The sequence below is a fragment of the Lissotriton vulgaris genome, chromosome 2_1 (genome assembly GCF_964263255.1).
Source record: "Lissotriton vulgaris chromosome 2_1, aLisVul1.2, whole genome shotgun sequence".
Lineage (NCBI taxonomy): Eukaryota > Metazoa > Chordata > Amphibia > Caudata > Salamandridae > Lissotriton > Lissotriton vulgaris.
The window spans coordinates 732,447,086-732,591,264 of record NC_141687.1 but is presented as its reverse complement, the minus strand read 5'-3'; positions in this window follow the sequence as shown (position 1 = coordinate 732,591,264).

Sequence of the window (144,179 nt, the reverse complement as noted above, 5' to 3'; positions counted from 1 at the left end):
CTTTTGAGTGGGATTAGGATGAAGAGAACACACTTATGACTGAGTTTTATGCACATGTAAAGAATCAATTTGTAAATACTTGGAATGGGCAAAACATTATACATTTGGTCATAAACCTTCGTTTTTGGACAAATGTACATTTGTGAATATGACCCATATTTTTTGTGGTTGAAGGCAGATCACAAAATGAATGGCAGCTCAACTAATAGAAGTACATATACAAAAGCCACAAATGTGACAAATTCAAAAAATTGTATCTAGGACATCCAGCAGAAATTCAAATATTAGTAAATGTCTTCTTAAAGATAATAGGTAGAGGAGATTGGGAGCATCCAATCTCAAAAGCATCACTGGGCAAAAGCAACACTGGACCAAGTTGTGGAGAATATATACATGGCATCTCTCCTCTTATAAAGAGGTCTCAGACCTGGAAACAGCCTATATTCATATTATAATGTTCGAAGTTAAATGCAACATAATGTTTAGAATCCTGTACTATAGAGGTCCAAGTGGGCGGGGTCTGTGGGGGACGATATGACCATATTTTTTTTTTAACGGTTCCTCTACTTTTTGTTAAAAGACAATCTTCTCAGAATGGTTAATTCTGACAGTTGAAATGCTCTACCTGAAAGAAATGCAAATGTGTGCAATAGGTAATCTACAATCTCAAAGACTGCTTGCAAGCCAGTATTTGATTTAATTAATGGAGCCACTTGCTACTTCATGATAAAAAATGTTATTATTTTTGAAAGATTTTGTTAGAAGGTTAGCATCTGAGTTGTGGAATGCGTTCGTTCAATGAACACATAAAAAATGCTTGCCCTTAGTATAATCTAATTGCGCATTACTAACATCTATATTTCGAAAATACTTTTATATTTCAAACCTAAATCTTCTTGTGCATTTTGAGGGAGCCTATCTTATACTGTGTGTAGTGTAAAAAATAATGACTAACATATTCACAGGCTGGTTCCTTGAAGCACTAAAAATACACAAGTCACTTTTCCACACTGCATTAACCAGGATTCAGTTAATGTGGCTCGCTGGGTACACACACTCAAACAGCTGTAGTGATTGCATAAACCCCTAGAGGTTTCATAACATTAAATAGTGCATTTGCCACTGATTATTTCCACTTTAATGTATCTGTAAGTTAAGATATGTGTGTTATTTAATATGTAATTACCGGAAAACCAACAAAATAGTTGCAGATTATTTTGTTTTTTTTAGCTGCGTCTTTAACCCTACCCACATTGACCCCACCCCACTGGACTTAGGATCACAGTTACTATAGTTTTTATGGTCTGACTGGACAGTGTAGCTGTCACCAGACAGTTTTGTGAGAATCACCGAGAGGGGGCCGTTGGCTCTGCCCACATATTGGAAGTCAGAAGAACAGGATTTGACTGGCAGAAGTTATGTTTTGCTCCAGAAAAAAAGTGTATTGCCTACAGAATGCCAGATAGGCATACCCGGCTGCTTCTAGACTGCACAACTATTGAGACAATCTACCAGCGGCGGCTGGCACAGGTAAACACAGTGGGGAGGTGAGGCGAAGCGGGTGGGGTGGAAGTGAGGGGAAGTCAACAGACGACGGAATAGGTATAAATAAATAAATAACTAATACCTATTCTGTCGTCTGTAAGCTTCTCCCACTGCCACGCCCTGCCACGCCCCACCACACACCACTCTTACCTGTGCCGGCTGCCGCTGCAATTGACAGACTTTAGGATGTCCTAAATCAAATTGCACATGACTGGTCCTGAAGATAAAGGGGCTAATTACGAATATGGTGGTATAGGGCCTGCCGTATTCCCGGTATCGGGCGGTCTAACCAACTCCACCACTGCCGGCCCCCCAGCCATCATATGATGGTGGCAGTCGGATCGCCACAGGTCCACCAACTCCGCTGGGACTCTGGATGCCACAGTGGTGGCAAAGCAGAAAGAGGTCTGAATATACTGGTGGTGCTGATGAAGCACCTCAGAGCAAACTATGACTTGCATATCCACCACCCATTTCATGGCGGGGAGCCCGCAATGAAAAGGGTGGGCGAGATGTAGGTAAGGGGATCCTAACAGACAGGGATCCTTTCCGAATTTGGGCCTCGGAGTGCATTCGGGAGGGCACATGTTGTGCCCCTCTGGAATTGTCCCCTCGATCCTGCACGGTGTGTCATGCACAACATGGTGCAGGAACGTGCTGCAGGCACTCTCACGGAGGCGGTCTGCTGGTAAGGCTTTCCTATGAGCCTAACAGACTGCTGCTGTGAGACCGCCGCAGCACTGCCCACCCATCTTGGATTCAACTTGGAATCCGGCGTGAGGGTGCACCATGGGCTTGGTGGTCCTCCTATGGGCGCAGAGGTGGCTGTCCTACAAGAGGACTGCCAAACTCGAAATGAGCCCAAAATTCTCCCAGCCTGATGTGCCTTTATGTAACTAGTAGATGAGTAACAAAAGCCCCTGCTGTGCAGGGGACCCCCAAGCTCCAGGGGGCCACAGGTGGTGGGCCCTTAGCCTGAGAGCTCTGGACTCAGTCCGGAGCATGCGGGCCCCCTCAATGTACTTAGCAAGGGGTCCCCTCAAGTTTTGTTACGCCACTGATGACTAGGGAACAGAGAAGCTTCCTATTGCGTGTGCAAAGCACACTAGTGTCACATGACTGGTATCAGCCTAATGTTGATATAATCCTGAGGCTGGATTTCTGGCACTCTTAAGTAGGCTGCACGTGTATGACAGTGAAGCTCAGGTTCGCCAACGTGTTATGGGCACTTTAAAGCTTTTTGTGCATTAAGCAACCGGTACTGTGTCGAAGACCCTGGGGGACAGATACTGCAGCTCGGTTAGAGCGGTAGGTGTTCTACTTGGAGCCAATCTGGTAATCTTGATGCTGTTAATTATAATAATAATAATAATAATAATAATCTTTATTTGGATATAAAATATCCTTAAAAGAACACCACAATGATTCTAACAACAGTACACATTATTAGGTAAAAAACGAACCAGTAAACAACAATAGTTAAATGAAAATCTTCCAAATAGCGTTATGCCGGTTCTTATTACATATGGATAATTAAAAGGCACGATCAGCGTAGCTTTAAACAAAACATTAAAACAGGAAAGGTTTGTAATACCGACAGTTGCCAATGTTAGGCTTGTAAAAGCAATCTAATGTTCATCAAATAGCTGCAGGTTATAAAAAAATATAAAATCAGATAAAACTCTGCAGCAACACATCTATAGCAGCGGGTTGTAGAAAAATGCTGTCAAATAAAAACAGTCTTAGCAGCTTAGAAATAAAGTGTAATTTGATTTAAACTATTGATTAAGAGAAGAGGCATGCATAAAGGAACAATATGCAGAGCGTATGTAGGTTGTGAGGCCTATATTTAAGGCTATGTTTTCAGGGTTTAGTGCTGCAATATTTGCCTGTCTACAGGTCCGAATACCCAACCTGTTCCACTCCGTTTTCAATTTGCGTCTGCGCTGAGACATAATGGCGGGGCAAAGGCAGACCACGTGCTTCAAGGTTTCAGCCATCTTGCTGCACCCTCTGCACAATAAAACGTCTGACATGCGACGCCAAGAGGGCAAATCTTTTAGAAATTGCCAGTCGCCCAATCTAATAGCCATGAAAATAACTTTTAAATAGAGGGAGTAAGTGCAGGACAGATAGATAGCGGGAGATAGCCTACCATAAGACTTCATAACTGCCCATGCATGTCTGCGTTTGGCAAAATGGGCTTTGTCAATAATAAGGGTGCTCAATCTGACACATTTCTTAATGCAGGATTTAAATGCAGTAGTGCTGGGTTGAGGGCCCATAGGTCGCCCGCAGACATTTCGCAGATGTAGTCCTTAAAAAGGCGTCCATAAGAGCCCCCTGGATTTTTCTCGGAGATGTCTAGCCAGACTAGTGACTCTAGTGAGCCTGTGTCTGCTCGTCTAAGTTTATGGCAGAGGTTTAAATACGAGCCGATGTTAGAGACTTCATAGTTTAATAAGCCCAGTTCTAATCTGATCTGGGCGGCAGATGCATTTTTTGGCAAATGGAGAACTTTTTTTATAAATTTTAGTCCCGTGTTGGTTTAGGTGGTGTTTAAATTACCCCTGTTAATCTCAATGCCACATGTCAAAGACGGCCCAATTTTTGCTCTCATGACATCTAATAAAGGTGATAGACTTGGGCCGGACACATTTTTTGAGAGCTTAAAGAGGGTCACCTGTAGGATCATGGCTTTTACTGATAACTCACTACGCTGTTTGACAAAGTTGCCCCTAGAGTCAAAATTAACTCCTAAGTATTTGTAGGTGCCTCCTTTCGCGAGGCTCATATTGTTATACGACCAGCCAGTGCCGACGTTTCGTTTTCTACCAAAGGTTACCACTTTGGTTTTCTTTAGGTTAACCTCTAATTGATTCGCGGTGGTGTAATTGTATAATTTGTCCAAGAGCCTTTGCAACCCCACCCGTGTAAACCTAAAGAGAACCAAGTCGTCGGCGTACAGAAGATTGCTTATTGGCAAAGCACCCAACTTGATTTAGAGCAGCCGACAAGTCTGCTATGAACAGATTACAAAGAAGAGGGGCCAGCACACATCCCTGTTTGACACCTCTAGTTGTCATGATTTTCCGGGAGAGATGTGTGCCGGTCCTGATGCTGTTCTTTATTGTAAAAAGGGCCACCAGGATTGGCAGGGTGGCACTGGGATGTCATAGCAGGAAGCAAGACTCGCAGTCACTGGCTTTATTAAGCAAGGTAAATAACTGGAAAAATGGAAAGCATGCACCCTTACTCTTTCTCTATTCTAAAGTGTGGATTGCCATCAGTGCCTGCAAAGCTCCATGAAGTACATCTCCATCAAACCATAAAATATATAAAAGTGCAACCCATATTGTGAAATTCTTAATAACTAGAAATCCTGGCTGTTATTGGTGGAGTCTGAGATCTCCAAGGGCACCAGAAATCATGATGTTCGCTTAGGTTTCATTTTGTATTCGTCTTAGTCTGTGGTTTTTTTTTAAATATAACCTGCTAAGTGTGCTTCCATATATGCATCAATAGTAACAAGTATTGCAATGCAATAGGTCTAACATTCATGAGAGTTTGAGCTATTGCCATTGTAAATGATAATGCCTTTTATTAATGTATCAACATGTTGGAGTGGTGAACTACTTCAATGAGTCTTATAAGTCTTGCATGTTATCCCTATAGATCCTTTATTTTGCATGAATTTCCAACTATAAACATACCAGCCAGCACGTTTTGTTCATATTCAATGAACTTCTTCAGGGCAATGGATGCAATTCGTGGGTAGGGGTGTAGGTACCCCGTGGGGTTCTGTAAGAGCTAAATGTGTACTCTGTCCATGGCGTAGAGTCGAGGTCAATCTGGTGGCGGATTAACTCCTCCGATCGAAGCCGATGGCAGCTTCTAGCCTATCAGAACCGCCGAATGCAGGCCCTTATCAAGGAGGCCCAAGCAGTAACATTATTCTTTTGTGTACATCCGCCACCAGATTGGCCTCGACACATTTAGCTCTTACGGAACCCCAGGGGGTACCTACCCCCACTGCCCACGAATTGAATCCATTGCCCTGAAGAAGTTCATTATATATGAATGAAACGCATTGGCTGGTATGTTTATAGTGGAAATTCATGCAAAATAAAGGATCTATTGTGATAACATACAAGACTTGTAAGACTCATTGGAGTAGTGCACCACTCCAACCTTTTGGTTCATTCATTCTCTGCTCAGCAGCTGGTACCCAACGAGTGCCGGAGTTGCTGGTGCACACACATCTGGACATAAGTATTTCAGTAATTACGAAGGGAACACAGCAGGAAGTGAGGTCACAGTGTCCGCCGTTGTCCACATTTGTTTCTCGCCTTTTATTAATGTGTTTTGAAAACCTGCAAGTGTTGCGTGAACATGCTCTTTGTACTTGTAGTCCTTGCTTACAGGAAGCAAGGCTGGGAGTAAAAGAAGCGCAGTTACTGCCAGCCTTGCTTCGCCAGAATGGTGTGAGTGCTGTCTGTGCAGGGTGAGTGGTGCATGAATGCAGGTTGGGACGAGCCTGAGTGCAGGGTCAAAGTGACTCACTGCAGAGTGATTGATGTGTGTTCAGTGCAGAATAAGAAGTGTATGGGTGTGCAGGGTGAGATTTGTTACCCTAAAGGAGATAAGACTTGTGTGAGTGTAGGGTGAGCAGTATGTGAATAGAATAAATGCAGGGTGAGTGGTTTGAGTTAAGGGTGGGAGGCGTGTGAGTGCTGGGAAGAGGTATGACAATGGTGTGTTAGTGCAGGTCAGCAGTGTGTGAGTGGTGGATGAGCAGTATCTGAGTGCTGGTAGAGTGGTGTAGTAAGTGTGTGCATGGGTGGTGAGGGAGAGGTGTCAGAATCGTATGTGACAGCAGGGTGAGTGGTTTGTGAGTGCAGGGTGAGAGCTTCATGAATTCAGTGTAAATTGGAGGAGAATTCAGTGTGAGTGGTGGGTGAGGGGTGTTGTGATCACAGGGGAGCAGCCTGAGTTTAGGGTGAATGGTGTGTGAGTGCAAGGTGAGGGGTGTTGTCGCATGGTGAGCAATCTCTGAGTGCAGGGTGGGTGTCTGAGGTCAAGTTGAGAGGTGTCATGTCCCAGTGAAAGTGAGTGGTATTTGAGTGATGGGTGAGTGGTGTCACTGTTCACTCCTACAAACAATTTCTATCACAGGGTGCGTGTTGAGATTGAGGGCAATGTGAGCTGTGTCTGAGTGAGAGAGTACATTTTTGATTGCAGAGTGAGTGGTGCATGAGTGAAGGGCATGTTGTGTCAGGGTGCAGGGTAAGCTATGCTGAGTGCAGGGTAGGAGATGTGTGAATGGGCATGGTGAAGTGGTGCATGAGTAAAGGGCGAGTAATGTGAGTTTGACAGGAGAACAGCATCTGGGTGTGAGGTGAGTGGTGCATGTGTAACGGGTGAGCAGTTTGTCAGTGCTGGGTGGGAGGTGGTGAGTGTGCAAGTGAGATGTGGCAGAGTCAAGGTTGAGAATTCAGCGTTAGTAGTGATTTGTGAGTGCATAATAAGAAGAATGTGAGTAGTGTCTGGGTTAAAGCTAAGCAGTGTTTGGTGCAGTGTCAGTGGTAGATAAGTGCAGACGGAGCATTGTGTGAAGACAATGTGCAGTGTAAGAGTGCAAGGGACGCAAGGGTGAGGAGTTTGTGAGTGGTGTGCTGGAGTGAATGCAGGATAAATGAGTGTAAGAGTGAGAGGTGTTCCCATGTTAATACAGAGTGAGTGGCACGTTTTAGTGAGTGTTGGGTGTAGCACATAACATTTCGACCTATTGGCATTGCCAGTGCTTGTTTTCAATGCAAATCGGCCACTACCGTATTCCTAGTTATAAACCAATCACTGTGAAACAAACAGGATTTCTATGTGTTACCAGATTTTAAACCATCACACGGAGAGACTTTACTGCGCTTGCAGAGTCGTAATGCAGTTGTTGCTAAGCAACAAGCAACATAGTGAAATTCCCATCGTCCCCCTGAGATGGAGCCTTTTAAAATGCTGTTTTTAACATTTATCTGCGTTAAAATGTGAAAAGGTTGAGAATGGCAACCATAGAATATGTTTAAAATAATTGTGCTGCATAAAGAAACTTTAAGACTGGGTACCAATAGAATTGTTTTTCAGTGATGCTGCCCAGCTCATTTACAGTACAGCACCTATGAGCAATACATCACCTATGAGCAATACATCACCTTAGAACAATTGTTCACTCCTACAAACAATTTCTATCACAAAAAGCATTGTAATTTCAAATTATTCAGTGCACCATCTCTTCCGTTTTCTTTGTCAGCCATCCAAGAGTGGCGTCAGTCTTCTCTGCTTTTACAGCAAATAGAGATTTCACTAAAACGTGCCTTTTGCATCTGACAGATATCGATCCTAATATTTTGCAAATTCTCTGAGTGCATGCAGTAGATTTCAAACTTTGCCAGGATATCGCCACACAACCCTACAGAGAAACTATTGAGAGCACGACATGCAAATAGCCGTGTGTGCGCCGCAATTTACATCTCAACATGTTAATGGCTGTCCCCTGGGCGCTCTGAAGCACCAGTCTGGCTGTACTAGCACTACACTAAAACAATATGATTGAAGGGGAACACAATACTTAAAATGATAAGCCTGGTGGAACTGCAAGCTCCGGTAAGACCCACATATGAGTCCCCTTGGCTGTCTGACGTTACACAGCCCTCACCAGACCCAGTGGTTCGCCATGTTACAAAGGGCAGCGATTACCGGTTCTTCGATCAATCGGCAGCTCATGTCAGCCCGTGGCTCCTCGGTGTGAATGCAGATGAGGCCAGGGACCGAGATGAGGTGAGACTGCGCTGCGCGTCGCTGGCTGCGCCTTACTCTGGCTGGAAAGATACCTCGCACTCGCAGCGATAAATGCTGAGTCGTTCCATGGGGGTCCCTTGTGTGCCGTGCACCAAGGACTTAATGCTCATCCCTGTAGTCTTAAGGGAAGCAATTTGAAAGACCCAGAGATTAGTTTATTGGATGGGGAGAATGATGTCAAAAAGATGGGAGCTGTATCTGTGGAAACAGAAATAAATAAAGAAAAACGAACGCTCCTTGCCAGGAGGTGCTTCCCTCGTTTCCATTGATTGAACATTGAAGGAAAGCCTTCTGGCCGCTAGATTATTGCCGTGTTGTGCTTTTCACGTCAGTGTTCTTCGTGACACGATTTGCTGTCATAGAACAGCCCGTGTAGCGGGAGCCGACAAACAATAGCCCGGGGCCATCCCCTCCTCTTCAAAGGAAATGGTACATTCCTGAGACTGTGAGCACCAAGTGCATCAGGTTCCGTGCTTTTGATTCTGGGTGCACTGTCGGAGGCGGTCGGCTCGCTCCAGCCTCGGCGCGGGGTCCGCACAGAGTTGTTTGTTCCGCTCCCTCCACCCTTCAAGACTCCCGGCGGGAACTCGGCTGAGGAGAGGCCGGTCACCTGTAACCCGAGCCCCGGCGCCCAATCACGGAGGATGGACGGAGTCAGCGGCGGCCGGACCATGTCCTACAGCAGATGGAGTTATGACAGGTAGAGCCAGTTGTCACTGCTCCCTCATTTTAGCAGCGCGAACATGCGATGAAGTGGGCTTTCACGGCGCTCTTGACATGTTTTTAAAACACTCGCAAAGGTTGTTTTGGCAACGGCTGGTGCAGCCTGCAGCAACATACTGTTGCATGCGGGAGTCACCAGTTTATTCAAGGGGGGAGTAAGCGCTATATACATGCATTTTACACACAGTGGTATGTTCATTTGCTTTTCTTTATATATTCCTCTGGCAAGACAAGGTTCACATTGTAGAAGTGCGCTAATGCCAACACTTCCAAAGCCCAGCTCTTTTACAGATATGATCAAATATTAATACGACTTGCTGTATTCGCAGCTTTGCAGTGTGGGGGCCCAGTGAGCGACCTGATTGGTCGAAAAGAGTCTAATGGTAATGGATGACAGGTGTTCGAAAGTCAAATTAAGGGAGGACGACTAGCAAGGCTAACTCTCTGTGTCCAAAACTTGCTGACTAATGCTGAGGCACCGGTTTCACAGGTGTCTCAGTGGACGCCAGGAAATGACAGTCTCAGGCTGCAGAGGGAGTGTGCCAAGCCCAATGCATAGCAATAATGTATGGCATCAGCTCGTGTAGAGACAGTTGTTGCGTTTATTTTAATTTTTTTTAATTAAGTGTTTTCTTTTATACTTTCTCTTGTCGTTTATCCTTCACCAAAAGACACACTGTAGACATTATTTTGGAAGTTCTTGATTTGTTTCACCTGCTGTAAAAAAACAAAGTAAAACTTGTGTGCACATTAATTGCTGATTATACGTCTTGGTGTGGGAAAAATCCACATATGTATTTGGTTGCTTATAATTATGTCAGTAAACTTACCTTCACCTCACCCAGAACCACCTAGCATTCAGAAAGCAACTTAAAACGTGGATATTTGACAAGTAATCCCCCTCCCCTTCCTAAGCGCCTTGAGACCCTCTGGGTATGTAGTGCGCTATATAAATTCTCTGACTTGACTTGACTTGACTCAGTACAAGTAGCGTTGTTTCTAATAACACAAGACTTGAACTTTTTTTTAACAACTAGGCCATTCATTGCACATCTGTGTCAAGTAAAATAGATGTGCTCTCAGAAATACATAGATGCCGTCTAATTCATATCCGGGCTGAATTCCCCTTTTGTAGCCCATAAACCAGCATTGTGAAATGTCCGGCTATTACCACAGAATCGATATTTTATTGCCAGATACTTATATGCAAATTTGACACAGAACATAAGTGTATCGTGCTGTCGTTCAGATCTGATTTATTGTGCTACCTATCGGAAAATAATCTCATTTACTACATGATATCATAAAAGCGCCGAAGGCATCAAATCAAAATAGATTGAAAAGACTGGGCACTGCATAGCGAAGCCAACTCTTTTTTTACTTGTCACTAGCTTTATTGCATTATTCTAACCTTGCTGGCAAATTAGAATACAATACATGAAGGAAAATGATTTCCATGGTCCCTGTATGGACAGGGCAGTGGACAGAATACTTTAGCAAGTAAAGACTCTTTGTGCATTTGTGATTGGCAGGTCAGCAACAGGTTTTCAGTATGGTTTCACTCTGCGAGGAGAGTGTATATTGGATACACAAACGGAGCAGCATTTCAACCATTTTTAACATACTGAAACAGGTAAATGTTACATGGTGAGTGACACTGGACCAAGAAAATCTTAAGTGGGCAAACCAGACCAGGGGTGTTTTCATTGTCGATTATTGCACTATGAAAAGAGCTCGAGTTCTCATCATAGTGTGACACTATAACACGAAAACCACAACCTACCCACAATCAGCTATTCTTCTTAAAGTAGAATAACGCATGCACAGACAACATAACACATCGAGCGCTTAGACACACTGAAAACTATCACCAGCACCTAAACCATGAAGTAAGAAACTTAAAGAAATATTAAAGGGAAAGAGGGAATAACAGGGATGTTTTTCACCGACGGGTTCTTGATAGTGTCAAAGAGAGAACGAGAGCAAAGTTCTCGGTGTCTATGATGTCACTGCGAAGCTCGTGGTGATTAATAGGCTTGTTATTCACGTTTTACCCATTTATAGTTTTATGTTACATATGGCTCCGTAGGTAATCTGCCCATGCTTTCAACTGCTACGGACGGGCAGAAGAGTAATGGGTGGTCCATCCTTAGCACGGCCCATCCTCTCTGTCCCAAATAATAATACCCGGGTCCCTGCCAGCCACCGTCACCACCCTCTGTGCCTTCCCCCCATTCCCAAAGCTGCGCTCTCTGCTCTTTACTGGAGCAGAGAGCCAGCTTTGTGCTGACAGGGCCTCAAAGAGCGCTGGGCAGCCTGGAAAGACGTAGCAACAGTAGGAGCACAACTGTGGCTGCATCATTTCAGTGGTTTCATGCTAGAGACTTTTAATGGAAGCCATACATAAACAATACAATGATGCTTGATAAACTCTCGTTGCCCAAGTCCTAGAGCATTCTGGAGAGTGCTGTCGTTGGGCCCATGCTTAGTACTATTCACCATGCTCTGATGTACAATAAGCTGTATGCTAGGATGTTGAAATTATTATAAGTTAGCCAAATAATGTGTTCTCTAACAAATCTTTGGAAACATATTTTTGAACACATTTGTGTTTTTCAATTCGTTTTTCTACCAGAAGGGGTCTATCCTAACACCTGTTACTCTATTGGACGCATAGGGATGAATAACAACATTTTCTGAAATTGAAAACTAGCTCTTCACATCAGGCGATTCTGACTCCGGAAGTTCAGCAATCCCTGCTTGGAATGGGACGGTATTGTCAGATGCTGAATACATGCACCTCTTTCATTTGTTCTGGAGAGTATCGTCACTTCTCTGGTGCAGTACCTTCAATGGGAGAGTATTGGCACTTATCAGTGTAAACTGGTACTCTTGTACAGTGAACACATGCACTTTTACATTTCAACTCAAAGGGCTAGATGTAGGTAATTTGGATTTACTGATTCATAAATACCGAATTTTACCGATGCGGTATTTATGAATCGGTAAATCCAATGTAGGTAATAATTCGATAAAAAATACTGAATCGGTAGGATTTGGTATTTACCGATTCGGTATTTGCCATTGATTCCTATGGGCCTGTAGGCCCAAAGGAATGAATGTCAATTACCGAATCGGTAATTACCGATTCGGTAAATACCGAAAAATTCAAGGGTGGCAGGGTGTCACTTTGACACCCTGTTGCACCCCTGATTAGTGCTTGTGTGCCATGTGGCATGTATGTGTGCCACATGGCACAGGTGTAAATGCACATATTGGCATTTACATAGGAATTCGTTATTTACCACCAACTAATAGTTGGTGGTAAATAACGAATCCTTAAAGCCCTGTAGCACTGTTTACAGTGCTACCTACATTACAAAATACAGATTCGATAATTTTACAGATTCGGTTATTTTACCGATTCAGTAATTTTACTGATTCAGTAAAATTACCGATTCGGTAAAATTACTGAATCTGTATTTTGAGATGCCCTACATTTCAGTATCCAAATACCGGTCGGCCACAGTCTTCTAGCAACAACAAGAGAAACTCGTGCTCTTGGCTGATCTTCATTCTGCCAGACACTATACAACTCTGCACAGCTTCACAGCGCTGTAGTGTGACTATACCAAAGAAAGGTTGCGCTCACTGTCTGCGCTCTCTTCACCTGCGCCCGTCTTTGCAAGGGCTGTAGCCTCCCAGCAGCATTACCTGAATTACCGTCACAAGGCACTTGTTACTTCCAAGATCCCCACCAGCACATTTCTAAAATTAAGACTCAGAAGGCAGCACAGGAGTGCCCCACGTGCAAACTCCACCACCCCTGAGTCTATGTGTTCTGGAAATCTACATTTGTCGTCAAAATAAACTGAAATAGTGCTTTCCTGGGACTTAACATTGTCATACACCCCTCTCACATTGTCATTTAAGCTGTGATTAGAAGAAAAGAAAATGGCTAAAACCTGTAAAACAAGTTATGCCACGCAGATGAAGTTAGAGCATTGACTAAAACACTGCATGATCCCACTTAAAAAGTTCAGCACACACGTCTTTCACGAAAGGTAATCTCGCAGAAAAGGTGCCCTCTTTTAAAATACTTTATGCACAATGTCGTTCATATACATCTTGGCAGGATTTATGGGTGTGTAAAGGTTTTGTTGAGCAAGCAGAGTTCTCCTAGTTCCTGCTTGATGTCCCAGCTAGAGTTCACTGCGTTTGTACCCAAGAAGGTTTTCCTCAAAAGCTGGAGATATTTCTATGTCAATGCCAAGATTCCTCGCTTGAGCGAGTTGGTGCTCAGAATGACTGCGCCGTTTCTCACAAGTTAATTTCGATACGATTTTCATTCTTGTCATCCTTAAGATAGTGTTATTTAGAAAGTCAATGAACCTGCCAAACAACCATTGAGTTCTGAAAAGAAGATGGAATAGCGCCGTGCTTGTGTTTAATAAAAACAACAACAAAGACATTTACGCTTTGCTCACTAGAACTATGCATTATTGTTGGATTTAAACCTTTTTTTCACTTAAAATGAATACAAAATCCGCCTAGAGCATAGTTGTGTTTCCACAGGTAGGAGAAATAAGCAACGTGTCTGTGTAGGGGGGAGAGGTGCGGGGGGCGGGGGGGGCAGGATGGAGGACCACCAAGACACAGCATATGAAAAGCAGGCAGAGCACACAGCAGCACTTACCATGCACAGTCAGACTAAAGGCATGCCACAGACTACATGCAGGAAGCCTTTTTTCATGCTACAAGTACATGAGATGGAGGTAATACTGGAAGAAGGATGTTTCACCTGTCCCCTGTGTGTCCCTGTCACGAACAGTCAGCCCAACATTCCAAAACACAGATAAAACACCTCCGACATCAACGACTAGAGGTGAGAGCTGCATAGCCACATAAAAGGGGAAACGCAATGCACAAAATGTTACATGGGCTCGTTATAAAACAGTGGACCGACCGAAAAGAATTTCAATGTATTGACAGTTGAACACAACAATAACACATTAAAACTGGAGCGTCAAAGTTAAATCTAAGACTGATGCCAAACAGCAAGATAAACAAAACTATCCCTCCTTACTATTAACACTGCATACCCAACACCAGCACACAGGCACACCTTCAAGTACATATGAGGAGCCCTCATCCACACAGCATGGAATTCTATTCGTTCACAAGTCCAACGAGAAATTATACAACCTCCAGGAGGTCAGATGTGCCTAGTATTGTATACGCTGCCATTGCCCTTTTCTAAGACATTTCCGTTAAACATGTAATGCCGCTTTTCACAATTTAATAAAAACAATCTTCATACCCAGTCAAATAAGCTACCTTCAAAATGCACATTTTGGAATCAAACATCTTCTTGGTGATGAAAAGTAGACACTTGGCACTCAGATCTTCACTGCATAATTGAAAGTGATGAAACAACAAACCAGCGGATTGATGTCCTTATCTTGGAAAAAATATGGCGAGTAAGAGAAATCTGCCTATAAACACCATCTTATGGGTTACTGTACGGCCATGACAAAGGTAATACAAATCATATTGATATTAAAAGGTATTGCTACTAAAAGCACTACTCAGTGGATCCTTCAGACTCCCACCTCACTCTTAGAAGAACATTGAGCTGCGCATAAGACTCCCACCTCACTCTTAGAAGAACATTGAGCGGCCCATCAGACTCCCACCTCACTCTTAGAAGAACATTGAGCGGCCCATCAGACTCCCACCTCACTCTTAGAAGAACATTGAGCGGCCCATCAGACTCCCAACTCACTCTTAGAAGAACATTGAGCGGCCCAGCACATTCGCTTTGTGATATAGGTACTGAAACGTTCTGCAAATCATAAAGTCTCCCTTTCCCTCTGTGATCCGCGCCCTTACACCTTCAGGAACATGGATACGAATGGGGTACACTTGGTTATTAGCTCTTCTCCCCCTTTAAAGTTTACTGGACCTCTGCTATCATTAGAAACGTTATATCACAAAAAGAAGGGGAAACAATTATAAAACTGAATGAAAAAAGTGGCTAAGAGTGAGTCAAGGAAAAAACACCTTGCTTTTAAAACTGCCCTCACACACAGCAAGCTGTGTCATGCTTCATCATAGGGCTGCTAACACACCTCCGTGTTTACCCAACACTGGAGGTGGAGCAATAGGGAGGGGAAGACAATACAACATACAGTGCAGAGTTAGTGAGAACTCAGAGGTGAGATAATAGTGCAGGATCAGTGAAATTAAAAGCTGGTCCCAGGAGATCCTTATTACAGTTTTAATATCAGGTCCCCTGTCCAGGGTTTAAAAGGAAAAGACGTGTTTGCTGGGTGGAAGAACTTATTATGAGATTCCACCTGCTCCACCCTGCTTAAGTGTCGACATGTTTCAGCCAGCAAATGACAGTGCCCCGGCTTTCTTCAGGACTCTCACCTTTGTGAACCTGGGTGACACCCCTTACCCTTCTACCAAATTAGAAGTGAAAAAGGGGAAAATCACCCTTCAGAAGAACCTTTCTCTATGTGAAGGGGAACCGAGTTTACATTAGTAAAAAACTCGAAATGGCAGGGGAGGGGAACAACTTCCTATTAGCACTCTTGCTTGCGAGGTAATCTGTTGGCCGACTTAATAGTCACTCCACTCCGCCGTGGAGCTTGATCATCATTAGAAACTTGCCCATTTCCTCTTTTTCCTGTTTCACATGAGGATGCATTCCCACTTTAGTAGAAAGTTGAATCAAATAATTACTTCATTCGTGCCACCCCAGGGTGGATTCTCTGTTGTTAAAAGAAGCTGTTTGATTCAGTCATTCCCCAGATTATTAATATTTCACTAACTTCAGGAGGGACCTCACCTCCTGGAAACAAACCATGCTCAAGCCCCCCTTCATATACTTGCATTTACTTCCTTATTGTCATTTGATGTAGGGTCATATTAGTTTTACCCGGCTCATGGGAGCCAGACTTCCTTTGTAGGCATAATGGACACTTGTGATAATTAGAGGCAGATCAACCCTTGCCCCACTGGTTCTTTTAGATCGCTGATCAACTCAAGGCAGTTGTTGGAGTATCTTAGAAGGCTAGTTCCTGGTTTAAATAAATGCTCCGGCAGCAGCGATCTCTTGTCCTTTTGGGTGCCTCCGTGACTCCACCTCTGGAAGTATCAATATGTTTTTTAAGTGATTAACAAGCTCAGAAGGTTCCATATTGTATGTGTGAGGGAGGGGAAACAACCTTTACAATGCACCTTTTACAAAGCACTACCATTACAACAAAACTTTTACAACGCAACATCCATTACAGCGCATGCATTTACAATGCAACCATTACAACGCATGACACTACAACGCACACCACTACAACGCATGCCATTACAACGCAGTCATTACAACGCATACCATTACAACGCATAGCATTACAACACATAGTACCCTTACACTATCCAAGACTTACCCCACTGTTGCACCCTCCAGAGTTAGAATAGTAATTTTTACCCCTACACTATCCAATACTTACCTTACATGCAATGTAATGTTATGCGTTGTAATAGTATGCGTTGTAAATGTAGTATGCGTTGTAGTGGAATGCGTTGTAAAGGTAGTTTCAAAGAATTCGTTGTAATGGTATGCGTTGTAATGGTATGCGTTGTAATGGATGTTGCGGTGTAAAAAATGCGCTGTAATGGTAGGCGTTGTAAAAGTATGCGTTGTAACATCATACATCCGTGAGGGAGTGTTCATAAAGAATATTTGGTTGTTATAGAAGCATGCATATTAAAGAATTATGTAATGCAGAAAGACATAAGGCATCCTGTGGCAAAAACCTATGGCATTCGGCTGGATTTCTTTTTTGTTTTTTATCAATCAATAACTTTATTTTGGCCACCAGGGCCATACAAGTACAAATGTAAACACAGATAGATAATCAATGAATATAAAAAGTTGAAGCATTCCAGCAGAGAACAAATAGTCATGATCCTTCACCAATAAATAATATAATGAAAACATTTAAAATAGATGTTAAAATGTATAATAGAGAGGATTACTTTAGAGAAGAGATTTCCAAGTTTCTTTATCCGTTTTGAATTTAATCTATATCTCTCCCTCATGAAGTTGGAGGAAGAAGAGTTGTCTTATGCTTTTAAGGTGTGAGACATTGGGTTGTTTGTTGTTGGAGTGTGAGCCCTGGTCAAGCAACAGACACAGTCCCTTGTATGGTGAATCACAAAAAGTCACTAAATTAATCTCTGCCCGACCCTGGGTAGCGTGGCACACAAAGCAATCGGGTTTAACTTAAAGGCTATATGTAAAGCATTTATGCAGCATGCAAACAGCAATAAAGTGAAAACACAACACAAAAAAATGCTATACTAATTTAGAAAAATAGAGTACACTTGACTAAATTATTTGACACTAAAACAACAAAAATCAAATCAGTAGAAAGCAGAGTTATGAATTTTTGAAGTTTTTAGTAAAAACAAGTGCCTAAAAGACCAAAGCACCAACCACGGACATCTGGTCAAGCAAGACCTGGTCAAAGTCTAAAAATATGGCCGACCACGATGGTGCGTGGTTCAGGTACAAGAAGTGGATTGGGCCTGGTCGTCATTTCCATTTGAACTTAGAAGAATTATCAAGAAAAATGTTCTGAGAAGGTACAGTTCAGCAGGGCAAGGCTGCAGGTGGTGTCCGAAGTGGAAGCATCCTCATCAGGGAGCCTCTGGTTGAAGCCGCAATGAAGATTTCTACATTTAGACTTAGTATCTTAATTGGTAGTGGGACATCTCCAGAAGAATGAAGAAGGAGGCGGTAGTCGAAGACAGTGTCAGAGGCTAAGATACCCCTTTGGTGAAAGACCCCTTAACAGGATTTGCTGCTGTAGAAAAGAACATATCAGGAGCACCCTCGAAGTCAGGCCAACCAGTGATGCACCTTGGGCGGATCAATGAGCAGGTTGACCCCAGTCTTCTCTCAGTTCTCAGAGTAGTTTTTAGACATACATTTTCTAAGTCCCCCATTTTGGATTTGGTCTATCTGTATGCTTTCAGCACCAAAACCACTTGTTCAGGACTGGTAGGACAGCACTTGGAGGTTCAATATTCACTCAGGGTGGGTCCAGGTGGGTGCTGGTTCAAGATGGTAGGATCCTTTTGTGTCCCAGTGGCACTGAAAAGGAGGTCAGCGAACTAGCTCTTGGAGTCACTCTGGTAGTCCTGGGCTCAGGTGAAAATTTAGGATTCAAACAGCATGGCTGTCCTTTGAGGGTTCAAAGCAGGTGCCAGGCAGCAAAGCAGTCCTTCCAGGTACAGCAAATCTGTTTTGCAGGGTCACAGAAGGCCACAGCAGCAGGAAGTCGTCTGAGAATCCTTCCAGAGGTCCAGAAAGTGACCTGAAGAGTGGCCTGCAGTTCTAGTCTGATACCTAGTTCCTCCTTTGAAGTTGGGGGAAGTTTCTAGAGGTTTCTCTTTGAAGTACGAGGAATTTCCTGACTCTCCTGCTCTGGCTACAAGCTGGCTGCAGTAAAATATGGAGGTGATAAGCTCTTTCTTCGAATGCACAGCAGAGCCTATTGATTTGCAATCTGGGCTGTGCCCAGCTCCATCCCCCAATCCTACCAGCAAATAGCCCATTCAGGCACACCTATTCCCTATTTGTGTGACTGTCTGGGAGGAATTCACAAAGTCTAACTGTCAGTTACACCCAGTCATGAGACCTAATACAGGCTGCAGGCACCAAAAGGCTAAAGGCATGAAAATGCCCACTTTCCTAAAGTGATACCAAAGTGGATGATGGACGGAGCGTTTGAGCAAATAAAACTCTCACCCCCAGTCAACTAATCTGGGTTTAACCCATCATCATTCTTTAGCTCACTCCGCCACCCCAGTTCAGACATGGCCATATGCAAATCGGTCTGACCCTGTGCCTCATGGGAACAGTCCAGCCCGAACTACCAAGCCATGTCTTCCCTGGACACAAGCATCCTGGGACCGGTTTTGGGTTCATAACCTTCATCAGCCAGGCTATCTTGAAACCAGTGGCAAAGTGAGCAAGGGACCCACGTCTGGGCATACCCTGCCAACTCAGGGTGAACAAAGCGAGACCAAAGGGGATGATGGACGGAGCGTTTGAGCAAATCAAACACTCACCCCCAGTCAACTGATCTGGGCTTAATCCATCATAATTCTTTAGCTCACTCCACCACCCCAGTTGAGACATGGCAATATGCAAATCAGTCTAACCCTGTGCCTCATGGGAACAATCCAGCCCAAACTGCCAAGCCATGTCTTCCCTGGACCGGAAACAAGCAGACTGATTTGCATATGGCCAGGTCTAAACTGGGGTCACATGGTGAGCAAAAGAATGATACATTTAGCCCAGATCTCTTGACTAGGGGTGAATATTTTGATTTGTTCTGCATTCTGTCCATCAATTGTGTGTCTTTTGCACTTTCTTAAAGTGGCATTTTCAAAATTGTAATGCAAAATCCAACTTGACCTTTAAAGAAGATTTTTCATTACAGTTAGCACTTATTAAATCTAGTAAGGCAACCCAATGTTATCCTATCCAACAGGTAGGCCTCACAGTAGTGAACATCATATTTTGGTGTTTTTCACAACCAGGACATGTAAAACTTAAAAATAAATATTTAACCTTTTAATTACAATGCAACCTGCCCTATGGGCTACCTAGGGTGTATCTTAGGGGTGACGTATATGCAATAAAAGAGGAGTTTAAGGTTTGGCAAGGGGACTATATTCTCTAGATCAATTAGCAGGCTAGAACTGCATTCAGGCTGCAATGGCAGGTCTGGGATATGTTTTAAGAGGGCTACATAGGTGGGTGGCAGAATATGTGCTGCAGGCCCACTGATAGCATTTCATTTATGGGGCTTAGGTACATGGTGTGTAGTGGGGTGCAGACACTCTGGTAGGCACGACAGGCTACGAGCGCATTTTCTTACCCATGGCATTGTTGTTTTAATGGGGCTCTCGGGGGGAAATTTTTTGACTTCTTTTACATTTGGCAACTCTCCAGTCCACCGCGGCTTCTTTAGAAGGGCCATTTGATGTGGAGAGAGGCTGCCTTCTAGCCCATCTACACGCCAGTAGCAGCGGCCATTTTTGGTCGGTTGGCGTTCTAGTCTTTTTTAGGAGGGTTCTATAAAGCTCACACAGCGTGCGGGAGTGCTGCAGCGGGGGGCAGACACTCCGGTAAGAACAACAGGCTACCAGCGCATTTTCTTACCTGTGGCATTGTTGTTTTAACCGGGCTCTCGGGCGGAATTTTTCTTACTTCTTTTAAATTTGGCAATTCTCCGGTCCACCGCAGGGTCTTTGGAAGGGTCGTTTTATGTGGAGAGAGGCTGCCTTCTAGCCCGTCTACACGCCAATAGCAGCTGTCATTTTTGGTCGGTTGGTGTTCTAGTCTTTTTTAGGAGGGGGCTATAAAGCTCACTAAAGGGCGCTGGAGTGCAGCGGACGTGCCGCTGGCGTGCCGAAGGCAAGCTTGTCTGCGCCCGTCCGTGCCTGGACGCTGCCAGCTGCCAGGAAGTGCTGCCCTTGTCTCCCTGCCTTAGGACACAATCACTTTTATCAGCTACACGAGAGAGCAACTCCGGGGAATGAGGCAGGGATTCAGGGGAGATATGTCAGCCAGTGGGGAGGCATTGGATGGCTATTGTAAGAATTGTGGGTGGTCAAGGAAGCACGTAAGGCCCTTAACCCCAACCTTTCAACGCCTCAGCCACCTAGTGAACAGGGGGGAATCAGCGAAGTGGGGGACTCCCCCAGTCAGGTAACCGAACATAAAGAGGACTGTTCCAGGGGCTGTATGTGAATGCCAGCTCAATTTTTAAACACTCGGGGGGACTATGGGACCTTCTGGAAGAGGGAAAGCCATATCTATGCCTTCTGACTGAGACCTGGCTTCAAAGCCATTCAACCCCAGCGCTAGTGTCGCATTTCCTGAAGATTACAAGGTGACTAGACTAGGCAGGGAGGGTAAACGGGGAGGAGGGGTGGCAGTAGCAACGAGGGCTCCCAACCATATCAAGGTTGTAGACTCAGTGCTCACAGAAAAAATAGAGCTACTGGTGTTTCATATAGAGTCCTTGAAGGACATTAGACGGATGGGTGCGGTAGTGTACCATCCTCCGGGGGAAGGTAAGCAATTGTTCTGCTCCTCCCTCCTGGAAACCCTTGCCCCTTATATCCTACAATCTGATTGCTTTTTGCTAGCGGGGGATTTCAACCACCATCTGGAAGAGTCCTCGAATAAAGAATCTAGGGCCCTTTTATCAGCAATGGAATCATTGGGGCTTCTTTCCAGAGTGTGTGAGCCTACGCATTGCGCAGGCCACACCCTGGACTCTATCTTCACCAACGTCTCCTTCCTTTCCGTAGAAACACCTCAGGAGTTAACATGGACTTAAGATTCTCCTTTAGCCAGCCAGAAGGCGAAAAAAGCCCCTTGGAAGGAAGGTTTTGCGTAGGTCTTGGAGAAAATTCACGCCTGAAGCATTCGGCGGAGCCTTTTTAGCCCCTTCCTCGGAGGGGTGCTAAATAGTAACAAGGCATTGGAAAGATGGGAGGTTGCGGTCGGGACTGCCCTGGACCGCATTGCCCCTCTGAATGCAGTGAAAGTAATCGAGAAAAGAGCGTCTGCACCGTGGTATTTGGAAGAACTTAAAGAGGACAGGGGCCGATGCAGGGGTCGTGAAAGAAAATGGAGAACTAAATGTCCCAATGACAAGTTGGCTTATAATGTGACACATACAGCCTACCTAGGCCACTGTAAAACTGCCAGAGGAGAATATTTGAGCGTGTGGATAAGAGAGGCAAATAATTCCTCTCAAGAACTGTTTAAGATTTTAAAAGAATTCACCCATCCCACCGTGAGCAGCGCATCGGTCCCCCATACGCTGGATCTATCTGATAATTTGGCCACCTATTTCAGAGAAAAGATAGATAACATTTATAACTCACTGGGGGGAGGAGAGGCTTCAAGGGTACCAAACCTAAAGATTAGGAACCCCTCCTTACCCAAGCTCAACTCTTTCTGCACCATTACCACAGAGAAAGTAAAGGCGTCACTTGCAGCAACTAAGTCAGGTTCAGAGTCAGACTGTGCTCCTCCTTTCATCATGGCAGAATTGACCACCATCTTAGCTCCCTTGCTCACTGAAGTCTGTAACAACTCCCTGGACACAGCTATCTTTCCCGATAAGTGGAAGAATGCACTGATTAAACCTCTCCTGAAGAAAACGTCAGTTGATCCAGCAGAGATAAAAAATTACAGGCCTATCTATTTTCTGCCCTGCTGTGTGAAAGTCATGGAGAAGAGGATTAACCAGCAACTGACAATATATCTGGAGCAGAACCAACTGCTAGACCCATTTAAATCGGGTTTCCATTCAGGACACAGTACGGATCCTCCCTGATGGAAGTTACTGACAGTATCAGGATGTGCCTAGACAGAGGGACTCCCACTATGCTGGTGCTTCTTGACTTGTCAGCAGCCTTCGACACCATCTCGCATACCATCCTGCTTCGCAGATTGCTGGAGATTGGTGTCGAAGGCCAAGCACTGGCATGGCTGCAAGGCTTTCTGTCAAATAGATCTCAATGGGTCAAATTAGACTCATTTATGTCAGTAACCACCCCACTTGACAAGGGGGTACCCCAGGGCTCCATCCTAAGCCTTACTCTGTTCAACATATATGTGGCCCTTTGTCTCCTATTATAAGATCCTGCGGCTTCGAGACGATTTCGTATGCGGATGGCACGCAAGTGATAATCCCATTCGAATCAGATCCATCTGTCACGAGAGCCAAGTTTAACACCTGCACTTTGAACATAGCGGCCTGTATGGGGGACAATTGCCTCCAGCTTAACTCCAATAAAACGGAGAACCTCCTGTTTCAGAAGGCGGAGGAATTATGGACACCAGATTGCTGGCCCTCAGCACTGGGGGCGTCTCCTTCCCCCACAAAACAGGTTAGGGATTTGCGAGTCCTATTGGACAGTAAATTATCTTCTGAAGATCATGTAAAGACACTGTCAAGCTCCTGTTTTGGGATCTTGAAAATGCTAAGGAAACTATTTCCTTGTATCCCTTTGGATGCAAGAAAGACTCTCATCCAGGCACTGATTGTGAGTAGGTTGGATTATGGTAACACACTCTTGGTAGGAGCCAGGGAAGAGCTTTTCTCTAGACTCCAGGTATTGCAAAATACTGGTGCAAGAATGGCTTTGAACAAGAGCAGACGTTCCCCATCTCGACCCTTGCTGCAAGCCCTACATTGGCTGCCCGTCAGGAAGAGAGCAGTCTTTAAACGTCTTATACTGGTATTTAAGGCAAGGCAAGGCAAGGCCTAGGACCAGTATACCTAAGGAAGAAGGTAAGGGCGTATGTCCCGGGTCGCCAGCTGAGATCTAACAATCAAAATCTTTTAGTCCCTTGCAAGATCAATAAATCTAGAATGGGAGGGCGTGATTATTCTTATCTTGCCCCCTTCCATTGGAATAGGCTACTGGAAGTGATGCGTTGCTGTTCCTCTTTAGGACACTTTAAGAAAAGTCTAAAAACCTGGTTGTTCTAGGGGGCCAGGCTGGGCGTGGGTTCTGCTAATGTGCTGCCTTGCGCCGAGAGATCCCCCTAGGGATGATTCGCTGCGCCATATAAAAGTCAATTAAATAAATAAATAAATTGTGTACTATTCTACAAGGGACTAATAAGTAAATTAAATATGCCAATCAGGTGTAAAACAATTTTAGCATGTTTAGGGGAGAGAGCACAAACACTTGTTAGCAGTGGTAAAGTGCGCAGTATCCTAAAGCCAACAATAACGAATTCAGCAACAAAATGGAGGGAGAAAGGCAAACAGTTTGGGGGGCTTCCTGCAGAGAAGGCCAGGCCCAACTTAAGGCATCCCAGAATGTTGCATGGTGAACAAATTCTTTGGTATCAGTGCATCCTAGAAGGGCCAACACTACCCGCTCGCTGGGTATTTTTCTATCTGCAAAGACAAACAAGTGTTGACAAAGTCAGAACTGGCCATCCACATACCTGCTGCCCCTCGTTCAGAAGAAAAAAACTTAGAGTCTTCAGCAAGGGTGCTGTCCTTGAAATCTTTGGTAGATGCCCCTTTAGAGCTGAAGCAAATGCTTAAGAAGTCTTTCAAAAAGATGTAGTACAGAATTCCATGATATTTAAAACCCTGCAGTATCAAATTTCTTTACTAGACGTCCCTCTTAAGTCAGATGTAAGGCTGAAAAGTCTTTCAGAAAGCTGCAGTATTTCAGGTGGTTACTAGGTGTCTCTCTTCAGTCAGAGCCAACTTAAATCTTCACAAAACTGCAGTACCCCAAGTCATTACTATATGTTTCTTTCGAGTGAGATGCAAATGCTATAAATGTTCTTCAAAAAGTTGAAGGGGTGTGGTTTCAACATACAAATTTACATTTATACTTTTGCAACATTATAAATAATACTTGTTGTGATAAATAAATATACCAAAGGTGGTTTCTGATGATTGCTATGGAAGACTTGTGATAACCTGCTAGTATGTATAGGTACTAACAGTCATTGGTAAATTCAAGTGCCTCGATATTTGTTCTTAGCAAGCTAGTTTTGGACTGGCATTTTTGTGTGCTAGTAAATTGCATTTGCATGAATAAAAGGAAACCTATGGGTGTACCATCTTGATTCACGGCCTATGCTGTGTGTGGTCGAAGGAAGACGTAAGGTAATTTTATTCATGTGCATTTTTTTTTACTATGTTTTTTTTTTTGAAATCTTGAGGCTGGCAAGACATTCATAAACCTGTGGCACCTCAACTTCTTATTAGAGTCAGATGCAAAAGCCTTAAAATTATTTCACACATCAAATGATTGCTGGGTGCCCCTCTTCTTGAGTTAGATCCAGTTGTTTGAAGCCTTCACGAAGCTGTAGTACCTCAATTTATTACTTGATGTCCCTCTTGAGTCAGATGCAACGGCTTCAAATGTTCTGCCCAAAGTTGACGGGCTATGACTTCAGCATATACATTTACATGTACACTTTTTCTACAGTGATTGTATAGAAGAGGAGAATAGATTTTTGGCTTGGGGATGTTGCCATGATAACACAGTAAATCTAGAAGTCTGCACATGGAGAAAGGAGCAATCAATGAACATGCTAAATGTTTTCTTTTTCCCCAGGGAAATCACTTTTCCCCCTGGAGGGAGCCCTTCCTCATCCCCAGAATGGAAAGGGAGTTACTCCAGTCCTTTGTAAATCATTGGCTCTTTCTGTGGTAGACAGGGGATGAAGAGGAGTTTGGGTATAACCACAAATGTACATAATTGTGGAGGCTCTCAAACATCCAGGGTAAACAATGTCTTTAAATGCCCACTTTCATTAGCTTGAATAGGATTTACTGCAGCAGATTTCTGCAATAAGTAATGCTTTACCCTAACCAGGAATCCCTCTGTGTATTCCGATAGGTGTAAGAAAGGTAATTTCAGTCATAAATCTGTTTTTGAACATATTTACCTTTTTGAATGGGGCTTAGGTTATAGAGGAAGTGTTCATTAGAGAAGTAACTATTTCTAGCATTATCAGCAATTAGTATATTTTTTGGAGGGAAGGCATACATACATGTTTGGTGATTTATAATGGTACACAATTAAGATTACATGAAATAAAGACATTTTTGGATGATTGTGGTATGAAGCATTGTAGATAGCATTATACAATCCTCAAGTCAAAGGAAAGAAATAGCTGAGAGAGCCACTAGGTCAAAGAAGTGGGAAATACAGTTTGCATTGCGTTGTAGATTCAATGTACAAAGAGCTATTTCAGATGCTTTTATGGGCATTTTTTCGAAAAGTTAATCTTGCCAAGGGAAAAACCTAATGTGTACTGATAGGGGGTAGAGTCTGGGACCAGGGGCATAGCTTCAGGGAGGGTTGTTTAGAGTGTGACCCCATGTACCCCCCCAAAATAAATACATTCTTGCCTTGTGAGTAAGGTCTGGGGGCCCTCAGTTGGGTCTGCTCCCCCTCCACACCCTCCAAATATATACATTCTTGTCTTGTTAGTTAGGTCTGGGGGCCCTCGGTTGGGCCTGCTGTGTCTGTGTTGGTTATTATAGTCATCCCCATTTCACTAGGAGGTTTTAACTTGTTCATTCTTTGGATAAGGAATTCAAATACAGTTAGGCACAGGTGAACAAAGATATTGCAACTGTGTTACGGTACTTTTTTGACGTATCCCCAACACAACATCTTTTTTGATTTTTACAATGCCTGGCAATATACTTTTGTGTCATTTTGTAAGAAAAAGTAATTTAATGCAGAGCATTGCATTGCTTTGCATTGATTTATCAGGTCCGTGCTTCATGGATGGTGCATGGACCTACCCATACATCCACTCATGGATTTTGATGCAAACTCATATTTAAAAAGAGATGTAGACATGGATTTGTGCCGAAATGGGGTGCCTGCGGAAAACTGGCGTAACAAGGAGACAAGCAGAAATATCTTTAATTCTCCTTTTTTTCCCCTTTGATTGTGTGCAGCATTATGTGGGCTACAGGTGCCCATCTATGGGTGCAGATCTGCTACTCTTTTGGTAAACCAGTCACTTAGAGCATATTTACAAGATTTGGTGCAACACAGCGCAGCAAGCATTGTTTTCGCCCACTGTGCAACTTTAGACAGAGTCCCTGGCTTAAATTTTAACAGACAGAGTAAAGGCAGACAGGGTGGCAGGTGACTTTACTGTCTTTACTCTGCATGCCACATTTAAAGACTATCATGGTGGTTCCTATCAATGTAGGAAAAGTTTAATGGATGGCTCTGTCAAACATGATGGCTGGCTGTCAAACTTTTGCAAGGTTTTTTTTATTTTCCGTAACAAAACTCCCAAAGCAGGAGTTTGTTTTTGAAAAATAAAAAATACTACTGATCCCACACCAGTTTTCTCCCCTGGTGTGGGGGTAGTTTTTTTCTTTTTTTACTGGCCCTGACCACAAGGATATACCTGGCAGCGACGGACAGTAAAAAACAAAAAAAGTCATCTGACCATCCATTTTAAATAGCGCAGAAAATTGGATGGCCTACTCCCAATGGCACTTTCTCCGTTGGGATATTGAAGGAAGTTTACACTGACAGAGTACATTTTACTCTGTCTGTTAAAGACGCGTGGTTCACCTAGTTCCAAAATGGGTGGTCATACCATGAGTTTGGCAGACAGGGTAATCTGTCGTCATTAACAGGGTAGATGTCTGCCAAACTCTAAATCAACCCCATAGGCCCATCAAATACAAACCAGTCCTGACCTAGGACAGTCCATCCTGAACCTTAGTCACCTCACAAATTCATCCTGTGGCCCATTGCTTTTTTCATGTGGGAATTTGAGATTCACACCCCTTGAGGATCCCTGACTAAGCTGGTTGGAACAAAGCTGGCTTCTGCCTGACTGAGGTGTTTGGTGGAAAGATCGAAAGCAAGTGGTGGCTTCCTATATAAGAGGAGGGGTATGGACAATGGTAGTAGTGGGTGGATTCAACAAGATTAATGCGTGAAGTTGAAGTGGGGACCTTCAGCCCTTTCTCTCTCCAAGTCTCAACGTTCTAACTAAGTGAAGGCGATGTGATAAAATGATATAATGTAGATGATGGTCAGAGCTTGAATAGGCGGGTAACAAATTATCAGAGAGATGGTGTTTGAAGGAATGTGTGTTGTAACCAGGATGGTTGTAGTAGTGTAACGTTGATTAGTGATTAAGAGGTAAGAAGGGACCATAAGGGGGTTGTGACAGAGTTTGCGGATTTGAGTGGTGGTGGTGAGAGTACAGAGAGTAAGTGAGCGGTGAGGCCCCTCTAACGAGAAGAGAAGAGTTTGGAATATTAAGGGGAGCACCAAACTGGTTGGAAGATTATTTTTGGGTTTATAAATAATATTTTGGACTTTAATATTGTCAACATGTAATGCAAACTTCCATCCTTTTGTTCTGTATTTTGGTGTTGTGACTTGCCCAGTAGCATTCTTGAGCCATGGGTGATTCTGCATCCTTTGTTCTGTCCTCAATACCATCACACCCTAATTTCCCTACTATTTAGAATATTATTGTTTTATTATGTCTGTGCAATAATTGCTTTTTTTATTTAAGAAAGGAAGTGAGCTCTACCGTTGATGCACCACAGAACCTTGCATTGCTTTGTATTCTAAGAGCCTTCTTTGTGGGTATCTCAGGGAGGCTCTAGAACTGGTAGTTGTAAGAGCTTATTGTAGCTCCCAATGAAGTGCTTCCCTCTGTTACAGGTATCTAGAACACCCTATCTAGAGTGAAGAAAATAATCAATTTAATCCCTGCCCAGATAAGACATCTCTTGGAAGGAGTCGCCTAGAATTTCAAGGCTGAAGTATTTCAATATATCCTTCTGGGCCATGTCTGACATGTAGGGTCTGATTATGAGGTTGGCCGTCCATTGACTGCAGAGTTTCGGCCTCCGCCACACCAGCAGTCTGACCACCCTATTACGACAAGGGCAGTCGGACTGCCACTGCATCCCCGCAACCACCAGGTATCAGGGATCCCTGGCGGTGATGCAGCGGTCTGAGTGCCGCAATATACCTGGTGGTGCCCTGACACACCGCTAAGCATATTACAACTTTCCTCACCACCAGCGGTCTCTTGAAGGTTCTTCCTCCGTGAAACTGTTGGCAGAGAAGAAAGAAAGGGGGCCCTACAGAGCCTCCTCTTGCCCCTGTGCATGGGGGTGCATGCAGGGGCACATGTTTTGCCCCCCCTTTATTTTTACACCTCGAGGTCTGGCATGGGTAGGAATGTAGTACATGGTGCATTCCTTTCCATGCAGGAACGTGCACAGGCAGTCCAGCGGCAGTGCAGTTTGCGGCTCACTCTGAGCTTTTAAACTGTACTGCTGTGGGACCGTAATGCCGCCTGCTCACCAGACCACTAAAATACTTGTAATCTGGTGGGCGGCAGTGAGTTTTGGCAGTGCAGGAGTGCGCTCCTGCACCTCCAAAACTCATAATCCGGCAAATAAGGTCCTGTTGTGCAGATCACTGGGTAATGCTTATCAAGGGACTCTGAAAATATAGTAATTTGTCAGAGACACTCAAGTGTCCTGACTGGCTATGGATAGAATGCCATATTATTTACAAATAACAAACAAAGATTGCCAGTACTGATGTCAATGAGTAGTATACATAAGTTATAACACAGCACTTGAAACAACACTCAAGACCGGGAGCTAGTCAATAGCTTTTATTGTTATTTGTAATTTTTTTCAAGGAAAGAACATATTTTATAAAAAACTTCATACAAAATACATCTTCAAAAATGGACACATAATACATACTAGGCAGGAGCGCAAATCAAAAATCATTCATCATATCAGACATATCACAGGCATCCAACAACATGCAACCAATCTCTGGGGGAGGGGGTACTATAACTACAAAAACTACAAAGAAGTGCAATATTTACAATGCAATGACAAGCACAAGACAAGGGGAAAATACAGAAAAAAGCAGGAAAAGAAGCCAAAGTCTGCGAAACAATTTTTGGGTGGTGTTGCAAAAGAATATTCTAAAAGATGTGCATTCCTATATCAAATCTAAATATACAAGAAACTTTGTTTAATCATTAAATAAAGGTAATGTACACAAATCAGTGATAAGCAAAAGAATCCTTTTGAAGAGCTTATCACTCTTGCAGACAGCAAAATGGCTGGGGCCTACGCGTTTCGAATCCCACTGGGTTTCTGGGGATTCTCTTCAGGGCCTTTAATCGTATCTAAACACAATACAGAAAAAGATAAAAGAGAAAAGAAATATTAGAATCTCAAAACATAAGGGTTTTTAAAAAAAACCCAAAATCAACGGATCAACATCAGGTTCCTGTCTCAGGTCCCACCCTCTCCTCCAACAGCTTACCAAAAAGCAGGAATGTGAGGGGCATGGGAGGCCTCAACGTTCTAACGAGGTGGACTGGGTCCAAGTCTGGAAGAATTGATACATCGGAGTCAGATGGAATTGAAATTTATTAAGGAGTAGCGAGTGGTAAAAAAATGGAGGGGAGGCTAGGTTTTACTTACCTTATATATCAAAAGAGGATTTTCTTAAATGCGAGCCGGGGGGGGGGGGCGGAATTTGGCAGACGTTTACCTGTTGAAGGGAAAACATTGGAGATATCAGAAAAGAGATTCTGATAGTGCTGGGAAGTTGGCGCTCTATAAATTCGTAATAACTCTCACCTAGTTAATGGAGACCGAAGATTTCGGTATACGAAGCCGCGGGGTGGTGAACACTGGCACAAAGGACTGGAGGAATGGAAGGGGAAAAAGGGAAAAAATGAATATACAGAAAACCGCAGAATGCGTGTAAAGCCGAGTGAGACTAACAGGAAGAGTTTTACCAGAAAGCCGGGAGGGGGTGGGTGGGGTATTAATTGCAAAGGTTGACGATATCTATCAGTGGGTGCCTTGTTAATCTGAAAGAAAGCCAGCGATAAACATAGTTTGTGGCGGCTAAACACCTGTTTGTTACAAGTTTGGCAACATTCGTTAAAACGGCTTACCACAATGGCTGGTAAAACGCGTTGGTACCGCATAAAGCGGGTCACGAGTACAGTGGAATTCAGGGAACCTAGAACGACATTAAAAAGCCTTTTAGCGGTTGTTATTCTCTCGGTTGTGGCAAGAAGTGTATCCAGGAGTTTCAAGGGCTTACCGTCATGTCTGCAACGTACGGTCAACAAAAGTTTGTTTGTAAAGGAATTGACTGTAACGAAAAAGAAAGTACGGGCATTTATCTAACATTAAAGAAAAAGCGGCTAGCGGCGAAGGAAGGGAAATCTAGATTACAATACTTACATCTGATTAATCTGACGGGACCTTTGGCTCGGCGGCGTTTCGGATAGCACTATACCCTGGCTCAGGCGCAGAAGCTGGCCGGGGCTAGGCTAATCTAACTATATAGGCTGACCAGGTGGACTGTCTCGCCCTCACTAGGACGAAAAGAGCGACGGAAAACATGGATCGGAGTATGAGTTTTCATGCATACGATCCATGTGACAGGAGAAACGGGTACTCAAGTTAAATGGTCTAGTGTTCTTACAGGCGACACTGAATTAAAGTTTAAAGATTTCGCTCAATTCATTGAGCCCAGATACAGCTGTGTCGAACTTGACTATGAGAAATGCTTCTCGTTTTGATAATGCCAAATTCTGATCACCTCCTCGAGGATTTTTTTTATTCTTGAAATCACTGTCCATTTTAGATCACTGACTTGGTGTTGCATCCGCATCCAATGTTGCACCAAAGGAGCATTTTCAACTTTCCTTTTTAGTCTGGATTTGTGTTGCGAGATCTGGAAATCCAGACTAAAAAGGAAAGTTGAAAATGCTCCTTTGGTGCAACATTGGATGCGGATGCAACACCAAGTCAGTGATCTAAAATGGACAGTGATTTCAAGAATAGAAAAAAATCCTCGAGGAGGTGATCAGAATTTGGCATTATCAAAACGAGAAGCATTTCTCATAGTCAAGTTCGACACAGCTGTATCTGGGCTCAATGAATTGAGCGAAATCTTTAAACTTTAATTCAGTGTCGCCTGTAAGAACACTAGACCATTTAACTTGAGTACCCATTTCTCCTGTCACATGGATCGTATGCATGAAAACTCATACTCCGGTCCATGTTTTCCGTCGCTCTTTTCGTCCTGGTGAGGGCGTGACAGTCCACCTGGTCAGCCTATATAGTTAGATTAGCCTAGCCCCGGCCAGCTTCTGCGCATGAGCCAGGGTATAGTGCTATCCGAAACGCCGCCAAGCCAAAGGTCCCGTCAGATTAATCCGATGTAAGTATTGTAATCTAGATTTCCCTTCCATCGCCGCTAGCCGCTTTTTCTTTAATGTTAGATAAATGCCCGTACTTTCTTTTTCGTTACAGTCAATTCCTTTACAAACAAACTTTTGTTGACCGTACGTTGCAGACATGGCGGTAAGCCCTTGAAACTCCTGGTTACACTTCTTGCCACAACCGAGAGAATAACAACCGCTAAAAGGCTTTTTAATGTCGTTCTAGGTTCCCTGAATTCCACTGTACTCGTGACCCGCTTTATGCGGTACCAACGCGTTTTACCAGCCATTGTGGTAAGCCGTTTTAACGAATGTTGCCAAACTTGTAACAAACAGGTGTTTAGCCACCACAAACTATGTTTATCGCTGGCTTTCTTTCAGAATAACAAGGCACCCACTGATAGATATCGTCAACCTTTGCAATTAATACCCCACCCGCCCCCTCCCGGCTTTCTGGTAAGACTCTTCCTGTTAGTCTCACTCGGCTTTACACGCATTCTGCGGTTTTTTGTATATTCATTTTTTCCCTTTTTCCCCTTCCATTCCTCCAGACCTTTGTGCCAGTGTTCACCACCCCTCGGCTTCGTATACCGAAATCTTCGGTCTCCATTAACTAGGTGAGAGTTATTACGAATTTATAGAGCGCCAACTTCCCAGCACTATCAGAATCTCTTTTCTGATATCTCCAATGTTTTCCCTTCAACAGGTAAACGTCTGCCAAATTCCGCCCCCCCCCCCCCCGGCTCGCATTTAAGAAAATCCTCTTTTGATATATAAGGTAAGTAAAACCTAGCCTCCCCTCCATTTTTTTACCACTCGCTACTCCTTAATAAATTTCAATTCCATCTGACTCCGATGTATCAATTCTTCCAGACTTGGACCCAGTCCACCTCGTTAGAACGTTGAGGCCTCCCATGCCCCTCACATTCCCGCTTTTTGGTAAGCTGTTGGAGGAGAGGGTGGGACCTGAGACAGGAACCTGATGTTGATCCGTTGATTTTGGTTTTTTTAAAAAAACCCTTATGTTTTGAGATTCTAATATTTCTTTTCTCTTTTATCTTTTTCTGTATTGTGTTTAGATACGATTAAAGGCCCTGAAGAGAATCCCCAGAAACCCAGTGGGATTCGAAACGCGTAGGCCCCAGCCATTTTGCTGTCTGCAAGAGTGATAAGCTCTTCAAAAGGATTCTTTTGCTTATCACTGATTTGTGTACATTACCTTTATTTAATGATTAAACAAAGTTTCTTGGATATTTAGATTTGATATAGGAATGTACATCTTTTAGAATATTCTTTTGCAACACCACCCAAAAATTGTTTCGCAGATTTTGGCTTCTTTTCCTGCTTTTTTCTGTATTTTCCCCTTGTCTTGTGCTTGTCATTGCATTGTAAATATTGCACTTCCTTGTAGTTTTTGTAGTTATAGTACCCCCTCCCCCAGAGATTGGTTGCATGTTGTTGGATGCCTGTGATATGTCTGATATGATGAATGATTTTTGATTTGCGCTCCTGCCTAGTATGTATTATGAGTCCATTTTTGAAGATGTATTTTGTATGAAGTTTTTTATAAAATATGTTCTGTCCTTGAAAAAAATTACAAATAACAATAAAAGCTATTGACTAGCTCCCGGTCTTGAATGTTGTTTCAAGTGCTGTGTTATAACTTATTTATACTACTCATTGACATCAGTACTGGCAATCTTTGTTTGTTATTTGCTATTACGGCTCAGCCATACTGATTAGAGCCAACCCTTAGTTGTTCTTTGGATATTATTTACAAAAGCCCTTGTCTAGTGCCCATATGTTTCCTGATATGGCCTCTTGGTATCTACAGAATTTGCTGCAACCTACCATTTCCGTTCTCCCCTCTTTAAGTAACACTGGTGTTCTCCTGTTCAATAAAATCTCTAGATTGTGATGGGCAGAGGTTGCAATATCTTTCACGCAAATTCTAGAATGAACTACCCATCAGATATACATAGACAATCAACATTACACATTTTATGGTCTTATTTAAGGTTTTATGTGATCTTGACTATACCCTGACGAAAATCTTTCTACTAAAACCTTTATAAACCCATTCCTGCAAATAACATTGACTATAATTGTCTGTTGGATAGCAACTGTGTTTCTGTGTCCCTCAGATAGATTCTTTCTTACTCTGTGGTTTGTTTTTCCAGAGGGAAATCCCAGAACAATCCACTTTATTATTGCCAACCCTCCCCCTCAATGCTTATTAGTCATCCTCCATTGGGTTGATTCTCCTTCAACTCAGCTTCTTTTCCCTTTTCTGCTCTCCTCCACCACACCCTTTGGGTCTTCGCCCCTCATCCATCTGCCTTCTCCTATGGCCCTTCTTATCTTATATTATACTATAAGACTTTCAGAGATTTCTATCCCGTTTCCCTAAAAATCATTCCACTCACTTTCCTAACCTATACCCCACTACTACACCTTTTCCCCTTCTTCTCCGTACTATTGCGTTACCCCCAATTCATTTGGGGTCACACCCAGTAGATCCTCTTAGTCCCCAAAGGAGATAAAAGCCTTTTCAGAGAAATGGGAAGCCGGCAGGCACTGAGTTAAGCTCAAGTGAAAGGGCATGCTTAGAGTCAGGCAAACCTGTCACAGAATCTCTCATTAACAGGTGGTTTATATGGAGCACATCCATACCCCTGAAATCAGTACGCAAACACAATAGTTGGAATTTTGCGCTATGAGTATTTATTGTACACTACATGTCGTCTGCAAAGCATATATATTAGGATGCTTGTAAATATCATAAACAGCTAAGCAAAAACAATGCATATTAGGGCAAAGGTCAAATACTCCACAGTCATATTTCAACATACGTATCTAGTCTATTAGCTTCACCTGAATTCGCTGTTACCAGCCCCCTAAGGGCACGATTAAGGTCTTTCAGTTACACATGGGTTTGCTAAAACGCCAAGATATGCCAGGTCTTCCCGCATCAAGTGGATGACTTTTAGCTTGCAGTAGGAACTCCAAGGTTCTGCACCCCTCCAGCAATAGGCCTGTCTCTAACCACGCCCTTTATTCCACAACCTTATATACCTTTACCATGGAGCGAGTAGTGGCCAACACATTTTGTTCAGGAGTGTACCTTTCTTCCTTCCTTTTCCTGCAGGGTGTAACACACAAGGTCATCCTTTCCCTACCAATCTGTTCAGCTGCCACGCTCATACCATGCCATAAGCTTTCCTTCTGGTTCCTGTTTGTATGAGCAAGGAAAAAACATGGAGATCCAAGAACATGTTTGCGAACTACAAAAATAAAACGACAAGCTGGCCTTCTCTCTGTTCCTGTGGATTGCACTTGCAACTACACGCACAGCAATCCAAGATTAAGGCACCACACAATACAGGCCTGCATTGCATGCAGCACTAAAACACGTACAAATCCTGACATGCTTATCAGTACCCTTCATTCTTGCTTTTCCTCAATCAGCCTGAAGGGAGCCTTCCGATGCTGGAATTGAAGGAAGACTACTGCAGCTCACTGTGTGTTATTTTTAACAAATTACCAATGACGTTCTTCCCTTTCTTATTTTATCAATACTAAAAAAAAATATTTTTTTGTTTCATAATAGTTATGGAATTTAATAGTAGATCCACAGCATTTTGTATTGATCCAACAAAATATAATCAAACATCCAGTATCTTACAGTAAAATATGGTCTTTTTGAGAGCAATTTTGTCGCAATTATAGCAGAAAAATGATATTGATTTCTTTGAAGTGGTTGAAGATGCCATTCTTTCCAGATGATCAATCTTCATGGACAGTCCTTCTCACTGCTCTCCCCATCTTCAGAAGTGGGTGGTGGTAGAGACTCACACGACATAGGGAATACACAAGCTTTAAGGAACTCATCCCTCGTATGTGTTTGTGTGCAGAACCACTTGTTAAGCATGTAATTATAGGGAGATCTGAGTCGTGATTAATACCTGTTATCTTCATGCGTATAAAGAGGAGGTTTATGACATGCTCTTTAACTATTCTATTTTTGTCTTATTTGTGACAGATACCTGGCCCAAACAGGCATCTGCTTCCGATTTGCTTTTGGTTATAACTGATTTGACTCTGAATTGTTGTAGGGTGGCCACGTTTAATAAATTAGAGCGCAAAATGCGTCACATGGCACTTTGAAAAATGCAAAAATTTGCATTTTTCAAGGAATTCGCAAATTACCACCAAATTGAAGTTGGTGGTAATTTGCATTTCCTTAAGGACAATTTGCAATTTTTTTTTTGCTTCATACATTGCATTTAAGAAATCGCAAAATTTGTGATTCCTTAAACGCAATTGCAAAATAAGGAATCGCAAATTTTGCGATTCCTTATTTTGCACCAGATTTTCCTTTATACATACCATTTTGCAAATTTGCATTCGCAAATGCCGAAATTCTGCGAATTTTGGTGTTTGCGAATGCGACTTTGCTTCATACATATGGCCCTTAGAGCCTTAATAAATCCCAACCTCCATTCTCAGAGGGGCTAAAATCAATGGAATTCAAAGTTAGAAGGCGTATGTGTGCTTGGAATGCAAACCCTAGTGAGGGCTTCAATGTTGAGTTGAGACGAGCTAGGAACCTATAGAAATATCATCTTAAGTGCTAAAAAAGTTTCTTAGAAAAATAGGGAGATGCCTACTTATAACAAGCTCACTTTAATATTATCAAGGACAAGTCCTAGATCCCTGGAGATTATTGGAATAAAAAGGATGAAGATTATATTTTTAATCGAATTGAGCATTTCGATTCTGCTATTCTCAATGAAAACAATACATGGGTCAACTATACGAAAGTTCTAAATGGAAATCAGTCCATCCCTTCCTTCCTTTGGAGAGAAATTTAATTTGACAAATAACTAGTAGCTTAATGAGGTCCATGAATTCTGCCTTCTGCCTTTGAGATCCTTATTTGGACAAGCAGTTACGGAGGCTCACCTGCTACTAGCCCTTCCTTATGCATTTTAAGAATTATTCCTTCTGAGAGGGCTCTGGCTCAGTGACACCTGGGTTCGCCCTTTCTGAAAAACGCAGGATTTGATGCACAGTACACTAAGAACTACAGGGCTATTTTTCATTATTCCATCAATTAGAGAAAATTGGGTAGTTTCCAGTCTGTAGGTGGACAGTGCTCCTATGCTTAAAATGATTGCTAGTAAACATACATTGCAAGTGAGCAGAGGTCAGCAGTGTTGTAGTTGTGCTCTAGATGGGATACCTCTCCTCCTAAAGACACATATAGAGCATAAGTATATATAAATCAACATGTATATATGATGCAAAGACAGGATGGGCTGCCACAAATCATCAATGTGTGTCAGGGTCGGATTGGGACAAAAAAAGGTCCCAGGCACCAAAATAAAAGTGGCCACAATTAGTAAAGCAAATAAATTCAAAAGGGATCATATCAGGGAAATCAACAGGACAAACTGACCCATCTGGCCATAAAACTGGCCCACAACTGCAATAGCCAGCCCACACACTGATCTGTCAGACCGGCCCATCGGGCTCTGCCTGATTGTCTTATTGGCCAGTCCGACACTGGTGTGTGTGTTAAACCGATTTAGAGTGATCTTTGTAACACATGGGTTTCAGGATATGCACCAGAGAAAAACAATCCTTGTCTAAAGTCGAGATTAGGTGACCAAAGACTGCCATTTGAAAGATTAATTAATCCCGTTTCTAATAGTTTGTACCCGAAAGATCCAATATGAACCCTAACCAGCAAGAGAATTTTTATGTGGCTCACTCTCCCTGGCATCCTGACCTCTTCAATGACTTGCCATTTTATACTATGCGGTCTGCTCCGTTTTACCTTGATGGCTCTGCAAAGGACATATATTCTGCCTGGCACCTTGTCCACATTTTTGTGTTGGCATATGCATTTTTTGACCTTTTGTTTTGTTAGACCTACATGTAAAAGTCTTCATATATATTGTATTCGTATACTTGGTATTACAAAAATTACATTTATTAAATATAGGTATTGATCCGCACACTGTGTCATGCTGGAACATTTTTGTGTTTTTTACATCTCTAGAAACCCATGAGGTGCTTTCAAAGCCAATTTCAGAAAGTAACTTATCCAAAGGTTTATCAATAATCCGGACCATTCGATTCTGTTTGCTCTTCAATCCCTCAGTTAGATTGTTGTAAACCTTTTGTGGATTAGATACATCCACATATTCAGTTCACGAGTACAGTCACACGGCTGAAGCCTGCAAAGTTATAGCGAAGCTGGCAAATATGTTAACCTTGGGATTAGAACAAAGCAACCAACCTTGTTTTTAATATGCCTGGGAGAAATGTCTGTAACGCGGGTTTTATCTCTTGCAATTTTACATTTACCAAAATGCGAGCAGCTGCTGCTTGTGGCAATACTGTTTTTCTTGTGCTATATTTTTAAGCAAATTAAGAGATTTTAGCACACCCCTATGTATATATTTTTTAAACACTAGCATGCACAGTCTTCCCCACATTCTCTGGTAGTTCATTTCCCAATCTTGCTCCCTCCACCTGTACCATCTGAGCACTTATTGTGTTACTCTTCTCGCACGGAATCATGAGAAGACTTCCTGTACTCCTGGCTATTTTCCTGAACTGCCTTAAAGATGGAACCCAATATTTAATACTTTGTCCTGTCATCTTTGCAAGGCCAGAGTATTCTAACTTGTATAGGGAAGGAATGTTGTTAGCGTGTATTACTAGTCTCCATTCTTGCTGCATGCATCTGGATGTGCTATATCTTACCTATAATGCTTTGGAGTATGTCCAAACACTTGACAACACAACAGAATAGATAAAGTCTGTCACTTTCTTGCCATGTCCTTTTCCTGTATATATAGCCAAGGGGCAATGTCCTATGTCATTCACTCATTTAGCCAAATTATTTATCTGTCTGAAGAAGTTCAACCTAGTCATCTGTGCTATGGGTTTCCGTTTTCAGTGTTTATTTTTTGTGAATTTCAGTGGGTATTTTCTAGCCTTTTCACAAGTTCTGAAAACAGTATTTATCGGTCCTTGTACATTCCACGGATATAAATATTTGTTGACCGAGTTTATTCAGTGTCTATGAAATACATTCATAGATAACGTTGTATTGAAGCAGTTTTCAGTGGGCTGGGAATGCTCTCTCTCAAAATCGTTGTGCACCAGGAGTTCAATTCGTACATAGAAAGCAGCAATTCACTTTGATAGGCAAGTGCCTAGAGGCCAGAGAGTGAAGGCATGTTTCTGTATAATAATATATTAATAAATAAATAATTATGTGGGAAAGAATTGGTGATGCCAAAGCCACTGTTTAGAGACACTTGGTTGCAATTTGTCTGTGGTACGCAAAGTGTCTGACATAATTTACGGGCCTGGCAATGACTGGCTTTTCTGTCACATATTCTTGTTACGGGAGCTTTATTTGGAGATATTGCTCAAAATATTTTATGAGCACGGATAAAAGAAATGGTCAGACATGGAGATCAAGGAGATTCTGATGCATTACATCCAGCTTGGATCTATGCAGATTATACTCTGATAGAATGAAGGGCAACCAAGAGCCCTTCTAGCGGTCGTACCCTCTTGGTGTAAGTTGTGGTACGTCACACTACTGCACCAAAGCAATGTGCATGGGAAGTGCCCGTTACTCAACGGGGATGGAGCTGTCATCCCACTCATGGTCTTTCCACTCATGCTAGTGGAAGGCAGAAGACAGCAGCAGCTCTTCACCAGGAAGGCTCTCAGCATGGCTAGGTTACCCAGACACTGGCAGTGGCATTGGGACAGTACCCACCTGCTTCCCATATGCACATCCTTAAATTAACCAGTGCTCACTCTCTGGTACCTTGGCACAGACCAAGCAAGCTTAACTTAAGAGGTAATGTGTAATGTATTTGTTCAACACTTAAAATACAGTAAGTCAATGAAACACCACGGAAAGACTCCATACAGATTCAGAAAAAAATAGAATATTTATCTGAGTAAAATAAGACAAAAGCAACAGAAATCTATAAGTAGAAGTCGAGATATGAATTTTTAAAGATTAAATGTGAAAGTAGTGTGCAGAAGTCACTCGCAGTCAAAAGGTTGCTTGAGGTCGCTAGGGACTGGTGCAAATTCAGAGTTTAGGCTAACCACAATGTAGGGTAGGCTAGCTACAGGACCTGGACAGGTCCAGCTGAACAAATACCTTATATGGAGTGTTTGTCTACGTCTAGAGCTTACGGCAGCTTCGCTGCACCAAGGGGGTCCTGCGCTGTCATCGAGCTCCGTTGAAGTGAATGCAATGCGTTGTCGTCAATCTGCACAGAGCGTCGTCATCAAGCTGCTCAGGCTGTGATATGCCGTCTTCGAGCAGCCTCTGCATCGACGTTGAAGGGCGATGCAGCCAAATTCCTTTTGCAGTCAAAGCAATGCATCAATTTTTTCACAAATCAGCTGCAGAATGCACTACTGAGGCTCAGTCCTTGAGGGGGCACCTCAGGCAAGGTGAGGACTCACAATCAATCAATCAAGAAATTTATATAGCGCGCTACTCACGCGGAGGGTCTCAAGGCGCTTGGGGGAGGGGGGTCTGCTACTGCTCGAACAGCCAGGTCTTGAGTTTCTTCCTGAAGGAGAGGTGGTCTTGGGTCTGACGGAGGTGGATGGGGAGGGAGTTCCATGTCTTGGCTGCCAGGTAGGAGAAGGATCTTCCTCCCATGGTGGCTCTTCGGATGCGTGGAACGGCAGCGAGGGTGTGGCTGGTCGAACGAAGTTGGCGGGTGGGAGTGTAGAAGGTCAGGTGGTTGTTGAGGTACCTGGGGCCCAGGTCGTGGAGGGCCTTGTGTGCGTGGGTGAGGAGTCAGAACGTGATTCTCTTGTTGACGGGGAGCCAGTGCAGGTCTCTCAGGTGTCCGGAGATGTGGCTGTGATGGGGGATGTCCAGGATGATTCGTGCGGAGGCGTTCTGAATGCGTTGGAGTCTCTTCTGTAGTTTGGCTGTGGTTCCGGTGTAGAGGGTGTTTCCGTAGTCCAGTCGGCTGGTGACGAGTGCCTGTGTGACCGTCTTCCTGGTTTCGATGGGGATCCATCAGAAGATCTTCCGGAGCATGCGTAGGATGTTGAAGCATGAGGATGAGACGGCGTTGACTTGTCTGGTCATTGAGAGGGAGGAGTCCAGCATGAAGCCCAGGTTGCGTGCGTGGTCTGTTGGTTTGGGTGCGCTGCCCAGGGCAGGGGGCCACCAGGAGTCGTCCCAGGCAGAGGAAGATGGTCCCAGGATGATGACTTCCGTCTTGTCTGAGTTGAGTTTCAAAAGGCTGTTCTTCATCCACTCGGCTACTTCTTTCATCCCTTCGTGAAGGTTGGTTCTGGCGGTGGCTGGGTCGTTGGTGAGGGAGAGGATCAGCTGAGTGTCGTCGGCGTAGGAGATGCTGTTGAGGTTGTGTTGGCGTGCGATGGCCGCGAGGGGGCTCATGTAGATGTTGAAGACGGTGGGGCTGAGTGATGATTCTTGTGGTACGCCGCAGATGACTTCGGTGGCCTCGGATCTGAACGGGGGCACGCGGACTCTCTGGATTCTTCCAGCGAGGAACGAGATGATCCACTCCAGTGCCTTCTCTTGGATTCCGATGTTGCTGAGGCGTTGTACTAGGGTGCGGTGGCAGACAGTGCCGAACGCTGCGGAGAGGTCCAGGAGGATGAGGGCCGCTGTTTCCCCATTGTCGAGCAGGGCTCGGATGTCGTCAGTGGCTGCGATGAGGGCGGTCTCGGTGCTGTGGTTGGCTCGGAAGCCGGAATGCGAGGGGTCGAGGGATCCGTTCGTCTCGAGGAAGGCGGCAAGCTGTCGGTTGACGGTCTTCTCGATGACTTTAGCAGGAAACGGGAGGAGCGAGATGGGGCGGTAGTTCTTGAGGTCGGTGGGGTCTGCTGATGGTTTCTTCAGGAGGGCGCTGAGTTCGGCATGCTTCCAGCTCTCCGGGAAGGTGGCAGTGTTGAAGGAGCAGTTGATGACGTCTCGGAGTTGGGGAGCGATGACGGAGGCAGCCTTGTTGAAGACGTGGTGGGGGCATCGGTCTGTTGGTGATCTGGCGTGGATGGTGCTCATTGTGTGGATGGTGTCTTCGGTGCTGACCGGGGTCCAGGCGCGGACGGTGGTGGTGGGGAGCGTTGGTTCGGTGGTTGGGTGCACGGTCTGTGTGCCGAAGCTGTTGTGTATGTCGGCGATCTTGCTGTGGAAGAACGAGGCGAGTGAGTCGCAGAGTTCTTGCGAGGGGGTGATGTCGTTGGTTCCGGCGCTGGGGTTCGAGAGCTCTTTGATGATGCTGAAGAGTTCTTTGCTGTTGTGTGCGTTGTAGTCTAGTCGTTCCGTGAATGCTGTCTTCTTGGTGGCGTGGATCAGCTGGTGGTGTTTGCGGGTGGCGTGCTTGAGGGCAGTCATGTTGTCTGTAGTCGGGTCTTTGCGCCAGGCTTTCTCGAGGGTGCAGCAGTTCTTCTTGGAGTTCATGAGATCGTCGTTGAACCAAGAGGCCTTCTTGCTGCCGGGTCTGCTGGGATGGTTTTCAGGGGTGCGAGGTCACCAGCGCAGTTGGTGATCCACTGTGTGAGGTTGTTGGCTGCCTGGTTGGGGTCCGTTGAGCTGGCGGGTGGATTCAGGTTCAGGGATGTGGAGAGCTGGTCGGAGGTGATCTTGTTCCAGCTCCTGCGGGGATCCTGTTGCGGGTGGTGGTGGGTCGTGGTCCTTCTGAAGCTGAAGTGGACGCAGCTGTGGTCTGTCACAGATGGCAGTGTCCAGCTGCCCCAGCTTTTTTGTCCCTAAGGGTTCAGAATATAGGAGGCAAGCCAGCAAGCCATTGGACCCACTCTGGATTTAAGTGAGATGGGTCCTTACCTTGTCATCAGCAGGGCAGAAATCAGCAGGCAGCAGGGCAGCTCAGCAAAGCAGAGAAGCAGTTCCTCAAAGCAGTCAGTCAGAGCAAAGTGGCAATCCATACAGCACAGCAGTATTTACTCCAGCAGAGTTCTTCCTGGGTCCAGTAGTGTACTGATTTTGTAGGGTCAGAGCCCTGGTACATATACCCAAAAGTGCCTTTGATGCAGGGGGTGACTTCAAAGGAACTCTCTGAAGTGCACAAGGATCCCTTCAAACTCAGCCCTGTCTGCCAGGCTATCTGTGGGTAGTAATCAGCCCTTTGTGAAAGGACAGGACACAACCTATTCAAATGTAGGAGTGAGACATCTCTTCTCCTTCCTTCCCTGGAAGACTATCAGAATGGCAATGAGTATTCTGTCACACCCAGCCATTTCTGTGTATGTTGCTGTCTAGAGGGAATGCACAAAGTGTAGCTGTAACCCAGCCCAGACGTGTATTAGAGGCAGGCTGCAGGCACACAGAGCCAAGTTAAGAGCAGAGAAATGTCCACTTTCTAAAAGTAACAAAATAAAGCAAGTGTACCCAATCGTTTGACCCTACCCGTACTGCTAAGTGCAAAACTCAGTTTGCTCAATTAATTTTCGCAAAATAATATAATTTTACCTCATTGCATTATTTTAATTCAAAACCCATTTCAATTGATTATACAATACAAATAATTTTTTCTGCATTCTTTCCATTATAATCTTTGTAAGTATGCTGGACAATTTTAAACACTGCATACAAAAGAGCAACATAGATAAACTCATTCAATAAACTAAGTATATGACGTTGACCTTCTTGTTATCTGTCCCAAGGCATTTCGGGATGCAAGATCCTTTTGTCAGGGGAACTGTGAAAATAAAGAGTTGAATACAAAATGTTAAAGTACAACAATGGAGGAGCAAATCACAGTGAAACTACAGTTGAATGTAACAAATAATCCTGATATTGTGTTAGTACCTTGGAAGATCTCCTCACCTTCACCAGTGACAATACGCGCAGTGTTTGTGTTAAATACCTCGCATTTTTCAAAGAGAAACAAATGACAACTTAGCAAAATCAAAAAAAGTCAAAATCAATACGAAGCCAATTTGAATGTAATCCTAAAAACCACTGAAACAAAACAGTGACACAATTAAAACTCAGCATTGCCTACCTATTTATGATCCCTGATACATGAACTCGTAATGCGCATATTACCTGGCTAAAAAATAATTGCCAGAATCTACATCAATGTATGAAATTACTGACACCACAGGTCCGGACTATGAGGAATGTCTAAAGAAATTGGTACACAAGTGGAAGTTACGAAACCCTCTGTATATAAAGTTGTTGGAGTTCTGAAAAAATGTATCACATCTTTGCACAATACCTTATTACTTATAACACTATCCCATCCACTTTTCAATCCAGTGAAAACAACTTTCTCTATGGAAACAATATGCACTAATGGCAACAAACGCCTCAACGCTTGAGAAACACAGTATCTATAATGAAACAGACATGAGACACAATACTGTAAAAGCTGATTTATACCCACGCATGACAATCACCCATGTCTGTCTAAGAACTGAATGGTTAAATACCTTGGCACACAACAGTATCTCTGTGATGCAGCCCAATTACAATGACTTTCCTACTCGAAATAGGAACACTCGTTCTCACTTCTACACCGCTGACAACCGTCGGTGCTGTTAACGCCTGTACAGGGAAAGTACACAAAGTGGTTGTCAAACATCTGAAAAAATAGCTTCTCTGTTGACAAAACAAGTTGCCTATGCCACATTTACCTTAAGTCACCAACACCTCCGTCCATAACTTTCCATTTATCCCACCATGACGCCGAGTGTCAACAAGATCTATCTAGAGCGCAGATTTGAAGCTAACATCCTGATCGTAAAGCTAAATGGCAGACTCTCACAACCAACAACAATATCTAAAAGACGGCCACCATCTAATAACGTCATTCACAAACTCAAAAAATTATGTCGATTGCTCATCTGGAAGATAAAATAAACCCCAAGTGCACTGTTTTTCGCTGAGATTAATACAATAAAATGAAATTAATAATGAACAATACAAAGTGAACACAAAACATGCTCCTGTGAAAAAGACAATAGTGTTACACGTAGTGAAGTCATAAACATGTGCAGACAATCAATGTTAATAATCTAGTACTTATACACATGTCTCAATGAGGATGTTAAAAACAAACCAATATTAAATTAAACCTCACAATAATATTGCATAGGTCAACCTTAATAGATCAAAGACCCCATGCATCTCTTGCGGTCATATGTGTTCTGCAACTGCACAATGCGTCAAAAATAAAGAAACCTATACACTTTACTGAAAAAGTTCAATTGGGGAGACTAAAGTAGGCATACCATTTCTAATTTATCATTCAACCCATTTGGTCTCATTGTATCAATTAATTTTATCCACCATATTTCACGGCGGGACAGCCATTTAGCATAATCTCGATCTGGCAGAATTTTAATTTTTTCTAATATCTGAAATCTGAGTTGAGGAATGGTATGGTTGTGTTCAGCCCAATGTGTGGCAAGGCTTGAGTTAAAAACCTTGTTTTTTTCTTATGCAAATGTTATGTTCAGTGATGCGTACCTTAACCTTTCTTTCCGTTTTGCCTATATATAACTTGCCACACCGGCATTTGATACTGTAAATTACATATGAAGAATTACAATCAGCCTGGTCCCTCAACTTGATGCATTTTCTAGTCTGAGGATGTAGTATTGTCGATCCCACAATCACATTATTGCAATGAGTGCAGTTCAAACATTTCTTAGTGCCTGTTTTAGGTGCTTGCACAACATTTAACTGTGGTGGTTTGGTTAGCAACTCCTTAAAATTTTTACTCCTAGTGTAAGTAAACAAGAGTTTGCTCCTAAACAAACCTGTGAAATCATCTTCATTCTGGAGAAGTTCCCAGCGATATCTCACAATTATTTTAATCTGATCTGATTCTGTAGAAAACTTGGAGACAAAGACCATTCTTTCTTTTTTGTCTGTAGTAATTCATCTCTGGAAATACTCGCAATCCTTTACTCAGATGTTTGAACAATTGTGGGTGGGTACCCAGGTGCCAACATTTTTTTCTTTTTGGGCTTTAACTTCCTCTGACAATGCATGTTCAGTAGACAAAATCCGCTTTATTCTTAACATTTGTGAATATGGCAAATTGCGTAGAAGAGCTTTGGGATGAAAACTGGTGAACAATGAAGAATTGTTCTGGTCAGTGGGTTTGTAGTACACCGATGTTTCCAACGTTTCTCCTCTTTTAGTCATTAACACATCCAAAAATGTGATTTGTCTGTGGTAAAGGAATGTGTGAATTGAATCCGCGCATTTCTCATGTTAAGTTCTTCAATCTTCTGTAACAATTCTTGCTCTGAAAAGGACCAAATTAAGAAGATGTCATCAAGAAACGGTTTATAAAAAACAACATTCTCCTTCCAACCTGCATCTGTCAGAATATGCGGCCACATGCATCAAAGTCCGATTTTGTGATTCCTAATTTGCGATTTTTACCGAATCGCAAAAAAGGAATCGCAAAACGGGATGCATGATTGAAAGTGCATAAAATTTGCGATTCAGTAAAAATCGCAATTTTTACCGAATCGCAAATATTATGCGAATTCCAATTTGCGATTTCACAATTCCCATTAATTCCTATGGGCCAAAAGGCCCATAGGAATCAATGGGAATTGCGAATTTGCAAATTAGAATTCAAAAAATGTTGATGCATTCCATGGGTGCAGGGGGCGGTCCAAAGAACCCCCCCTGCACCCCTGAAATGTATTTTGATGTGCATGTTTCAAACACACATGTCCTAAGTACATGTGTGTCTGTAACATGACAGTGTTTTGAAATGCAAATTAGAGCATTTTAACACATTTTCGCAAATTACCACGAGGTTCAACCTCGCGGTAATTTGCACCCCCTAATTGCGAATTCACAATTTTAAAATTAATCATGCATTGCTTTTAAGGAATTGCAAATTTGCGATTCCTTAAAAGCAATCGCATTTTTGGAATTTGCTAAAAATAGCGATTTCAACAAAAATGCTTGATGCATTCCAGAAACCTATTTAGGAATCGCAAACGGCCGAATTTTGCGATTCGCACCGTTTGCACTACCTAAATAGGTTGATGCATGTGGGCAATAATCATTCTCAAATTGGGCCATTAAGATATTAGCAAATGCGGGGCTCCAGAAAGCCCCATTGAAGTTCTGCTTTTCTGTAAAAAATATTCCTCCTTCCATTCAAAATAAGAATGTTGCAAGTAATATTGCAATACCTACAAAATAAACACTTTGTTAGCTGGTGTATTTGTTAACTGCAATAACGTCCATTCACAGGCCTCCATGCCTTCCGCCAAAGGTATTGAAGTGTACAACGCAGTAACATCAATTGTACACAAGATTTCTAAAAGTGGCATTTTCTAGAATGGTGATGTCAAATCCAACTTTACCGCTAAAGAGGATTCAATACCACCATTCCAAAGATATGAAATATAATAAAAGGCTCTCTGTTTTCCGTTTTTACTGATATTTACACATAAATACTGACAGAAACCTATTTATTTTCTTGTCTGTATTTATTTTTAAATGTCGATAAAAAAGGAAATTTGGTGCTTTTTGAGTGGTTTAAGTACACTTTGCCATGGCTGCCAGGCCAATAACTGTGTGGATTGATAGGTAATGGGGTTACAAAAAAAGAGAAATGTTAGTAAAGAGGCTTAAACAGTAGTAGATATGCACTAGGCTGATACTGAAATGTGCATATTTTTATATAAGTGCATCGATTTATCTTCACTGGAGTTCATATCACTGAAACCTGGCAGCCATTCAAGAGTGACTGCATATTTATTGGTTAAATAAATGCGGAAATATACCAGTTTCAGGTTTATTTTTTTCACAAAACTCATAATAATTATGGATGAATACAGATAAAGTTGACAAAAAATAAATATGGATAAATACAGACGGAAATGTCAAAAAAATATATACCATAAAAACAGGGAGCCCTAAATATAATGTAGCTACTCCTTTTTGATCTGAAATTACAGCTTAAAACATATTTCAAGGAATTCCCAATCCTAGCCTATGAGAGGAGTAGGCCTCACAGCATTGAAAAACAATTTAGCTGTTTGTCAGTACCAGGACATGTACAGCTTAAACGCATATGTTCTGCCTTTTAGTTACAGAGCAACCTGCCCTTGGGGCCTACCTTAGAGGTGACTTAGATGTAATAAAAGGTAAGATTAAGGCTTGGCAAAGGGTTTTAAATGGCAAGTCGAAGTGGCAGTAAACTGCACACACAGGCCTGGCAATGGTAGGCCTGAGACAGGTTTGAAAGACTACTTGTGTGGGTAGCACAACCTCTGCTGCAGGCCCTCTAGTAGCGTTTACATTGCAGGCCCATGGTATACGGTATACCATTTTACAATGGACTTACAGGTAAACTGAATATGCCAATCGGGTAAACACCAATGTTACCATGTTTAGGGGAGAAGTACCTGCACTTCAGCACTGGTCAGCAGTGGTAAAATGCTCAGAGTCCTAAGGCCAAGGATAGAAGGATACAACAAAAAGTGGAGGTAAGCAGGCTAAAAGTTGTGGGAAGTCCACCCTAAGAATGAGAGGTCTAATAATCATGCATACCACTCCTCTGCATTTGCTCCCTCGCCCCATCGCCCACACAACCTCTGCACAAGCCAAAAGCTGCATAATGATGTCAACAAGTGGCTTCTTCCACCTTGCTGAACCGTTGCTATCTTTGGTATTACCACAGTAGGGAAGAACCAGCTGCATGTATTCAGAATGTAGGTAAAATCCCACTCTGTTTGCTATTAACAGATCATGTAAATGTTTGACATATGATGTGAAAATTACCAGCAGCAGCAGGGTTCCTTGAGGAACTCCACATAAGGACTACACAAGTGGACACATAGCCCTAATGTGTACGCCTGGGTAAGTCTGGAGGTAAGGAATAATCTCAGTCATTACACAAATTTGGCCTGTTCATCAGAATGCCATAGTTTTTTATCATTAGAGACAGCAAATAGGCGAAGTAGCATTGACAATGACGCCAGACCCTAATTTTACGTCCCTACGCTCCCCTCTCTCTCACCCTAACATCTAGCTCTTCACATTCATTTCCCCTTCCTTGCTGAAAGCCACTCTGAAAATTCTCAAGGAAGCCTTGCTTCTCCAAATGATGTGGCAGTGGGTTAGTGAAACACTGAAAATCAAACACGAGTATGTCTGAGTGCTGGGATGCACTGCTCTAATAGCCCTGTAAGGTGCTCATTTGTTTCAACAACTAGTTCTCAAAAACAATTATCAAAAACACTTCTTTGAATTTATCAACATAAACTCTTCATTTTTGCTTTCTTGAAGGTCATCAATCAGTATCAATTACTGTTTTTTATCTTCTTATAGCAACATTCTACTTTTATACATATTTCGCCCAAATTTGAAAATAAACAACAATCTAAACCAGGTTTGAACAAACAAGTTATGAAACACAAGTCATGAAAAAATTATTATGAAAAAAGAACTCCGAATTCCAATGAATGTAAGTTCATTATCTGTATTTAATCTTCCAAGATATGTTTTTTTGATAAAGCAATATTCCAATATTCTACAACTTCATTGCAATAACACGTCAAAATGATTCCCAATGCATTTCGGTGCGGAGCACCTTAGTCAGGGGAACACTGTTGAAATTAAGAAAAACATGTATAACCATCGTGACCAATCGTCACTAAAATGTATTTTAACTAAATACATTAATTCACATTACATTGAAATAATTGTTTTCTTTATTATTCTTATTATTCAACTTTATCCACTTTCTTCCTTTTTACAGTGTGTTTTAAATTGCACATATATTGATGAGATTCTTTAACAAGGGTTTCACCAGCTCAACCAAAATTAGGTGTATTTAAAAAAATGTTTATTTGGGATTGTGCACATAACAAAACTGATCAGTGCCTGTGATGTTCTCGGTGAGATCGTGACTCTGAGTGCTATTTAAACATGCTTCATTCTGGTGAACGGGATAAGTGCCCTACTCATTCTTACCCAACCGTGCTTATAACTTTAAACGCCTATTGCAAGTGATGTTTTCCAATAGCACATGTACGCCAATGTAACGATAGTGAATCCTGCAAGAGTGTTACCGAAACAGAAACCTCAGTACAATAGGTAATAAGGTCGTTGAGGTGGTAATTAAACCTTTAAAGTAAACTTACAAATATCTGCCATATAGCGACCCGACCTGTTTGCAAAGTCGTCTTTATGTAAAGCGATGTTGTTTAGTACGCGCTGTTTAAAAGAGAGAAAAAAAGGCAAGATTCCCTTTACTAAATTGATAGAACCCCCATCTACCTTCTGCCCCACTGCTTAAAGCTTCCAGGCAGCCTACCTGCTCTTCCAATGTGTAGCGTCCATGCTCGATGTGTTACGATGTGCCAATGCCAATTCTAATGCTATCGCGAGATTGTCTACTTACTTCCCGTATTTACGTTGTAACTTAGGTGGTAGTAAAAAACGGACTAAGTTATTTGAGGTGACGCTGGAAGACGGACTCTAGCGCTTTAAACCTGACACTTTCTTAAAAAATAGTCAGCAATAATAGACTATTGCACCGACTGTTTCTCAGTCTCGAAGTAAGATAATGCGTAGGGATATCATTTAAATCCTGAATATAAACCATAAACATGCACTCAAGTTCTGGTTTTTCCTGGTTGCATCAGTTTTATCATGCGTGCAAACCCGAATAAAGGTTACAAATTCAACATTAAAAACTAATGATCATGACATTTATTTTACTTGTGCAATACATACACCATTAAGAGAATTGTTAAGTTACAGAAAGCACAAATAATCGATTTTATCATTCAGCCCATAGTGTTTAACTGTGTTGAGAAACCTTATCCAGAAGGTTTCTCTGTGTGCCAATTGTTTTTGTGGGTCCACATGTGGGTGTACTGACACCTGCTAGTATGGTGTATCTGAGTTGCGGTATTGTGTGTTTGTGTTCAATCCAGTGTAATGCCAAACTAGACTTCTCATTAGCTGTTCTAATGATGGATTTGTGTTCAGTAAGCCTTATTTTTACTTTTCTGGCAGTTCTACCAACGTAAATCAGCCCACAGGGACACTTGATGGCATATATGACTGAACTGCTATTGCAGTCTGAAGAGTGTCGTAACTTGATGGATTTGCCTGTATGTGGGTGCATAAGAGTATCTCCCACTATCACATTGCCACAATGTCCACAATTGTGGCATTGTTGCATACCTCGCATTGTTTGCGCTTTTTTCTCTTTTGCACTGCTGTTCAAAATTTCTCATAGGGTCTTTGAACAAGAAAAAGCAAAAATTGGCTTTCCAAAGAAGACCTGTCTGAAATCCTCTTCTTGTTCAATCAATTCCCACCTTTTTAAAATGCATCTTTTGATGTTGTTGGCGGATGTGGAATACTTAAGGACAAAAACTTCCCATTTCTGTGGTGATTTTTCAGATTTATTTAACAGATTGGTTCTCTCAAATGCTAGAGCCTTAGATTGGGCTGCTTCCAAATTTTTTTTGGGGTATCCCCTCTTCTCATATTGGTCTGCCATTTCTTCAATGTCTTTTCGCGCCTGTGCTGTCTCTGAGCTTATTCTTTTAATTCTGATAAATTGATATAAAGGCAAATGATTCTTCAAACTTATGGAATGGAAACTAGAGCAGTGTAATGCGCTATTGCGATCTGTCTTTTTCTTGTACACCTCGGTGCGATCTTGTTCTGTGATTTCTCAATTTGAATGTCCAAAAAATTGATACTTGTTGCGTGAATGCAATGGGTGAACTTAATCTGTGCATGAAAAGTATTGAGTGATTTGATCGCATCTTCAAGTTGATGTCTGTCACCTTGCCAAATGATTAGGATGTTGTCGATATACCGTAAGTATGACAACAGATGATCCGTCCAATTATGGTTGTGTAAAATATGGGTGTTTTCAAACTTGGCCATAAAGATATTGGCATAAGTCGGTGCCCCCGTAAAACCCATGGACGTTCCCGTCTTTTGGAGATAGAATTTTTGTTTCCAAGTGAAATAGCTGTGATACAGACAAAATTGTAGTATCTCTAACGGAAAAATGTTCAACGTTTCATCATAATGGTGATTCAATAGCATCCATTCTACGGCTTCAATACCTTCTCCATGAGGAATTGATGTGTATAAAGCACAGACATCTACTGTGGCCAGCCAGGTTTCTGTGTTAGATGGTATAGGGATATTGTGTAATTTGTCCTGCACATATGATACCCATTGTTGAACCATTGGTTGAAGATGGTGTGAGTTAGTGACCATCTATTTTAGAACTTTAACTGGCACTGCGCAATTCTCTTATAAGTAGCTGAATCTTATGGGCTCAAGGAAGATTTCTTGCTCAATGTTTGTTTTAACTTTTAGGTACATATCCCATTTCAGGAATGTAGCCTTACCACCATGATGACCCAAGTCAGCATCACCAGATTATTATTATTATTATTATTATTCAGCATTTATTAAGGGCATAGCTACCCTAAGGCATCCCAGCGCTAGCAGATGAACAGGGTGGAGACTGAGAGAGTAATAGGCAAAATGTTGAAATAATTAAGTTTTAAAACATTTTCGAAAGGGGAGCTGACGAGATTCCGAGCAAAGGGGTAGAGGCAGAGTGTTCCAGAGTCTAGCTACATTGTAAGAAAATGATCTTCCTCCGCTTCTTGCCCTCTTGATTTGGGGAACAATTGCAAGGTTAAGGTTCGCCAAACGAAGGCATTTCTTGGGGCGGTAGAAGGAAATGAGGGAGCTTTTAATTGTCAGGCCCTTTTCCCATAGGGTCTTATGGGCTATACACAGAGATTTGAATTTAATTTTACTCTTTCCAGAATTGGCAATCATTGTAGGGTCTTCAGGGCTGGCTTGGCTGACTGAGATTTAGGAAACCCAAACAACAGCCTCACAATGTAGTTCTGTGCAATTTGAAGCTTCTTTGTTGTTGCTTTAGGTGCTCATAGGTAAAGAGAATTGCCATAGTCCAAACTAGAGAGGACCAAAGCCTGGATTAGAATTCTCCTTTCCCATATGGGAAGGACAGGAAGAACTTTCCTGAGCAATCTAAGAATGCCAAAGCAGGCCTCTGCCAATTTCACTGGTTGGTGGTCAAATTTAAAGGAGTTATCCAATCAAACGCCCAGGCTTTTGATGGGGCGGGGCCAAGGCAACTGGGCCATATGATAGCGATATTGCCCTAGAGCATTAGTTCAGTTTTTCCTCCATTAAGCCTAAGGTAGGAGTGTTCCATCCAGGTAGCAACTTTTTACAAACAGGTTTCAAAATCAGCTGGAAAGTTCTGAGGACTATTGAGGACATTTATCAGCTGTGTATCATCAGCATAAGGGACAATTGTAATCTCATGTGGCAGGATGATATCAGCAAGTGGTCTCATGTACACATTAAATAGTGTGGGGCTCAGAGACGAGCCCTGCGGGACTCTGCAGCTCAGCTCCAGACTCCTAGAAGTGGACTCCCCTGAGAGGAGCTGAAATGTTCTTCCATATAACTAAGATTGGAGCCACCTGAGACACCCACCCTCCTAAGTCTATTTAGTAGAATTTCAACGTTGACCGTGTCAAATGCCGAGTTTAGATCAAAGAGATAATAGCTACTGCTCTTCCCTTATCAAGGATTTTCTTCGATTCCTCTACCACGGAAAGAAGAGCCATTTCAGATCCATGCTGAGGGCGGAAACTGGTCTGGGAGTAATGCAGGAGACAGTGGGTTTCTAGAAAACCAGAGATGGTAGAGTTTACGTTCTTTACTCGGATCTTTACGATCACTGGAAGTAGAATGATGGGACGGTAGTTGCCTAAGTCGTCTGAGTCAAGGCTTGATTTTCTGAGTAAAGCCTTCCCCATGGCATGTTTCTAGGGTGATGGGACTAGGCCAGTTGAAATAGACAGATCTACCAACTCCAAAATGATAGGGAGTATCGCATCTTTGGCTTTACGCAGAAAGTGGGGTGAGCCTGGGTCTAGGGGCAACCAGATTTTATATGGGAGAAAATTTCTAACAAAGTATCCAAATTCAAAATTGTTTAATTCCTTAAGTGCATGCTCCATGTGAGGTGGGATCATGTCCATTAGTAGTAGGTCACTGGGACATGGTGAACCAGGAAATGCCATGTTTATATTTTTTATTTTTCCTTGAAAAAAGTCCTCAGGCTCATTGCAACAATTTGGAGAGACCTCAGGAGATATTCCTGCTCTAGGAAGCTCTAGGAGGTCTTTCGCAACACAAAAAATGACCCTAGGAATGTTAGCTGCAGGGTTAATAATACCTTTGTAGTAGGTTGCCTGTGCTCTTTTTATTTCTATTTGGTAGATGGTGAAGTAGGTGGACCAGTCAGACGTTTTTATGCAGACTTTTATGTTAACTTCCAAAACCATGGTTTACATTTGTGGTGTGAATGACAGATCTGGGTTGAACATAATTTCTAAATTTCTCACTTTTTCCGATGTGACTGCAACTGCCTCCATATCTGATGTGCAGTAAAAAGGTAGCTTGTACCTGTACCTCACAGTTTTTCTCAATTTATGTTGAGGGTTTTTTCATCCGTTTGCACATGAATGCTAGACATTCAGTGATGTTTGCCTGATTCGTTGATTCACTATCCAATCAGATGTGAGTTTGCATGTTGTTTGTGCACATTCAAAAGTGCACCCATACCACTCTAATATATGTGCAAGAGTAAGCTAGCATACAGATACTGAGCAGCAGGGCTGTGAGGGAGGACTAGTGTGGCACTCTGGCTGGTATACTTTATGTTTGGTTCCTCTTACCTGATGCACTCATTATGACCAGAATTCAAATATAAAGAGAAGACAGACTGGATGATTTCTGAAGACACTACCATCCATTCTCTTTGTATTTTCAATAAGAGAGTATCATCCACTGTATTTAGGCTTTCCTGTTTTCAGTTTCTATTTTTGGTAAATTCTGGAGTTTTTTTCTCAGTGTTTTCCAGTAATTTCAATACCTTAAAATAACTGTGGTTCTCAGTGGTTACAATATTTTTTCACCATTAAAAACTGAAACTCTGTTTTTCCAGTGTTTATGTAATGTTTGGTTTTTATTATTGCTTGCTTTCTGCACTGATAGTGCATGGTATATAGACATTGTACATTCAGTGTCTATGAGGTCGAAATAAATCTTTACATAAAACGTATTATAATACACCATACAATATTACTTCAGTGAGTCTTTGAGCATGCATACTCACTGTTTCTTTACCATATAAACTTTTATCTGTGAAAAGGCTCTCTCATCATTGCCACTTGAGAGGGGCAACACCAAAACAGCCAGTACACAATTTGCTAACTCTGGCCACTGACAGCTTTCCATGCCAATAGTACTGCACCTAAAGATTGCGATTCTCTGGGCTAGGTTCTGCAACATATGCACTGAACTGGACACATATGCCCTCAGAGTTATAGAAGCGGTCAAAAATGAAGCAGTACTTTTCAAAGTCTGAAAAAAATTCCCCCTTACGGAAGGGATCTAGAACATGTGCAGAGTACAACAGTGAGGCTTCATTAACTTCAAATGCCATGGTTGATGAAGGAAAATTTCTATGCATCCCTGCAAGCCATTTCTCATGCATTGTAAGATAAAAATTTCCTGAATTGCACCTCAACATTTATTTGCCTACCAAGTGGCAAGCATTCCAACATGGAACATGCTGCAGCACCAAATTCACTAGAAATTTCAGTCAGCCTACTCTCCACGATATGTTTCACAAAGGTGTTTTCAGACTCTGTTTTTTTTTATTATGTCCACTACAGCTGTCATGTTTTCCTGTACAAATCGGAGAATGCAGTAAACTGTACTTTTTTTCACATCACTATTAATATACGACAGAAGATTCTCATATACCTTGCCTTTGTCAACATTATTAAGCAAAAATTCGATGAACGGTCGCCACATGGATAATATTGCATTCACTGCCTCTAGCACTGAGAAATACGGGAGGGCGGAATTTGCATAGTCGTGCTACACAAAGCTCAGCGAAATGGTACACAAAGCTCAGCGAAATGGTAAAAAATCTCCGCAAGCACGCAAGAGTTCAGCAAACACGCGGAATTGCTTGTTTCCCCCATTCGCGATGCTTTCTTCCTGTTCGCGAACGCTATTTGCGTTCTCGGGGAGAAATATCTTGCGAAAACACATTTTGAAAGGACGAACAAGCAAAAAATTCTGTGAAGCCACGGATCGCGGAATTTTTGGCAATTTGATTTCCTCCGCGGAACGTGAAATTACCCAAATTCAGCAAATTCCGTGAACGAAACGGAATTCACCGCCCAGGCCTAACTGAGAACCACCGGCTACATGACACAATTGGGATGACTCTTTGATGCCACACAAAGCACAACATGAGAAATATTTGCACAAAACGAAACTACAAGGTCAATAGCATTCTTCATTAACTTTGAAGATTGTAAAGATACTTTCAGCATACCATCTAGCAAGTGGCAAGGATCTCTTACAGGGAAGCACTTCACCTCAGGTATCAAATTTGGAAGGTCATCGCACAACTTTTTCATATATATACCTGAATCACTGCAAATAAAAACAATATCTCTCCAATCTTTGTTGAACTTGGTAAGAACATTTTGCAGCAGCATTCCGTGTGACAAAGGTGTTCCAGGTTTATCAAAAGTCTAGTGTCATGTTTCACCACTACCCCAGATGCTTGGTGACCACACTCTTTTCACATATACCTGTCACTACACCTTGCATTGAATATTTTAAGCCTGGGGTGTTTGGCAATCCACCTACTATCAATACTGACTCGCTACGAAAGGGGGCTGGCGTATCAAAGGCTTCACCCTTTCCCTGCCTTTGGGTAAATGTGATTGTACATATTTGGAAAGATTCTTATGAAACCAGCCATTTTACCTATCAGTGAAAAAATCAAATGTAGCCAAAATTTCAAATATGATTTTGATATATCCTGATTCTCTACAGTTCATAAAATAATTAAATAAGACCTAAAAAATGCTTCTAAATCCTGCATGTTTAGACCATAGACCACAAAATCTTAAAAAAGCAATAGGAAAAAGAAACAATATTTTTGTGACATCCCTAAACAACAAAACTTAAGCAGAGTAATGTTAGCCTAGTCTTTCTTTCTGCTACCTTGTATAACAAATTTCATTGTATTGGCCCCTTCATGAAAAAAAAAAAATCATTCACTTTCCTTTTTCTTTGAATTTCATTTAGTTTGTGATTGTGCAGGTGCTTATCAGTGTGTATTAGTTCACACTAGTGAGGGCTGTTTCCCTTTCTGTGGGGTTTTATCAGCTATTATAAGTTTAAACCTAAAACAGGATAACTGAACTGTATTGTAGGGAGCAGAAAGGCTAAGAAATATCACAGCAGCTGATTTGACTTAATCTATAGTGAGGAAGTTGGTTTTATGTTCCCTTTATTAGCTATAACGTTGATTATGGGTAATGAAGAAGGATTATTTGCTCAATATGCGTTGCAGTTGATTTGTTATCACTCTTTCCCAGATTGTGCAGAGATAGGAAGGGTTAGGATTTGGTCTAGAATTGGTGAAGACTAATGGATTTCCCATTGGTGTCCTTAGTATGGGAGTAAATCTAAAATTTAGGGGGCTGGTAAAATTAATTTTGAGTGCATGTGTTGTCACACATGTGCAGTTGTTTATAGGTAGGGCTATGAACTTTTAAAACAAATGTTTACCTTAGGCAACATTTTGTTAAGATCTACAACAAGTTTGGGCACCTCTGCAAGGCAGTGATTATTTGTTGCTACAGAATATCCAATTGGTGTAAAGACAGCATCAGAGCAGTGGACTGTAAGCTGGCCCTTCATTGTGTAGTGCTTTGTATGCATGAGTCAACATCTTTAACTGGTATCTCTTCTGGATTGAGAGCCAGTGTAGCTTCTTGAGATGGGTGAGATAAGTCTGTCCACTGAGTTTTGTATTGTCTGCAGCCTCTCCAGGAGGCATGTGGTGATTTCCTGCACAGAGAGTGTTCCCTTGGACCAGTGTGCTGGTGATGAGGGTCTGCGTGAGTTGAGAGCATTGTTCCACATGTATTTTTATATATTTTTCCAGTTTCTGCATGAGGGGCTGGGGTGGCATGTTGCCAGTGTTGCTAGTTCCTGATACGCTGAAATAGGCACTGCAATGGTCAGTCCAGGAGAGCTATGAGACGTGGTTGTTCTTGACTCTGTCACTGGACGTGAAAATGGGGTTGAGTGCGTGTCCTGTGATGTGGGTAGGGTCAGTGACAAATTGCTTGAGGCTGATGTTGCTCATGCTTTCCAGGAGGGCAGTAGTGTTGCTGGGGTTGTTGATGTGGAAGTTAAGATCCCCTAAGAAGATGTAGTACTCTGAGTCAATGGCGATCAGGGCGATCAGGGCGATGAGGTCAGGGATGGTGTTGCAGAAGCTGGGGCATGGCCCTTGTGGTCTGTAGCTGAGAGTGGCTTTTCAGTCTGTGTGGAGTTGAAAGGTGAGATGCTCCATTATCAGGTTCAAGTTATCTGATGAAGTCATGCAGCAGCAGGTGTTTTTATTGATGATGGCTATTTCAACTCTGTGTTTGTTGGTTCTGTCCCTGTGTGTTATTTTGTAGCCTTTGGGGCTGGCAATGGTGATATCCGATGTAGAGGTGGGGGTCAACCAGGTCTCTGTGAGGAATATGATGTCCGGGTAAGGGATGAGATCATGTTGCAGATCTTGGTGTGTGTTTGCCGAGCGATCGTGCATTGAGTAAAATGAAACAGAGTTGTGCCATGGCGGTCTCAGTCAGTTTGGTGGACACAATTGTGTACGAGGGGGTCTCCTACATTGTTGGCTGCTCTGGTGTTACAGGTGAAGAGACAGTGGTGGCAAGCAAAAGGGCTTACCTTCGAGAGTTTGGAGGTGCAGCAGCCGTTATTATTGTGGCATCTGGAGTACAGGGCTGTGAGTTCGGCACCAATGTAGCTGTGGGTGACGGGCAATCCAGGGTTCCTGGTGCTGGGTGTGGTCCAGGGGCAGATGGACGCAGACAGGCATGCCTTGGCTGGCCCTTCAGCACTCCCACTGCACTCCTCTGCTTCACGGTTGCGCTGAAGAGTTCATTAAGTAAGTCCTGGGTGGTGCGAGGGGCTTGCAGGAGGCGAGAAGTGGTAGGGAAGTGGGCAGAAAATGGCAGCAAAACTTGCATTGGAGAGGGAGTGGTGGCTGGAAACAACAGGTAAGAAATCAACAATCTCTGGCCAAGGGATACAGCAATAAAACAAAAGTAAAAGTAATGATTAGTATAGTGACAAGGAGGCAGACAAAGATACACATACCCTCTGGGTCTGAAATAGTCTGCAGAGCCATTCTTTCAAGGAGGCAGACAAAGATACACAGGCCCTCTGGGTCTGAAATAGTCTGCAGAGCCATTCTTTCAAGGAGGCAGACAAAGATACACATGCACCCTGGGTCTGAAATAGTCTACAGAGCCATTCTTTCAAGGAGGCAGACAAAGATACACAGGCACCCTGGGTCTGAAATAGTATGCAGGTCAATTCCTACAGCCATATACCCTTTGTTAAATTCCTCTTTAGTTGTTTTGGTTTGCTTCAACCCTACTGACAGGGATCGGTTGATACAGTATGTTTGAGAAGAAAAGGGAGTTTAACGAATGATCCAGTATTGCCTATTGTTGTACTCCTAGAGTTGAGGTTGTGGGTAGCAAAGGGCATTGGGACCATGACAGTTTGGCAGAACCCCAAAGCATTCATATTTTCATCAGTTCTGTGTCTGATTTTATAGCGAATGATCCACTCCAAAAACTAAATTTCTTTCTAGCAGAATGGTCTTGACTTTGACTGCAGATATCTGCTGTATCAAAGCTGCTGTCCGTGTTCTTAATGAAACACAATATTAAAATAATGCCTCATCTTCCTTTGCTCAGTGACTTGATTCTGAACGGGAAAATGGTTCTGGAGGAAATTTGAATCAAAAAATCTACTCTTGAAACCTTGCAGATTCCGGAAGAAAAAAACATACAAACGCTCCTTCTCAGGAATGGCACTGAGGATCTGGAACGCACTCCCTCCTGAAACCAGGCTTATCTCCTCCACAGCCGTCTTTAAGAAAGAGGTGAAAGCCATCCTCATGGCTAAGTTCACCTGAACTTTAATGTTTGTTGCTCAGAGACTTCGCACCGCTTGGGTATTACTGGTTACATGTTTGTCTAATGTCAAATAATGTCATATTATTCAGGATCTAGACTCGTTTATTCTTCTTGTTTGCCATAATTCCATGTTGGATAGTCGATCCTTTTATATTACTCACTAAATATCTATTAGACTATACACGTTAGCCTACTGAATCTCGATGCCCGTCCCCTTTGCTCCCCGTAACTTTTAGGTACTGGCATAAGCAATCCCTTTAGCATTAGTTCGCCTGACTTTTATCGTAGTTGTATGAAAGACTCAGTATCGTCTTATATTATCGCTTATTTGATTGTTTATTGATCTTTTATTAGAACATGACTGCCATCCGATCATGCTACTGAATTTTATATTGCACCTAATATTATGTTGCGTCACCTTCATGCTATCCCCACCCTTATTTCTGTGAAGCGCTCTGATATCTGTAAAGATCTTGTTCGCGCTATATAAAACTCTGAATAAATAAATAAATAAATAAATATGCTGGATTTAAATTGGAAAGCAGAATTGTAATATATTTGTAGTTCCAATTTCGCCTCAAATGCATTCTTCGCTTCTCATCTGCTTCCATTAGTCAGCAGGAGTGGTGCTTCTGTGAGTTCTGATACACCCTGAAGATGAGCAAGAGGCACTGTTGCTAGTGTAATTGCTATAGTAATTCTCTGTTGCCATGGATATTTAGGCCTGCGTATTCGGATGCTTCTACCACACGGAGAGGCACAATGATGAAGACTAATGTGACACTGATCTCCTAAACCTGCAAAGGAAAAACGAATGTTTCTCCGAAAAGTTTTTCCTATTTGTCTCACAAAATATATGAGGTTGCTGTGGCGAGAGAAGCATCAAATCCCTAAAAACTGGTCCTTTTTATATTTCAAAAAGGAACTGTCGTTCTAGGCTGTAAAAACTAATGTCCATTCTATTATTCTGTATATTTTAACATTTGTATTTTGCATTCCCCTCCCCGACATGCACTGGGATTTACATTATGTTGTTTTTTGTGTTGCTCGTGTTTGTTTACATTCAGCCAGCACAGAAGTGATAGCAGGCATCTTATTGCCCTCCATGACATCACGAACATGAAGAGACATGACAGCATTCATTTTAATAAAAACACATGCTCCTCTAGCCTCGTTAAACGCCAAAAAACATAGCAAGCGACTAAATTAAGTTACCTTTTTTTAATACTGCACCTTACGCGAATTGGCCTTCTTGTACCCTCAGTGACAAGCTGCGCCTTCATCAAAAGCTGTTTCCTCACACATTCACCTCAGAACACTTATTTGGGGATCACAGTCTTTAACACTATGGGGCCGATTAGGATTGCGGTGAATCCGCATCCTCTGGGCCGGCAGAAGACACTGCCGGCCCGGAGGATGCGGATTCACCGCTGCGGTGCCTTCAAAGACCCCCCGCCACATTAGGATGGCTGGGGGGTCAAGCTCTTATATGGTGGCGGTGTCTATCAGACACCACCAGCCATATTAGGATGGGGCAGAAAACATGCTTTTCCGCGGCAGCTTTTCTGCTGTGGAAAAGCATGTGGTTCTTCGTGTTTGGGGACCTGTTGCGAGCCCCCAGGGTGTTGGGGGGGTGAGGGGGTGCACATGGGGGGTACCTATGGTACCCCCCTGCTTTGGCATGCACAGGGTGGCAGGCACCACGCGGTGCCTGCCAAGTTGTGCATGCCAAGGCTACACATGCATATTTTACATTGCGGCGGGTGCTGCTTAAAGCAGCAACCGCCGCAATGTAATATATACGGGATAATTCGCACGGAGGAAACGCCGCTGCCCCTGCGGACGGTCCCTCCACCTCGGGGGTGGCGGACTGACGCTGGTCCTTCTGCCATCCTAATAGGCCCCTATGTATGATCCAAACCAGCCTTCTTCATCGCAACAGTGTTTACTCACTAGCACACGCCAGTGCTTAATTTGAGCAGGTGGGGGCCCGGGTGTCTGCATTCATTTGTCCTCATCAGGCACTCCCCTAAAGCAAGAGAGGGAAAACACACAAACATGAAAGGAGGAGCAAGAGAAAGTTGGAAAACACCGTAACCAAGGAGATGACAGGGACCGGGTAGAGTGAAATAGAGGGGTGCGAGTGTCTCGCGGTGCTTTGAGGAGGCCTGGGTTGAATAAAGTCCTACACAGCCTTAAGGTTGAGTCCGCTGACTGATATTTAATAGCACCTACCGTGGGCTCATGAGCAGCGCTTTGGGCACCTGCATTCGTTATTTTACAAGGTAAGCACTGAACACATACGTGACAAAATACCTCACTCACCCATTCCTTGTTAAGTCAGTAAAATACGTATCGGCATGCACAGGAAACAGTAAATAGGGCATACCGTCATGCCTGCAGCGTGTAGGTCTAGAACATTTGTTTGATAGCCCAGGTGCTATTTACTTTAAAATTCCCATCAAACTCTTGCAATAGAACCAAACATGGAGGCGTTTTGCATTAGAAATACTTCTGCTTCCGTGTGTCTGATCCCGTGCTGAAGATGAAATGCGAGTTCCATTCAAAATAACTTTATTTCGGCTTAAGCCATAAAAGTGAGCAATAAATAAATATAGTTCATACATACAACACAGTAATGTTATCAAAATAATCACATCAAACAACATTTCATTACACTAAGATTTGCTAAAGCAGAATTCAGACTATAAAGTATGATTAAAAATCATTTAAAAAGTGTACACTACATATTAAAAAACCTTAAAATCCCTTAGCAGCAATAATGGCCCTACATTTTGCCCACATCAAGCCACAGAATTGTGCAACCGCGTACACATACAAAGGAAGTGGGTCTGTACGTAATATTCTTAATGCTAACAAATGACTTGGGGTGCCCGGCAGACTGCCTGGTGCAATCCAAAAGAAGCGAAGCCTGGTATACTCAGGACACACAACACATGCAGGATGGTCTCTTTTCGCCCTGCACAAAATGGTCAATCCTCACTAGATGCACCTTTACATTTCTCAGTGAACGCCTTGACAGGAAGTGCGCCCACTCTAAACTGTTGGTATAGTTTCCTATCAGATGAAATAGTGACCAAATCCCAGTACTGCTCTAGCGTATATGAAGACTTACAGATAAAAGAATCACCAGTCAGCATTGCATTCCCAGCCATGCGCTCTTCCTTCTGAGGGTGTGAGCCCAGTAGTGTTTTCAACACACCTTTAGGGTGAATATTCTCAGTCTTGAGATGGAGGCTTAGGTCACCAAGCCAATTACCTTCAATGGCTGCCTTACTGAGGTCAGCCATGGGACTTTATTGGCTTTATCCAACTAATCTCATCTAAGGCTGCTGCATAATGCGTCAGCTCCGGAGTGACCAGATCCTCACCAGTATAGGAGGGGTCGCAAATGGGCTTAGAGAGTTACTTTTTTCTTGCCCAAATGCATAAGTAAAGGATGCAGAGGGATGCTAATTCGAAGCTAAATCAGTCCTCTTACAAATTCTCTGATTTTGCAAGGCCCCTAATGTCGCCATATCCCCAGAGCTCGGCTCCATAAAAAGCTTCTCCAGAGATGATATGATATAACATATTTGTAGAGCGCACAGCTACTTAAGAAGAGTGTACCGGCGCTTGAAGAACCTCAGAGCTGAGACTGTTGCAGACCTTGAAAGGGGGGCAACAGAGCTTTGGCTTCATAGAAATTCAAAGTGGGTGCAAAAGGCCTAATGTGAGAGGCATGCTGTTCTTTTCAAATTACTCCTGTGCTCTGGCTATGCTTTATAGTTGCAACATCAATATGTTGGCCCCAGGATACATTTCGTGTACGTTTAATGCCCAGGTATGTAAATGAGTCCACCTGTTCTAGTAATTCGCTCCCAGGGATAGCGTTCCCTCAAACTTCTTACAATGGTTGACTGCCATAAATTTAGTTCTCTGGACATTATCTCTAGGCCACGCTCTGAACAAAAATCACTAAATGTGGCTTAAAGTTTTTGCGGACCACTTGGGGTTTTAGAAATTAACAAAGTATTGTCCGTAAACAACAATAGCGCCATGTGCCAAAGATGGGGCGTCAGCCTCAACTTTCAAGAGGTAGTGGACCACCTTATTGACATATAAAGAAAATAAAGTAGGAACCAGTACACAACCCTGCTGGCTGCCCATTAATGCAGGAATATTTCCAGATAGATTTCCCTGCCAGGTCCACCATACCTTGGCAAAGTGGATATTGTGTAGTCTAATCAGCAAAAAAAGTATGTTAAGAGGCATCCTCATGTCATCCAGAACTGACCATAACCTTGAACGTGGTACCAAATCAAAAGTAGATTTAAAATCAACAAATGCGACATATAAGCCACCTCTGCTGATCAAGATCATCTTCCAGTATATTATAGCAAATCTGAAGACCTGGTCTATTTTTGATGTCTTGCATCTAAAACCTGCTTGCAACAGGTTTATAATGTCATTACGTTTTACCCAATGCTGGATTTTTAGTAGTACCATTCAGCGAAAAACTTTCTGTAAGCAGTGAATTAAGCTAAAAGGCCTGTAAATGGCTGGCAGGCTCTTATCCCCCTTTCTATGCACTGGAACAACCTCCGATCCCTGCCAAGATGCCCGAATAGCTATCTCATTAGCAATAACCAATATGTAATTTATCCATACATCTAAATCAAGGAGATAGGCATCTACTAGAATGCTATCTGAACCCGCAGCTCTCCCTCCGGAAAAGGTGGCCAGTGAGTTGAAGACACCCACCCTGAAAAAGAGTGGTCAATTAAAATGTATAAATGTGGCATTCAAGGATATTTCACCCAGGTTTGTGGCATCATCGTGTGGTAAAGACTGAGCCAATCCACGGAAGGGACATGATTCTGGGGTTCAAACCCTGCTGTATGCTCTCCACTGGCAACTAGCCTCAAGAACTGAAAGACATACTTGGACGCACATGTCTCCACTAAATCTTGCCATCTCTTGTCGTCCCACTCTTTTTTTAGCCCTGACCAGTGTTTCAAGTTTCAAGTTTAAGTTTATTTGTTTGATTAATTAAAATCTTACAAATATGTGAGCTTAGAGAAAATATCAGCATCAATACACATTTAAAACATCGTGCAAATAGTAAATGTCATTTAAAAAAAAAAATGAAACTAGATAAAATTTTCCTTAAGACCTTTGGCAATCACATTTAAAAATTTTACAAAAGCAACATTCATTGGTAGGTCATTCGGGCTTAAGCACGCCATTATTGCTTGTCTACAGGTTCTTATATCTTGTGCATTAAACAACCTCTTGAGGATTAGTCTCCTTTCTGAGTCTATGGCAGGGCACAGACATACCAAGTGCACAATGTCTTCTTTTCCCCCCTTGCAAAGTCTACATAACGTATGGCCCTCGTTTGACTTCCACGGTGGAAGATGACACAAACCTGGCCATAGACCCAAGCATGCTCCTATAAATGTTCGCTTACTTTGGACTGACCATGTAGTATGAAGATAAGCTTGGACTTGTTTTTTTTTGTAGTCGTTTATGATTGGCCATGAGTGCTTACGTTTTACTAATAGAGCTTTGTCTTTTAGCAGCGATAGGTGAGTAACCAGCTTATTGAGTGTTTTTTTAAAGCTTTTCTGCGTTATTGTATTTTCCCAGTTTGTTTATATTCCAAATTCTTCTTTTGCGTTGTTTAAGTATTTCCACGCTTGCAGTTTCTGGTTGTCTTTAACCTCTCTCCACAAAGCTATAGACAATTGATTGTCCTGATCATTTTTTACTCTATTCCAAACTTTTAATATTTAGCTGATTGTTCATACCGAATTCCATCTTTATTTGCGCTTGTGAGGCATTACATGGTAGGGTGAATAATATTTTATAGGTTTTTGCCACAGCATTGTTGGTAAGCACAGCATCCTTCCCGTTTAGCACTTCAGCACCGTATGTTAAGGATGGTAATAGTTTGGCAGCTATGATTTTTAACAGTGGCCCGTATGACAGTGCAGATAGATTCTTCTGTAGGGTTCTAAATGCCGCAATCAAGCTATTCGCCTTCCTTACAATATCTTCCCTTTGTGGTACAAAACTTCCGGTCTCATTGAAAAGGACACAGAGATATCGATAACTCTCCACTTGCTCTAGTTGTGTTTGTCCCAGCCACCATTTCATCTTTTGTCTTTTTCTTCCTGTCACAACCATTATTTTTGTTTTTGTCTCATTTATTGTCATTTGGTTATCCTTTGCATATTTAAGTGTACGATCGATCAGTCTTTGCAGTCCCACTTTTGTGTGGCTCAGCAACACCACGTCATCTGCATATAGCAAGTTAGACATTTGTTTTCCGGCTACCCTAGGTGGATGTGAGTTTACCTCATTTAATGAGTTGGTAAGATCGGCCACAAATAAGTTGAAAAGTAAAGGTGCAAGCACGCATCCCTGCTTAAGGCCACGAGTCACCAGTATTTTATTGGTCAAAGCTCGGCCGTCACCTATCCTCACCTTGACCTGTAGCCCTCGAGTTTTTTCCATAGGAGGGACCTATTTACTAAATCAAAGGCCGATCTGAAATCGACAAAACAAAAGTAAAGTGACTGTTTAGAAAAAAGTGTCTTATCCATTAAAACCGATAAAATTAACAAATTGGTTGTGGTGCCTAAGCCCTTAATGAAGCCGGTTTGGTTTGGGGGTAGTATTGACTTTTCCTTGACCCAATCTGTCAAAATTGATAATAAGAGACCTGCGAATAACTTGGCGTCCGTATCTTGCAGGGTGATCAGACGGTAATTCTCCGGTAGTTGCCAATTACCCTTTTTGAACACGGGCGATATAAGTGATCCTCTCCAGGATTGTGGTATTTGCCCTGTATGGATAATTTCATTGAAAACCTTTGTCAGATAGGTGGCCCATAATAGGGGGTCCTCTTTGTAAAGGGCAAAAGGGATACCATTGGGACCCGGAGCTCCATCCTTTTGTCTCTTTATTAAGTTTGCTACCTCAGTGATTGTGAAATTTATCACCTGATCCGTTTCAGTTGGTCTTTCAGTGGGCTCTTTGTGGCCCCCACCGTTGGTACATAATTCTATTTCGACGAATAGGGTTTTTTTAAGAAACCTTACCTAGTCCTCTTCTGTTATTGGCGAGGCTATTACATGCTTGTTTGGTCTGTTTATTTCGTTAATAATTTTCCAAAATTCTCTGGAATTTGGTTGGTTACTAGCGTGGAAGATTTTTGTCCATAGCTCTTGTTGGGTTTTGTTTTTTTCAGCCCATATTAATTTCCTCAAATTGCTATTCGTATTTCTGAGTTGTATCCTGACATCTTCGTTATCCGGCATCTTGATAAGTTGTTTCCTCAATTTGTTACGGGTCCGCCTCACTTTTTTAATTGTGTAGGGAAGATTGATTTTGTTATCACTTTTTATTTATTTTTTCCTAAATTTCGATTTCTTACTAGTCGTGTTTTCGTTATCCAACTCTACTGCCTTTTTGGTGAATGGTTCCCAACATAGTATTGCTGACTGTGTTACATGCTTCTCAAAACATTCAACTGCCAATTATTGGGCCCTTTTTCCACAACATATTTTTTATCCGGTTTCCAGATGAGTTTCTTATGATTAATTGACGTAATCTGTCCTCGTGTGGTTAAATAACTTTGGTGTCTGGAGAAATCAAAACACAATTCCACTATTTGCTGGCTGTGATCACTGTCGATTTGCTTATTGAGTCGATAGGAACCAATTTTATCAAACATGTCTAATGACATTAATGTAAAGTCAATTCTTGATTTGGATTTGTGGTTGTGAAATGACCAGCCAGGTGGTTGATCCGTTGGGAACCTTCCGTTTAGAGCACGTAGTCCTATTGCCTCCAAATCCATCAGTAGGTTTTTCCCAATTGAATTTCCCTTGCAAATTGGACTTTGATCCATTGATTGTTCCGGGATGGACCATTCATAATTTTGAGAGTGAACCAAATCATTCCGTGTCATGTTAATCAGCAAGTTAATATTAAAATCCCCTGTGGCTAGAATACTGACACTCAGATCAATCATTAGTTGTTCCAGCAGGAATGTTACTAGCTTAAATCTTGTGTTCTTGCGTGATGTCTGGTTTGGTGGAATATAAATATTAAGTATTAGTAAGTTATTCCTGTTTTTTAGCTCATCATGCCCCATTATTATCTTAACAGCTTGTATGTTTGCGTTATTGGTATCCAGCTGTTCGTGGTTGATTTTCAGGTCCATCCCAATAAATATTGCCAGACCCCCACATGGGCGTCCAAACTTGGTATATTTGATGGCTGGTACATAGAACCCTTTATAACCTTGTAAGAAGAAAGCTTCCGTATTCCATGTCTCTTGCAAACATATGATTTGATAAATATTTGACAGGGATTCTATTCCAGCATTTTGGATTTTTTTCCCAGTCCATTGATGTTCCATGAACATATGGTTACCGGCTGCCGATGATCCCTCCGTTCCTTCAATTTGTTATGGTTATTACCCGGTCAGAGATCGTGCAGAGCATTCCGTATCCAGCTTTCATTTATTTGCCGAGGTGCTACCAGTTTTATTTCTTCCGGGCTCTCCTTATTAATCTGATGTGATCTACCCTGTGGGTTTTTTAATATTGAATATACTGGGATGCCCCTTACTTCCTTATGGGCGTTTTTTGGGAGATCTTTTTTAAACGGGCTCGGGTAAGGTTTGGGAGGTGGATGAGCAATTTTGATCCCCCAACCATCGAAAATTTCTTGCTGTTTTATAATATGCTCCGCTAGACGAGGGGTGTTGACCGTTAGAACTGTGTGTGGCTGAGAGCCGTCCATATTATGTGCAAATCCCACCAACTCAATGTCTTTTGATGTTATTTTTTCTAGCTCGGGAATCGATTTGAATAGTTGTAAGATATTCCCTCTATTCAGAATGTCACTAGAACCTCTTGAGTTGTATACTGGTGTCAATATTATTTTTGCCAATTTCTTTGAATTCATTGATACCATCTTGTTTTCGCTTTTTTTGCATAGTTTTACAGATAATTTGTTTATCTTCTCCAGTCCTTGTAACTGTTAATTCCTCATAGTTACTGTGGTAATCTCCAATATACCTCTTTTTGCTTGTTGTTTCTGCACCAGTTGCAGTGTCTTCTGGCTGATTTCCAATACCAGGTCGGTTATCTTCCCTTTGGAGGGAATTTGTAGAATCATTCAGTGAGTTGGTTTTTTCTTGACAAATTGTTCTCCGTATCCTTAAACCTGAGCGGTTGTTTCCTCCGTTTAATGAGGTGTTAGGCTCTACTTCAGATAGCGCAATTTGAGTATCACTAGAGTCACTTTGTATATTGCATTGATAATTCCAGGCTATACATCCTTTTCCATTTTGAGTATTTCTTACTATGGGTCCTGAGATGCATTCTGGTTATCGTGTGCCTGCATTTTTTTCCCAAGGGGTAAATTTCCACCGATTATTTTGGCCACATTATCATTCTGTTTGGTTTCGGTGTGGGTATTTGGCTTGTTTTCAGTCTGTTTATCGGTCTGATTATTAAAGATATCATAATATATTTCACCTTTTACGCTCTTGCCCACAGTATCAAGCTGGATCTCCTCCATCTCACTTTTTGCCAGAGCTGGTTCTTCTTCGATTAAGTCTTCCGGATCGGAATCCTGGGATTCTTCTGATGGAGGGTATACATTTACTGTGTTTTGATTTCTTAACTTATTTCTAGCCTTACAGATTTTTTTCCTTTGTCTCTTTGAGAGTTTATATCCTTGGCAATTTAATTTTTCCTTTTCTGCAATTGTTTGTCCATAAAGCTTTTGCGTGCCTGCGGGTGGTGATTCGGTTTCCACATTCTGCCCTATTGTTTTTCCTTGATGTTTTGGTTTATTTACCTCTTCAAAATTACTTTTTTTTGTTGTTTGAATAATGTTATGATCTTCAGCGGGCTGTGTGATTTGACCTGCTCCGGCTACTTTGCCTATGTTTTTATTGAGAATTAGATCTTTTACATCTTCCAATAGGGTGTTTACTACATCAGGTATGGTTGAAAGGTTATTTATGATTGGTTCACAGGAACACTCAAAATAGTTAGTTGCTGCGTGTTCTTGGGCTTCAGTTATTAAGCAGTTCAGCGCCGACAACTTTCTGTCTATTCCAGAAACTGCATTAGCCATTACTCCGAGTATATCAATTTGTCTATCCATTTTGTTTGACTGATATGTCAGTGCTTCTAGTATTAGAGTAGACGTTTGGTAAAATATGTCCCATGTAGATCCAGAATCACTTTTTTCCTTTGTCTCTCTTGTGGGGTTATAATCTTTAATTGGACAAGTCAAGTCCCCGTTTTTCGGGGTCGCACAGATTTGCTCCCTTTCCCTGTGAGTTGAGTTATTGCTTTCAAGAATTTTTATCGGTGTAGATTCTACCACGTGGTTTTTTGATATATCCAAGTCGTGGTTTCTTAATTCAAGCAATTTCCGTTTTTTAGTTTTACCAACTTTGACCTCCGCTGATGATTGTAGTAACGTTTCCCGTACAATATTTCTGGGTTCCCATTCAAGCTTGTCTGAATGTGAAGAATCTACTGCCAGTGCTGTCGTACTGTCAGTGACCTTATTACTTGTTTCATGAAGTTTCCTCTTAGTTGTAATGTCCACATTAATCTCTAATGGTATTGGCCTTTTCAAGACTATGGGTTGTTGACGCATAGGAGTAGTTAGTATTGGCTCACCGATCTCTCTTTTAACCATGCCCGTTGGCTCTGCGTCGTTTAGCTGTGATTCGTGCATTGTTGTATGATATATTGGGTCTCTATCTAGGTTCAATGTTTCACTTGCTGCGCTCTTTAGTTTCATTTCTTTGTTTAAAATTTTTCCATTTGCTGAATCTTCTATGTCAATACCTTTTTCCTCAGGGAGTCTTGATGGTTCAATTGGGGTTTGTAATTGATGTTTGGATGTGTCTGATTCCATTGACATTAAAACCCCAGTAGGGTCGGTCAGGAAGTCACATTTCTGTGGTATTTTTGTTGACTTTTCAAACATCCGTGCAATTGGTGAGATTAGAGTTTGGGTTTGGTTTAATCCCTTTGTCTGTGCTTTATTATTTTATTGTACCTTGAGTGCTTGGGTTTTGCTTGTCTTTTTGGTCTGGGTGCCTGATGATCTTATCTTCCCAGAACGCATCCCTGATTGCTTTGATGCCAATATATTACTTGGGGCTGCGCTCCCAAATTTAAGAAAATGATTAGTGATGGCCAAAAGTGAGGTAAAAAGTGGTAGAGTTCAGATGATCACTCTTCAGCCTTTGTACAGCCTTCAGTCTTCTGTCATTGGTCCTCCCCTTCAGCACACCCTTGTCCTCCCAAGCCCGTCTACCCCAGGTTTAGGGCAGCTGCCATCGGGAAGGGGGAGGGGGCGAGAGTTGGATCTGGCAGTAGGGCTGCGATGTTAATACTATAGTGATATTTGCGTTTTCATGGGTCAGTGTGGATACAAGGCTCAGCACCGTTGAAGCGAATATTCCAAAACTGCAACTCAGCCTAATTTAAAATGAAGGGTTTTGAATGTTTATGTTTGTATATGCTCTGTATATGTTCTGTGCCCTTTATTCTCTAGACAACTGTCTGCTCCCGCTGCAGCTGCCTGGTCCTTAATATCCTTAAGGGTTTCAGTGGCTTTCTAAGCGCCGTGCTGCGCAGCCCCCTTTGCCCTCTCACCTGATCACCCGGTCACCTGTGATGTGATGTGCAGCTGTTGTGTGCAGCTGTTAGATCCAGTTTGCTGAAAGGAGGCTTCTGTGGCTCCTGCCTGCACCTGCCTCTGCCTTTGTAGCTCCTGCCAACAATAACGTCTCAATGGGGTCTTTGCGAAGGCTATACTGGATTTTCGCCTTCCTCTCCCTCTGCTGGAGACCCCAAAAGATGCCAAAAGATGCCAAAAAGATGTCAAATAACCCCTCGTGGCACTGGCCGTGACACCGGCCGCCAGTAGGGGGCTTTGCTCTCTGGTCCCTGCCGGGCTGCGACCCCCTTGCACTCTCGCTGTTTGTATCCTTGTGCCCTTTGTGGTTGTTGATCTTCATGAACCACCTCCAGTAAAAACAGGCCAGTGAACCAGGGCACTGGGGGGGGCGGCTGAGTTCTTTCGGCTTGGATGTTTACTCCGCCGAGAAAACTCTCGCTGCGGCTCCGACCCTAGCTGAAGGAGAAGCTTGGCGGGATGAGCCTGGCTGCCGGGGGGGAGACGTGCTCTCTTCTCCACACTCTGCTCCACTGCCGCTCCACTGCTGCAGTCCTAACAAGGGGCGGCGGCAGCGGCGGTGGCAGGAGCGGCGGCTGTAGCTCTGCTGTTAGCTCCGCGGTTTGTCCGTATTTATCCTCAGTTTACTGCCGCTTGCTTGGCATCCCGGTCGCCCGTTGCTCGTTGCTCGTTTCTTGTTGGGTCCTCCGCCAACACCTCTGCACTCTCGACTTCCTGTCGGCAGATGGCGCTCTCAGGCCAGTGAATACTTTTACAATTTCCTGGTGGCTCCTATAAGAGGAGATTTTTTTTCTTTTATGGCCTATGCTAATACACGCCTTAGCTTTGTCCATTCGCTATTGAACTAGCTCCCCCCTCCACTAAGGGCTGACTTTTTACTTGCACATGGAGCTACAAAGTGAGTGGCAAATCCTCAAAGAACTTTGTGTGCATCTCGATAAGTCTCATATTTATCCTTGGTTACATCTCAGCAGTGCAATAATTTAGGCAAACAAATCTAGAGCATCCTTCTTTATATCAGCTAAACGCTCAGGTTTCTCGCAAATTTGTCACTATTTAAGGAGACGTTTCTCTGCTGTATGTTCGATTTTCATAGTTGTAGTAAGAGTTCAGCTATCAACCCAGAACTTAATAAATAAATCCTCCATCGTTAAGCATTAGGGGTAATGATCACTCTCTTCTCCTTGCAGTGCAATCATGTTGTTAACTCGGTGCTACAGTTTCAGATCAACCATTACATAGTCAATGCTACTTTTAGATCTATAGTTGTTAAACGTATATTCCCCCTTGTGGTCGATTTAATCCTCCCATTTGTCGCTCGTATGCACAAATTCTATAGTGAGTGCCTTTAGCTGGAGAGCAGCCTGTGTCCATCTCTTAACCGGGGCAACCTCCTATTGAGGGATAGCCCATTTTTCATCCTGCTCTGATTTCAACATTGTCTCTATCCAGGGGCTCAAATGTGGTGTTGAAAACATCAGCAAGTGTCACATTAACCCTGGCTGTGTCTATCCAAGAAGACTTCCAGGGATTGGATTGTTGGCGATGCAGCCCCAGTCATGCCTCCTCTCACATAGACTTTCTGCCACAACTTACTTCAATACCTAATACGTGCTTAATATCGATTTTCGAATTGTTGGATTTTGCAATTCAAGGAGGATTTAACAAATGTGACCAATCGACCCTCAGGCCTTTCCCCCATTTACCTGGCTTTGCCAGGATGAAATACTCAGAAAACCCGGTCTATGGACAGGGCCTGTACACCAAGTTCCTTGAAAGAAACATGTATCAAAGTTGTTGATAAAATGGCACCAATGTGGAAGCAGCAACTTAGCTTTGAGTCCTGTGACATTCCAAGGGATTAGTGAGGTTATTGAGGGAAAGTGATTAACCTGGGCACTATGAAGGAACAAATAATGGGGCAAATAGTGCCCCTCAGTGGAGTCTTCTAGAGCACTCGAAGAGATGGATCCTGTCTGCGAGTAAGCAGGAGATATTAGTTCCCCAACTTCCCAGACAAATGTGGCTACTGTTCTCATTGAATGTCTGCATGTCTGTGGGTTTTGGGGTATTAAAATCCTCTACAGGTTCTTCTGCCACCTCAGCTAATTCAGACACCAACAGCGAGTTCCATTGGTGTTCCCCAATATCACAAAGGGAGCCTTAAAGGGAAGACATAGTTGGTCCCTCCATTAAAGATATAAAAAATGTATGACACAGTAGTCAAAGTGGTGCTAACTTGTTAGACACCATTCTATTTGCTAACCTTTATACATGTAATCTGGAATGCGTTCTGTATCCCTAAAGTGAATGTGCTTTTTTAGGTTGGACTATAGACCTCCTTGGCTGTCTTGCCAGCCTCTTGTAAAACAAAATCATACATACATACATTAACATTTTTGCTTTCAGCCAGATCTTCTTTTTGAATGTCAAGAGCTCAGCATTTCACCCAACAGTAAAGTTATACAAAAATCACAACATAAAAACATTTATTGACAAAAGTCAAAAGGCTGACAGCCAATACCAGACCAATTGGTTTTGCCAATATTTGTTTTATTTTTGTTGCATACTTTCAATAAAAAAAAGTAAGTAAAACTGTAACCACACGCCAATGCCCAACCTGCTTTTCTCAGTTTTGAGATACTCTTACCCAGTGCTTAATTTGTAAAAACGTAAGTGCCAGGGCCCTTCTCGGGAGGCCACTGCAGCCAGCACCACCCATACCCTGCAGTGCTGCCAATGACAATACTAATCTTACAAAGAATGCCTCTCTCACCATAAATCAACCATTATTTTTGGTGCCTTCAGAAGTCATATTTGTTAACTCTGGGCTTATATTTCTTTTACGTTGCTCTTTCTTATATTCATCATGTTTTCTCTTGTTCAATATTAACAACATGCTCCTCATTGACGTTTTCACAAACAGTGTAGACAAATGACAATATTTACAAATCACAAATGTGTAACACATCTTATTATTCCAAAAAGATCAGTGCATGACACAACATATACTGATAAATGTGACATTCCACAAAACACATAGTTGAAGAAATAAAGTAGAAAGGAAAAGGAATCATTTGTCCTACAATTTTTTATGTAATGACGGAATCTATTCTATCTGGGTCCTCGATGTCAGATGACTTTACGGGTCCTCCAGGGTCTACACTTGTTTACTCAAGTCCAGACATTGTACTTTTCTGTGCATTCTTTATCTTGCATGGATACACTTGGCCTCCCAAGCACAACAGCCAACGCGTTTCAACCTTCAACAAGGGACTAGGGTTAGTTTTGGGAGAAGGTATTCATCATTGTGTAGGACATTACAGCTTTCCAATCCTTATTGTCGTTCTGAGCCTGAAAGGTCAGAGAATAGGTAATAATATCAATTGTCTAGTGCTTATATTCTTCCTGGTTCCTGGCGCTTCACTTATCAGAGCCGCTGTCTTATTCTGGAGAGTACATTCTAAAATTCAGGCGGTCTCCCGGGCTCAAAAAGTGCTTTGCGTACTCTTCAATTCTAACATAACACCTAACCATCGCACTCCTGCAATTGTAACAAGTCAGCCTATTTCAGGCTATGTTACGTTTTTTGTTACGTTAATAAACATGTGTTTTGTGCTCATCTCAAAATAAAAAAGACAGCACCACCATCTGGTGGACTGTCACCAGAGCACGTGCTGGCAATTAAGTGTAACGGCTCTTACTACAGTATTAATCAAATATATTTTTAATAAAGTATCACATGGGCAGTTTTCATTGCCCAGATTTTGTACTAATGCTTGACACACATCCCTTTATCACTCCCCTTTCCAATGTGTTAATTTTACTTCTAAGTTGAAAGACAAGAATTCAATACATATAATGCAGCCCTACCAATACAAAGATTGAGAAACGGTCAACAATAATGGATTGAAAGGCTGACTTGATAAAGGAGAAGTGACAGCCACTCAGCATTTTTATGAAGCAAAAGTATAAATACACAGGAGGAAGCTCCACCTCATTTAATAGAATGGCACATTTTTCACTAGCTTGCAGCTGTCAGTACCAATGGCAAGCACCCAATCTCATTACTACTGGGAACGGTACCCCAATAAAAAATGTATGTTATGTTGTTGCAATTTGTATTGCAAAGTCATTTATTAGCATAGTCTGGCAGTGCTGTTAGCTGTTTGGGTTACCTCAGCATGTGATTCAGGCGTTTCCATTGTACACTGAAGTCTGTGCCATCCTTTGATGATATATTCTGGGTACTGCGCTACAGTATCTCTTCGGTGGATGATGGTGCCATGTTCTATGAATCATGTTTGTTTTTGTTGTCTGGGAAGACTGCCAAGTTGCATTGGTGGTTTATGCCTCTCTTAAATTGGTAACATGTCCTTTGCTGATTGATTAGAGATAGTCTAGACCTAGTGTTGCTGACTGTGTGGCTGTTCATACTTGGTGTGTCATGATAATAATGAGAGATTTCTGGTCTTCTGGCAGTGTTGAAGATTTTTGTGCATTTATATTTTTGTGCATCATTAACAATGTGCACAATGTAGTTTTACTTTAGATTACACATGTGCACAATAATATTGAGCTATTATATTTTAAACAGATTTCCTATGACATGCTGAAATGTGTTTTCCAGGCTCTTTTACCTACCCCTCAATTGAGACCTAGTAGCCTTCTTGTGTAAAGTGGGTGTCTTCAACCGGCACATTTCACTGTTCTTTATTTCTGCTGAACACAGTTGAGGAGAGTCAAGTTTGTTTATTTTCACTAGCATTGTTCTTGATGAATCTCCTCAATTTAGTCACAATACTATCTATCTTCAAGGTCCTTCCTCTAGCTCACTGTGTCCTATTCACTCAATGTAGTTTGCTGTTGTTCATGTATATAGTTTGTTCTGCCATCTCTGGATGACATTAGCATAGACTGGGCCAAATCAATATTCATGCAGTTGAACAGTGGTTAGATGGTAAGGCAATATGACTTTAATAAAACTGTGTTCTGATTTACTGAGAACGTAACATTTCTGATCAGACCACAATGCAGTTCTACTGATTTAATATGTGAAAATAGTGTACATAAACCCTTGATTTTGGGATGAGCCAGAAGACTTTACGGTTTTACTAAAGATGCTGTCAATTTCTATGTTGAATTTGTTGCCTAATTGGAACTTAGAGAAATTTTGATTTAGCATTTTTATGTAATGCTCTATTTGCCAAGAGCCTTAATGACAATTATTCTGTACCACATCTTATGAACTTTGTAATTAAACCATTAGATTTATTCTGCTGATCTAGAACTCAGTTAAAAGGTTAGATCAGATGCCATACTTGCACAGAATTAAGAAACCTAAAAGCTCTATGCCAACTATCTCCAGACATTAATCCCTATCCATGATATTTCTTTAAATACTGTAGTGCTATAGTCTTTTATATGCAGCCCATTGCCTACACAATGAGCTCATTACCCATCCCTACCAGTTCTTTTCACTGCTCCTCATGTGTGGCTAAACAAACATGTCAGAGTAAATCTAAAGGTAGGGCTGGTGTAAATGGAAAACCAAAGCCTCATGTGAGAGGGGCTTTATCAAATACTAGGAGACACTAGTAATACTATTGCTGGAGCAAATAACCCGGGTGCAGGGACAATGAAGTGTTAACTCCTTAGCAGCATCGAACGTTCAGCGCCCAGTGCTGAACGTTCGAATAACGGGCTTGGACCCGTCGGCTAACGGTCGTGCGCAGCACTGGCAAGGTAGTGCTCGCGACGACCGTTGGCCGACGGCAGCACTTAAAGGGTTAAAAAACAAAAACTTTGGACCCGATTTACTGACAGATAACCCGGCAACCTTATCACAAGTGTCATAGGATATAATGCACTTGTGATAGGGCGCACACAATATCCGTCATGTTTGTGACAGATTGCCAAACTCTAAATCAGGGTCTCAACGTTTTCAAGCTACAAAATAAGCATATGAATAACTCCCCCTTACTTCACAAATAGGTGTGATTTCCAAACAAAATCTAGAATGAGTGAAGGTGATAAAGACCTCCTGGGGTTTCCTAATAATGCTGTCCTTCCTTCCATTAAACATAGGTATTGTGGTTGTCATGGCAGCAGCTTGTCATCCAAATGCACAATGATACTAGAAAGCACTTAAGTAGACACATGCTTCTAAATGTGATTAGGGCCATCTGAGTTCATTATTTTGTATTTCATATGTAGAAGGATTTCCATATACTCTTCAAAAACAACAGGACTATTTTCAGTTCGTTGAGATGAAAAACATGTTTACTTGCTGTTCTGCCATCCAATCAGTGTCCAATGCTCTCATATTAGAAGACATCAAACCTGGTAAGTCTGAGTATTTGGATATTTTGCTTTCACGTGAGAGATTCTCAGAGAAGGTTTTTTCCCCTCAGTTTGTGGAAATTAGAGACCTTTACGCTCTGAAGTCACTTATCACTGCCTCATGTTGTCTTTCTCTGCGCTACTTCAGCCAGAAGGAGGTATGTACTTGTGTCCATGAAAGCAGGAGCAATGACATATTTCCAGTATAACACTGAGTGTGAGATGTATCAAACTTTGGCGCAATGAATTAAGACAACTAGCTGCAATGCGTCAAATGGGGAGGGCAGAAATGCATCATATATATCAAAGTATGGCGCATGCCTGCCCTCTCCTTGCGCTGGCACACTCAGTGCAGCCTAGCACCAATGCAGGCCCCCTTGGATGGTGGTGCAACTGTGCCTGCATTGGAGGCAGGTTTGTTTTTTGTGCAGGAAGGGACACCTTCCTCCACAAAAACAAACCGTACGCTGTATTTTGCTCTAAGCATACTGCAGAATGCAGCACACCTAGAAAGAGGAAAAGACAAGGAGAAATAAAGGTATTTCCCCTCCTTGCGCCTCTTTCGGGAGGGCATAGCATTTTGATGCATTCCCAGGTTTATTAGTCTTGGTATATATGGGAATGTGCCAAAATCCAAGGGTGGCTGCATGGGAATACCCATGCTCTGTGCATGGAATGCCTTCTCAGGGCAGAGCAATCCATGACAGTGACTTGTGCTACCTTACTACAGATTTACCAAGCAAAGCAGGGCCACATAAGGTGGCCTTCTGTTGCTTGGTAAATCTGATTTAAGGATTACATTACCCTCGTGATACTATGCGTGACACAAGTGCAACCCAATCCAATGATCATTTTGGCCCTGAATGTGTATGTGATACCCCTATAAATTCTTTGTATGCACATGTTTCGTATGTACCAATGCACCAATGTGGTTCTCTGTCAACAATGTTTGACACCTGTTAGCACTAGGAATTAAAGATCAGTGGTTTATGAATGACAATTATTATAGAAGATACTATATGTCCTCCTTTGATCACAAGCTCAAAATCCAATGTGGCCAAATCATCTTTCCATCACTAGAAGGTTGAAAAATAGTATCCTTACACCTGTTATTTACAAAGCTTTAAAATGGCAGAAGTGAAATGTGGAAAAGAAGATACACAAATGTTCAAATTAAGGGATATTTTAGCCAGCCACTTTTAAGTTTAAAAGTAAAATGTATTGAGAAAAAATGCATTGACATTAGAAAGGAATACAAAAGATATTCATTATGCATAGATATATAAATATTTAAATACAAAAAAGAAAAGAGAAGTAGAGAGAGAGAGGAAAGCAAGAAAAAACAATGTTCATATACCATCTTTAAAAAGCTGATAATTATAGAACATTAATGAAAAAATCTATGAATTAACAAGGCAACAACAATTAGTGGCAATAACAATTATAAAAAAATTCATAGAGGTTTAGGGAGCTCTTCAATCAGAGGGTTAAGGGAATATGGTTTACAAGCAGAACAATTTAAAAATATGTTATGGGTAACCATAGACATCTCTTTTAAATAGCAAGAGTAACTGGATTAACATATGTTCTGTCTAGTCTGTGATTTTAACAGACTCCTTGCCACATACCTGAAAAGATTCTTTAGAAGCATCTTTCCATGCTTTTGTAATCTGCTGAAAGGCAACTGCAAACAGTTCATCAACAATGTTGACAACTCAGTGCGGGGGGAGGAGCTACGACACCAACCAAGATGGCCGCGTAGTCTCCCGGCTCCGCCGACCTCCGTCTTTTGGCCTATTATCCTGTCGACTATCCTGGTCACCCGCACCGGATCCGTGTGTGTGATTTGACCTGCAATCCAGTGGTGCAATCCCGGAGTTTCTCCGCCGTTGTGGAGCGGAGATACATCGATGGTCGTCCGAGGCCTAACCCAGCGAGGAAGCCGGGGTCTCGAGTGCGGGCTCTGCCGGGTCCGGGTTGAACAACAACGGACTGCTGAACGTGGTCGGGTCCGCTCTCTGGAGCATTCGGACTTTTGATTGGTCTGCTACCACCAATTGCCTGGTGCTCTACATAGGTGAGGAGATGAGTGATGCACGGCGATGTGTCGCGGGGGTCCCTGACCGGGGGTACGACATTTGCATCGTCGATCCCCCCGGGTCAGTACCTCGCTGCGTATTATTGCTTCTTACACATCAGTCCCTCATGGCTTACTCCTGCTCCGTCTAATTTTGCCCCGGAGAAGGCGCCACTCCATGGGTACTACCATGTTGGAGGAAGAAAAGCAGCTAGCGGAGCAGGCTCGAACTGGCCAGTCACTGCGAACGGTGCTGGAGGCACTTATGGCACTCAAGGGAACCATTGCAGCCCGGACTTGCAGCTTGCTGTCTGAGACGGATGGACTCATAGACCTGAGAGGGGATCCTGACTCGACACCCGCGTCCCGGCAACCAGCTTGCATTTCAATTTATGCCTCGGAGACTTGTATTGACCCGGCGCTGGAAGCAGGGTTTGCTCCTATTATATTTGACCTATCCGACTGTACTGTGCCCGATTACCCTGTGGAGCCATTGGAACCCCTGATTGTGTATCCTGTGGGACACTTGCAAGATATCCCCATTCTGGAACTTTCCATTCCTTATCCTTTGTTATTTTGGATTTTGTCGACTCCCCTCCCCTGTCGGGCTTACAAGATGGCGGATGGGGTAATGCTTGGCTTCGGAGGCGGGGAGGGGCATCTTTGGCACCGACTTTCCACATCGAGAACTGCCGCACTTTTCTTCTCTGTTTGCCCCTGTTCTTTGGACTCTTGCAGTGCTTCGTGGAAAAGACATTCTTTAATTAATGATTTCTGTGCATTTGATAGGCGGGGCCAGGGTTGATACTGTTATCTGGGTCTCTCATTGTCGTATAGGTTTACCGGGATTGTATATCTGATCTAACGGAGTCCGCGACGGGGTTGGTCTTGACGGAGGAAGGAGACCGGGAATCCGCACAACATGCCCTCCTCCGAATTCCCTCACTGGGTGGGGTTCTTTGTTTTTTCTTTCTTTCTCATCTTCTATATTTCGGGTTCTCTTACTGGGCGACAGGCACGCTGCGAGGGGGGTGGCCGTAGTCATCAGCAGGGGTGCAGGGTGGGGGGGTGTGGGGATGGGTGTTCGTTTTTATTTTTGTTCTATGGCCTCTTTCTTCCTTCTCTTCCCCTTGTTTTCCTCTCTTTTCTTCTCCCGGGTTAGTATAGTGGGTTCGGTTTCACACATCCTGATCTCTATTTTTGTACCTTGATTGTTCGAGGTTTTGGCGTTCTGGGGCGGACATTACTGATGGAGTCGACGATCACAATGCACTAGTTTATCCTGATGACTCACGTCTTACCTCCGTTGACTTAGTTGATAGCGAGTTTCTCTTGGATATGTTGTTTTTTTGCTCGCCCCCACTTTGTGATCCGAGACGCTGTGCCATACCTGACTCTCTCCACTTATTATTTTAAAATGAAAACCTCTTATCCTGTGTCTAACTTGAATTACCTTTGCAACCGATGCACATTGTGAATTTAAGATCCTATAATTAGCGGCCAGCCCTGGGGGTTGTAGGCCCTTGTTTGTATTTGATTGCAAATGTTAAATAAAGGTTTTAAAAAAAACCAAAAAAAAAACAAAACAATGTTGACAACTTTAGACTGAGTTTTCCAATCTTCGGAAACGCTTCCTAAACAAATATTAATAAAAGTAAATAGAATGTGTGTGTGACCAGAATTGATAAATATGTTGGCATTCAAATAGCATATGTTTAAGATCTGCTGGAGCAGCGGAACATGACCAACATGTAAACGGGATAGCAGGGTCTATCTTATGCAATGTAGCAGGAGTGATTAAGAGCCTATTATAGAGAACAAATAAGGTTTGGGTAGCCTTAGCTGCTCTAGAAGATTTCCTTATTTTATTACAAATCTTGATCCAGATCAAAAATGAAAATGTGTTTTGTATGTTAATTTCCCAAAACCGCTTCACGTCTGTTTTATCCCTAGCACCTGGAGGAGCTATCGGAGGTTTATATAATTGAGACACGGAAGGGGATGTATAAAAAAGTTTATTTATACTGGATATTGGGGGAAAAGGATTAGAAATATGAAGAAGATTATTATATAAGGATTGGATTATAGAAATCAAGGATACATATTTAGCTTGATATGAAAGTGGATGGGAAAAACAAGATTGAACTACTGAAAAAGGAATACAATCTGAAAAAACTGATAAACCCATTTGAGGCCCTTAGCATACCAATCCTTCTAAAAAATATTTTTTATGTAACTTAACAAGAATATTATGCCAAATTGATGACTGTAAAAACTTTTCTATAGGATTTCCATAGGAGATAAATATAGGTTGACATACTTTGCATGTATTCTTAAAAATCGGAAGGGATAATGATGAAGGCCTCAACGTAAAAGACACAATTCCATACATGAGAAAGGATGAAAGAAGGTTTTTTCAAGACCAGTCCATAAGGGAGAATGAAAAGAGTTTTCCTCCTGTAACAGGAAATAAGTTTGTTTAAGAAAAAGGCTAATGGTATGTATGGAATTCCAGGAAATAACCACCACCCCAAATGTTTAGGTCTTTTGAGTTTTTGGAGAGATATCCAATGCTTTTTGTTATACCATAAGAATTTAGATATGAGTATATTTTTTTATGCAACATTTTCCACTTCTAAAAGTAAATCTGATAAATATGTTTGTGGATGAGAAATAAAAAGTAAAATATAATTACCGTAAACTGAAAGTTTAAATTGACTATCACCATAAACAACACCTGTGGATTGATTGGAACTGATTTTTATTAAAAAGGGTTCAAAGCAAGAATAAATAATAGAGGAGAAAGAGGACAACCTTGTCAAACACCTCTATAAAGGGGGAAAAATGGAGACAAAAGAACATTGACTAAAGTAGAAGATTTAGGGGAAGAATCCAACAAAGAGATGTAACTAATTAATTTAGAACCAAAACCAAACCAGGAAAGCATGGAAAAAAATAAAAGTCCAACTGACTCGATCAAATTCATTTTCCGCATCTGAAGACACCGCTACTGAAGGAAATTTATCTCATTTTAAACTTACTAAGAACATTAAAAAATAATCTAGTATTGTTAGAAAGATGCTGACCTTTAATGAAACCACATTGTTCTTTCCCAATTAGCTGAGGAAAGAAAACAGCTAAGCAGACAGCAAGAAAGTTTGCAAATATTTTATCATCTAAATTAATTATGATAATCAGGCGATAATTTTTACATAATGTATGATCCTTGTTATCTTTAGGAAGGAGACATATTAAAGCTTCTTGGAATGAACCACAAGATGATTGATTAGATATAAAATAGAGAAAAAGTTGGTGTAATTTTGGTATGAACATTTTGGAAAAATAGGAAAAAAACTCTAAGGGTGAAACCATCAGGTCCTGGAGCTTTACCACGTTTAATAAGACGAAAAGCAGAAACAATATCTTGAATTTGAATATAAGCATCCAATGGAGAAAAATCTGCATTAGCATTGGAAGGAGGAGAGATAGACAATACATGTTTCAGAGATTGTTGGTTGTTAGAATGAGATTCCGGGGTATGGAGGGTCTGAAAGAATTGAGTAAATTCTGAAAGTATATCCTAATTTTTATGAATAGTACTATTGGTAGAGGTTAAAAGAGAATCAATTTTAGTATTCTCTTTTCTAATCTTAAAATAATTAGCAAGAAGCTTTCCTGCTTTATTCTGACTGCCATAATAGTTTGCACTATATTTATGTAAATATGAAATAGCAATTTCTGTGAAAATATATTAAACGCACATTTAGCATTGACTAATTCATCAAGATCAGTTTTAGATTTAGTATTATACATATTATGTTCTAATTGTTTAATACAAGAGGTGAATGATTTTAAATTAATTTAATATAAATTCAATTTCCAGGCCACAAAAGAAATAATGAAATCTCTAGAAACAGATTTAAAAGCATCCCAAATAGTTTGAGGGGAAATGTCAGGAGTTTCATTCTCCAGAAAAAATGTGTTGGTAAATCGTCCAAAAAGCTTGTGTAAAAGTGGGATCTAAAAGAAGGTTGTTATTAAATCTCCATCTTCTAGTACCAGTAGTGAGTGGACGGAGATCTAAATCCATAGTGACTGAGGCATGATCTGATATTAATATGGAACCGTTATCTGAGTGTATCAGATGTTGAGCAAGTGCTTTAGATATAAAAAAAATAGTATATTGAGAAAAACAAACCGGGGAAAAGAAAGAATACTCCTGAAGAGTCGGGTTACATAATCTCCAAGTATCAACCAGAGATCTTTGAAACTAAGAATGGGCATGTGAAGGATTAAAGCAAGCTTTAGAGCGTCTGGGTGCAATAGGATCATAAACCGTGATAAAATCACCACCGACTAATAATCATCATTATAAGTCATCAATTTAAACAACAGGACTTATCTGGATTAGTAGGTGCAGTACAGGAACAGTGGCCAGCTTCGTCCTCGCTGTTTGAAGTAGCTCTTGGACCCAGTGAGATCATTCTCGCAGAAACCCAAAATCGGCTAAATCTGATCTCTCAAAATAGCGGATTTCGTCCACTACTTCATGGAGATCATTATATGTTCTCTATTGACCCCATGTACTCCCTTAAAAGTCTGATCATCGTCACCCTGATTGGACTCCCCTTATCCCAGGTATGGCAGCCCTTGCCAAAGCACTCCCTCTCCCCTTTTTGAGGAAGGATCCAGTATGTAGGCCTTGGAGTCTGAGACCCCTCTGAGAGAGTCTAATGCGTATAGGGAGCCTCTCACAACTGAGATGGGGAAATGATACCACTTCCCCTGGGATCACAGCTTACTGGACTTTGGATGCCGATTTGACTCGTCTGCCGGTTTGTATCCCCGTCACCCTCCCCCTCCTCTTTCCATGCTGTGTCTCTTACCCTCCCCTCCTCTTTCCCTCCTTCATTCTCTGTCTACTTCCCCTGCTCCTACCCTACTCCCCTGAACCTCTACCCTTGCCTGCTTTTTCCTTTATGTATAGGTCCTTTTTTGTTTGCCATGTAACTATGTTGCCATGCTCTAATAACTGTGTAACCTTTGTAATGATGTAACCTGCAACTATGGTCTGATACTCATGTAAAGCGCTCTGATACCTCCGGGTCTTGCCAGCGCTATATAAAACCTTTAAAATAAATAAAACAGGAGATGCAAAAATATGACCAACCCATTGTCTGTTGAGCCCAGTTACTTCTTTATCTGACATATGAATTACTTGTAACAAAACAATATCACCCTTTAAGCTAGAAATATGTGCTAAAACCCTTTGACGTTTTATGAAAGGCATCTTCATGCCATCTACAATACATTAATAGGTTCAAAATGTTAAAACAGGTGAGAATATCTATTAAAATGTAACTATGAAACTGGAATAACATAGGAAAATAGATAGCATATGAGAAATAAAATGAAAGTGCAGAAAAAGAGGAAGAAAGAATAAAATTAATAGAAAAAAGAATGGACGAAAAAGGATCGAGAAAAGATGTAAATTTGGAATGAAAAAAGAAATAAAGTTGATAAGAGAGGTCTGAGAAAAAAGAAAACAATAAAAAGAGATAAGAGAATACAAAAAATACTAAGGAAGAAAAAGACAAAAGCCATAAACAAAAGAGAAGTAGAAAAATTGACATACCCCAAAAAATACATACAAGTTGAGGGTGGTGAGGCCATATAAGGGAATGACATGACCGACCGGAGACCCCAGGGCAGAAACGGGAGGCAGGAAGCACACCATCCAGGCGGACGAGGAGTCACATTGAAGTATTATGAAAAACAGTACCTGACAAAAGAAAACACATGTTATATAAAATGCAACGCAACAGAACACAAACATTACAAGCAACAAGGAATAAACTTAAAATGAAATAATATAGAATTAAACAGTAGTTCTAGAAACTTTCATGTCTTCTTGTCTGCAACTGTCCAAAAAACGTTGTAGCAGAGTAGGGTCCTCATAGGTCGTAGTTCTATTTTTATAAGTAACTGTGAAAAGGCAAGGATGTATAAGACCAAATATGGTATTAATACTATGAAGCGCTGGTTGCATGTCCAAAAACGTCTTCCTTCTATCAGCCGTTGCTTTAGCATAATCCCAGGAAAAGAAAAGAGTGGAACCTTTCCAAAAAGTTCTTCTTTGCCTTTGATTGCTTGCAGTACTTTCAACAAATCTGTGTATTCTAGAAAATACAGAATAACACATCTTGGCATATTAGATGAAGATGCTGTTTGTGGACTATGACCTAAACGATGGACTCTTTGAATATTTAATGGTGGCGTATCAGGAAGACCAAGAATCTCTGGAAGAAAAGATTGAAAAAAGATGATGGGTGTAGAGCGTTTGAATCCCTCTGCTAATCTATAAATATGCAGGTTATTGCGCCCGTTACGATTTTCAAGATTCTTAACCTGCTTCTGAAGCTGTGAAATTTGTAATTGTATAGAGGGAACTTGACTCACAACAGACTGAAAAGTGCCCACACTAGTCTCTATTTGAAGGACTTTACTCTGCATAGTAGACCATTTATCATCCAAATTTTGAAGACGTATATTAATTTCCTCTATTTATGGTTTCAGCGCTCATATATCCTCAAGATTTATTCCGCGGATATTGAAGGAGGAGATACAGCTGTTGTAGGAGTGTCCTTTTGGACCCATTTTCCTGATGAAAGCGTCTAAGTAAAGGCTCATTTAGTTGTTATTTCAGAAGGAGTAGTAAAGGTTTAACAGCACAACAGATAGGCTATGTCTTCCCCATACACAAAGGAGGCAAAGAAATAACAAACTCTGTATACTGGAGAGATGTGCCTTGAAAAATGGAATTATAGATTTACACATATCTATAAAAATGCTTCTAATACTGGTATACCTATTTTGTGGATGAAAGTGAGAAATGTCTAATGACTTCAGAGTTCTCTGGGTTCGATTCTCTTTGAGGGAGACATGAATGACTTGGAAACAAATGGTAACATTCTGCCATCACACAGTGATATCATACCTGAATATCCCACCCAGTCAAACCATATTTTTGGAAGAAATATTTAAGCCACAGTATTTTTGTTTCACAATAATCTTGTTACCAGTCCAGTGGGTGGGAGGGAGATCTACCATCCACCAACAGAATCCTTAGGATCTGTAGATGTTGAAAAGATATCTTTATAATATGTTTCTATATGGTCCAGAGGTGATATCTGACACCGAGCGGGGGGCATCCTGAAGTGGCATTTCACTTACTTCTGAAATTGCTACATTTATAGCACTGCGTTTCTTGCTTTTCTCATGCCTTGATCGAGTGAAAACCCACACACCTATTGTTCTATCACTCTGCAGACTTGTGAGACTCAAAACTTTAAAACTTTCCCCACTGACATGTTTCTATGTGAAGGAACCAGAAATTAAATGGCACAATTTTTATAACATTATACACAAATATTCTGCATGGCCGTTTCACCAGACAGTCAGAGTAAGAGCGTTTTATTTTTTATTATAGAGGTCCCATGTTGTAAAGAATTAGATAATATCTGTCATCAAATGAATTGTGCATTTAAACAGTGATTTTGCTGCAATTCACTGATAGACGCACACATTGCATAAATGATTGTGCAAAACACATCATTAGGAAAAAGACACATATAGTTGGTATTTCCAGACACCTGACATTCAGGAAAGTAGTTACTTGTTAACATTTGGGGAATTAAGCTTCCAAGAAATTGGGTATTGATTGAGGGGGTGGAGGCCACACTCTGGCAACAATCACAATTCTTTATCAAGGTGAACCACAAAAAGTCACTAAATTAACCCGTGCTTAACCCTCCGATAGATTGGCACAAGGCAGTCAGGCTTAACTTAGAGATGATGTATAAATATTCATGCAGCACACAACAGTAATGAAAACACAAGTAAATTTGAATAAATTAAATGATACCAGAACAACAAAAAATCATCAGTAAAATCATAGATATTTACTTTTAAAGTTTTTAGTACAATTAGTGCCAAAAGCACAACAGTCCAACTGTGATTATCCGGTAGTGCTGGACCTGGCCAAAGTCACAAGTTCAGGCCGATCACGACAGAGGGCGGGCTAGATACAGGGACCAGGTCAGTCCCACTGAGCATTGTAACGTATGTTCTTTATGGTAGTTATGAAATTGCTCCCGCCAAGCGAGAGCAAACACAGATTTCCCTGCCCACGCAGTATGGCCAGGGAAACCGCAGGGTCCTGGGGTTGTGCACCACTGGACAGAGCATTAGCTGGCCTTGGGGGGTGGGATTTGCCAGGGCCATTAATTGCTCAGGGAGGGGGGCTGCACGGTCACCCTCCCCTTCTCAAAATCAGGCAGGCCCTGGGGGATGGGGTCCATGAAGAAAGAATTGGCCTAGAGAGTTGAGCCCCCTCCCCAAAATATATGATTGTTTCCTCCCAGGACCTGGCCCACCTGTCCAGGAGACCACGCTTGTTTTTTTTTCTACTGTGCAGCGGATCCTTCATGAAGTTGAAGCAAATATTATTTTTCTCGACTTTTGGGCTCCAGACGGGGTACCTGTGGGACCCCACCACCAGGCCTAGTGGGGTAGGTGTATTGCTGCCCTACTTCCTTGTGGGGTTTTTGCCTTTTTTCTTATGACTTGGACTGAGTCCTGAGTCCTAAGATGGCTGCTACCATTTGCTGGTTGAAGAGGTGGCAGCAATCGGATCTCATTATGAGATCTGTCGGACCCTCGGACCTTGCGGGTCTCTAGATATACATAAATATGTTTTTTGTCCATTACTCCTAAACTATTGAACAGATTTATACCAAATTACAAAAAGCAAGCTCTCTCTGGACCAAGATCTAGCTTTCTGCCAAATTTGGTGTAATTCCGTTGAGCGATTTGGGCGGTAGTCATGTCTAAAATCCCTATGGGAAATTGCATGGGGAAAACACGTTTTGGGACCCCCATTTTTCTCAGACCCTACTTGATGAACCCCCCCAAAACTTTCCAAACAGCAGCTGAAGTGACTGGCAAATTAGTTTTGAACATTTCGAGAAGAATCGTCAAGCGGCGCAAAAATTATTAGCAAAACAAAAAAAAAAGCTTTCCCTATGGAAACTAGGTCCTGACTATAACTACTCGCTGAATGTGATCAAGTGCTCTTGAAGCCCGAAACGCGTCGTTGCTGGCTGCGATATAAGAACAAAATAAATCATACCTTGTCTAATCTGCTGTGGTTGGTCTGAGTTCCTGCTTCGCCGTTCGGCCCTCGACGGAAGTGGTTGGAATTGTTGGTGCATATATATCATATATATATATATATATATATATATATATATATGATATATATATATATATATTCACTGAAAAAACCATAGGTTTCACACCAGTTATAGTTAGCTGGAAATTTTACTGACAGAAAAACCATAGAAATTCCAATGTTATAGTTAGTTGGACTCACTATAACAAGCGCGCCTGCAATGCACTGCTGATGACGTCAGATATTACATCACTCATGACATCGTCCAGTCAGCGCTATTGCCGCGAACGAAAACATCATCGTGATGTATCGCGTAGGCACGTCCGCGTGATACGCACGGCGTAAACGCACCCGGAAGCACTCGAGCGAATACGATCGCGCAACGTAAACATTCGACGCGCTTACGCAACGCGACCCGGGGCGCGTCGCGTAAGCGCGTCGGGTCATGTGACCTGAAAATAACACTTTTTATTGGTGCAGAACAGTTTTGGTTTCTAAATGATGAAAGCCCGGGTCATGTGACCTGAAAATAACACTCTTCATTGGTTCAGGACAGTTTTTTTTCCAAATGATGAAAGACCCCACCTTTTCTCCTTATTCTGACTTTGTCCTTTGACTGAGGAAGACCTGTTTGAACAACTTTGAGAAATATTTTGTACTTTAAAATGGCTACAGTAGCAGCAGCAGCTGCAGCACCTGCACCACCACCACCACCACCACCACCAAGAGGACCACCACAACATTACATTGGTGGTCAAGAAGAGGAGGAGGAGGAAGAGGAGGAGGAGGAGGGGAGAAGATGGCTGCAAGAAGACAATACCCCATACAAGCCAAGACCACACATTGTATGGGAGTTTTTTTCTATCCCAGAGGGCAAGAAGAAAGTCAATGCGGCCAAGGTGACTTGCCTAATCTGTGACATGGAACTTTCAAGGGGAAACCCGAACAAAAAATATTCTTTTGGTAATAATACCATGATTAGACACATGCAGCGCAAGCATCCGAACAACTATTCTGCTGCAAAGATGAGGGAATTGGCCAGTAACCCTCCCCAATCTTCAAGCACCACCTCCAAAAGAAAGCAACCCACTCCATCGGGACCAGAGACAAGGGAGACGATCCCTTGCATACAATCACGGTTTGGGGATTTCCGAATTACATGTATTTTTTGTGGTAAGACCATCTCCTATGGTAAACAGAGCATAAAGCTCATCGTCCTTGCTGGTGACAACCACATTTGCCACAAAAAACCCTAATTTTTTCCTTTTTTTTTTTTGCTCAAGTTGAGCCATTTTCAATTCCCTGTTTTTTCGTTTCTCCCCATAAAAATAACAAAAAGAATATAAAATAGTTCATAAAAGCCAAAAAAGTACAAAATGTTCAAAAAACACTAAAAAAATATAAAAAAACAAAAAGAAGAAAAAAAACTGTTGTTTTTAGAACTACCTCCAATTTATAAAAAAAGGCTACATTTTTTATAAACTCTGTCATTCTTTTTTCCCCATAGTCCGCTCCCCGGTGCGCGTACTGGGCGCTCCCCCGTGTAAATTTAAAAAAAATGTTTTCCGCGCGGGGCCCTTTTATAGCCCCCACATCAAACCTAGGAGGTCAGGGGGGGTCTACTCTGCCCCCTTATGTTAATTTCCCCCTTTGTTTTTGCCACCTCTTGTGTCTCGATCCTACCGAGACACAAGATGGCGGCCGCTCCGGACTGTTTGGATGTTGACAGACACCCGAGAGCCAATCAGCTTTCTGTGCGCAAGTCGCGTGGCGCGCCCGGAGCGCTCCCCGGTGCGCGTACCGGAGCGCGGCCATAGATATATATATTTTTTTTAACCTAAATTACTCAAAATCCACTGGAGCACATATCTTGAGACATAGCAAAGGCACATCGGGCTACCAGTCCCTACAATTTTGCCAAGTTTGGTGGAAATCCATTCAGCCGTTCGGGCTAAAAGTGAGGTTGACCGCCCTATGGAAATTAACATGGGGAAAACACATTTTGGGACCCCCCTTTTATCTCGGCCCCCGCTTCACGAATCCCCCCCAAACTTTCAGGGAAGGACCGGAGCGCCGCGAGGCAAACTTGAGGAAATTTTCAAGCAGATTTCTCAACCGGCACCAAAGTTATTCACAATAGAATGTTGAGATTTTGCATTGAAAATAATCCTAACTATAACTACCTACTGGCGACCGCCAGTAGGATATATATATATATATATATATATATATATATATATATATATATATATATATATATATATATATATATATATATATATATATATGTTTGTCCAAATGCCCAAGAGCTTTAAGGTTGCACTCCCAGCAAACGTACCTTCGCAGGCATTAACACACGGAAACCAATCTGGCATCTCAGGATTCTTTTATTAATATGCCGACGCGTTTCGAGGCTTCAGCCTCTTCTTCCCAGGCAACTGCTGAAATGCGGGTGAGATTTCAATTGCTTGCACCTGTTTTAAAACGCCCCCAGTGGGCTGCATGTGCTGCTTTTCATTCATGGTGCATGCAGGGACTTGTGGTCCTTTGAATACATTAATTTCCCTCAGTGGGTTCTCTGTCCGCATTTCAATTCTTGCAGGATTGTCTCTTAGTGAAAAAAGCCCTCCAGTGGGCCCCTCGATGTCAGATAGGTTAAATTAAATCCACATTTGCTGTGCTGGTCGCAACGAACCCAGTGTAGAGTTGCGCAGCTTCTCACTCTTTCAAGTTGTTTTGGAGACGGTGCAACCTCCACGGCAGGGCGCCGTGAAAATGTTTGTTTGAAATCTCACCCGCATTTCAGCAGTTGCCTGGGAAGAAGAGGCTGAAGCCTCGAAACGCATCGGCATATTAATAAAAGAATCCTGAGATGCCAGATTGGTTTCTGTGTGTTAATGCCTGCGAAGGTACGTTTGCTGGGAGTGCGACCTTAAAGCTCTTGGGCATTTGGACAAACAAACATTTTAACGGCGCCCTGCCGTGGAGGTTGCACCGTCTCCAAAACAACTTGAAAGAGTGAGAAGCTGCGCAACTCTACGCTGTTTTCGTTGCGACCAGCACAGCAAATGTGGATTTAATTTAACCTATCTGACATCGAGGGGCCCACTGGAGGGCTTTTTTCACTAAGAGACAATCCTGCAAGAATTGACTGACACGTTGACTGATAGGGAGAAACAAAAACCAAGCATTTCAGACCCTTTTTAGTCTGACAGCTCAAAGGTAACACACCTGAAACTCTTTGCCACACCCCCACCTCCTTTCCTAACCCTATCACAATGCAGCATGGTAACCCTCTCAGATATTGTAAAGGCAACATGGGGGGGGGGCAGGGGGAGAATTTTCTGACATCCAGGTTTCAATGAGAAAGAGAAAGCGCAGCTTTTCCTCAATCAGGAGGTCGATATGTTAGGCAGTTTTTAGAAGCGAGCGCACATTAATCAAGGCTGACCTAATCGCTAAGCTTAGAGTGGTATAGGAACCACTATTGGGGTTACCGCCAGCCACAACTGGCCGAGACAGGGCATATCCATAATGGATACAAGCAATAGGCAGACGTCTGCAAGGAGATAAACTCATACTTCTGCAATGGGGTGCCGGGCACATGCTATGGAGCTCCGCTGGCGAGTAAGAAATGCGTAGGCCATTAGCTACCGTAAATCGAGCTCTGAGTGCAGGCTGAGTGTTCACCAATGCAGATGGGCTTGCTTAGGTGTGCTTTCGGTGTGCCTTTGTTGGGGTAGAGACATCCTGCTAACCTGCTGACCTTCCTGAGAAAATGGCAACCTCTATGGTGCACACCACCCATCCTCCTGACTCGGGAAGTGACACGTGCAGGAAAACAAAATAAAAATGCTAGACTACAGCCCCCCGCCCAAAAGCAGAAATAAAGTATAGGTAAAATATGTGCCGTAACACAGAGCACGCGCTCTGCACTTATTTCTTTCAGCTTGGGCTGTAAACCCACTTAAAGAGTCACAATAGAATAGAACCTGAGCAGTGTACACATCAGACAAACAAACAAACATCATCAATAGCTATAATTAATAATTTTTTTCAAAATGAGCTGTGTTTAAAAGGGCATTAGCAGTCAATAAGGGAGTGTGACAATTGTAGCCTCTAATCAGCGAGGCGTCAGCACATAGGATCGCCTTTAATGGTGTAGAGTCATCCCCCTATAAAAACTAGACCGCTGACCTGCCCGGGCAAATAGCAACCTCTGTGGCGCACACCCGCTCTCCCATATCTTGGAAAGTGACATGTGCAAGAAAAAAAAATGCTAGACTGCAGCACCCCCCTAAAAATAGTAATAAAGTGCAAGTGCAAAATGTGCCGTAATACAGAGCATGCTCTCTCCACTGATTCTTTCAGCTTGGATTGTAAACCCAATTACAGAGGCCCTACAGGATAGAACCCAGGTAACGTATACATCAGATTCAATGGACAATACTTATTATTAAAAATGAACAGCATCAACAGATATAATGAACCATGCTTTTTTTTTTAAAGGAGCTGCATTTGAAAAGGCATCAGCAGTCAATAAGCTAGCGAGACAACAGTAGCCCTTTAGTCAGGATATATATTTATCATGAATAAACAGAAGGTTAGAGATAAGTTATAGTTAGGAAAACATTATTTATTCTTTCCATACAAACCATACATTAGAAATTCACACCTCACTTGCCATTCTACATTAAATATAACTCACGTCTTCTCAATACACTGATTGCAATGACATCACTTATACCGTGCTAAATCATACCTGTCATAACAGCACGTATGAACTCTAAATTGAGATGATTTCTCAGAACACAGTACATGGTAGGGTAGAGAGTTATGTTTATGTAGTTTAAGTATGGTTTGTATGGAAAGAATAAATAACATTTTCTCAACTGTAACTTTTCCCTAACCTTTGTTGTTGTCATGAAATATAAATAGTTTTTAATGAAAATTTGTTTCAAATCATAGTACCACGTGTTAATAATTAAGGTCTCATTAATTGGGGTGCTGTACAGTAAAATGAAGGGGAATGTCATACAGTCGAGTGTCATTGAGTGGAGCAGTATATAGCGGAATCAATTGTAATGTAGTAGAATAGCAAACAGTGTAGTGGAGTGTTGTAGAGTGGAGGTACATGGAGTACAGTAGTGTGTTGTACAGTAGATTGGATGGTTTTACAGTGGCTTTCAGTGAGGTAAAATATCAAACAGTAGAGTAGAGTGAATTGGAGTTATGTAATGTTATGTGGAGTAAAGTATAAATACAGTGTATCATTATGTCGTAGAGTAGATTGGAGTGGATTATAGTGTCATTTTACAGTACATAGTCAAGTGAACTCTTATACATTGGAGTGGCTTGTTGTACAGTAGAGTGGAGTTGAGTGCTGTATCGTAGAGATTTGAAAAGTGTTATTTAATGGAATAGAGTGTACGGGCAGAGATTCTACTGTAGAGTTAGACAGTGGAGTGTACATGGATAGAGTGAAGTAGAGTCTTGTACAGTACAGTGGAGTATCATATAGTGGAATTGAACACAGTGGAATGCCGTACAATCTAATAGTGTACAGTGGAGTGTAGAAGAGTGGTTTGCCTTAAAATGGAATAGCGTACACTAGATTGTCATAGAGTGAAGTGCCATTCACTGGAATAGCGTACAGTGTAGCGGAGTACAGTGGAGTGGCCTACAGAAGGCTAGCTTACAGTGTATTAGTGTACAGTGGAGTGGCGTTTAATGGAATATCGTAGAATGGAGTGTCGCAGTGGTTTTGCGTGTACATTGGAGTGCCATACAGTGGAATACCATGGAGTGGTGTGACATACAGTGGAAAAGCGAATTGTTGATTAGAGTACAATGGAGTTGCATACAGTGGAGTGGAGTATCATAGACTGGATTGGTGTCCAGTGTAGTGCGCACAGTGGAGTTGCCCTCAGTGGAGTGGCAAGCACTGCAGTGCCATAGAGTGGATTGGGGTAGAATGGAATAGCATATAGTAGAGTGGCACAGAGTGCAGTGTCATCCAAGGGAATAGTGTAGAATGGAATAACGTACAGTGGAGTGGTGTAAGGTGGTGCAAAAATCTATGGTATGCTAAGGGCATGCATTGGACTGCCATACAGTGAAATAGTGTAGAGTGGAGTGTTTTAGAGCAGAGTGGCATACAGTGGAAAGCTTAGGGTGGAGTGGCATAGAGTGATATTGAGTACCGGAGTTGCATACAGTGCAGTGGTGTACACTGCAGTGGCATACTATGGAGTAGTGCAGAATGGAGTGTCGTATAGTGTGGAACTGTAATATGTAGTGGGGTACAAATGTAGTTGAAATTTTGGAGGACTGCAGATTATGTTGTGCAGAGTAAGGCAAGGTAGCGACTTGTATTTCATTGAGTTTCTGTGTATGTACCAAGCAAATCAGTGCGACGCATGGTTTGAATTGTTTGGTAAATCTTACATAAGTAATGTGTTGCCCTTGTAACACTATGGGTAACACATGGGTAAAGCAATAGAATCCAACATTTGTCCCCTAATGATATATTGTGCCATGGAATACTGCAGTAAGTTAGCGGTATACCTTGGTAAATGGCAATGACAAGCCAGTGCATAAAAGGAGTGTGGTGTGCATATTATGATTTAACAAATTCAACTAAGGACAAGCTTCATTGTTGCACAAATCGAAGCCACACTGTGATAATCTATTATTCTTGTATTGCTGATAGATACATATTTAAGTTTTGCTGTTTTTTTGCATTTGACTACATGTCCCAGAAGGCGTCATTGTAGGTTGGATGTTTGGGTGTATATAATAAAGTTAGAAGAGTTTCTAACCTGCATAAAGAAGACCACAAAGGTTGAAACGCGTTGGTCGAGCTGTGATTCCAAGAATAAAGGTTTTCAGCGTTTATCCCTGGAGTTCCGCAAATTTGTTTTGTTTGTGTACTCTTGCCAAAATGCATCAACTGTAATTTTCCTTGATTACAACCTTGATTTACATCTATTCTTGTTTTTCACGTACCATGTAATCCCTGCTTCACTGTCTGTGTCGCCATAGCCACTGGAGAGAGGGATCTGCAAAACCAAAGGTTAAAGTAACTTTATAGTTAGGTGAAAACTTCAGTGACAATGTACTTTTTAAACTCAAAGAAGCACTCAAATTCACCATTTATAGTTATTTCAAGTAACTATAACTCATGTGAGGAATCAGGTTGTTGGTTGACAGGGGTAACAGTTGGTTGACAGGTGTGAGCCCTGGCCAAGTAGCAACCCCTATCCTGGTCAGGGTATGGCACAAGCCAGCCCTAGGTTAAACTAGGCTTAACCCTCTGGCTGTTTGGCACAGAGCAGTCAGGCTTGACTCAGAGGCAATGTGTAAAGTATTTGTGCAACACTTAAAACAATAGTAAACTGAAAAACACCACACACAATGGATCCCACATCAAGTTAGAAAAATACAACTTTCTTTAATGAAAAAATAACAAGACAAAAATTACCAAAGTCCTCTTAGTAGAACCAAAGATATGAAATGTTAAAGATTTTAGTGAATGTAGCGCCAAAAGCACAAAGGGCAAACTGTGAGTATCTCTATTTGTTTTCCACAGTCCATCAGAAGTACTCCAGAATTGCAGTTAAATCCCTGATTTTTCAAAAATAAATTTGTCCCAGGGGTACTTCTGGGTCTACCTAGGGGGGCTAGGGGGGCAGGGTATCCCCACCCTGCCCCCTCAAACAGCAAAATTCCCCTCAGTCCTGTAATGTTAGCAGCAACATATTCTTTCATGTTGCAGCCAGACAATCCGAGCCCTTGCACCTGCAGAATGCTCACTTCCACAAGAGGGACATGACCCAAGTGAGAGAAAAAATCTAGACCAATCTGGATGCTCTATTTTTTTAAGATGAACTCGCGGGACTCTCTCTAGAGTCCCTCAAACATAACCCTCCAGATATACAAATAGTTTCCTACCCTAATTTCTCAAAAAGTACTGAACTGGTTTACCCCAAAAAATAAAAAGCACGCTTTTTTAACCAATATTTAGCTTACTGCCAAATTTGGTGCACTTCAGCAGTTTTTGCAATAATTTGTTCCAAAAATGTCTATGAAAACGCATGGGGATTTTGCATTTTGAAACTCTCCTTCTTTTTTGGCCCTTGCTTGACGAATCACTCCAAAACTTTCCATGAAGGAACTCGGCAAATAAGGACACTTTTTGGGGAAATTCCGTAAAGATTTGTCAAACGGCACGAAGGTTATTAGCAAACCAAAAAGGCAATTTCTATATAAACGCAAACCTAGCCAGTGGCGATGGGTATGTGTGTGTACATGTATAGATATATACATATATATATATATTCCAGCTCCGAAGTACCCAACGTACAAAGGAGCACCCGGACCTCAGCTGCACACAAGGAGCCTTGAATGGTAAGCACGCCTCCAGCACAACGATATCCTTTGACTGTTCAAACTGCCCTGGATGCCTGACTCGTTTCGAAGTGTCCCCACTTCTCTTCAGAGGCTTTGGCAGTAATGAAGGAGCGCTTGAGGCACCACACTCCTTCTTGCTTAGATGCACGCCCTAGATGGGACTTATGGGACTTGTAGTGCCTCACGTCGCGCTAATGTTCAGTTGGTAACTTTTCAAGCCCACAGATGGGCCTCGCTGTGTGGAATGCGTGCAGAATCCATACGCTGCTGTCCCATGTTCTCGGCCCGTAGTCAAGACCGTATGGCCCCCGATTCTTTCAGGGTGGTGCTCCTTCCGCGGCATGGGCCGCCGCGTAAATATTCCAGCTCCGAAGTACCCAACGTACAAAGGAGTACCCGGACCTCAGCTGCACACAGGAGCCTGTAAAGTTGTGCTTTACAAGAATTCATGTGCATAGAAAGTGACACAGTGTTACATAAACAAAGAGAACGGAATCGAAAATTCATTCGTGTTTGGCGGCCATTTTGAAAGGGTACAAGTGTAACTTTCAAAGGAGAACAGCTAGAGATTTGTAGTCTGGGCTTCCTGAGCTCAGAATTTAAAAATACATCTTTTAGCAAAGTAGTTTTTCAACGGTGTGTTTTTGAAAATGCCACTTAGAAAGTGAAGGAGGGAGACTTGGGGACCCTACTCACTAAGGAACCAGGGAAATTAAACAATTGTTCCTGTGGAATAATATGACCATATATTGATACTAGGAAGCGCAATCACAATGGGAAGGGTTAAAATAATGTCAGAGAGTGAAGAAACCACATACATCTTTAGTTCAGTATAACAGATGTGTTTTATAATTCAGACAAAGATATATATACAATGGAAACAAAAGAGAATAATTGTGCATGCATAGTGTCCCCAGTGAAAACAGGAACCTAAAGAATGGGTGACATTTGTGACAATTTATACAAGGTTTCTGAAGTGTTTGTAAAAGTCGACCATTGACAATCATATGCAAAAATGAACCGCGACTATATACAGTGATATGCGCGGGTTAAATGGTTCACTTTTTCTTTCTGTCGACGACGTTTCGACCCTTCGTGCAGTCTAAGGTCTCATCAGGGCCTAGGGATGTAGGGACATCTATGAAAAGAAGGATAGTGTAAGCATACGGCCCATGTTACAGCAGCAATGCGACTAAAAGGAGATAAAGGCATTAGAATTGAGGGTACCTGGTAGGTAGACTGCGCAGCCAAGTGTGGAGTGTGCGCCACAATTGAGTGAAAGTAAGAAAAAGATATTCACAAGGGAACCCAGCTGGGTTTTAGTGTTGTGAGAAGAGAAGAGAGAGAAAGGTACGAGTCAGCCAAGTAGAATTATGGATCATAGAAGTGTGAGTAACACTACCTGTACTAATATATATCCTGCGATGATGCAACTTACCCCAAGTGAGGATTAGGTGGAGCTGGCAATCAGTGGATGGCACATTGCTATGGAATGAAGGGATGAAACACTACTGCGTGTGTTGGAAGGTGGAATGAGTAGGAACTCTGAAAAACTATTAATAAGAGAGTATGGAAAGCGAAGGACATCCTGAATAGTGAACTCTGCGTGACGTTAATTACCTGAGAGTGGTATCTGTTACACAGGAGGTGCTGTCGTGCTGACCTGTGTTTCAAGAAGGTATGACCTATAATAACTGGAGTTTTGAATTTACTGTGAGCTAGCAGGTGCGGAGATGCAGATGCGTCAAAGCGCGTGCGAGTGGAGGCACTCATACCTAATTAAGGTGTCTTAAGCACACATAAAATGTGCGTGTGCATAAATCCGACAGCGTAAGTCTGTCTGCAATGGACTTCAATAAATGGGGGTCCTGTAATTAACAATATTCACAGCGTTAGTCAGCTGTTAAATTATACTAGGTCAATAGTTGGATCATTTATAGGGGATATCCATAAGGGCACAGCATGGAAGTGTCAGTCTCATACATTCTGAGCAATTCAATTGAACAAGTTCCTTCAACGCGGGGCGATCCACCACGCGAGCAGCACAACAGCATCCGTCTGCGTGCTGAACAGCCAAATGACAGGGAGCGAGTGTTTTCCTTGCCATTAAGCAGCGATCCCACCGAAACCGGATTGAACCGCAGGCATTACTGGTGATTGCCGTGGCACGTGTCATCTGGTTTTCGGAGTCGGGGGAAGAAAAATAGAAAAAAGACCCAAGGTTACAGGTCAAAAGTGGTGAAAAGAAAAGAGTTTGCACATTGTTGCATTTTGTGTGTGATCGCGCACTGGTTCATTCATTTGATAATGACAAAAACGGTATACAGGCCATACTAGAGGCACAATGAAATGTATACATTATTGTAAAAGCTGGCAGTTTACGATGTAAAACCACAGTCGGATGGTAAATAAATGAGTATTTTGATGGTATAGTGATAATATCGCATACTAGGAGGAGGAGGCACTAAGATGTGAAACAGCAAAAAAATTACGGAGGACACATGGTGATCTTCTCAGGTGCATTTTACATTTCCTGTGATTGACCGTATCAGTAGTAGAGATCACATAAGGCCCTTTGTATACTGAAGATGAGAATGTCATATTATTTCACATTATGTGCTTACAGACCGAAGTGGGGGACTGTCAACATGGAAGTGGCTATGACATATGAAAACAAGATACATTACTATATATGTGTATTGTTCCATGTGTTTGGCACTATATACATCATATATTTAGTCATATATAATAGACATTTTTGATCTAGTTGAAACGTTACTTGATTGTGTAAAATACATATGCTAGATTAATCAGCATACAAAGGGCCGAAATGTTGTCGACAGAAAGAAGAAGTGAACCATTTAACCAGCGCGTATCACTGTATATAGTCACAGTTCATTTTTGCATATGATTGTGAATGGTCGACTTTTACAAACACTTCAGAAACCTTGTATAAATTGTCACACAAATGTCACCCATTCTTTAGGATCCTGTTTTCAATTGGGACACTACGCACAATTATTCTCTTTTGTTTTCATTGTATATATCTTTGTTTCAATTATAAAACACATCTGAGTTATACTGAACTAAAGGTGTACGTGGTTTCTTCGCTCTCTGAAATCATTTTAAATTTTCCCATTGTCATTGCACATCCTAGTATCAATATGTGGTCCTATTATTCCCCAGGTACCATTGTTTCTGATAATACTTTTAGAAAGTGGGCATTTTCTTGCTTTACCATTCAGTGTCTCTGCCTACCTGTGGAATCAACATCTGGTTTAGCCTGACAGATCGGTTGTTTGTTCCTTCATTCTAGACAGTCACACAAAAGGAGCTGCGGTGTGCCCTGCATATCCTGATGGCTCATCACTAGGCTGATGGGCCTTCCTGTGCTGTAGTGGTGGGAGAAGCTGACATCTGAATAGGGCTGCGCCTGTCCTCTCACAATGCTGTCTCTTCCCCCCTTTAGTGTGTCTGGAGCCAGGACAGGGCAAAGCAGGATCTGTGCACTACAAAGACTACCCTTTGAAGTATGATTACTTTAAAGGTCAAAAGGGGTATAAGTATTGACATATAACCCCACATCTTTAGAACACTTCTGGACTGAGGACTCTGCCAAGATGAAGAGCTGAAGAGCTGTCAGGAGGAGTACTGCTGTGTGTTGCTTTATTGGGTTAGCCTGCAGTTGATGCTTCTGTTTGTGGGCAACAAAATAATTGAAATGTTCTTTCTTTTATCCTGCTGTTCCAAGGTTCTCCAAGGGCTTGTGTGTGCTTGCCTCCTGTTTGAAGTCTCAAGACAATCAAATATTTCATCTGCAGAATTACTGAACTGCACTTCTGGGAGTTCTGACCTGCCAAGTAGTGCTAATTCCAGTTATGGATCCTTGGTGGTAGTTCTGCTTCTTCAAGACTTGAAAGTCCATGCATCGACCTTCCAGTGCTGTTTTCCTGCCACAAGCTTGTCATGCGGTTGAAAAACCAGCGCATTGCTGCGGTGTGGCTGAAAAATCGATGCACTGCCTGTTCGCAGCCTGAAGAACCACTGCAGCCCGAGTCCAGAGCACCGAGTCTCTAACGTCCGTGACCCCCGCTCCGACGCAGGTCCCAGCTATACGGCTGAAAGAATCGATACATCACATGTCTGCGGCTGTGGAAATCGACGTAGCACCTGTTTTGCCGCAGTATCAACCCGTAGCGTCTGGATTTCCTCATGCATTGCACCTGTGCACCAAGTTTCCAATGCATCTCCCCGCCAAAAGGAGTCGCCACCGGGAACTGACGCATTGCTTCACCTGAAAGTAAGAAATTGACGAAACACTTCTGCTACGTGCACAGTTGTTTCTCAAGAGAAACATGGGAAAATATGTTGGAGTATCAATTTTGTACCTGATGAGCGGAAGGTTAATCACATGACAAATGATTCTAGTTTGCTTATTGGGGTCTTTTGTTTCCCTGGTCTCCTTTTGTACTTAGAAGCATATGGCACTTTTCAGCCTCAGACTGTGCACGTAGCAAAGACAACTTATCACAGCATGGTCAGAGCATCATCAAGCCTTTGTCTGCACAAAAGAAAAGGCTTTATACGCACTGGCACTTTGCGCTGCGTGATTGTGCAATTACTTCTTGTTTATTTGTGTTTTATAGAGCGTGAACTTGACCCGTTAGGGTATCATAGCGCTTTACAGGATTAACAAGTTGTATACAAGAGACATAGAAGAGGGTGTGGAAACATTTGGGATAAAAAAAGGTAAATACATTTTACGAGAACAAGAAGTCCCAGATCCCAGGGTGGGATACCTGGAGGTGTTGGGTGGATAGCATCCGGTTAATCCAAGGTGTGGAGTAAACAAAAGTAGAACAAAATCGCTGAGGTGATTGCAAAGCTAGAGTTAGGAGAGGAATTTGCCCATTAGGAACGTTTTGGCCTCCTTTTTAAAGCATGCCAGGGATGGAATTCTTCTAATGGCGGGAGTTCCATATTCTTGGTGCGGCCTCATAGAAGGCCCGATTGTACTTTTTTTTTCTCGCAAGTGTGCTGGTTGGAGCAAGAGGTATCTGGCGGACTGGGAGTTTCTGGTTCCTCCAGAAACCACAAGTTTCTGGGTGAGAAATGCAGTGGTATTTGAGTATAAAGCCTTGTGAGTGATACATGCCAGTTTAAGTTGGATTCTGGCCACAAGAGGAACCAGTTCAGAGCTTTCAGGTGTGGTGAAATGTGGTTGAATTTCTTTGAACCTGTTAGTAGTCTGGCAGCCGCGTTGAGTCAAGCTTTTAATGGGGCTAGGGAGGTCCGCGGGTAGACCCAAGAGGGTAGAGCATCCATATTCCAGTCTAGAGATGACTAATGCCTGAACTGCCATTTTTAGGTCCGGAGTGTCAAGGAATGGTTTCAGTTTTCTTAGGTAGCTCAGGTGAAATCTGGCTGCTTTGGCCATCGAGTTGATGTGGTCATGCATGTTCAAGCTGCAGTCTAGGGTTATCTCCAGGGATTTAGTGGAGTCCACTATGGTCGGTGGGCAGTTTAAAGCTGTGATTGCCTTAATCCATTTCTGAATGTCAGGGTTGGTTTTGGATGGGGAAATTAGGAGAAATTCTGGGTTTTTTTGCATTGAGTTTGAGCTGGTTAGAGGTGAGCTATTGGACAGTCAACTTCAATGCCTCATTCAGGGAAAAAATCTCCTCAGGAGAAGTGATTTTGAGGTAGATCTGGGTGTCATTGTCATGTGGTAGGAGATATTTGCAGTGCGTAGTACTTCAGCTAGCGGTTCGAGGTAAAGATTGAAGAGGGTAAGGGACACGGTTGATCCTTGGTGGACTTCAACTGTGAATGGAGAGGAAGCGGACAAGTTACAGTTGATTAGGAATCTCTGTGAGCGGTTCTGGAGGAAGGACCTAAACCATGCAAGAACAGGGCCATCCAGTCGAATCCTGAGTTTGAGTCGTTCAAGGAGTTTTTCTTAGTTGACCGTATCAAAGGCAGAGGATAGATCTAGGATGATTAGCAGACAGGTTTTACATTGATTAAGGGCTTTGAGTGCATCATCCACGATGTGGAGAAGGGTGGTTTCAGTGCGGTGCCCAGGCCTGAATCCGGATTGGAAGTAGTCTAGTAGGTGGAAGTTGGTGATGTGTTGGCTCAACTGCAGTTGCACACATTTCTCCAGGACTTAAGATAGGAGTGGGATATTAGATATTGGCCTAAAGTTGTCAGGGGAAGCGGGATACAGCGTAGGTTTTTTTAAGATGAGGAGGACTTGGCGGGCTTTCAGAGAGTCAGGTATCGACCCCTGTAGAAGGGAGGCGCTGATTATTGCAGTCCAACTAGGAATGATAGATGGAGAGTCAGTGGGTAAGCAGTTAGAGGGGAGTGGGTCATTAAAGTTGGTGTTCGGGTTTAAGGAGGATAGAATTTTCGAGACAGAATGTTTGTCATAAACTTTGAATTTGGTCCAGTGCGCTTGGTTTCTGGGTGATGTCTGGAGGGGCAGTGCGGAGAGCATAGGTAGATCCGGAAGGGGATGGGAGCAGGTGGCGGATCTAAGTTTGGTTCCTAGGGCAGTGATTTTGGCGGAGAAAAAGGAGAATTCCTCGCATGATATTAGGGATTTAGGGATTTCATTAGAGGTTTTAGCCAGTTTGTTGGATTGGTGTTTGACCATTTTGAAGAGCTTGGGTGGTCTGTTTTTGGCGTTCCCCAGTTCTGATCTGAAGAATTGTTTTCTTTAGTTGAAGACATTCCTATTATAGGCATTTCTGGACTGGCTGAGAAGTTTTAAATGTGCAGCTGAGGGGTGCTGTTTCCAGTTTCTTTCTTCCTGCTGGGGGGATCTCCTCTCATTGTTGAGGGACCCATTGAACCAGGAGTTTCTGTCTTTGATGTGGATTCTTTTTAGTTTTAGCGGAGGAAGATCATCAAGAATGTTAGATATAGTCGCAGAGTAATGTTCATTGACCGTTGTGATATGAGGGGGGGGGAGGTCAGACTTGCAGCGAGCAGCCACTTCCCCGTGATAAAGGTTCTTGGTGTCTCTAACCCAATGTTTCGGAAAACCAGGTTGCGGTGCCCATGTCTTGTGGGTGCCAGGTAATAGGAAAGTGATTGCGTGGTAGTCAGACCAGTCGTATGAGTCCATAGAGATAAGCTTGACCGCTGACTCCTTAGCGATGATCCAGTCTAGAGTGGCGCCTTTCGAGTGTGTTGGGAGTGAACAGGTTTGGGTAAGGGCTTGGTTGGCCAGGAGGTCTTTGATGGAAAATGTCTTTAGAATTGGGGGAAGCCTTGGCTGTGATGATTTCCATGAGGTGGGCAGTGAAGGTGTCGTTCATGCCTGTGGGGTGGTAAAAGATGTACAGACTACAGTTAGGTGGTATTGCTGCATATGGAAAGTGTAAGGTATTCACAGGAGTCTGTGTAATTTTCCAGTAGTACAGTGACAAGGAGATTAGAGCAGCAGATGCAGGCAATGCCTTCCTCTTTTTTTGGATTGCCTGTCCAGCCATGCGATGTTATAGTTGGGAGGGACTAAGAGGTCTATGCAGGGAGATGAGGATTCATTGATCCACGATCTGTCAGGATTGCTAAGTCATGTTTTTTGCTCAGGATGAGATCGGCAACAACAGCGGCATGCTTAGTTGCTGAGCGGCAGTTAATTAGGAGACCAGACAGAGGGGGTCGGTGAGAGTGTTGTGAGATGGGGCGGACAAGGGTACTAGCGCTAGGTTACTATCAACAACTCCTCTTTTGTGGAGGGTAACTGACCTGTTGGGGTTGATTGCAACCATGCGGATAGCATGTTTGTCACTCATGTCAAGTAGACTTGGGGTTACCGGGGCAGAATTGTAAGGAGGATGGCTTGAATTTCCTTTTCTCTGAGGTGTAGTGGACTTGGGGTTACAGGGGCACATTTGTAAGAAAGAAGGAGGTCTAGAATTTCCTCCTCCGAGAGGTGGCAGGGCTACTTGCGAAGACTAAAGTTTCTGAAGGATAGAGGTATGGGTGATGCGGGTGCTCGGTGACAGGGTGGGGAGTAGAGTTTAGCGGGAGCTTGAAATTCGAGAACGAGAGTTCGGTGAGGTGAAGGAGGTTCTTTAGTTTCAGACTGGAGTTATGGATGCTATGAGTTGGTTTGGCTGCTCTGTGGTGCAGAGTTTCAATATCCACGTAAGAGGGAAGAGCTTGCGGGCTGGAGGTCACAGGTTCGGGAGCAATTTTGTTGGCATGTGCTGGTAGTATGGTAGTGGGGCTAGGTTGACCTGTGTCATAGGCCCTTGAATGAGTTTCAATATCCAAATAAGAGGGAAGATCTTGCCGGTAGGAGGTCCCATGATTCGGGAACGATTCTGTTGGCAAGTACTGGTAGCATGGTGGGGGTGCTAGGTTGACCAGTGTCGTGAATCCTTAAAGGAGTGGTTTGTGTATGGCTAGGCGCGCTTGGCGGATTGGTCGAGGGAGCGTTGGGGCGGGTGTTTGCTACCCTGCAGGTGTCGAGCACATGAGTCACTATGAAGGTGGGTGATGAGCACTGGTTGGAGGAGGGGGCAACGGCCGGATCTCCTTGAGGGATGGCGGAGGTAGAGTAGGGGTGGGAGGAGAATCCCAGGAGGAATTATGGGAGACATAATCTAGAGAGCCATTTAAAGTGGAGAACGGCACGGGTTGGGTTGGTCTAGTCTGTGCCCTTGGAGGGGGTGGGGGCGTGGGGGAGCTGTAGGGTCTTTGTTCTGACTAAGCAGGAGGCTAATGTCCTTACCCATAGGGCTGCATTGACTGGGCCTGTTTTTGTATAGAGTGATGGTAGGGTCAGCGCGCAAGAATGAGGAGGGCACTATTGTGAGCTTCGGGCCATGCGGAATGTTCCTGGTTTCGTGTATGTTAAGGAGGTTCGAGATAGCATTGTGCCTTAGGGAGGTTTTTCTGGAGTAGAAGTTGAGGTCATTAGTGACTGTGCCCTTGTCCGCTCTATATCATAGGTCAGAGATCAGGGTCCTCGGGTGCCTTTTCAGGATGGAGTGTTTGAAGGTTTTCACAGCGGTTCTGAAGAGATTAGGATGATAAACAAGGATGTAGGAGTTTTCCCCAGTAGCGGTCAGGCAAGGCCCTGCAATGCTGGTGAAGGTCAGGAAATTTTAGGCTCAAAAGAGAGCTGAGGGAGGTTGCAGGTGAGGTTCCAGTAGTGCGGATCCCTACTCCAGGGTGCCGTCAAGGAGGTCCGCAGTAGTGCAGGGCTCTGGAAGTGAGGGAAACTGCTCTGGGCCTAAACAGAGCGTTCACAGAGTAGCAGGGCTTCAAGAGTACAGGGAGCAGGCATAAGTGTTTTTCAGACACGAACGTGAGCTGACGAATAAACCACAATTTGGGTTAAGATGTAATCAAAATCAAAGACAGCCCTGGCTTAAGCCGGTCAATTTTAAATAATATGGCTGTCCTGTATTGTAAACTAGCTGCAATTACCCTCTACACCAAAATAAAACTCATACCTAAGATCACGAATGCACACCACGCACACACCTTATCGACAATGTGAAATACTTAGGGAAGTATCTCTTTGTGGTGTCTAAGTGTTGATACTCCCCACTCACTATTCACAACGGAGGGGAGAGGGTCAAAAGATTATACAACTCCACCTCCCCAAACCCCCAAGACAAAGTATACACACAAGAAGGGGTGGAGAGATTAGAATACACGTGTAACAACACTAGACAGAAAAAAAGACATCTGTTTTGAAAAACTGCCCTCACTCACACACAAAAGTGTGTGACATGCTTCATCATCGGGTCTGCTTACAAACTGCCCTGGTGTAGCCACACTAAGGGCAAAGCATAAGGGTTAGGGGTAAAAAATAAAAAATGAGAAATAACAAGACACAACACAAATATAACAAAGTGATAGAACAGTGAATATCACCCTGTGACTGGGAAGGGTGATAAGACAAAGTGCAGTTAATGGGAAAGTGCTCTAAAACTGGTGTCTATCATTCCCAGTCCTGGTATCGGCCCGACCGCAATTCGGTCAGAGTGCCAAAATAAACAGGTCTCTTGTGATCATGACTTGATCATCACATGTGAAGGAGATTCCCAACAACACGGGATACAACATACAAGTTTATCAATATTCAAAACTCGAAGTAGCGCCCGGCAGGGAGGTCTCCCAAGGATACAATTGTTCCGGTGGAGTAACCTTTCACAACTGCCTGTTTCCGGGTCCCCACTCTCCTTTACTAAATGGAGCTGGTTAGAGAACTGTAAATATATGCCAGAAAATGTATCGTTAAGATGCTGCCAATCTTCGACGGAGTCTTTTCATTTAGCCCTGGAACAATCTGAGGATTCTGAGCAATATCTGTAGTAGTACTGTTTTTATGCCTCTGGTGTAAAAGCCCAGGCTGGAAAAGGGAGGCAGGAGGCCGTGGGGTGAGGCAGCAGCGTGCCAAGTATTGGAGGCAAGAGGCATGCAGCCAGTGCAGCAGGTCTCTGGGCAGCCCCCCGGCAGGCTGGAGGAGCGCTGAACGCCAGAGGCCGCTGGGGTGAGGCTGCAGCAGGCCAAGTCCAGTAGTCATCAGCTGGGGCGAGGCTGCATCGGGTTAGGCCAAGCCTGCCTCAGCGCCTCAGGCCCCGAATTAAGCCAAAACAAGCAGGGACCCAGCAGGAATCGGCATGCAACAGCCCCGACGGGTTTGTCGAGGCCCTGCTCCCTTGCAACCCGGCAATCGCTCCAGAGGACCCCGGCGAAGGCCGCCCAACCAACCGTCTCCAAGTATGCAGCCAGGTAGTGAGCGGGGGGAAAGGACTCACCAGGACTAGTAGACGGACTCTGGGCAGGTCCAAGGCTACCCCCAAAGCAAGGAGCTGTAATTGGTGCCAGGAAACAAGCGACCAAGGCCCCACTGCTGGCACCAGGCGAGCGTCGAACCTCGGAGGGCGGAGGGGAAGGACTCACTGTACCAGCGCCTGCCACCGACTCCAGGTCGGGCCCTGGCGAATGCAGATCATCAGGCAGCAGGCCGGGACTCGCCGCCGCCGATGCATGACATCGGGAGAGTGGCTGCATGCGGTTTCGGCATCCGGGGTCTTCCACAGGCACCGGGAGGCCACGATTCTCTCAAGACAGGCAGGCCCCGGGTCGGACTGCTCCATAGAGGGAAGTCGGACTCCAGGCAGGTCCAAGGAGCAGCAATGCAGAAGGTTGCAAAATGGCATCAGAATGCACATTTGTATCCTGCACTAGGACTTTGAGCTAACCTTAACCATCATCTTTATGGCTTCTTTTATTTGTAAATAGATTTACATTGACTAAATGTGTGGCTTTATACTATGTGCTTTAAGACTTATGGCTGAACTGCTTAAGATGTTACTTATATACATTGATTTTGAATCTTTAGTACAATAACCAAATTATCTAAATATGTCTGTGTCTTGATTTTTTATGCATGATAGAGAGGGTGATAGTCTGAGAGTAGTATACTTGAACCAGATCTCTAATCGGTGAGTTGGATACCAATTATAGGTCCTCATTGGGTGAACAACAGTGTGACACCCTGATTTCTCACCCCTCACTGCGAAGAAGAAAGGTCCATTGGACGACAATGCCTCTGTGGGTAAAGTATAGTTTGAGTGAAGTATCTATATGGGCCCAGAAACTGAAACTGAGAAAACGAAGAAAACAAAGCTTCTGCTGCAACAGTCGCTAGTGGTTTTTAAAGAATTCTTGTTGCTCTTTTAACTAAAATATTGTTCTCCTTTATGATGTCATGTTCAGAAGATTAATCCATTTCTGAATGTGTGACTGAATCGAAATCACTCTGCAAATCCTGCATCTGTGTTCTAAATTTCTTGAAATGTGTTTTATTTCTGGTAATCAATCTGCTTTCATCTTGTGCAGTAATTGCTGATCCTTGTATTCTTGTTATTTTCAATGTAGAGGGATGAAATATACATTCTGGTTTGCTCCTTTGTCTCTGCTTTTACCAACAGTAAATCTCCAACTTGATATCTTCGTTCTTGAATGTTCTTTTTCCCATAGGCATAATCCTACATTCTCTCTTTTATTTCCTTTTCTCTTTTTACAATATTATTATGGTCCTCTGGTGGATCTGCCGATACATGTGGCAGCCAAGTTTGCCAAACATTTGCTCTGATGGACATTTTCCAGTTAACCCAGATGTATATTTATTGATGGACTTTAAAATGGCTTCCCTCAAGTGAATCTATGAGGATTTGCCTGACTTAAAAATCATTGTGGTGATTTTGATAGCCTTGTTTTGGGCCTGACTTAAAGATGGCCACTACTGGACACTTTGCTAATCTTGCTCTACTATCTTTTGTCATGTGCAAGACTTCCGCTCCAACCAGCGCTTTACTTATTAGCTGAATCTCTGCCCAGCATTGCCGCCTCAATTTTCATCCTGTGAATACAATAAATGAGCTGATCTGCACGTCGCCAAGTTGTAATGATGACTTTAAATAAAGACAAGTACAGTGGATTCCAGTTCTTAATATTTTTCCTCATGAAAGTAAATTTTTAGCCTCTCTCCTGATCCTAAATACTCCTGCTCTGCTAATCCTAACTTCCTCATATATTCTAATTAACATTCTCAAAACCTCATACTACATAGTACATCACATTACATTCTAACTTTCACATCATTGCTACACTAACATGTTCACATCTCTGCCAAGTCTCCAACTTCTGGCTCCTGAATGACTATCTCCAACTGTCGACTCATCCTTCTCCAGCTCAGGTCAGTCCCACCCTCAGTATTCCAATGATGACATCAAAGTAGTTTTCAGCTCTTGATGCACTGGGGCATTCTGCTCAACAGAACACTGACTGCTCATGTTGGGCTAATAAATAAAGAATTAGACCATGGTAAATGTATTCCCAATCCGAAAATAAAACAAATGATGCTTTCAACCTTTCTCAGACTTAGTGAAACTAGAGGCACACATTACCTAGTTTGCTAGCATCATCCCTGCTAAACAGTTATACCTGCACAGTTACCCAAATATCATCGTCATTGGTTCCAGACTTCGTACATTTAAGTAACTTTGGACCTTATCACGATGGCGGTGGGACCCCCACAGTCAGGCCGTCGTGTCGGTCCTACCGCTATCGGTCCTTGCATGACCGCCCGCCGCATCAAGATGGCGGGCGGATGGAGGGCGAGCGGGGAGACTGACCACCACACATCCGATGGGCTCAAGGAGCCAGTTGGTGCGTCCGACGAACTGCAACCCCTACAACAGTGGCGGTGCCTGCTCAGGAACTGCCATAGGAAATACAATGTCCCTTTCCGCCAGCTGTTTCATGGCAGTAAGTTTGCTATTAAAAGGCGGGCAGGAAGTGACTTGGGGGCTGGTAGCGGGCCCCCCTTCCTCCGTGGCCCTCCGATATGTGCCCTCTGAGCACCTATGGTGCCCACCTACATATCCTTGCACCATGTGGCAGGCATCACAAGGTGCCTGCCACATGGTGCAAGGATATGTGTAATGTCTTTATTTTTGACTGCAGCTTGTGCTGCAGCCCCAGCACACGCCACAGTACAAAATATACAGATTGTGACCTCCTCGAAGGCGGTCGCACCCTAATCCTAATGGCGGGACCGCTGACAGCCAGTCAGGCGGTCCGACTAACATCATAATCAGGCTCTTTGTCTCATGCTTCTGTCGACCTGTTCTGTATTTTGACATCTACTCTGTAGCTTGCGTTATAAGTTATCGGTTTCCACTTCGGTTTTTAGTACAGTTGCAACTGAGTCCATTGTTTGTATTTAATGTCTTGTTTGGTACTGCCTCTGCAATCACTACGTCCACTTGCCTCCTGAAAGAAGCTGCATCCCTTTCGCACGCGCCCGCAGGCCTTCGTTAAAGACAGGAGTGGGGCTTCTGTTCTCCAGGAATACATTTGCATAAAAATATGCAGCCTGCTTTCATAGCAACGCAATGCAGCAAATCTTAGCTGGGATTTCATTCCGTTAAGATGAATCCCTCGACTCTCCAGAAGTTAACCCTCAGCTTTGTGACTTGTTTTTTTTAATAAATCGACACTCTTAGGCATTTGCTTTGATTGTTGCAATTGATTTTGAGGCTTTTTATCAACCCATGTGTTAGATCTGCTCATCTCTTTCTGTCGTTCTAACAGATATTGAGTTTCTGCGTATTTGATTTCCATTGTTCTGTCCCCATATGCTAGAATCGTGAAGACACTTAGCTCAGCTGTTATCGAGCTGCATTCTACTACTTTGTGACAAATACTTTGCTATGTTTTCTCCTCAATAACATCTTCTACAAAAATAGAAGTTATATATTGTATTTTTATCAACTGGAAAACAACACTTCAGCGTCAAGCACTCCGTGGGTTCCTTTAGTGCATTTGAACAATCTCTGTGTTTATGATGAGGCTCCCTGTGTTTTTAGATAGAATACTTTACTTCCATACATATCTTGCTAGGTTGGCGTGGACAATCACAAGGCAACATTTATATTTGTAAAGCTAGTAGTGCCTTTAGGTGTGTTGACAATGACTGTGAGCAATATTTGTTTAACCACATCTCGAATTTTTTCGAGTAAATTAGTATTTTGAATTTAATTATTTTTATACAATTAACCGAATGGTAATGTGTGAACTCTGGTCAGCTAGAATTATAGAAGGTTTAGGCAAACGGTCCATTTATTGTAAATGTCTAACTTGTACATTTTGATGTCTCTTCTGAGTACTACCAAGAAGAATGGTTTACATCATTCTGCAGAATTTGGTCTCCTCCTCTGGTAACTGTTTCACCTTATTAAGGAAAGTTTTAGATGTGTTTTCACTGAGTGTGTGAACTGCGCCATGAGTCACTTCCACACTGGGCCCTTTACTCTGTATTCTCTATATTTTGTTGTCCCAGTCTTTGCTCCAGCAAGGGCAAAACGTGCAAATGATTTCCTCTCAAAAACATCAAACACTTTTGTTCAGGCCTCGGAAAGCTTGTTCCCATAGAGTGGAATGGGTGAGCGTGCTGGAGGGCACAGTGTGCAAGAAATACAGGTAAGTCCACTGGTCATCGTGAGAAACTTGAGTTAGCCTGCTGCAATGGTGATGCTCTAGTTTCTCTGCCCCAGGGTGAACTTTTTCTCCCCATTTCCATTCCATTCACCCACCTGTTACCCAGCAGTGCTGCTCATCGCCACAGGCCAACATATAGGCCCACATATGCTTCCTTGTTTAAGGTTCTTTGAGGCTCTGTGGCACCTGCAGTAGACCACCACCATATTATGCATCACCACCACCATATTCCATTGAAAGAAAACTGAACTCATGCATACACACAGGCGGCACAACTGGTACCGCTGGTCCTGTGACCGACCATGCTAAAGAAGATGACCCTGCAGAGCACTTCTGAGTTTCCAGCAATGGGCTGGTTTCTTTAGTTAAAATGATTGTCAAGTTGCCTATGCAGAGGGGTCTGAGAGAATGTGGGTTACTGGTTGAGGAGGTTGAAATCCTACTTAAGCAGCACCACAATTTTTGTCAATGTAAAACACAAGCCAACCCCAAATTAACAGGTGCTTAACCCTCTAGTAGCTTGGCACAAAAGCGGTCAATGTGTAAAGTATTTATGCAACACTTAAACAGCAGTAAGGTGAAAATTCAGCAAGGCCTGAAATTCAGGCTTGTGTCGTGCTGCGTTGGTTCCGAAGAGCCGCTGTGAAGAGCTATGTTGGGTTTGTGTTGTGCTGTGTTGGTTCTGGTAGAGACCACAGTTGGGCTGGCATAGCATCTTTAGTTCCTCTACCAAAGGGGCCAGAGGTGTAGGGGCACCACTTCAAGGTTTAGGATTCACAAGAGGCAGAGTCCAATGGCATCGGTCAAGAGGGTTGGAGACTTTTCTGTCCTGAGGCTCTGATCAGGAGGCCAGCCAATTAGCCAGGCACTCTGGTGGTCTTGGGTTCAAGATGGAGGTCCAGTCCTTCTCACTCAGGAGGCAGAGTAGCAGTGCAGCAGGGCAGCTCTTCTTGCAGCTGAGGAGATCAGTAGTTCTTCTCCTGATTTTTCGACAGGTCCAGAAGTGCACTGAGTGGGTCTGAGGGCTCCCTTTCCTATACCTGGTGCCCACTTTGAGGTCGAAGAAGTTACTGGCATTTCCCCCTACAGAGGCATTTGGAATGTACCGCCTATCTGTCCTGGTCCCTGTCTGTCTGGGGTCACAATAGGCTGGTGTGAAGTCCTTTGTGTGTGTGCTGAGGCAGCCTCATTGAATTGCAAGTGTAGCAGGTGACGGTCCCATCCCCACATTCTGCAAAAAATGGTCCAGCCTGCCAACATCTCAACTCTCTATGTTGTGGCTGTCAAGGAGGAATACATAAAGACCAGCCTCCAGCTACACCTAGTCATGTGACCCTGGAGCAGACCGATGCACCAAATGGTTAAACCAACAAAAGGTCAATATTCTAACGTGATATTTACAGAAGTGTGACTTAAAATCCGATTTTACCATTAAAGAGGGGTTTGAATTACATTTCCTCAGGCACCAAAAATGACTTTCCTACCTGCTCCCAATCAAACGTTATCACTTATTAAGTGTAATAAGGTAACTCCGTTGTCATCCTTTGGGAGGGGTAAGCCAGTACATATAGACTTAAAGTATATGTCCAGCTGTTCAAATACAATGTGCCCTGCCCCATGTGCGACTTAAGGTAGACCCTAGGTGGGACTTGTATGTATTTAAAAGGAAGGTTTAGGCCTGGCAAAAGGTTTATTTTGGCAGGTCGAAATGGCAGTTTAAAACTGAACACTCAGGCTACAATGTCAGGCTTGAGACAGGTTTAAATGGCTACTTCAGTTGGAGGAACAGTCAGTGCTGCAAGCCCAATAGTTGTATTAATGCGTGTGAGAGCAACAGTTTGCTGGGGGAAGACTATATCTCCCACTTCATATCAGGGTGGAGGTCCTTCATCATGCTCACATGCTCTGGGTCACGGGCTATAAAGCACCATCATCCACACCACTGCGTAGGACGTGCATGGGTCAAATGCGGGCCTGTCCTGCGCTCATCCTGCACCCGTGCTGCAACCATCAGTTCCAGGAAGAGGCTGGGCAGGGCCAATTCCTTTGGCTATCCAGCAGGGTCGTTTGTGGCTACTATTGTCTGCTGTTTGCTGTTTTGACTGGCCCGTCTCGTCGTGGAGTACTCTTGGGTTGCAGACACAAGCTGAGGCTCCCCCTCCTTCTAACCAGACAAATGGCACAACACTGGAATCAATTTTATTCCGCGCAGCAACTGTTTCTAAGGAGAGTAAGCTAGCTGAGAGTTGATTATTTCAGGACTTTAGTGTCACCTCTTGGTTGCCCATTAGCTTCTTTGGCTATCTGACCAACAGATCGGCCTCAAGAAATGGAGCCCCGAACAGGACTCATAGTCACGAACAACAGATGGCTCAACTCCTCGCTAAAGGTTAAACTCTGCAGGTGCAACCCTGACTGAATATTCCTCTGGACTGCTGCCCTTTTGTAGCTGTCCTTACGGGAGTCCATTCCACCAGAGCTCCAGTAAAGTATCCTTTGTTGACATTAAAGATAAAGTCTGGCATCAGTTGGTGCAAAACACAAAGAGAATGTCTAAAAATGTACATTATTGGGTGTTCACAAACGTACAAGACACTCATGATCTACTGACTTCCAATCCTGAGCATAAGATTTACTACTGCAAACTACTCTGCACTTGTCAGGGAGAAATATTCACTAGTAAAACCATTTGCATCTCACAAGATTACTTTTGTGACTTACTAACAAGTTTAAATCCTGCCACTTTTGGCTTCAGTTTACATCTGAAAGTGGCTTTCTGAATTAGGCCCATTGTGTTTCCAGCCAGTGTTAACTGAGGACCAAACCCTCTTCTTTTCTGGAGTCCCAATTCCCTACATATATGTGTTGTTGTCTGCTCAGGTTAAGCCACATTTTAATTTATCACACTTAGGCTATAATAAAGCCTTTGAAGTATCAGACATAGCAATGTACACACAATAATAGAAAATAAAAAGGATTGAAAAGAATTGTATAAAACAATAAATATGATAAGGTCTTTGCATAGACTGTAATACCATTTGATTTTCTACTAAGGACAAGAGAGGGTGAAAGAGAAAAATAAATGACATTCTTCCTTAGAAGGGACCTGTCTCTGAATGTGGGTGGTGTTAACTGGAAGAAGGTAATGGGCAACATCAAGTAGTGAAGAGGTAAATGTGGTGTGTTTCCTCATTAGGTCTGCTCCTGGTTTCAATGATGTGCTCCCATGGAGCTCATAGATAGATATGTTGAACTCCTAGTTCCTGACCTTGATTAAGTAAAAGTATGTATGTTACTATACCTTTGTGATGTGCCACCTAGTCGCACATCTACAGCTAATGAAGAGGTGGCACCATAGGACCAGGGATTAAAATTGGGTCACGATAGGTTACCAATAGTCTTTATTTACACCTCCCTGACTAAACAGACTAAAAACAAGAATGTGTATTCGGGCCCTTCTTTTCTTTATAGTTAACATGTCAGTCTATTCTGTTAGCGCGCATGAGTTCTAAGGCATTCATTAGGTCTGTGATCCTACTTGATATGAACTACCTACTGGTAGTTTTATAGTACGAGTTCTCTATGATAACTTGCACCTGTGAATCCTCACTAAAGGTTTGATTGCGCTCATTACTCTCGAAGGCCTGGGTGGTGATCTGGGATTAGAAAGGCAGACATAGCGAAACTGCCCACCTTTGCTTATTTATATTGTCAGCGGGAACACACACTGGAGTACACTACTATTTGCCCCTCACTAACAGAAATTTGGGCTACTTGACCGCTTGTGTTTGTGTTATGTTAGTGTCATTAGCAGTCAGGAAATTATTCTGATCCCTCACCAGCTTGTAAAGGCGATTGGGTGCTGTGTGTTAATTGAACATTCTATTCGAAACTAGCACCTCACTATCTTACTGAGGCACAGAAAAAACCCTGTTGTTGCTATGAGGCGGTCTAACGATACGGCGGTGCACGTAAGTGTGGAGGGGCAAGAAAACAAAAAAATGTAATGGGAAGGTTGGTGCTGCATCTCCGTGACTAACTTTTCAATGGTTTGTTTTATTTTGCAGTACAAGGCTCCTGCCGCTGCCAGGGCCAGACTGGAAACCCAGAGCAGCCCTGGCAAATTGTTTCAGACCAGTCCCCATTCGGTGCACACCAAGTGCAGTGAGTGAGCCTGACCACTACAAAGGGGTCCTTGGGAGCCTCCCCCCACCACCCAAAAAATGTAGAAAACAATGGTGCAGTCTACAACACTTCTATCATTATATTTTGAATTGTATTTGCTTTTAAAAAATAGCAAATGAAGACCTGGCTATGCACCAGAATACGACAATCTTTCTGGGGGTTCTTCAATGATTTCCCCAATATCACCCTCCAACAGGGCTTCTCATCTCTCCATAGCCCCTCTGTCACGTGTATTTCATTTTTTTTATAGCATCTCTCATACCATTGTAGGATGTCAGAGCACTTTACATCACACACATATAGCGACAGTGGAATCATACGTGTAAATCAGTGAATAGAAAATGTTACATAAGGCAAAGGGAACTACTAGGTGTAGAATTCACATGTCATTCATACTGGTAGGCATTTTTAAAGAGTGCTTGGTCTGGAGAAGCACAAACTCAGGATTCAGAACAGAACACAGTGGTTAGTATTGACTTTAACAATAAAAATGTATTTCCACCGGAATAAAACTTTTTATCAGCATCAGGATAATGAAAGACTGGGGAAAAACATAAGTCACTAACTGCAGTTTGCAAGCAGCTGTTTGATGACAGTTTATAGGTCACTGTGCTAGATTACGATTGTCACTTATGAACTGCACAGTAGCAAAATAATCTCTGTGACAAAAGCAGTAACCCACTAACCTATGCATATAAAATACAGTTTTTTAAAATGCATGGTACACGTTCTTTACAATAGGCATATTAACCCTCTGTGCTACATTAGATAAGTCAAAGCTGCCACTGGACAAAACTCTCCAGCAGAGGCATCAATCACTGGCGCTATCTTGACACTTTTATGGTTCTTTGAAAACTGCTAATTATACAAGATACTTTGCAGTGCTTTTAAAATTGCTTCCTTTGGACCCCCTGGGAATGTGTCAGGGACCCTAGGGGGTTCACGGACCACAGTTTGGGAAACTCTGGTTTAAACAGTTTGTACCCAAGGAGTCTGAAGGGAAAAGTGAATGGGCTTGCTGTTTTAGTACATTTGCACACACCACAATTTCAGCACAGTTAGTAGCAATTGATCTAGTGCTTTTTCTCTGAATTTCATATGAAAGCGTTTTTGATGGATCCGGATTGGTGTTGATGCCTTTAGAATTTTGTTGCTCTTCTTTTGATCTGGTCTTTCAAATTGATTCAAAATCAAGTCACATTTCAGAATTAAATATAAATCACATTAGGCTTCACAATAAGGACTGACAAGTATTACATTGCAAACCACAGAGACCTGTTAAAAGTTAAAGTTACAGAAAGCAAAATAAGTGCCAAAGGGACAGTCAGTTAGTCATTAGTCATATAAATGCATGAAGCTAAGAATAAAATGCAACACATGAAATAGCAGAACGAAGAATAATTCAGCTCAACTAAAATAAGTTACTAACAAGAGGTCAGGCTGACAGAGTGTCTCCTTCTAAGTATCAAGGGAGAGTCAGCCCACAACTCACAGGATGTGGCTTCTTTCACAGAAGAGTATAGAAATAATCATGCATGAGTGTGCAGAGGTCCCATAATCCTGTCTAATAATTTTGAAGAAAGAATGATACAGTTTAGAATCACATTTGTCATCCTTTATCCCACAGATTCATATAATGCAGTTCCTATCCTTGTTGCTCCTGAGACACCTCATCAGTTAGTACAAATATCGCTACAAATCAAGGTTACGTTCTCATGAGAATCATATTGTTGTCCCAATAGGTGAGGATCTTGGGGAAACATTCACTATGCAAATCATGAAAACTAAGGTTGAGGATGAAAAATCATGTTATGTAATACATGCCTCTTTGGGGTTTGGTGTGGTCCATTTGGTCCCTAAAGCTTATTTTCTTTTTAAATGCAATTAAGGGTTTACTCTACTTATTTCTGCTACAGTTAAGGATATACCAATGTCTGTTGATAGTCTTCTTAGATCATCATATTTGAAGACACACATGTAATTTTCTCCATATGGTGTTCTTCGTGGGTCTCATGGAGGGCTTATTGTTTGTTGTTGCCAGCCCCCTTACTGGCCCTGCAAAGTATGCATTTGGGATGCATGGCCACATACATCTCATGTGCATCTCACTGCTAAGATTCCTCTATGCTTGGTTACTGTGGCCTCCAGTTCCCCTAAGTGCAGTAGCCTATGGGCTAAACAAAGGACTAAACCATGTTGAGTTCTGAGTACATGCATGCACTGGCTCTGTGCTCACAACCAATTCCAAGTGACTGATTCATCATTTCTAAAAACAACATTGTTGCCACATGACACATTCTCAAACATGGCTGTTGATTGTAGATTCAGGTCCTTATATTTATTTGCATAATCCGACTGACAAATCAATTGGGGGTATGTATGTATGTAGGTGATTTATAAAGCGCAACTGTTACTCCTAGAAGTGTCCTGACGCTATAGCAAAGGAGCCGTCTGCAGGCCGGAAGGAGAAGAGTCTATGTGGAAGAAAAGAGCCAGATCTTACGTTTTTTCCGGGAGATCAGTGTTTCCTTTATGGCCCTGTGAGTCAGTGGCAGCCCATTCCAGAGAGTAGGGCCTAGGAATGAGAAGGATCTGCCTCTTGCCTTCCTAATCCGAGGGACTATGGCCAGACAGAGAATTCCGGAGCGAAGGTTTCTCTGGGGAGTGTAGGGCTTGATTTTATCATGAAGATACCTTGGACTGGTCCAGTGAAGGGCTTTTTGAGTTAGAGGCAATATATTAAAAGTGACCCTGTTCCTAACTGGAAGCCAGTGTAGGCTGTGGAGGAGGCCAGAGAAATGGGAGTGACGTGGGAGCTCAAAGATGGTACGTGCTGCTGCATTCTGAACTAATTGCAAACTGTCTATCAGGTATTTGGGCAAGCCAGCGTACAGGCTTTTTCCATAGCCCAGCCAGGAGGTTATCAAGGCCTGGGTCACCTGTTGCCTAGCCTTAAAGGAGAGGAGAGGAAAGAATGCCCTTAGGACACGAAGGAGGGCAAAGCCTATGCCCACCACAGGGTTGATTTGAGTGTGAAATGATAGTTGCTCCTCGAAATTAAAGCCCAGGTTTTTTACCACTAACTTATTAATAGATGAGGGGGGGGGCATCCTTCGACCAGAAAGTTTCCCATGATGTCTTGGCCTCCGGGCCAAAGAAAAGGAGCTTTGTCTTTCCCTCGTTACATTTGAGTTGGTTATTGGATAACCATCTACATGTCGCATTCAGGCACTCGCAGATTTTCTCACCAGGGAAGACCTCACCCTACTCCCAGGAGAATAGGAGTTGGGTGTCATCAGCATATGACACTAATTTTGCACCTCAGAGTTCAACTAAGGAGGCCAAAGGAGAGAGATAGATATTAAATAGCTTCAGGCTTAGAGCTGGGCCCTGTGGCACTCCAACCTTAAGCTTGCGGGAGGTGGGGGAAAAAGGGCTGCACCAAACCTCTCGACGTCTGTCTTCCAAAAAAAAAGAGACAAGCCACTGCCAAGCTGACTCTGTGATCCCCATAGACTGTATACGAGCTAGGAGGATGGAGTGAGATATTGTGTTGAATGCTGCTGATAGATTGAGTAACACCAGCAGCGCTTTGTCGCCTCAGTCAGTACGAAGGAGGATGGAGTCAAGTACTTCCAGCAGTGCTGACGTAGTACTGCAGTTGGGCCTGAAACCAGATTGACTTGTATGAAAGAGATTACTGCTTTCTAAGTGTGCGGAGATCTGCTGATTGACATGTATCTCAAGTACTTTCGTTAGGGCTGGGAGAAGGGAGATGGGTCGATAGTTTATTGGATCATTTGGATCTGCCTGTGTTTTTTTCAGCAGTGGTAACATTTTTGCTTGTTTCCAAGCCATGGGCATCTTAGCTGATGACAAGGATGCATTAAACAACTGATGCACTAGTGTGGTGATGTACTTTGCCTGCGAGCTAAAAGAGAGGGAGGGTCCGGTTCAGAGAGGGAGCCTGATTTTAGGCGACTTATGGCTAGAAAAGTGTCTTCCGCTGAAATGGCGTAAAAGAGACTAAACAGCTAACTGGGTTACTGGGGGTAGGCATTGGAGGAGTCTGGTCAATTTCCTTCCTCTCCCTTATGCTGTGAGTTCCTTCGTACTATCTTTATCCATGCAATTGTTGAATTTTGGAGGTAGGAGGCTAAGTTGAATGGAGGTTATTTTGTCATGAAAGGTGCTAGCGAATTGTTTGCACCATTTTTGTGAAGATGGTTTAGATTTAGTCTCTACTTCAGGCATGCTGAAGGATTTGACTATTTTAAACATCTGCTTGGAGCAGTTGCCAGCACTTGAAATTTTAGCCTCAAGGTATACATTTGTAGCTATTTTAATCTCCTTAGACGGTCACCAGGTAACTACCTAGCCTCGTCGTGAACCATTGATTTCCTCGCTGCCCCACCAGAAAGGACTTTCCCACCTGCACAGGTCAGTTTCCAGCACAATACAATCAAATTCAATGTTTGTCAAAGTTTGTTTCAAAACAACACAGTTTAAAAAAGCAATATGCCTAATTGCATATAATTCGTTTTAAAAACAATATAGTTTAACATGCAGAGTCTTAATTAAAATAAGTAGCAGAGTTGTAGATCAAGGGGATAGATGCACGTCATGGAAAGAGCACCTACAACAGGAGAGAGAGAGCCTGCAAACGCTACAGCTATCATACAGATCTGAAGATCTCAGTGACAAAGCCCTTGTGTTTTTCCAAAGACTGAGATCAAGTCTTCTGTCATATACAATGCTATACAAGGCCTGAGTTGTGGAACAATGATCACCCTTCTTGATGAACACAGCTTGGACTGACTGTAAAGCAGAAGTTTAGTGCAGAGGGCAGTGGTGGCTGGTGGTCTCTGAAATGGGTAGATGAGTAATGCCAGCCAATGATTTGACTATATTATGTGAGTAACATAAATTAGCCTAACTTCCTCCAGAGGGATTTTGGGGTGTTCTTCCCCAAACAAATGTTTACAAAAAAAATAGGCAAAACAAGACAATTAAGAATCCTATTTTCACATACATTTACTAAAAATACATTGGTTCTGAAGGAGAACCCAAGAAATAGTCTAATACTTTTAAGTTGTGCCTAGCTGGGCTGACCCGTATTGGGGTGCTAAATATTTGTCTAGTCTAAGAAGATTTTGCGAAAATTTTGAATTGTGCAGCACGGTTTCACTACAATTACGAAAATACACAGCTAATGCAGATATTTCAAAATATGTCATTTCCTATGGCCTATCCTTTTTATCGCACTTTCACATCTGGGTTCTACTTCCTTTCATATTATCATTATGCCACAAGATGTGCGTGCCCACAGACACACTCATATATACTAACATTCACACCCCATCAACTCACACAGTAGTGTCCTGGATGAGATGCAAACTCCTTTAACCAGGCGACTGTATCTGTAGTTACGATATGGGACTTTGCCTCTTGGTGCTTTTACAGATAAATGTGCAAACTCTAAGAAGGAGCAGGAAGCCCAATGTTTAATGTGTGATGCTGCTAATGAGACTGTGGAGCAGGGGTCTCCAAACCGGTCCTGGAGGGCCGGATCCATGCCAGATTTTTGGGATATCCCCATTGAGATACATGTAGTAATTTTGAAAATCTGGCATGGATCCGGGCCTCCAGGACCGGTTTGGAGACCCCTGCTGTGGAGCATGTTCTGTTTCCCCCCCCCTCATATATTGATTGCAGGAAAATATGTATATCTCCTCTGTGTAGGAGTTTGGGAACTAGAGAATACAAAGAGGCAGCTAGGTTACTCAGACGTTAGAAACAATTCTGATGGCAGTGGTAACTCAGAAATGCCAGCACCTCCGTAAGGTCCAGGGTTAGTGTAATTTGTATAAACGAGTACTGTGTGCTCACATGGATTCACACCATGCCACCCAAATAGTGTAGACAATGTATGAATACAAAACTTTGCACATATGCATAAATGATTAAGCAATCCAGAACACCACAAAGGTATAGTAATTATGATCTGACCATGTTCAAGATCAAATTTGAATCCTTTTCAAACATTTGTAACTACTACTTGTTGTTACATGAGCCACTAAACCAAAGTCAATTATTACATTTCAGGGAGCCACAATCTGTTGACATGCAGGTCAGAAGACGATATGCGCAACCGACACGTGTTTCATCGTTTGGACGACTTTTTCAAGGCTCATAATTCTTTCAAGATTAGAGAGGTCAGCATCCTAGACATTTTCCAAACAGTAAAACAGACCATGTAAACAATGCTATCCTTGGAGCTCCAAGGACTGAAAGGGCTGAATAACGGTCACCTGTAAATGTCCCGGTGTGTCCGCTACTAGATTTTTTCCTGAGTTACCCCCAGTAATGGTGGGTACTGACAGAAGAGACAAAGGCTTCAGTCGGCCTTAAATTTAAACAAGCGCTCGTAGCAGCTTACTAAGTAAGAGCAAAAGTAGGTCCTAACGTGATGGAAGTTCCCAAATAGGATTTGGATTCCATCGATTTTTGATGGGAATGTGGAGAGTCCGACTAAGGGAGCGCGCATATATAGCGGTGAAGGGATCTGTTGTTTCTATGCATGTTTCAGCTGCAATGCAATGAATGAAGATGACGTTTTGTTTCACTTTAGTGAGCCTAGATGATCCCTATGACATAGTGATTTATCACCTTTATGAGGTCCCCTGGGGTTGGCCTCTTAATGAACTGATGAACATGCATATGTTACTTGTGTTGCAAACCGTTACAAATTGCACTACTATGATGTTTTAATTGTATAATGAGACCCAATTGTGTAGTGGATTTTTATCTTATGTAGTGTTTTAGGGGATAAAATCCGTTCTGGTAATTGCTTTTTTCTTGTTTTACTATTTTTATTGTTTATATGTTTTGCATGCATTTTTCGTGTTTTACATTGCTTCTATGGTTTTGTGCCAAAATAAAGCTTATGTATACAAAAAGAGACTCCTCCTAAAGGACACATCTTTTCTTATGAGCGTGACTTTGTGGGAAAATCAATTTTTCTTATTTCCCTATTTATAGGAATTTCATTTATTCATATATGTCACTGTGTCAGATTCTTAGAAAACCCACGCATCTGCTACCACTTTCAACCCCACATCCCAAACATTGCAAAAATGTGGTGAGAGAGAGAGAGCACCTCACGGAAGAACCGCCACAAGGGGTTACTGGCTGAGGATTACCAGTTTAACCCACTTATCATCATCAGTAGCTCTTTCTCACTCGTGGAAGGAAGAAGAAAGGAAAGAAAAGAACAGTGAAATCAACAGGTCATTTCACTACTCAAGAAACACAAATAATAACTCCCACTTATGCACACATCCACACAGACACCCCTCGTGAAAAAACAAAAAGGTGTGTTTCTCACCATTAAAATTGAGAAGCTCGCTGGCCACTTTGACCTTTATTCTGGGCTGCAAGCCTATCAACCTAAAATTGGTTTCTATTATTGCCAACCTATTATTAAATTGCCAACATGTTTCGTTGCTGTATAGTTTCGCAACTTTATCAGGGCTTACAGGGGTTCGTCCTTTCACTCATTCCACAGTGTTTTTCACTTTAACACCTTGAGGCGGCGAAGTTACAACATACCAGCACACCTCTTGTTCGGGTCATTGTGTCAATCGATCACGTTTCCCTGCGAAAACCCACCGTACTACTGGGATTCGCTGCCGCGTCCCACCGGCGTTTAAGGAGCACCGAACTGAAACTGAGTATTGTTAAAGACGTTTGTAATATTTGGCTGCATTCTGGTTTAGCTTTCTTTAAAGTTGTGCTTCTCAGCTGGTCTACCATTTTCCATTTGGCTTGCTCCTTTTGCTCCAGTTTTACATTCCCAACACATTGCAAGCCCTGCAACACACGTACATAAGTGATCAAAAGCACACAGCTTAATTTTAGTCCTTGGACAGTCATGCCCTCTTTAACCACTCCCATGCTCATCATGAGCCACGGTGGCCGTGTGCTCATGACGAGCTCAGCTCGTCATTACGGCCACAACACCCGCACGCGGGGATAATTCCCCCGCTGTGCTGAATGTTCTACAGAAACGGGTATGGCCGTGATGAGTTTAGCTCGTCATGAACATATGGCCACCATGGCTCATGACAGGTTGAGCTCGTCATGAGCACCGGGGTGCTGTGCCCGCCCCCCTCCCCACCCCCCAGCACAGCTGGGGAATTAGCCCTGCAGGCAAGGGGTTAAGTGTGACATATGCCCTGCTAATTGTTAATAACACTGATGTACAGTGCTGTGTTGGAGAAGGGTGCTACATTTTCCGACCCTCAGAGCAATGGTGGTAAAAATACTGGTAGGGCAGCACTCAAGCACCGTTATTGAGGATTTACATATTGTCGGGCTCAAACAGTTCTGTTCGATAAAACCACTTAAGAGAGGCATGCCTGCAGGCACATCAATGTGGACCCTGGTATCAGGTGACTTAGAAACCTGTCAACTTCGATAGAAGACCAAGATAGGTTTAAATATCCATGCCTCATGGTCAAGTTTAAGATTGCAAAGTTTACATCCAAATTTGTCTCAATGTGCATCTCTCACAGCATAAATATTTCATCCTTCTCTCTACTTGAATATTCATAATGTGAGAGGTATTACAGTGTTACAACATTCCAAATCCAAACTTTGAGAAATGGCAAATTTGCTATATGAGTGATTCAGAATTTGTTAATGTCATTTTAACCTTGCTTAATTAAAAGAGTTTTTAGAGTTTAATGTGTATCTCAATACCTCAATAAATTCTGTGTTTATACAGAAAAAAACAAAATATAGGGGGTTTTCTTGTAATGTTCTGATGTGAATAATGGCCTTGAACCACATTATGAGAAATTGGGTTACTAGTTGACAGGGCGAAACCCTACTCAAGCAGTAACCACAATCCTTGTCAGGGTGAGGCGCAAGCAAACCCCAAATTGACCTGTGCTTAACCCTCTAACAGCTTGGCACACAGCAGTCAGGCTTTACTTAGAGTCAATGTTTAAAGTATTTAAGCAGCACTTCTAACAGTAAGAAAGTGAAAACACAACACAAGAAAAATCCTACACCAATTTAGAAACATAGAGTACATTTTAAAAAAACAACTAAAATCTGTTCAGTAGAACCAGAGATATACAAATTTAAAGAGTGAAAATGCACCAAAAAGGACAAAGCACCAACTCTGGTTATCTGGTCACGTTAGACTGGGACAAAGTCAAAAGCTCAGGGGGACCGCAGTGAAGCACAAACTGGCTATAGAGAACTAGCTAGGCCAGTTCAATGAGAGTACCTTAAGTCCTGGTTGCGGAGCATTGAGAGGTTCAGTGTCGAGGATGCCTTGTGCAGCTGAGGAGAAGCATCAGTTCTGAGGTGCTGTGGAAATGAGATATGAGGTCCTGCATCATCATCAAGGAGCCCATCAACAAAGGCTTGTGATGCAAAGTCCAGTGACAAGGATGTGTCGCACAGTTGAGATGATGCACTGTTTCGAAAAGCTGCGAGGCTACGATACAAGAACCTGCATTGTCGTTGATGCTGTTGTAAATTTGAGATTTATGATGCGAGGGATTGTGTTGGTGAAGATTCACACAGCGGCCATTCTGATGCGGGCTGCAAGTCGATGGTGAGTCCTTGTGTTGGGAGAACCCTCACAGCAGAGCCGATGCATCGGTTCTGCTCGGGGTTGCTCAGTGGAGCAGGGGCTGTGTGTTGGTCCTGCTGAACACACAGATGGTCTAACAGAACACTTTCAGGCTCTCTTCCAAGGGTACAGGACTGGGGGCACCACTTGGCAGAGTAGGGCCAGCCATCTAGCCCTTTGGGGGTCCTGGGTTCAACAGAAGTAGATCTAGTTCCTTCATATCCAGGTAATAGGGTAGCAGGCAGCAGGTCAACACAGCTGGGCAGCAGTCCTTCAGAGCAGCAGTACAGCAGATTGGCAGTACTTCAGCAGAACAGCAGTCCTTCTTCCTGGCAGAGCATCCACATGTCCAGAATTGTACGGAAGAGTTGGTATCTGGGGTTTAATATTTATACTTATGTTTTGCTTTCAAGTGGGAAAAGCTTCTAGAGGTTTCCCATTGAGGTCCTCAGACATTCTGCCTTCCCTGTCCAGGCTCCAGACTAGCTACAGTGGGTATGCAGCCTCTTGTGTGGTACAGGACACAGCCTACTCAAGTATAAGTAGGGCTGTGCCCATCCCCGTCCTTCCATCCATACAGCCAGTAATGCCCCATCCCATCACACCTAAGCTTACTATTGTGTGCCGCTATCTAGGAGGAATTCACCAAGCCCAACTATCAGCTACACCTATTCATGTGATTCAGTGACAGGCTATACATACTAAATGGCTAAGGCAGAAAAATTGCAACTTTCTAAAAGTGGCATTTTCAAAAATCTAATTTAAAATCCAACTTCACCATGAGACAGGATTTTTCATTACAATTCCAAAGACACCAAACACGATCTGGTTACTTGTTCCCATTTGGAAATTACAGCATATCATATGTAATTAGGCAACTCCAATGTTAGTCTATGGGAGAGGTAGCCCTTGAAGTAGTGAAAAATGAATTGAGGAGTTTTTCACTACCAGGAGATGTAAAACTTCAAAGTAAAAGTCCTACTTTTTAAATGTCTTGCACCTTGTTCTCTGGGCTGTCCAGGGCCTACCGTAGGGGTGACTTATTTGTGTTAAATGGAAATTGTCACTTATTAGGTGTAATAAGGTAATGCCAATGTTAGTCTATGGGAGAGCTAGGCCTTGCAGTAGTGAAAAAAGTATGTAAGAGTTTTTCAGTAACAGGACATGTAAAACTAAACCTTACAAGTGCCTTTTTGAAATACACTGCACCATGCCCCCTGGGCTGTCCCAGGCCTAACCTATGGGTGACTTACATGTATAGAAAGGAAGGTTTGGGGCTGGGAAAAGGTTTACTTAGACAGGTCAACCAGCCAGTTTAAAAACTGCAACACAAGCTACAATGTCAGACCTGCGACATGTTTAAAGTGCTACTTAAGCAGTTATCACAATTAGTGCTACAGGCCAACTGGGAGCAGTTCATTTACAGGCCCTGGGCACAGGTAGTGCCACTTTACTAGGGATTTTCAAGTAAATGAAATATGCCAGTTGGATACAAGTCCAACACACATAATTTACCATTATGTATGGCAGCTGGTTTCTGAAGCTGGTCTCTGAATAACTATTTTGAAGTGAAATGATCTCCATGGAATGAAACGAAATAATCCAAATCACTTTTCACAAAGAAGGTTCTTTTCCTGGCAATGCTGCCGAATTCTATTACACTATTCAACTGAAGTGCACTGAGAAGCAATTCATTACGTTTCAGAATATGGGAAAAGCATTTCCACGATAATGGGTTTTTGTACCCGATTTCCAGCTGGAAGATTATTATATGTTCATAGTTATTATTTTAATAACTGTGGCTGAATGGGAAATATAACTGCTTAAAATGAGAACAAGCATTTACTGCATAGTGTGATCTAACAGTCTTCCTTACTGTTGATTTTTTTTTTCTTATCATACAATTGAAACCGGTAGATGAGGGCTGGTCTGATCACCGTTTATATGGCCATTAGGACACCGCTCACACCTCAGATTCTTTTAAGGTTATCTTTACATATAGGTGCCATTTTGTCTCAACTATTTCTCCAAAAGAACTTTGTCTACGGAGTGACTACGGGGCATATTAGCAAGAACCTCGTTAAAATTATCGCAGTTTTAGCGGCAGGAAACTGCAGCTAAAACGGCGATAATGGGCTTGCTAATATGCGTTATAGAATTCCAATAGAAGCCCAGGTTACTTGTCCTGCACAGTAATGCTGAGAAATAGTGTGACATTCCTCTCACAAGTTTCGTAAATATGAGCAGCCAAAGTTTGTTCTCTTTGCAACAGATATCCTAATGCACTAAGATGGGCAATACATATATGCTTCATTTCTTAATAGTCAGGCTCTGAAAATATTTTGGAGGATCTCTGTGGTTGGGACAATATCTAGAACAGTCTTCTCCAATAATTTCCAACTCTGTCTGGCTCTTAGCTTCAACCAAGCAAAAAACTGAATCTGACAAAGAAAACAATGTTTCAGTAAGAGTGAAGCACAGCGTTGAATACACCTAAATATTCAAGGATTGTATTATTTACCATTCTAACTCCGAAGCTCAAATATTTGAGAAAGTATATATTTTGGAAGTCCTTGTCATAGTTTCGATGCCCTGAGAGACTGGACAATGCAGAAATGGTAGTGTTGTGGGGAAGCTGACACCTCCTCAGTTCAGGAGTGGCCTCAAACTGGATGAGCCCACATCATACAGTCCACTCTTGTATCTCACCTTAAGGTAGTGCCCCTCTCCCACACCAAATGGAGAATTTACTAATTGCGTTTGACAATGCCAATAATGATGGCAGTACCCTGGGTGGCCATAGAAGGCCACAAGCTCCCTGAATATTACCAAATTAACGGTGGTTATAGTACAGCTGTACTGCTTCAAGCGCCCTTTAAAACTAACCAGGAAACTAGAAACGAGCAGCTAAGCTAAATACAGTGATTGTGGATCCCATTGGGCTAATTGGAAAGAGGTTTTTTTCTTCTTTCTCTTGGTGGAGCATTCCAGCCATCAAAGTGTTATTTCAGATCTTGTTGGTCTTCCAGGGCCAGTGCTGAATTGATTTGGAGAGGAAACAGAATCCAGATGAGTACTTGAAGTAGAAACCCCAAGTCCATTACAGGCAGGAATTTATCTGCTAGCTGGTCTATTCTTCTCTCCAGGTCTCCGCCCCTGTGAAGGAGCTCAAAAGGGGAGATGAAGGGCTCTAGAAGGTGGGCATCACTACCCAACCCACATGAAGTATCACCTCTCCATTTAAGACTTACATTTACTGAGAGCAGGCCGCAGACTTCTCCCCTCTTGCACAGTGTTCAATGGTAATGACCTCATGTGGTGGTTTGCAAGACCTTGTTTAACTTAGGTCCACCAGTCACGGGAACTACAAAAATGGTTTCTCCCCTTAAGACCTCACTGGGACCTCTTGTGACTGGTGTAAGAGTTTTGCCTTTTCCCTTTTGTCCCTGGGAGAAAGACATGCCCCGCCTTGTCAGTGACGGCTAGCTGTTCAACTTAAGTAGATTCGTTCCATGCACCTTTTGTGTAGCAGAAGGGTAATCCTCCCAATAGGGGCATATTGCTCAGTGTTGAATTTTCAGTTGCCAGCAGAGTTATTAATTTGGCCCACCAGGGAATTTCATTAGGACTGTCGACGGAAAATATTACAAAAATCGAAAAAGCATCAAAAAATGTATAAAGGTCAATAGGAACATCTCCTATTGATTTGGAACCCTTTTATACAAATCACATTTCTGTGCTGAAGCACCCCAAGCCTGCATTTAAGAAATTCCCACCTTGAGTTTGTTGCTCATCTTTTTATTCACTCTCAGGTGTGCATTGATGGGATATTTATATATTTATAGTGTTCTGGCATGTGGTGCTTGCATCAGGAATTGCCTTTTGTTAAAGGTGTAAGTTGTACTTCCAGGTTTTGGCAGCAGTAGTCTGTCTCTGTCCTTTGTTATTTTCATGACACCGCTGGCTTCTCCACTGGCTGCTGTTTGTTCGCGATGGGTCAAATTCTTGGCTCTAGTGAAAGGCGCCCTTCGGCTGCTTTGTTGTGCTAAGAAGTGTGAGTTTCTTCATTTTACAACACAAGGCTCCCCGCGGAGCGTCTGTCTCTTGCTCTGGTATTGCTTTTGTCCTCAGGCTGCTCCCTGCCCCTTCTCACCTCTCTGAGAGCCAGTGCCCCCTTTGACCCTCTATCTGCCGTCCACCCCCTCCCTTGCCTCTTCTCCAGGTTCACACCTTGGTGCTTTCACACTTAACGTCACCTCCAGCTAGCATTTTCAGAGAGGGCCCCGGGCTCCCTATCACCGACATGAGGAAGAGGAAGAGAGAGGGGGGACAGAGGAAGACTTGGTGGGATTGGGGAGACGGATGCGGTGGGGGGTGAGAGTGAACGAAGAGGGCGGGAGAAAGAGAGAGAGAGAAGCAGTGGGGAAAGAGAGACCAAGAAGTATGGAGGAAGGAAGATGAGAGAGCAAGTGGAGGGGATTCGGGGGGGGTCTGGGCGAGGGAGAGCAGCTTCAGAAAAGTGAGACCTGTGTCCTAACTCCGCCAGTGAGGACAGCGGGTCCAAAGGAGAAGGAACCAGGCCAGACAGAGTAGGTCCAGGCAGTGTGCACGGAGGCAGGCTCGGTGGGTCCGGAAGAGGGACAGGGCCGGCAGAACAGCTCCAGAGAAGGGCGAGCAGAACCGGACCAGGGCAAGCAGATCCGGACCAGCAGATCCTCCAGAGCAGGGAGACGGCGCGATACACAATCAGAATGTAGTGTTCAGCTTTTGGGGTGTCAGAAGGTAACTTTAGGGTTTAGGGTGGGTGTGGGTTTCAGGGTGCCATGGAGTAATTTTAAGGTTCAGGATGTGTTAGGGATTGGGGTGCCAGGGGGATAATTTTAGGGTTCAGGGTGGGTATTGGTTTTAGCGTACCAGGGAGGTAATTTTAGGGTTCAGGGGGGGTTATGGGTTTTGGGGTGCAAGGGGGGGGGGACATTTTAGAGTTCAGGGGGGGGGATGGGTTTTGGGGTACCAGGGGGGCAATTTTAGGGGTTAGGGTGGGTATGGGTTTATGGGTGCCAGGGGGGTAATTTTTGTGTTTAGGGTGGGTATGGGTTTTGGGGTGCCAGGGGGACAATTCTAGGGGTGAGGGCGGGTATGGGTTATGGGTGTCAGGGGGGTAATTTTAGGGTTCAGGGCGGGTATGAGTTTTGAGGGAGGGCAGGGGTAATTTTAGGGTTCAGGGTGGGTACGGGTTTTGGGGTGCCTGGGGGCATAATTTTAGGGTTCAGGGCGGGTATGAGTTTTGGGGGGCAGGGGTAATTTTAGGGTTCAGGGTGGGTATGGGTTTTGGGGTGCTAGGGGGTACTTTTAGGGACCAGGGTGGGTATGGATTTTGGGGTGCCACAAAAGAAAGAGATGGCTGTGGCACAACAACCCTATGGTGTATGAGATCATATGCGGCCTGCTTCCTAAACCCCATGGCTCATCCTGCGCCCCAGTGTTTCTTGAGCTCCACCTGGCACACATCATGTCGGAGGATGGTGATGACGTTAACATTTTGCCCCCCCCGGAAAAATTTCTGCGGACGCTCATGCCTTTGGAGCACACCTCCAGGAAAACGTTTGTACTTGCCACTGTTTTTGAAGATGCGTGGAGGATTGTCTCCAGGCTACTCCAAGCCGCACCACTTCGGGCCCGCTCACTGCTCCGGCTCCATCTTGTCACTCCTGTGAGGGTGAGGTTCCGTGACAACCGTAAGTGGTGCTTTCGACTCGCACGAATATGGTCGAGTCTGGTATCTATGAACCGCAAATGACGAGTTTAGTAAGTGTGCGCAGTTTCGCTGTGCTAACTTAAACCGTTCGTTTGTTATGTGGGTTTTTCATCTGTACCCACGGGTTCCATCTTAGATACGGCATCCATTTTGTCTCTTGCCCTCAAGTAGCCAGCGAATGGACGCTGTCCGCTTCGCGACCCTGGGACTCCCAATCCATGTGCGGAAGACACATGTTCTTTGTAAATGTCTTTATGACGAGGGGGATGTTACTGTAAGGCAGATGGCGCCGCTCAAGGCTCATCTTGCCGCACGGACTTATTGCCTCAGCCGTGCATCTCATTAGGCACGTCCCTTTGATGCCTGTATCTCGTGTTTCCCGATACCTCCCCTTTTACACCCTTTCCGATCTCCCCACTGTCTCCGTCTTCCTCTGCACCTGTCTTTGTTCCTATTTCGATCTGTTTTACTACCGATTGGAATGCACTAATGTTGGGAAGATGGGTTTTTACAGTTGGGAACCGCCAAATGTTTCCGCACTAATGTTCCGGACCTCATGTGTTTCAAAGTGACCAAAGCGACCCCTCTGGGGGATGATGGTGGGAACCGGGTTGTAAACCTTTGTCTATCATGTTGTTTTATGGGTAAAAACTGTATAAAAGGAGCGATCTACAGAACCAATTTGAAGCAGTCTCCCCAAGTTGCACGTGGTGTACTTGTCGTGACTTCTGTGTTCCCTGCAGTAAATAAACCTTGAATCTTTGACGTCGAAGGAAGTGTCCCGTGTCTCTGTGATTCGTACGCTGGAGCAGGTTACCCACGAAGGTTTCAGGTGTTGTGCCCTGGCACCGCTGGGTCCTACAGAACCCAGTCCTTCAGTTGGCGCCCAACGTGGGGCTGCATCAGTGGTACCGGTCCAAGCCCGACGATCGTGAGGAACTTCGTGTGAAATCTCCGAGGGAAGGTGCACTCCGCTTCATCGATCCTGTTGTCGAAATAAGTGGCCCGAAGACTTTTCCCGCGAAGATTCCCGCCTCCGGACGGCTGCGACGGACTGCTGCCCTGACTGTAGACCTGTTTTGGCGCCTGGCGTAGACTTTGGTATAGCGAGACGATAGACGGGCCTTCCTGGTGACGCCATCGATCTTTGAGTTAAGTATTTGTGGGTCGCTCCCAGAGTTCTTGGTTGTTGACACTTTAGCGAGTGTTTTTGTTGTTAACGCTGTGTGAGTGTTTTTGTCGGTGACACTTTGCTAGCGTTTTGTTGTTGTGTTGTTTGACGACTGCAGCCGCCAAAAACCGAGGGTTTTGTTCTTTGCTGGGACTTGGTAAATCCCGTAACCCTTGAAGTTTGTGAAACTCGGCTAGTGTGCAAGATGCCTGGTCGCAGTACTTTGTTTAGTTGTTTCAGACCTTGTGGTACGGATTCCCGACTGGAGGACTCGTGTCCGATACCTCCGGTTGGAACTCCCACTTATGAGCTATATAGTAAGCATGGGCTAGGCCCGATTACCTTTAATGATTATTGGATTAAATATACGAAAAAAGACGGCGACCTTCGTTGGCCACCTCATGGTAGCTTCGAGGCCCCGATCTTAGATAATCTAGAGATTAAGTTGTTCGAACGAAAATCAAGGCCGGCCATGTTTGATGCCTTTCGGTTGTGGCGCAAAGAAGCCCGACAGAAAGAAATCAGACAGAATAAACGTAATCAGCGAGATAATGTTGCTACCATAGTGAAGAAAGCAGAGCAATTTCAGCGAGATAAGGAGGTTAAGGATAAGGAAGTGTTTGATAGATTACAGCGTATGACTTTAGATAAATGTTATCCCGCTCTGCCTACGGAGTCGGAAAAGAAGGAAGAGGCAGTTGAGGATCCTTTAATGTCTTATCTTATGAAGTCGCCACCTCCGTACGTACAGGGTACCCCAGCTGCAGCTCCTGTGGTCCCTGCCGTACCTATTCTTCCTGTACCTGTTCCTCAGCCTGTTCCTCAGCCCGTACCTGCTCTTCCGACCGTTCCTGCTCCTTTGCCCGTTTCTATCCCTACTGCTCCTCCGCTTCCACATACTCCTGCTCCCGCTACTGCTCCTGTTCTGTTAACTCCCGCTGTTGCTACTGTTTCTACTCCTTCACTTGTTAGTCCTGTGTCCTATACTTCTCCCTCTATTCGTTCTCGAAACTCTCCTCTTGCTGCTAGTTTCTTTCATTCGCTTGGGCCTGTTCATGGGTCCGCTAACTCCGATGGTCCTCAGAGACGTAGTCAGCTTCCTGGAAACAGAGAACGCGTTGCGCTATATAATATGGCGATGGGTTGGATGGTAAACCCCCTCAGAAATCCACCACGTGTTGTTCTCGAAACGTTCTGTCAGTTTAATATACCAACCCAAAGATATGTGTTTGATGAAATGTGTAAGTTCCTTCATGATCAGATAGCGGCCGATGCGCCTGACGAGGTGCTGACCGCCCTGTCTGAACTTCGGCTTCAGTTCGCAAATGGACTGATAGTAGATACTAATGTTCGACGTGCTATTGAGCGGTTGTTATCTCTTCGCCCCGCTCCGATACCTCATGCATTGTTTGTTGAGGATATTGAACACCAACCAGATGAGTCTGGCCAATATCCCATGCGAGAAGTTCCACCGGTTTGGATGCCAGGTAACCCCGCAGCTGCCCCTCCGGTCCCACCGTATTTTCAGAGAGTATGGATACATCTCCCGTGGAAAAGATCGGAAGTGTTACAGGTGAAGCAATCATTGCCTGACCCTCGCAAAAATCCTGCAGGGTATTACAAAGAATTATCGCAGCTCGTAGATGCTACGATAATGAATCTTGCCGATATCGACATGTTGTTTGGCAATGTCGTACCACAACCGGTATGGGCTAAGATTCGCCAGCAAGATCACGCAAATGAATTAGGTGGTGATTGGGCGGCCATCTTGGCGGCAGATGCTTTACAAACTGGTGGAGCTAAACCTGAGCAGTTGATTGCTGCCCTTCCCCAAAGAATAATAACGTTAATGAAGACTCTTATGCCGGCTATGAGGGTAAACTGGGACAAATTGTCAGCCTGTAAGCAAAAGAAAGATGAGAGTGTTTCCGACTTCTTTACGAGGTTTGAGGAAGCATTCATTGACCATAGTGGTCAGGATATGGGTACTGAGGGTGGTCAAAGGTTGTTTGTGGATAAATTTGTTTCAAATTTATTGCCCGACTTGAGCAATAAATTGAGAAATTCGGAGAGTGCATGGGCCGTTTCCACCTCAGCTCAGATATTGGCTACGGCACAATATTATGAGAATAGAGAGAAAGAAGAGAATGATCGTGCTGATAAAAAAACGAAAGAGCTCAAAACTAAAGTGTTGTTGCAACAAGCGTATCCTCCACGGTCAAATCAGAATGCGCCTCAACAGAATAGATCGCAGTCGCAATCGAATCGGTCACAGCCGCGAAACGATTTCTCCTCCCAAAGATCATCGTTGGGGTACAATCAATGTGCTTATTGTAGACAGGAAGGACACATTAAATTCAATTGCCCTGTTTTAAATGACCGTAATAGTGGTCATTCATCTAGAGGAGGTCGTGGTGGTTCGCAGCAGGCCTCACGTGGTAGAGGTCGTGGTACTCAGAATGATCGTTCTGATAACTCCTCTAATAATAATACTAATTGTTTCGATCAACGTGGATCGTCGCAAGGACGATCTGCGCAGTATAATGTAGACGATTATTACGTCGATCAGGGAACTGACGACAGTAATTACTAGGACAGCCGAAGACAAGGAGAGGGAGTGGTATCAGTTCCGGTTGATCAGAGAGGGCCTTACGTCGCAGTTGCTACATCGGGCGTCGTTGAGCCTTTTCTGTTGGACACTGGTGCAGCGAAAAGTTCTATTCAGCACTCGAAACTCCCTGGCGCACCTTTGTCTGGCTTAACAAATGTTTCCGTAGGATTCTCTGGCGCCCCCGTTAGCAATCCAGTTTCGTGCCCTTTGCCCCTTACAATTGGGCCACGTGAGCTTCAAGCTCCCTTGATTTTGACTACTGGCTGTGGTGAAAATCTTTTGGGCCTGGATTTGCTTAAACGTTTGTATGCAACTTTGTATTGTTCTCCTGCGGGAGTACAGCTTACGTTTGGAGAAAGGGTTGCCTTTCCCATGTACTTGTCTCTTGACAAGCTCCCACCGGAATTGAGTTCTCTTCCTGCGTCTTTGTGGGCGACAGGTCCAAATGACGTGGGCCTACTTGATATCTCGCCCTATGTTGTTCGGTTGAAATCTAATGTACGTTTGCCTCGTATTCCCCAGTATCGTATCTCCCTTGATGGTGAACGAGCACTGTTAGCGATCATTTATGATCTGATTGAGAAAGATGTTATTGAAGAGACTCGGGGAAACGTGTGCAACAGCCCTGTGCTGCCTATTCTTAAACGTACTGATCCTTCAAAACCACCTGTTTATCGTTTTGTTATCGATTTACGGGAGGTGAATAAAATTGTGGTTTCTCAATTTCCTGTTGTGCCTGATATCACGGCGCTACTGACTCTGATTCCAGCTTCTGCATCCTGGTTTTCGGTGATTGACTTGAAGAATGCGTTCTTCAGCATCCCGATTGCCGAAGAGAGTAGAGACCTTTTCGGTTTCTCTCTCGGTGGACGTAGCTTCCGGTTCAAACGCGCTCCTCAGGGCTACTGTGAAAGTCCATCGATTTACAGTCAAGCCTTGAAGGGTCAACTGGATGCGTTTCGGTTGCCGGTCGGTGCGGCTTTAATCCAATACGTCGACGACTTATTGGTGGCTGCCGATACTCAGGACATTTGCTACAGTGTCGTTGCTGCAACATCTCTGTGAGTTGAATCACAAGGTGTCACCTACTAAACTCCAATATTGTTGTCAAGAAGTAACCTATCTAGGTCACTTATTGTCAAAGGAGGGAAGGAGATTGACCCCAGAGAGAATTGCAGCGATTGCGCGAATGGCTGTGCCAAAAACCCAAAGAGATGTGCGTGCCTTTCTAGGTATCACGTCGTACTGCAGGCAATGGATTCCTAATTTTTCATTGCTAGCGAAACCATTGGTGGTTCTTACGTGCAAGGATGTTTCAACTCCTTTACCATGGACGGAAGAATGTCAGAAAAGTTTTTCTGAATTGCGTGATTCATTGTGTTCGGCTCCCGTGTTGGGTACCCCTGACTACAGTAAGCCGTTTACATTATATGTTCACGAGAGAGAAGGTTGTGCTTTGAGTGTCTTGACGCAACCTTTTGGTGGTAAGCAGCGTCCATGTGCATATTTTTCCTCGACCTTGGACCCAGTAGCTAGAGCATTGCCGAGTTGTTTGAGAGCAACTGCGGCAGCTGCGGTCTCCATCCGACAATCAGCAGGATTGGTCATGGATAATTTGCTTACGGTGATGGTTCCGCATGCAGTCGATACTCTTTTGAATCGTACGAAAACTCAGCACTTGACGAGTGCGAGGTTGTCTGGGTACGAGTTGACACTGTTGGCAATCCACATTCAGATAAAACGTTGTAACGTTCTGAACCCGGCAACTTTGTTACCGATTAGCACAGAGTCAGATGAAGTAGCAGAACATGATTGCTACTTGAGGACTGAAGAGGAAACAAAAGGTCGAGTGGACCTTAAAAACACCCCATTGGAAGACCCGGATGGTACTTTGTATGTGGATGGGTCATGTTTTAAGTTGCCGAATGGTGATGTGACTACTGCTTATGCTGTTGTAACGTTGAATACTGTTGTTGAGACTGCGAGGTTGAATCAAAATTCTGCCCAAGCTGCAGAATTGATTGCTCTTACTAGAGCATGTGTGTTGGCGAAAGGGAAACGTGTGAATGTGTTCACCGACAGCCAATACGCTTTTGGCGTCGCGCACAGTTTTGGACGATTGTGGCGAGAGAGAGGTTTCTTGACGTCGCACGGTACGAAGATTCAGCATGGCCAGTTGGTGAATGATCTTTTGGATGCATTGACTTTGCCTACGCAAGTTGCGATTGTTAAATGTAGTGCGCATCGTAAGGTGACGGATGATGTTGGTCGTGGTAACGCGTTTGCGGATGAGGTTGCTAAGGAGACTGCACGGAACCTTAGCACTCGAATGTATGTGACGAGTTCGGTTAGGTGGCCTACGGAGTCGAGTATGTGTGAAGACACTATTGAAAGCGTGAAGAAAATTCAGAATGAGGCCACCGAGACTGAAAAGGCGAAGTGGAAAGAAAGTACGGGAAAGTTGGATGCGAATGGTTGTTGGATTGATTTGTCGGATCAGAAAAGATGGTTGTTGCCCGATGCGTATGTGCTGGCCGTTGTGACAATGGCACATGGGTTAGCACATATTAGCGCGAAAGGTATTTGTAAGTTGCTGTCTCCTGTGTGGAAGAATGATGGTATTACGAAATGTGCTGAACGTCTGGTGAAGAATTGTATGGTGTGTATGATGTACAATCCTGGCAAAGGAACCCCAACTCCTCCTGGCAGTTTTGCTCCCCCTTCGTATCCCTTTGAGGTGATTCAATTGGACTTCATCCATATGGAGAGATGCAACAACCTGAAATACGTTTTAGTGGTGGTTTGCGCATTCTCTCGATGGATCGAGGCCTATCCTCTCAAAGATAATACTGCTTTGTCCACTGCGAAAATCCTACTGAAGGAATATTTTCCTCGGTATATAATGCCTAGAGTCGTGTGGTCAGATAACGGAAGTGAGTTTGTTGGAAGTGTGATGAAGAGTGTGTGTAAGGGCCTTGGAATTAATCAAAAATTCCATAGCGCCAATCATCCCCAGTCAGCTGGATTGGTTGAAGGGTATAACGGCACCCTTAAACTAAAGCTAGCGAAGATTCAGGCTACGACTGGTCTTTCGTGGCCTGACGCTTTACCTTTAGCATTACTGTCAACTAGGGCGACTGTACACTCCCGAGTAGGGCTTAGTCCCTACGAAATAGTGTTCGGCCGTCCTGCGAATGTGTGGGGGGTTCCTAGGCCAGGAATGTTTTCTGATCTTGAGTACCCAATGTTGATTGACTATTTACATGACTTGACTGCTAAACTGAGGTTAATTCACCAACAGGTTTACGACGCATTGCCGACGCGGACGGAGGGTCCAGGCCACCAGCTCCAGCCCGGAGACTGGGTGGTGACAAGGAATTTTTCACGCAAAAATAACCTGGACCCGAGGTTCACCGGACCTTACCAAGTGCTCCTGGCCACGAGGACTGCCGTTCGTCTTGAGGGGCGTAAAAATTGGGTGCATGCCACCCACACTAAACGAGTCCCCATTCCTTTGCCGGCAGACCCGTGGGTAAGGAGAGGCATTGCGTCTACAGAAACAGAAACATTGCCGGCGTTTGTACCTTTCAGCGACGCACAGCCTGTTGGAGAATCCTCAGCGCAGCAGAAAGGCACTGTTGAACAATTGTCATCAAAAGACTCAAGACCAGAACAATCAACTGATCCGCAGGACGCTGTCTCTTCAAGGGATCCTTTGTTCGACGAGCAGACACGTCCTGGGAAACACCGATACTCTTTGCGATCTCGCACTAAGGACAAATAAAATATTTTGCTTTGTTGAATTGACAACTGCATCATCCCGTTTTCCGTGATCGGTTTTGAACATTCGTATTACTGTAATTATTTTTTGTATGTATATATATTGAGCTTCATTCCATATACCTTTTTGCTTCCACAGCTGAGAGACTTTGTTTTTGCATACATACATATTGTGTATTGAAGGCCGTAGGGCCGCGCGCGTACTTCCTTCTGGATAGTAGGTCTTGACGCTAGGTTAAAGGCCGTCGGTTCCTGGGAACTCCTAGGGATTGACTATTGCTACACAGAGCGAAGTGCGTCAAGAAACGTTGCGGACGGTCGTAGGGCATGGCATTCTCGAAGCTGAATGATTTGGAGGGAGCTCAGGTTCATCGATTCAAGCTGCAGCAACTTAGTCGCACCAAATGTTTTATATTCCAACTGTTTGTATTGTTTTTGACTGCTTCTGCATTATTGGCGGGTGGGGTGTATTACACGATGTCTTACTTCTTACCTGCTACACCTACTCCTTACCCTAATCTTACCTCTACTGCTTCTCCTCATTCCTTTCACATGTTACCGGAACACGAACAGGCTAGACGTATAGAATTCCGCAACAATTCCTTTATTCAGCTCCTTCATCAGCATCAGTTGGTGGTTAACACTACTAATTGTTGGGTGTGTGGGTTGATGCCGCATACTACGGATAAGGGAATTCCATATCTGGTGTTACCATATAGTTCCCAAGGGTCAGCTCGAGCATTTCAAACAATGTTTCGAAGCGCACTGGGTTTCCACCCCATTCGAGAACCACGTTCCCCCTACTCTGGTCCTACCTCGTATCAAAAACCTTTGTCGATAGCGATAGAGGATTTAGATAGTGATATCTATGATCCTTCGCTTATTCCCGAAGAAGAGGTACAAGCCTATAGAGTCCTAAGTAGAGGTGAATATAGTGTGTTCAGCAGCGAAAAACAGCTTAAAAACTCGCCTCCAATATGGGTCGTACCCCACACTGGTAATTTTTGTCTTATGGGTCGTGGCCGAAGATCGCAAGCCCGACTTGGAGCAAGTGCTTGCACTGAAAATTACATTCTGCCGATGTCCTCGTCCCCTGTGTTTCTGGCTGCCAAGGGTACATACTTTATCTGCTATGATCGTGCATATGCATGGCTGCCCGCTGACTTCATGGGCTCATGCTTCATTGCAAATTTGTTGCCTCCGACGTTCACTGTAGATGCCGATTATCATAAGACTAGAGTTGTACGAGGCGTAATTAGCGAGGAGGATACTGCCGGTCAAGAGGCAGGAGACTTTTTCAAGGGTTTCCTCCCGTTTTGGGGACCTATGGCTAATAGTAGGAACCTGAGACAGTTGACTCGAGTGGTAGAATCGACAGCTAATATTACAGCCAGTGCCCTTGGTAATATCACCACAGAACTTCAGGCGGAGAGACTTATGACGTTACAAAACCGTATGGTTTTAGATGTCATTTTAGCAGATCGCGGTGGGGTATGTAAGGTGATCCATTCGAGTTGCTGCATTTTTATTCCAGATAATGCTCCAACTGTCTATCAAGCCATCTCGAGGTTGCATAAGATCTCCGAATCCATACACGTGGATGTAGGGGATTGGACGCTGCTAGGATGGTTCTGGGGCCTGATGTCGACTTGGGGTTGGAAAATTCTGATGATCATCGGAGTCGTTGTAGTGTTCCTGTTCACGTGTTGCCTTTGTGTGCAGTGTGGTCCTGCCTTATGTGGCCTCTGTGCTACAACGTGTATGAGGCAGCCGCCTGTTACCAATGGGACTCGGTTGGACAGAGCTATGCTACAGCAACATCTCGATGGTCTGATGAATATTGAATATGATTCCGACTAGTGCTTGCCTACATGAGGGCAAAAGGAGCGTCTGAGGTTCCGTGACAACCGTAAGTGGTGCTTTCGACTCGCACGAATATGGTCGAGTCTGGTATCTATGAACCGCAAATGACGAGTTTAGTAAGTGTGCGCAGTTTCGCTGTGCTAACTTAAACCGTTCGTTTGTTATGTGGGTTTTTCATCTGTACCCACGGGTTCCATCTTAGATACGGCATCCATTTTGTCTCTTGCCCTCAAGTAGCCAGCGAATGGACGCTGTCCGCTTCGCGACCCTGGGACTCCCAATCCATGTGCGGAAGACACATGTTCTTTGTAAATGTCTTTATGACGAGGGGGATGTTACTGTAAGGCAGATGGCGCCGCTCAAGGCTCATCTTGCCGCACGGACTTATTGCCTCAGCCGTGCATCTCATTAGGCACGTCCCTTTGATGCCTGTATCTCGTGTTTCCCGATACCTCCCCTTTTACACCCTTTCCGATCTCCCCACTGTCTCCGTCTTCCTCTGCACCTGTCTTTGTTCCTATTTCGATCTGTTTTACTACCGATTGGAATGCACTAATGTTGGGAAGATGGGTTTTTACAGTTGGGAACCGCCAAATGTTTCCGCACTAATGTTCCGGACCTCATGTGTTTCAAAGTGACCAAAGCGACCCCTCTGGGGGATGATGGTGGGAACCGGGTTGTAAACCTTTGTCTATCATGTTGTTTTATGGGTAAAAACTGTATAAAAGGAGCGATCTACAGAACCAATTTGAAGCAGTCTCCCCAAGTTGCACGTGGTGTACTTGTCGTGACTTCTGTGTTCCCTGCAGTAAATAAACCTTGAATCTTTGACGTCGAAGGAAGTGTCCCGTGTCTCTGTGATTCGTACGCCGGAGCAGGTTACCCACGAAGGTTTCAGGTGTTGTGCCCTGGCACCGCTGGGTCCTACAGAACCCAGTCCTTCAAGGGGAGGAGTCACTCTCCTCCAGGCTCGTGATTTGAGGCCTTTCTATTACAGACACGCCCGCTGGGGGGCTGCAGCATCACTTCCGGCATCTTCTACCTTCACGCTTACGCTTGCCTTAGCTAAAGAGTGAGGTGCGCATTCTTTATTTTCCGTGGTGAGCATGCACACCGTTTGTATGCCCTCTTGATTATCTTTGCAGTCAGGATGTCCTTGTATCTATATACGTCCCGGTGAGTCCCCCTTGTCCCTCCTGGGGTTGAAACGTCATTGACTGCTAATTGCACAGGCATATGGACTGCTGTTTTGATTCTCTATGAGACATACCTAATTATTCTTCTGAGTGGCCTGTTGCCGAACAAAAGCTTTGTGCATCATATTTATTTATTATTTGATGTTATTTGTGTTATTGCTATGACACCGGGCATTGCACTTTGTCTTTGTCAAATTGTGGTATTCAATGGTTTACCCGGCCTTTCTGTCTGGCTGTGTGTTTACTTTGTTAATTAAAAAACTCTTTTCTTTTCATACCCGTAGTGTTCGTTGTGATTTCTGCACAGGTCAGAATCAAGGGGTATGTCATGGTTAACGTTTTTTTTTAGACTATTTTGTCCAATTTATTATTATATTTCTCTTTCTATGTGAACCACTGTTGCCTGTTGTTATAATTGTATACCCAGCTTCTCATGGGTCTATGGGTTGCTCTTGTAACCTAATCACAGCGCAACAAAAACCAGCACAGCCACCCTAGGGTGTGAGACAGAACCTGGGGACTGGAAGCAAGAGCGTGTCCTGTGAGTGCAGAGCGTGCGTAGGCTAATACACACAGAAATGAGAGCTAAGAAGTGAGCGCTCAGCAGAGACCAATGCCATGTTCAAGGAACATTGACTGGAGAAGTGTGGCTCACTGGTTAGAGGAGGCAGACCTGGAAGCAGAGGTCAGCCCGGGACCAGGGTTCAATTCCTGGCTTGGTGGGGTGTTGAGTCCTAAAAAAATGTCCATGGACTTGACAATTCTCGATCCGGTACCTACTCGATTCACGGGTTCACACACTGCGACTCTGGGCAATAGCTTGCTTAATCTCCACAACGGCCCCTCGCGGCGGGATGCCTGGCTTTCACCTTGCGGATACCCTGCCGGGGTTATCTCACAGGGGAATACCAGGACGGGTTCCCTAA